This window comes from Aricia agestis, chromosome 2 (genome assembly GCF_905147365.1).
Source record: "Aricia agestis chromosome 2, ilAriAges1.1, whole genome shotgun sequence".
Taxonomy (NCBI): Eukaryota; Metazoa; Arthropoda; class Insecta; order Lepidoptera; family Lycaenidae; genus Aricia; species Aricia agestis.
Window position 1 is genome coordinate 9,305,429 of NC_056407.1, and position 114,394 is coordinate 9,419,822.

The 114,394-nt window shown below is 35.3% G+C and overlaps 3 protein-coding genes across 3 annotated transcripts; 1 reads left to right on the forward strand and 2 right to left on the reverse strand.

Moving 5' to 3' along the window:
* Positions 1-1,315: 1,315 nt before the first annotated feature.
* Positions 1,316-43,037, reverse strand: LOC121739675 (ATP-binding cassette sub-family G member 4-like). Its single transcript, XM_042132200.1, has 10 exons — positions 42,734-43,037; positions 28,517-28,634; positions 18,094-18,280; positions 16,467-16,612; positions 12,034-12,272; positions 10,052-10,162; positions 9,617-9,774; positions 6,439-6,625; positions 5,199-5,455; positions 1,316-3,015 (listed from the first exon to the last, which is right to left on the reverse strand). Exons 1-10 carry the CDS (start codon positions 42,861-42,863, stop codon positions 2,671-2,673), a joined length of 1,878 nt encoding a protein of 625 aa, XP_041988134.1. The 5' UTR covers positions 42,864-43,037; the 3' UTR covers positions 1,316-2,670.
* A 6,392-nt stretch (positions 43,038-49,429) lies between these two features.
* LOC121737983 (ATP-binding cassette sub-family G member 4-like) lies at positions 49,430-100,365 on the reverse strand. Its single transcript, XM_042129741.1, has 14 exons — positions 100,342-100,365; positions 84,248-84,339; positions 83,960-84,089; positions 83,139-83,256; positions 69,521-69,716; positions 66,437-66,582; positions 65,556-65,794; positions 65,040-65,162; positions 64,727-64,836; positions 63,214-63,382; positions 61,397-61,497; positions 51,101-51,256; positions 50,313-50,493; positions 49,430-49,697 (listed from the first exon to the last, which is right to left on the reverse strand). The coding sequence occupies exons 2-14, from the start codon at positions 84,248-84,250 to the stop codon at positions 49,543-49,545; spliced, it is 1,827 nt and encodes a 608-aa protein (XP_041985675.1). The 5' UTR covers positions 84,251-84,339; positions 100,342-100,365; the 3' UTR covers positions 49,430-49,542.
* A 10,657-nt stretch (positions 100,366-111,022) lies between these two features.
* On the forward strand, positions 111,023-112,425 carry LOC121739616. Its single transcript, XM_042132109.1, has 3 exons — positions 111,023-111,078; positions 111,402-111,506; positions 111,722-112,425. The coding sequence occupies exons 1-3, from the start codon at positions 111,023-111,025 to the stop codon at positions 111,921-111,923; spliced, it is 363 nt and encodes a 120-aa protein (XP_041988043.1). The 3' UTR covers positions 111,924-112,425.
* The last annotated feature ends 1,969 nt before the right edge of the window (positions 112,426-114,394 follow it).

Below are 114,394 nucleotides of genomic sequence, written 5' to 3' on the forward strand. Positions count from 1 at the left end.
ACGTAAATAATCACTTTTAAAAACTTGAAATGAACTATAATTCCGTTCACGTTCGCTTTTGGGTCGCTACTAAAATAAAAACAATTGGAAACAGACGAAACAGCGATAAATTACAATCCCTGGCGGGTGGCGCCCGAGAGGAGATATCAAAGTTCCTGGCGGTAGGTGCCTCAGAGGAGATACGAAATATTTGTTCGCAGCCAGGCGCGTGAAATTGCCAAAAATGACACCGCACTGAATCGGTTAAGAAACGAAGATGCAAGTTTATGCATTAAAGTAGAAGTAGAAAAAATCGGCCAAGTGCGAGTCGGACCCGCGCACGAAGTGTTCCGTACCGTTGTAGAGCAAAAATAGGCCAAAAATTGTATTTTTTTGTATGGGAGCCCCCCTTATTTTTATTTTATTTAAATACTATTATGAACTATTAAAGTACACATATTATAATTAAGGCTTTTGTGAAAATTTCAAGTCTAGCCTACCTGTTGTCATCATTGATACCGAGCAAAAAATGTTTGAAAAATCACGTTTGTTGTATGGGAGCCCCCATAAATATTTAATTTATTTTGTTTTTAGTATTTGTTGTTATAGCGGCAACAGAAATACATAATCTGTGAGAATATCAACTCTATAGCTATTACCGTTCTTGAGTTACAGCCTGGAGACAGACGGACTGACAGACTTCAATGTCTGTCAGTCTGACAGACATTGAAGTCTCAGTAATAGGGTATCGTTTTTACCCTTTGGGTACGGAACCCTAAAAAGTAAAAACTTTTTTAAACCACTAAACTTGCGATACATGAAGAAAAACTTCAGTTGCTTTGGTTAATAACTTTGTATTTACTTATAAAAAATAAGGAAAACATTTGAGCAATAATTATTTTACAACGTGATTGATAACAATTAATATTTTTCGTGTACTATGAAGCTATATTATTATACAGGCTGCAAATAATTAATCTTCCGGCCAAATTTTAATATACTTATTGATCCTTACTAAAAATAAAAATACACGTATTTTTCTTTTACCATCACTTAGTAGATACTAAAATGTTGAGAAACAGCTTACAAAGGTTATCCTAAAAAACACCACAATATTATTGATGGACACTACGCTTCGCCGGCGCGCGTCATCTCCGCTCTACCCAAAGAGAATATAATCAGTATCACTATGTTTTAGCTCTACCTACCGCCGCGAAGTGACCCTTTTGCAACGATTTTCAGTGGAATAAAATATGTTATTGTAAAAAAATTAACACCCTATTTTTTGGTTAAATCGACTCTCCTGATGATACCTAAGCCCTAAAAAAAATTTGGCCGCTAGGTTTAATTGCACCCTGTATACATACCAAGTTTTATTGGAAATCGGAATGTAAAATTATTTAACTTTTCTTTACAATACATATATTTATTTATAATTTTTTATGAATGTTTTTCGCGACTTTGTTTGGACATAATAAAATGCTACCGGTATCGCACATTTCACCGCCATAAAAATAAGGCATATGTTTTTTCTCATGAGCAAGTAGCAACTCAAGCAAACAAACAAATTTATAATACACATATAGAAATAATCTGTAAGACTTTTACATTTTACATTAAAACATTTTTTGTTGCTTGAGAATCCCCACTTCATACTCGTATTACAAAATAAGTCATGTTCAAAAACAATCAGTTTTGGATAACGATAAATTTATAACATTTTGTATCTATCTTATAATTATATATAGGTATGTAAAAGCAAATACTTTTAATCTCCATTTTGTAGATAGCTCACATTTTTGTAGAGATTTAGATTTACTTTGTAATTTGCAAAAGGTGAGGTGTAAAACCCCCGATAATAATAATCTAAGTAACAGGAAACCAGTAATGATCACAATATCATTACTGGGACTGACGACAGGATCATTACAATCATTATCAGGCCAGCTTAAATGATAGAAAACCAGGGTTGCACTGGGTTGTTCTTATTTATTTAAAATACCAGTTAGACAAATTCTTACGGTTTATCCAAAAATAAACAGTTATTTCATACTTGTAAACTTTTTGGCTATTTTGAGGATACGACAAAGTTATTAAGAAAAATGTTATGAGTGGTTTACAATAATCCAGGCTAGATCAACATAATATGATCCATTAATCTACGAGTATATAGTTTTATATTAATATTCTGTACAAAATTCTGGCACATTGGTAATGTATGACTCGTCTCAGAACTATTGCCTGTAGGGTTAAGAAATATCAAAACTTTGAACCCATTACTTCTACCTTATATATTATACTTAAATTGACCATTCATTCCCTTGTATATTTTCTTAATTACATATAAAACTTTCTTAGAATTAACAAAACATTTATTTATCTGATATATCGCTATTTAAAGCTTAAATATAATATCTCGATTACAGCATGATATACGTCGGCGCTGCGGAATCCCCTTTATGGCTCGTCACATTAGTCTGACATCAAAACGGGCAAAATGACTGCATCCAGCCAATAAATAAATAATAATTTAATAAACTCTGAGTCTAGAGAGATGAAAGCTATCTCGCCTACGAAATTTCACGATGAACGCAGCCACCCTGCTCGCAAGTCGCAACTATACAGCACATGTCCGACTAATATACCAAAGGTCCCAATTCACAGCCATTATAAATTATAATACGAATCTCTTCACCATTTACATTTTAATCTTATCTTTAAAGCTATATAGGCACATAGAATGAACACAAATGCTATGATAAATAAAGCTAGGACCACAGTCCAGTATTCCACTCCTTCTACTTCATTGTCCTTCAGGAATTGTCTGGGGTAGGTGTAGTAGCAGAAGAGATCGGTACACGGTAACTTCTCCCGGTCCATGCCGTAGATGGATATCACCATGCCGGACAGACCGTACTTCAGGAACGACAGGTGGAAGAGCCATCTTATGTATGACGGAGCGTCGCAGAGCCGCAGGAAGAATCCCGAGAATATTGTGAATGGCATAATAAAGAATGGCCCGAAAATAACGCCGTTCTGTAATGAAATAAAAATAAAATAATAGTTTTAAAAACTAAAAAACACGCCTATAAAAAATTACAAATTATTGCATTGTCATTGGCTCTTAAATCTTAACTAGCTATTTGACCGAGCTTTGCTCGGTATTCGATAAAACACGAATAAAATGATATTTTCTAAAAATGATTCCTAGCTAGATCGATTTATCGCCCCCGAAACCCCCTACCTATATCCTAAATTTCATGAAAATCGTTGGAGCCGATTCCGAGATTCCAATTATCTATATATATAAAACTCAAAGGTGACTGACTGACATGGTGATCAACGCACAGCCTAAACCACTCGACCGATCGGGCTGAAATTTGGCATGCAGGTAGCTGTTATGACGTAGGCATCCGCTAAGAAAGGATTTTGATCAATTCTACCCCCAAGGGGTTAAAATAGGGGATGGAAGTTTGTATATAATAATACTTCTTAACGCGAGCGAAGCCGCGGGCAAATACAAGAATTGCTCGTTTAAAGATATAAGATACAAATGCAAAGTTTTAAATTAATTAGACTACTGGAGATAGGTGAAAATTATGCTCAAAGATTCTGTTACATACATAAGATAGCCTATAGGCCTAAGCTAATAAAAGCGTGACGACTGACGACCTGATGATGAATTTTGCGAAACCGGTCGTGTATATAATAATTTTGTAATAAATCTAATAAAATAAAGTGGAATAAGTGCAAGGAAAGTGTATTATATAATTATTTAATCATTAAAAGCGTGTTATTTTAAATATTTATTAAAAATAATGATTAAAATCGGGATGCTCATAAAAATATGCGCAGTAAAACATGTAGGTATTGATGAGACAATACTCTGCGGTTTTTTTTGTTATTTAAACAGGATATGTTACGAAAAAGATTTTATTAGATTTTGTTAATATTAAACCCGTTTTATTACAAATAGCAGAAACATCTAGTAACATAAATATACAGACAACAAATACATCTCGAGTTAACAAAACTATTTACCTTTTAATTATTAATAGTGCAGAATATAATATTTTTATTCACTTAAAATTCATTTATGGCGCGGGAAACGTACCTACTTTCCCGGGACTCAAGGTATCTCCATGCAAAATTTCAGCAAAATCGATTCAGCGATTTGGGTGTAAAGAGGTAACAGACAGACAGAAAGTGTCGCATTTATAATATTAGTATGGACTGACTGAGCTTTTTGTTCTACGTTCTAGTTTTACGAGTAATACAAATTCTAAAAGCCAATCCACTGTGAGTAGCAACTAGCAACTAGCAATCGACCTTATTACTGATACCGGTTTTGGGTCCACTTTTTAGGGCCAATAAAAAGCTACCGAGATTAGTGCGTGATAAAACCCTTTACACATAGGGTTGCCATCACCCAAATTGCCTTCGCCGGTCAGGCACGACAAAATTCCCGGACATTTAGCCGAAGTGTGGTTATTTCTCCGGACACCTCTTAAACAGTAATTACGATAACGTCTTGCCAATTTTTTTTGGCAAAAATTTGAAAAAATTTGACTAATTCAAGTTCATGCAAGAAACCGTGTGTACCTATGCTTATTGCTTATCGAGTTTTGATCTTTCGTTTATTGCTGCATGACTTAAAAGTTAAATTTCTCTCATCAAAAGTGTCTGGATTTCACCCGGACGCTTTTCAAAAAACCGGCCGGGCCGGACGCACCCCGGAGGAGAAATCCGGGGAAATCCGGACGGATGGCAACCCTATTTACACATGACGGAGACTGTATAATATAAGAGTTCAGTATGTGACATTATTCGTTGATTTTTATTTTGGTTCTGCGTTTGATGGAAAATCCCGAAACAAATCTGACCATGTCCTGAATTAAAGTAAGCAATTAAGCTTACTTTAATTCGTGTTATGGTCAGATTTGCGGGTATTGCAGGCAGGTAAATTATTATTCATATTTACATCCTTCTTGGTAGAGTCTGAATTTATTTATATCGTATGTTTACGCCAATGCTTGAAGAAAGCAGAGAGCAGTCGAAATGTCGTAAAAACAATTTAACGTTACGTTTATGTTCTAATGTGGTACGTACTATTATGCTATTCACTTTTACGCTACCATAATATCAAATTAGAATAGCCACTTGACAGAATTATCGGATAAATTGTTGTTTTAAAGACATGGAAACCGTTTGCTACACACCTTAACATTTAATATGGATCCGTTAAAGAGGCCAATGATGAGCGCCACGTAAGACACTAGGAGCAGAGTCAGGCTGTATATGAAGAATCTCTTGGCCTCCAGCGGCTGTCCAGCCATGTAGTACGTGATGCCGGAGAACAGAAGAGTGCAGACCGTCTGGAGAGGGAGACAGGAGACCAGCGTGGAGAAATAGTAGGACCCCGCGTTGTACCATCGATTGAAATGCTCCCGTCTTATGATTGGTATTTGTTCTGGAACTGAAATTGAAAGTGATGTGAATTTAGTATCTTACAAAAGAAGCAAATTATAGTCGGTATATTGACCGAGATGGTGATTTTTAATTCAGCAGAAAGGGTAGCATGAATGTGATCGGGTAGTTTCGTATAGATGAGCTGTAAGGTAAATTTGTTTATACAGGGTGTAACAAAACTAAGTGATATACTTTAGGGTGTATGTGGGTCCCCTGTATAGAGTTCTCTGTGAAAGAAGGACCGCTGATAGAGTAACTTATTTAAACTTTTGTATAGGCATATGGACAGGGAGGCGCTTGCCCATACAAATCACAAAATAATTGCTCTTTCAGCCCAGCTAAGCTGCTGCTTTTTAAAGAGACCTTGCAAATAATATCTTTGGCCCATGCCTAGGGTGCCCAAAATAATAATAATAATATCTATGGACGCTTCACACCACGTCAGCTTGGCCCCGTGCTAAGTACCTGAAGGATTTGTGTTAAGGCTTACGGGTGACAACGGAAATATATTTAATACTTTTATACCTACTATACAGTGTGTAACAAAAATAAGTGATAATACTTTAAAATGTGTACGTGTTCCTTATAGAAAGTTCACTGTGAAAGTAGCAGCTCTGAAAGACGAAAAAAATTTTCCCTTTTGTATGGGCAAGGGCCCGAGCGTCACGAGTTTCCCCATACAAAAGTGAAAAAAAATTTTGGTCTTTCAGCGCTGCTACTTTCACAGTGAACTCTCTACAAGGAACACGTACACACCCTAAAGTATTATCACTTATTTTTGTTACACCCTGTATACATATACATATTTAAGATTTTTATCATATGATACATGTCATATTTAATATACATCCATGACCCAGGAACTTTGAAAACATTTTGTTCCCTCGGCGGGATTCGAATCCGCGACCCCCGGCTTGAGCAACCAACAGCCCACCAGGCAGCAACTGAGCCACAGAGGTCGTAAAAATGGTATTAATTTAAAATACTCACAATTGACGGAGACGCTACTGAAAGCGGTAAACATGATGAACATGAGACAGAAGTACAAAAGGTTGTAGTTGTCCCTCACGTATGACGCGTTCCAACCGATGTCGTAGAATAACGTCCCAACAAAGAGAGCCATCAACACGTGGATGCTCGTTATCATGAGAATGTTGGACGGATTACGCCATAACAGCTGAAAAAATAATAAAGCATTGAAATGACTATCAAACAAGGTTAAAAAGGATAAACTGGATCTGGCAATCGCAATGGAAAAGGTCGTAAAGTGATAAAGTGGTTTTTCGACTGTACCTTAGGGTGTGTATGAGTCCCGTGTATAGAGTTTACTATAAAAGTAGGAACGGGTATACTTATACTATAATAGGTATACTTGTGACGCTGGGGCGCTTGCCTATACAAATCACAAAAAATTGGGCTTTCAGCTCTGCTACTTTCACAGTGAACTCTCTACAAGGAATACATACACACCCTAAAGTAGTATCATTAATTTTGTTACATCCTGTATAGAGTATATACATAAAAACTATAACATAACTGAAGTTCATAGTACTAAGCAACAGATTCTCATGTTAATAGGTAAGTATATAATTATATTTCGTGTGAACTTATTTGATTAGTTTGGGGATCAATTACCTACCTTGAAATAAAACTGGTTCAATTAATTTTGATTTTGTTGTCGGTTTTTAAAGGAAAATAATTTTAACTTTATTTTGTGTTCGATTAATAATACTAAATACAGTGTTGAGTATTATTTACTTTACAAATACCATAATTATTATATTTGGATTGAATCCTAAATGTGCATTATGATAAATATTACATCGTATTTTTGTTTGATTCATAATCACTTAATGACATTTTAAACAAGGACACGGATTTAAGCACCGTTGTTACAAAAACTAACAGTGGTATAATTAAGTTAATGATAGCTAGATTATTTTGGTAATCAAGCATTGTTAACGGTTGTTAAGATGATACTGATATCAAAAAAATAAAAATACAAAATGAATAAAATCTTTTCAATATTTTTGTTTGCTAAACGTGTTTTTTATTGGTATGATATTTAGTAACTAAGTATTTAATTTCATAGAAAAAAACCTAATTTAAAAAACTAAGGAGTAGTTGTGTGTTGAGCGCACAAGTTCAAATTTTATTGCTCCTCTACATGAGTGGCCAGCGCTGCCGATCGAATGGCGCATGCGATGGCTATGACGACCTCTGTGGCTCAGTGGTGAGCGCGTCGGTAGCTCAAGCCGGAGGCGACCTCCGGCTTGAGATTGAAAACTCTTTGTTCCGTCGGCGGGTTCGAATCCCGCCGACGGAACAAAGAGTTTTCAATGTTCCTGGGTCTAGATGTGTATTAAATATGTGTATGATATAATAAAAATCTTCAATATGTGTATAGTATAAAAGTATTAAATATATTTCCGTTGTCTGGTACCTGTAACACAAGTCCTTTAGGTACTTAGCACGGGGCCAGACTGACGTGGTGTGAAGCGTCCATAGATATTATTATTATTATTATTATATGCAATAATCGCAACGCCTCTACATGATGGCCGTGTTCAGTTGTGATCTAAACGCCTTTCAAGATGGACGTGTAAGCATTAGCCATTGCGGCAATGCAAAACGTGCATTTGTAATAATTTATGACTTCACCAGATGACCCGGTGAACTTCGTATGACCTCCTCCTAATATGAACCTTCTCTTGAATTCTACGAATAATTATTTCGAGCCTAAAATTAAAATAATGGTTTATGGTGATTATGATGATGATAATGATGATGATGATGATGATGATAATAGTAGCATAATATGCTTTCCGTTCTTAAAACAACGCTGAAACTCCCAAACTTGTATCTTTAAAAAGTAAGGAGTTATGTATTGTATAAGCTATTGTTATTGAAAAGTTTCATTAAAATCCGTTCAGTAGTTTTTGAGTAAAAGAGTAACAAACATCCATACATCCATACAAACTGCCGCCTTTATCATATTAATATAGCTTCATTCATTATGAGACCACGTACTCGTCATTTTGAATGAAATTCGTAAATTGTAATACGAATTACGACGTCCTCGCTCGACCGCGGTCAGGCACCGACGACTGTCGTATTGGCCACGTGTAGAGACGTACCGCCATCGCTGGGCCATCATCTTTTGATGTGCGGCCGAAAAACCGACACCGCCGCCATTCCACGGCCAGCGCTGGCGCCATCGGCCATCCTACGCCACTACGTCCTCCCCACGCTGGCCCATCACGATGGGCCAGCGTGGGGAGGACGGCCGCACATCAAAGGATGGCGCCCAGCGATGGCGGTACGCCTCTACACGTGGCCGATACGACAGTCGGTGCCTGACCGCGGTAGAGTAAGGATCTACTGTATGAATAGAAATCAGCTCTTAGAGCCTGTCCAGATGAGGCGTTTTACGTGCGTACCCGAGATACTAGAGCTACATAATATTATATATCGCGTCCAGATGCCTACGCGCGTTTTCTTACTCGCGCGTAAAACGCTTGCAATGAGCGGGACTCTCGACTCGTCCGTAAAACGCGTGAGCGACGCGCGAGTCGAGATACTTGGGTACCATTGCGGCGTCCATTACTACGCACGAGTCCGTGGCGAATGGACATATTTGATTGGAGCGTGATAACTTCGAATCCATGTTTGTAGCGTAAAAACGCGCGTAAAACGCGGGATCTGGATGCAATAGAAATTGAAACGCGCATATAAACTTCGCGTGTAAAACGCCTCATCTTCATCATCAACAGACACTTAGAGCCTGTCCAGATGAGGCGTTTTACGCGCGAGTGAGCGACTCGCGCGTTTTATGCGCGTACCCGAGATACCAGAGCTACATATATCGCGTCCAGATGCCTACGCGCGTTTTCTTACTCGCGCGTAAAACGCTTGCAATGAGCGGGACTCTCGACTCGCCCGTAAAACGCACGAGCGACGCGCGACCAAAACGACGCGTGATCCCGTTGCGAATGGACGTATTTGATTGGAGCGCAGCGTGACAATTTCAAGTCCATGTTTGTAGCGTAAAAACGCGCGTAAAACGCGGTATCTGGATGCAATAGAAATTGAAACGCGCGTATGGACTTCGCGTAAAACGCCTCATCTGGACAGGCACTTACAGTCAAATGTCTCTGAATATACTCACTAAACAAGCTCTTCGTGTTAGCACAGAGAATTGTTTCCAAGATGTCGTTGGATACGTACTTTTCAGTGCCATTAGTATCTTGCTTGTGGGATCTTCCTTCGGCGGTGGCAACGACGTCAAACATATTCTATCGCTGTTACTATTTTTAAATATATTATCTAAAATATGATTAAAAAGTTTATATAAAGTAAACTCTTGAAGGCGAAGCGCGAATTTCACCATAATCTGTTAAAATCAGGTAAGTATAAGACTCTCTAAAAGTTCTTCTTATTCGCATAGTTTTTTCACGTTTAACGCATGGTGAAATTGGAACTTGGGTATTCTTTATTGTTCCAAACATTATCTTTGAAGCTTATTATAATAATAATTATTAGGTAAGTACTTAATATTATTTTTTAAATACATATTAATAAAATATAGTGGTAAAACACATACCTACTATATCACTATCGATCTCAATTGTATTTTCTATCCATTGTATGCTTTTTCCGTTTTCTAATTTTTTCACTAAGTCATTTTGAGTTTTCTCTCCACTTTTTTCAATAACTGAAAAAGAAAAATAAAATAGGATAAGTACGTAACTAATATTTATTAAGTGTGTTGAACTGAATTTAATAATTCTATTTTTATTTGAAAATAATAATAATATCATGTATGTTGCTAAGGTAACTAATATTATTATCATTTTATATTGCACGTAATTCGTTTTTATCAAAATCATGAAAACAATTATAAGTATATGAATACAGCGGCGCAAAAAAATAAATAAAAATACAATCATACCGAGTACTTTCAAGGCTAAAACGTTTATACAAAAAGTATACGATATAAAAATTGTAGGTTACAAGTAGTATAATATTCTTGTTCTAATATAATAGTGGTGTGGTGTAGGCGTCGCAATGGATACTTCCTTATTAGCAGATAAAACGGTTCTAAACTATTACTGAATAAAACTGTAGCGGTACTTCGGTATTTAAAGTAAAAAAAAAATATCCACAGCTGAACATATGACCTCCTCGTTTTTTGGAAGTCGGTTAAAAAGAATATACTCTGTTTCTGAATATTATTTATTTGTTAATCGGTATCACAGTACATTTATCAAAAGAACGCGTTTTATTAAAAATAAATATAATTTTATTGGTCGTTATTTTAGACTAACAACCTTAACTTGACTTTGCTCGTGGACCGAACTTATGGCTCTACGTTGAGTTTATAACTGGTTTAACAGTTGAAGTAGATATATGGTGAATAAATCGATAATAAACATTGTTTTACGTTTCTTACTTTATTTTACTCGTGGACTATAATTACGTATGAAGGGTTCGCTGACTCCTAGACGCTTACGTCGAGTTTTCAATTCAAGTGAAAAAAAACTTAACATATTTTGTTTACCTGGTTTTACCATATTATTCCATTCTGTCCAATATTATGTTAATTGACATCAACCAATAATAAAATACTAGAGATCGCCCAATGGTCGAAATTCGACCTTAGTTTCAACGACATTAGGACTACTACCTATATTTTGTAAAAAAATATTGACTTTATAATATTTTTTTCAACTCTTGTCTCTTAGTATCTAGGGCATTTTCAAAAAAATGTGTACCCCCTGATTTTGCCTTGTCCCTCGACTTTGTTAATTTATTTTGTTGAGATAAATAACTTTTAACAGAATATATTAATTTAAGTGAAAAAAGTATATGTTTAAATACATATATAAATTGTCGTCTTGTTGTTACTTTACTAAATAAAAAACTTACGAAGGTTTTAAAGTATTGAAAACCATCAAATATACCTGTCCCCTTCCCAACTAAGATCAGATAATGATTGATTTTTAAAAATATCCAGTATTGGAAGTGATTTCTATATATAATTTAAAATCTCAAAAGTCAAATGTATCAGTTGAAGGTATCAATTATATATTTTTATATGTAATTTCTTTTAAAAATTAATTTGAATTTAAAACAAAAATTTTAGTCTTCCGGAAGATTCATTAAAAAATATAGAAAAAAAGAAAAAACCGAAATAAAAATTAAAATGAAATTTTATACCCCGTACACGTTTTCTTGAAAATGCCCAGATAAGATTCAACAAAAAAACTTTAATCAATTTTCAATTTGTCACCTTGTTAACAACAGACTTCAACCGTAAATAAAAGAGTATAATTCATATGTATAGGCTTGTCACTCAAAAATCTGTCATTTTTCCTAGTGTGTGTGTTGTAGTTTGTGTAATGTTTTATTTGTTAAAAAAATGTATGATAAAAGCATAATTTCAAAATAATATTAGCTCGATGCACTCCTTCACCATATAAACTATAACTGTGCAAAATATCATTCATCTACGTTTCCCCATTTTTCATCAAAAGGGATACAAAGTTTTTGGCTCACGTATTAATATATAGAAGATGTACTTACAAAAATCCACAGGATCGTGAGTAAGAGGGCACACTAGGTCGAATTGTTCTAAGAAAGGTCTGAGCAGGCGGACGGAGCCGATGTAAGCGCACTTGCCAGCAGCTATCCCATACAGCCTGTCCACTAGAGAGAGCAGCGCCGCTGACGGCTGGTGTATACTGATGACCACCGTCCGCCCCTGCCGAGCCAGCAGGTGGAGAAGGTACATTATTTGCTTTGCCGTGGAACTGTCCAGCCCACTGGAATCGAGATTTGGTATGTTATTTGCGGATAAGGGTAGCACACGTTAAAAGCCTAAAACCATCAAAATACTATGAAAGGGTTAGTGGGTCAAAGGCCTGTACTATACTCGGCGAAACAAGGCGGTAGCGGTCATTGACTCCCTGTTAAAAACTTGTCATTTTTTATATAATCCACGACTGATAATGAAGTGTCAAATATTGTCAATCGCGGTTTATATAGAAAATGACAAGCTTTTTGACAGAGAGTTAATGACCGCTACCGCCATGTTTCGCTGAGTACAGTATAGATAGGTTTTAAGGCTGTCATACTAGAAATGTACTAAAGCACCAGCTTTAGTACATTTCTGCTTATGTACCAACATAAGCAGACGGATCAAGTTCTGCTCATTCTCGTCTTTAACTTTACATCTTTCATCTCAAGTGACGCGTGTGAATATCAAATATAATATTAGCCTAATAAGAGCCAAATGTTTTGAGTGTCGAGAAAAATAAAGCAGACATTTAGGTGAATTAATCTAGTGAACCGAATAAGTGATGTTTGATAATTTTATATTATATAGACTTTACGCAGGCTCGATGATAATATAAAATGGTTACTCTCCTCCCTTATCGTTTAAATTATTTGCAGTTTTTTGGAAAATCCAAAGAAACATAGTACTGACTGATAAGAATACGGCCAACGCTTTTAACAGTACTGGGTTTTTATTAAAATGATGTTTGTCTTATCAAAATGAAGCTACTCACAAAAAATTAGCTTGATAGTGACAAAAAAAAATTGTTCTAGGGATCCCTGACTATTACATGAGTTTTTAGACTTGTTTTTTTTACACTAACTACTGTAGGGTCTTACTAAAATCTACATATTGAAATAAAAGTTTTTCTATACACAGCCGCAGTTAGAGACATATTTTAATGATAAACTTTAATAAGTAAAGCATATTACAATCAGTGAAATTTATACAACAAATTCATAATTTTTCTGTCAAAATCTTTGAATTAACTTCTCAGTGCCAAAATACACAGTATTGTTTTCATAATTAAACAATTTTTTGTTTATGTTATTATACAATGTATTTCTGCATTGTTAAAACATTTTTGATAACATGCTCAGTATGTTAAATGTGTATTATTTAAATCATAACATGAAGTAACAATAGGTAGCAAAGGTCAATCATATTAGGTTCAGTAATTCTGTGACGTTAAAACTGTTTCGGCTGTTACACTGAACGGCATAGAATGAAAATCAAAATTTAAATATTCGTACAAGTCTATACTAATATTATAAATGGAAAAGTATGCCTGTTTGTCAGTCTGTTATCGCTTCACGCTTTCGATGACATTTGTCACAATACAACGCATAAGTATATTTTAAATGTACGTTGGAAATTAATTTTAATCTACGAATAATAAAATTAAGGAAAAGTAACTCCGTCAAAAAACATGCTCCACAATACTTGTCAAAAAAGTGTACCTTAGGTACATATTTCAATACATTTGCAATATTTAGGTGGCCTTGAGCGGTACTAGGCTGACGTTACATGACAGATCAAAAGGAACCAAATTTAAAACGGTAATAGTATGGGAGTTATGTTTCCTTAGTTTTTATTATTCGTAGATTTTAATACTCTTAATTAATTTCACAAAGTGTATAAAAATGTGTGTGTAAAAAGATTGACTAACTTAAGCTGCTAATATATTATACTATATATTAAGATAACTCACAATAGCATCTCGGAAGCTCTACATAGCCAAAATATAAATAAAAAATAACTAAAAATTTTGAATAACATCTATAGATACAAATAGGTCAAGTAGAGTCAGGTTAGATAGAGCAGGAACAAAACAGAGTTAAAAAGAGGCGTGAGACAGGGCGACCCTATCTCGCCCAAGCTATTCATAGCCGTGCTACAACATCTAATGAATAATACCTAAATTTGACAAAGACAGGTATTAAGGTTAATGGACATTTTTTAAGTAAGCTAAACGACATGATCAACGACCTGCATCAAGCTAGCAAACAAGCAGGATTAGAAATAACCTTTAGTAAAACCAAAGTTATAACTAACGCACAAAATATGCCTATTTTGGTAAATAACATCTCTCTTGATTATGTGCAAAGATACGTATATCTTGGCAAGCAGATCTCGTTTAGTAAGGAAAGAAATATAGAGGAAGTGAACAGGAGGATAGCGATCACTTGGAACAAATACTGGTCCCGCAAAGAAATGTTCAAATCACAACTGCCAATACCTACAAAGAAAATTCTTATGGATTCAGAAATACTCCCATGCCTCACATACACTTGCCAAACGTGGACCCTTGACTTTAAAACACGTAACAGAATCGATATGGAGAGAAGCCTTTTAAGAATAAAAATAAAAGACAAGGTGAAAAATAGCGATATCCGTAACAAAACAAAAATTAATGAGTCTCTACTATTTTCTGTGAAACAAAAATTTACGTGGGCCGGCCACATTGCTAGATACACGGATGACAGGTGGACCAAAAGGGTAATAGAGTGGACTGGACCGCAAGGTAAAAGAGCTACAGGCCGCCCGTGTGCTAGATAAGATGAGATGAGATAATCGTAACAGCTGGACCAAAATGGTTAACATTAACCGCCATGGATAGAGATGAGTGGCATACTTTAGAGGAGGCTTTTACCCGAAGCCGTACAAGCCTAAATTTAAATCCTTTATATTGTAATCTTAAAAAATGTATCAACTTGTATGGAATTCAATAAAGCTCTATTATTATTATTTATTATTATATATTAAGAACACAAAATGTTTTTAACTATAACGTTTATCTACAACTCTACACTGTAATCTTCTTACTACGTTTATTAGGGCTAGAATTTTGTCGGAGAATTTTAAAACAAGCTGATGTACCTACAGCTGATGTACTGTATTATCTGGCATTAACTAGTATCTACGTAAAATTGACTCAAAACGTGTAGCTGATTCACCTCGATCAATAAATAAAAAAGTAGGTAAATGTAGGCCACGGCACGCACGCTCGTAATTGCTATCATAGTTCGGACAAACAAACTAATGAGCCAGTACACATGTATCTAATAGCCGCTTGCCGACTAGCCATTAGCCGATCCATGTCCGAATGATAAAGCAGCAAGTATCCTACATTTTCTCTGCTAAGCGGTAGAAATGTAGATAAAGGTTAAAACTAGGGGAGGAGAGGGGGAGGGGTCGTAACATCGCCACGAACCATTCTCCTAATTATTTATATTTAAAGGATTTTTTAAGTTTAAATTAAATATAAATGTGTTTATTTTACACATAAACTAATGAGATTTTGTGAGATTCATGCCTAAAACGTAATGAGACACAAAAAACTATACTTAAAGCTAAGGAAAACAGAACTTCTAGTTTTACTAGTTCATTTAGCAACTGATATAGTCATTGTAATTTGTAAGCATTTACTAGTGCCGACTGCCGACAAAGACATCTGAAAGGATCATCAGTTTATGTCTAAACTTTAAACACAGTTTAACGATTTTGGTTAACGATTTAATCATTCATGTTCAAGTAACTACTGCCGAGTTAAAGGATGTGCCGACTGCACATAATATGCTTAATAAATTGTTTAAAAAGGTTTTATTCTTTAATTTTGTTAGTAACTTAGTGCTAAACTACGAATAATAAAAACTAAGGAAAAGTAACTCCGTCAAAAAACAATGCTCCATAATACTTGTGAAAAAAGGTAGGAAAAAAGTGTACCTTAGGTACACATTTCAATACATTTGCAATATTTAGGTGACCTTGAGCGGTACTAGGCTGACGTTACATGACAATTGACAGATCAAAAGGAACCAAATTTAAAACGGTAATAGTATGGGAGCGATTCCTTAGTTTTTATTATTCGTAGGTGCTAAATTAATTTGTACAGTTTAGAGCGACCGCAGACTTACAATTTCAAGTTGACCGACTAAATCGTATAGTATGACTGTTAGCTATGGCAGCTTATGAGAGCTCACACATGGCATCCAAATAAATTGTACAACTTTTAGTTGGATGCAATGTGCGAGCTCTCTATAGATTATCCATACATTTTGGGATTATCACTTTGCTGTTGTAAATGCCATGATTGCCGGCAGCAAACTGTCGCGTCGTTAAGTCTATACTATCTTTTCTCAAAGGAAAGTGCAACGTGCAGTGACGCTAAAGTAGTTACCTGGTGGGTTCGTCCAGAAACATGATGGCGGGGTCTGTGACGAGCTCCAGTCCTATCGCCAGCCTCTTCTTCTGTCCCCCAGACAGGTTGCACGCTCTCGTGTGACGATTACTGACTATTCCTAACGACGTTATAATCTCTTTTATCTGAAAAGGAAATATTTTTGTTACGATCAGTTTAAGGGCGACTACACAATAATTTCTTGGAGGGAATTTGTAATCCAGACGTTAAACTTATTAATTCAACATGGGAAAATTCACTTTTAAAAAGCTGTAGCTTATAAGATAAGTACACTTTTATCCATACTAATATGTCTGTCTGTCTGTTGTTACCTCTTGACACGCGAACCGCTCAACCGGTTTTGCTGAAATTTGGCATGGAGATACTTTGAGTTTCGGGAAAGGACATCGGATACTTTTTGTACGGAATGGTTTTGCGTGCGTCAACTAGTATTTCTATAAGCTGTACTGTGTACATAATACATATGCATAATGCTAAGTACTCACATACGGTTTTGCTCGATCGAGCAATAACGTCGAGCAAAACCCGCGGCTCGGGATTTCGTCCGTCACATTTAGCATTGCTCGATAGTAGTTAGTAGTCTCAATCGATATATTAATAAATAAATACTACTCGAAATATTACTCGATTTGGAGTAAAACTATCGAGCAAAACCGCATGTGAGTACTTAGCATGACGATTGATAAAATACTAGTAATAGCATAAATCTAGTTTACATTTTATTATTTCGAAAATAGTAAAATAACTATAGATTACAATGATAAAATTAAGTTATTTATATAAATACAAATGGTGAAAGCTTACATTATTAAGGCATTTATAGCTTCCGTTTTGAATTTCGATACGAAATACACGTTAATAAAATTAAATAATATATTGTTGTTGCAAAAAAGAAGGTTATCTTGTTTGATAAGTTTTTTAAACGATACATAATTTATTTTATAAATACAGGTTTTACGCACTCATGATATACCTAAATCATGATCATATTTCCCTCTACATGTTTTGGGTTAGATTGTTATTGTTAAAAAAGTATTATTGAAAACAAGGACGTTGAAATAATAGCTATTATTTCAACGTCCTTGATTGAAAACATAATAAACTGCATTTTTTGTACTGAAATTTTAATGTAAGTAAAATATAAGCCCCCTTACAGATAAAATAGTTAGGTATACAGTGAATAAATACGTCATAATTATAATATTATATCTTGTCTTTTTTGTTGGCCCCTTTAGCTTACTGTGACTACTAAAGAGCCAAAACATCTTTGTAGGAATTAAATAGATAAATACGTGTAGCACTCGAGGACTGCAGCGGTGAAGTTCTTTCATAGCATTTTTATCAACTTATGCAATTATAATTCGCATACGTCTAGTTGCACGCACACAAACACCGTGCTGAAATCTGGCAAAGCCGCTGTGCCTGTCGGAGTAAGGGGGGGTTTGGTAGTTTTTTCGTTTCGGATTTTCTTGATTCGGTCGCCGCTCTCAAAGCCCTCGAGAAAAGCTATGCTTTGCTTTGCTTATAGTTCAAAATAACGAAAAGTTATGGAAAGAAAAAGATAGTCGAGCTGTAACTATAGAGTAAGAAGTGAGAACCAACTTACTCGCTCCTGTTTCTGCTCCCTGCTGACTTGGTTGCCGAGCTTCAGCTCAGCAGCGATGTTCAGCGACTCCTCCACAGTGAGTGTGTCCTGTATCCTGTCTTCCTGCAGGATGTAACACGACCGCCGACGGAACATCTTCTCGTTTCTGACTCGGCCATTGAGAAGTATCCTGCCGCTTGTCGGTTTTCTGTGAATACAAATGTTGGTTGATTGTCTGTAACTTTTTTATTGCTGTATGTTTATCACGATGTCGTTTTGTTATGTACTAGAGATCGCCCAAAGGTCGAAATTCGACCTTAGTTTCAACGACATTAGGACTACTACCTACCTATATTTTGTAAACAACATTGACTTTATAATTTTTTTTCAACTCTTGTCTCTGGGACTTACCTGATCTCAGCCGTGTAAGCATTGTCTAATAGTATCTAAGGCCCGTATAAATAGTCAGTACTTAAGATGCGACCCGGTCTCAAGACGCGATTCGGCTCTGTGATTGGTCCAAATTTTGACAGCCAACCAATCACAGAGCCTGAACCGTGTCTTGAGATCGAGATCCATCTTGAGTACTGACTATTTATACGGGCATTAGATTCAATAAAAAAACTATAATCCATTTTCAATTTGTAAACTTGTTGTCAACAGACTTCAACCATAAATAAAAAGAGTATAATTCGTTTGTATAGGCTTGTCACTCAAAAATCTGTCATTTCTCATGTGTGTGTGTTGTAGACAGTGTAGTGCGTGTAATGTAACCTAACCTAAGCGATTTCTACTGGAACTTATTCAGGGTGCTTAGGGACAAAACACTAAAAGTCCTGACGTCTAGTAGGTGAGCCGGAGGTAAGGGAGGGTGACAAAAGTCTCAATTTTTAGTTTTTGGCTAATACCTTCAAAACGATGCGTTGTGGCAATAAAGTTCTATAACGAAATAAAAGCTTATTCAATCTCTATAACTATGATTCTATATAGTTTTTCCAAATTCTCATCCGTTTTTTTAACTACACGCGCTGGAAGTTTTGGAATTGCTCTCAGGCATCTACATTAGCCGCTGCTACAATCCCTGGTATACAGTGACAAAATATATTATTGTTTTAGTGAAGCCTCAGGCGCTGGTAAGTCGCCTATTGTCCTTGGCGTCAAGAAATTACCTACATTTTTTACAAGAAATTACAAGCAGGCTAACAATTAGTGTATGTTCCAACTTCCAACTGATGGAAGCTGGTTACCGTAATGCCTTGCGTCGTCTGCAACACCAGGGGTGCTACTGGTGCGTTGCCGCGGCAAGAGGTGTAATGAGGGGATGGGGGGATATGCTTACAGGCCTCTCACTTACTGAACGAAGCATAAAAGCGGTAAAGCTACTATTCCAACAGAATTAGAACGGAATATTTAAAAATAAAACACTTTTTATTTTCACTTTTTTCTGAGCGTGTAGTTCGAAAAAGGATGAGAATTCGGAAAAAGTGTGTAGAATCAAAATTATAGAGATTTTAATAGGTTTTTTTTTCATTGTAGAACATTTTTGCTACAACGCATCGTATTTTAGGTATTAGACAAAAAAACAAAAATTAAGACTTTTGTCACCCTCCCCTCACTCCTGCTCACCTCCGTTCCTAAGCACCCTGAATAAGTTGCAGCAGAAATCTCTGAGGTTCCCGCTCACGCATTCTACAACTACTTTATTGACTGTACTATTGTAAAAATAATAATTTCTTTATTATTTCACAAATAACAATAATTAGACCAATCAATCAGTCTTTGTTTTACTCGACTAGACCGAAACTAGACTAAAAGAATAAAATAAACAAACACTAACTTCTTAATAAAAAATTTAATGATTTATTAAGAAGTTAGTGTTTGTTTATTGTATTTGGCAGTGACTCCCAGTGGCCTCCGCATACACGACCGGTCTGTCGCTCTCTCACGACTCACTCAGTCTTTCGTTCAATTTCGACGGTTGCTCGGACCTTCGGCAAAGCTTCGGCTTCGGCCGAGTTTTGGGCCGGAGCCGAAGGTTTCGCCGAAGGTGGTTTTTTTGGACGAAGGCTTCGGCCGCCGAAGCCGAAGCCGAAGCTTCGGTCGGACACTAGTTATTACCCTAATTTTTAGTACTTAATGCGACACGCTGGGCAAAATAGCAGGCAAATGATGATAATGTCCTAAATAATTTCTTGTTATATTTGTGATTTTAGAAATAGTAAGGCCCACTTGCGCCATACTGGGTTAACACGCTTAACTCTGAGTTAAATTATACTTCGAATATAAATTCACATCATGTCTTGCACCACCAAGAGTTAGGAGTTAACCTCGAGTTAATATTTAAATTTTTAACCCACCGACGTCGGAGGGTTAAATCAACTAACTCAAACTCTGGGTTAGTAATATCAAAACTGAGATTTTTCGGTTATGACTTATGTAGTTTGTTGTGTTCAGTAATAGGTACCGGTTTTATTTTGTGTTTAACCATGATAAATGATCAGTGGTTGTTATCTGATGATGATGAAGAAATTATCGAATACATTAGTTCGGACTCGTATTACAGAAGGATTGTAGAACGGACCGATCTGTTCAGGGTCCCGTATTTACTCACAAAGAGACAAAGATTTCCATCGAAGATTTCGCCTATAAAAAGAAACTGTTCTCTTTTTATTAAATAAAATTGAAAATAATTGCAATATACAAATGAGCATAAAAAGTAATTCCCTACTAAAGTTTAATAATAATATCATTGGATTAGTGCGTCTTTAGTGAACTCCTTTATAAATAGGTAGACTATATAAACATTGGACACAAGTGTTTCTTCCCAATTTTTATCATTTTCCGCTTAATTTATTTGCACAAAATATCACAATTCACAACACAATGCGACATAGAACCACGTGTCATTTCAAATCTGACATAAGGAGATAGCCTTATTTAAAGTACTGTGGAGCGAGAGAGAGCAGTACACTTAAATTATTCAGCAGTCGCTCTATCATGTTTGGCTGGATGTAAAAAGAATGAATGAACATGACATAAACCCGGGTTAGTTGACTCTGGGATAAATTCTTCTGGTGCAATATGTAGTATGAGTTAAAAATTAAAAACGTTAACACTGAGTTATTAAGCCCCGGGTTATTTATTTAACTCAAAGTTTTGGCGCAAGTGGGCCTAAGTATATTTAATTAGATTTTTTTTATTAAAACTTCGATCGTGGGAATCGCAGACATTAGTATATAGGGGGTTTCGGGGGCGATAAATCGATCTAGCTACGAATCAGTTTTAGAAAATGTTATTTTATTCGTGTTTTATCGAATACCGAGCATAGCTCGGTCAAATAGCTAGTAATTATTTAAAAGAGATTTGTTAGGTATTTCTATTAAAATTACTTAATAAATCTAGAGTGACAGCTTCAATTCAATACTTCTTACAGGTTTATTTTTCAAAAAAACAGCCTTCCACTTAAAGAGATTTTAAGGAAAATAAGTAACACCGACAAAGTAACATAGATAATAATAAGTGAAAAGATTTGGCGCATAATGTCAAACTGAACACCTGTTCGGTGATAAGACAGGCACTTGAAAATAAAATACGAAAATTGCGATAATTTGAGCGCGTATCGGTCATTGACAGGGCAGCCGCTCACAAAACTCGTATAAGATACCTACTTAGTACCTGGATGACCGAGCTTTGCTCGGTATAGCAAACACTCATTGACTTCGTGTTACTTAACAACACCATCTGCTGGAATAGGTTTAGCTGTTGCTGTGGCGTTAAAGCAATTAGTTGCTTACAAAATAGTATTATTAATCACCAATAGATGTCAGGAAGAGTCACATTTTTCAGTTTATCGATTATCGATAAAACACGAATAAAAATACATTTTCTAAAAATGATTCCTAGCTAGATCGATTTATCGCCCCCGAAAAGCCCGTGGTATTTTTCCGGTCGCGCCGGCCCATTCGTGCCGAAGCATGGCTCTCCCACGTCAAAAACCCCCCATCCGTTGGCGAGATTGCCATTTAGGATCCAGTTTCTTTTTCCAAATTGGACCACAAATAGCACATATCTTTCACAATCTCCCCCAGCATTGAAATACTTGACGGTCACAATATAATATTGAGCCAAGTAAACTTCGAAGAAGCTTGGAGTTCTCAGGCTTTATTTCAGTCCGGTCCAACGCCTAAACTCACTCACTCGCGCAAACATAGCGCAAGCGCTGTTTCACGCTGGTTTTCTGTGAGCCCGTGGTATTTCTCCGGTCGCGTCGGCCCATTCGTGCCAAAGCATAGCTCTCCTCTAATTAGATGTATATAAAATAATATAATAAATAAATATAATTATAGATCTTAAGAACGATTTATTAAAATATAACATGATATTGTTAATTAATATTTATTATTAATATGGTGCAAAGGGTTTAGGAAGTTATTTTTGTAATACAAAATCAAAAAGGTTTATAAAATAACGCGTTAACTGCGAAGATTTAAATTAATGTCTTATTATGTTGCTATGACGTGTCTTGCACATCTTTATTACAAATACTATAAAAACCATTATTTTAATTACTTAATTAATTTTATTTTGAGCAAGGCTATAATGCTATTTATGCCAATTTCTTGCCCATCTTTATTACAAATACTACATAAACCATTATTTTAATTACTTAATTAATTTTTTTTTGAGCAAGGCTATAATGTTATTTAAATTACGTCCAGTGTCAAGTTGTAACTCAGGTTTCTGCTACGAATAATAAAAACTAGTTTCGGTCAATATAACGTTAATAAAAATTATTTGACACAGTTTTATAACTGAAATGAAAAATGTAAGTTGCCTGCATGGCCACTTACGCAACCTTAAGGTTAAGGCGACGTACAATTTAACAAGTTATGAAATTAACAAAACTAGATCAAACTTTAACATTACTTAAACAAGGTTACATTAAAAATACATAAATGTTAAACGGGCCTTTCACCGGCATGTTTTTAAAGACAGCGAGTTTAATTTAGCATCTATATCTATATCTTCTATATATTATGTATATAAAACTCAAAGGTGACTGACTGACATGGTGATCTATCAACGCACAGCCTAAACCACTGGACCGATCGGGCTGAAATTTTGCATGCAGGTAGATGTTATGACGTAGGCATCCGCTAAGAAAGGATTTTGATCAATTCCACCCACAAGGGGTTAAAATAGGGGATGAAAGTTTGTATACAATTATACTTCTTGACGCGAGCGAAGCCGCGGGCAAAAGCTCGTATAATATAAAACTCAAAGGTGACTGACTGACATGGTGATCTATCAACGCACAGCTCAAACCACTAGTCGGATCGGGCTGAAATTTTGCATGCAGGTAGATGTTATGACGTAGGCATCCGCTAAGAAAGGATTTTGATAAATTCCAACCCCGAGGGGTTCCTGGATGTGGGAAGACAACTTGGATCATTAATAACTTTAATGAGGAAACAGACGTTATAATAACAACGACAATCGAAGCAGCCGAGGATCTAAAGCAAAGGCTATCGCTACGAACTGGCAACAAAGTTAAAGATAAAGTTCGTACCATGGCCTCTTTGCTGGTAAATGGGACAAAAGAAACCTACAATAGGTTGATAGTTGACGAGGCCCTCATGAACCATTTCGGCTCAATCGTCATGGCGAATCAGTTAACAGGCGCCAACGATGTTATCCTCATTGGAGATATTAACCAACTCCCGTTTATAGAGCGTGAAAACCTCTTTAAACTTAATTACACTCGTCCAAACCTGGTAACCAGCATCACCCAGGAGTTATCTTGCACACACAGGAGCCCTATGGATGTGGCATACGCCTTAAGCATGGTCTATAATAACATCTATTCATCGAAGGAAATAGTGCGGTCCCTAAAGCTAATGAAGTATTCAGGAGCGAGAATACCTAAAACCAATCTAAATACCCTGTATCTTGTCCACACACAAGAGGAGAAAGCAGCCCTCACTAATACAGGCTATGGATCGGGAACGGACTCTCGCGTCCTCACAATCCATGAAGCTCAGGGATTAACGAGTCCCTCGGTGATCATCATACAGACCAAGTCCCGAAAGCTGGCAATCCATGACAGCGTTCCTCATGCAGTTGTAGCCATATCCCGGCACACTAACACCTGTGTCTATTACACTGACACTGATGGAGACGCTGTGGCAAGCTTCATAAAAAGAGCCACGGAGGTGTCAACCGAACACATAAGAGATTATAATATAAAAATGGCTATAAAAGACAGGAACGATAAAGTCCTAAGCCACGTGGCGGGTAGATTCGACACAGAACGATGTCTTTTTAACAACCTAGAAACTCCACCCAGCTTGAGTGACCCCTCTCCACCAAGCCAATGTCACAACATCTAAAGGCAAAGGGTGGAGCAGCATAAAATCTAAGGAAATCGGAAAATGTCGGATCTACTGGCCGCCACACCGACTGGGACCTCACCGTTCAAAACATTAATATTATTATTATGCAATTTATAAAACAATAAATGTATATATTTATTTATTATATGTATAACATATTATACTCTATTCTATTAAATATACATATACACATATATATATATATAAAAAAAAAAAAAAAAAAAAAAAAAAAGTGTCCATGGCGTGATGGACCACAATTAATTAAAATTCATAATATTATTTCAATTATCCTTGGTGCGAAAAATCTAAATAATAAAATAACAAAAAAAGGATATGGACGAACAGTCTATAGACGGCCCCAATTTTATAATGAAAAAAAAAAAAAAACCCCGAGGGGTTAAAATAGGGGATGAAAGTTTGTATATGATAATACTTCTGAACGCGAGCAAAGCCGCGGGCAAAAGCTCGTTTAAATAAGACTACTTTCTAGGAAGGAAAGTAATATTACTTTCCCTATACCTAATCAGACTAAAACTTAGCATAAAGACAGATATAAAACACTTTTTAAGAGTGTAATGTAGAGTGTAGCTTGAGGTTGAACTGTTGTTAAGATTTTTTTTAAATTAAATCTCCTCGGTTGACTACTGTAGGGATATAAGATTTCTTTTTGTGTGTGATGATACATTTCAAATGTAATAAGCTAAGTTATAGAAAGTAGCTAGTTAGAATGACATTGTAATACATTATTATGTAGTAGCATAAATACAAGCAATTTTATGATCTTCCTAATTATACGTCGAAAACCACAGTTTTCTTTTTACACATTATACAAAGCCGTAAATTGTTATTGCAAGGAAAATACCTAAATAACTTAAGGCTAGGTTATTCCAAATTCACGTTTCTAGAATGAGTAATTTTTAAAGAAAGCGTCATTAAAAAAAACTAAAAAATATGTACATGTATAGATACATCTTTTAAGAGGATTCCACACCGCCATTTTTTCCATACAAACGTTGTCCCCTGTTTCCTCCCTGGATAATGCTAGTAGAGTTATAATTTTTTTCCTGAATATCTACGGCCACTAATACAATGTTCCTATGTTTTCTTTTTTTTCATTATTTAATTATTAAATAAGATATGAACGTTCAAAAACCCAAAAAAATGGCCAGATTTTCCACTGTGTTCAAACGTTCAGAAAACAGATTTGGATAGATTATACAAAAAAAGCAAAACATAGGAACACAGCTCCAGCCTTTTTTTAATCTTTAATGAAAAAATTACTTAAATCGGTTAAGTTTTGGAGAAGGAATCAGGGGACAACGAATCGTTGATTTTCTGGATTTTCTGCAGTTGTCTCTATCGCGTTCTGCGGTATAGGCTTGAGGTAAGGGAGACAGCTATAGATATTACATGTACTTTTTTTTTCATTTCTCTAGCCGCTGTGGTATCCTCTTAACTAGTGACTTTTATGGTTAGAAACACAATACAGATAATTTTACTCGATAAAAAAAAATCCGAAACAACCTCGATTTTAAAAACATTTTGAGTTTTATAGGACTTACAGGGACTCAATCAAAAAATAATTTGGATAGTTCGATTACTATTAAAATTTTACAGGGAAATGTACGGATACATGTTTAGTTATACTATTTTTTATCTAAGTAAAAAGGTTTTTTCTCCTATTTCGCCCTATCATGGACGCGGCGAGCGTCGTAACCGTCACTGTACAAGGCGCGCTGATATGAATGTTATTTTAATGTCATTTACGTCGATATTCGCACTGACAGACATCGACCTGCTAATTTAGGAATAACCTCCCCTTAATATATAATATGTATATATATAATATATAATATATAGGCATATTTTGTATCTGTATAATGTAGCCTAGCATATTTAAAGCGATTGGTGGTGCAAATATAGCTTACTAGACTACTACTTACTAGCCCGAGACTCCGGGATTAATTCGATTCTCTCGCGAGAATAATATATTTTTCCTGTATGAAAGTATTCTATGTGTTATCCCGGGACCCAGGAAGTGGGTTCAAAAGCTATGATACAACCACATACAACAGTCAGATATATTATTATGTAGATAGCGTAAGTATCTCCATACCAAATTTTAGCAAAATCGATTCAGCGGGTTACGCGTGAAGAGGTAGCAGACAGACAGACACTTTCGAATTTATAATATTAGTATAGATATTAGCACTGCTCAATATTTGTAGCACAAATGTTTTTTTTGTTTACAATTTTAGAAGTGCCGATGCCGATTCTACTCATTTGGATTAGTTTGCTATAGCATCGTAAAAATAACCTTATGACTACAGTTAAAAGCTACAGTTTTGCCATACATCAACTCGAAGTCTATAATACTGTCCTCTCTAAATACCAAGGGCCTCCAGCAGGAACACAACTGCAAACTTTAGTTTAAACATTTTATTTTACAGTATTCAGTTTACATCCTTTAAGATATAGAGCAATAAATAACTTGTCTTAAGAGTTAGTCATGGTTCGTATTAAATCATAGATTGCTACCCATTATCATAACTCTGCGGTCAGCGATGAAATGCATTTTTTATGACATGAAAATACCTAAAGACGTTGTTGTACAATTATTTCCGCGTGTTTTTCATTATGATTTCTAAGTATCTGGGAAATCGTGCATTACTTGGAGCTTAAAAAAAAATTAAAAAATGAATAAAACGCACGTTTTTATGGGGGATATGACGCACATAATGGGGATTGTCCATTTTTTTTTAATTTTGCTCATTACAAAAACATTTCGAGGAATAAGGTCAGTGATTGTTTTTCTGTATATAAAAGAAAAAAATACCCATTAGTTACTTATATTTTTGGACAAATAAGTTTAACCTTTGTTTGACCTTCAATGGCGTTAAATTAGCAATAAATTCGACCAACATTACGTTTCGAACTTTTGGTAAGCTTCTCGTATCAGCTTCCACATAATGACAACTTGCATTTGACGAACCAGCCATTATAAATAAGATTGAAAGGAAATTTAAAACATATGCAGAGGTCAATTGGCGGCCGATGATGACGTCAGAGCGAAACTTTAAAAATTTATTGAGATAAAACTAGCCAATGAATTTCAAAATTATTTAATTTATATTCTTAAAATACCCTATTTTAACGAAAAAAAATATAAAAAGTACATGTGATTTTTTTTTGACAATGCCCATTGTATATATTAAGAGGGCGACTAACCCCAAAAATCAAACATCGTCCTTCTCTCTTCACACTCACGCCCGTCTTTCATATGCAAGGTTTGGTACTACTAATATATATTCTGTGGCAAGGTGAAAAAAAACGACGCGGATTCATCGCCAAATTAGTTTTTTCTCAATTACTCGATAAATATACAACATTTAAAAAATCCGCTAGGTCGATCTCTCAATGATAGAATTTTATACAATATAAAATATTAACTTAGTTCAATGCACGGTTATGGCAATAAATGAATAATTCGTTAAAATTAGATGCATCTTTGTGATTTTTTTCTATCGAGAAAAATTTAAGATACCGTGTTTTTGCTCAGATCGAATTCTCGGAAATATAATGTAGTATCTAATTTTAGAAAATAAAACAATTCGGAGCTTGTTTTCAAGTATAAAAATGAATTATAAAATCGACACTTTAGGGTTACTCGTTCCCTTAAGTACAATTTTATAAAGTCACAAGTATAATAATAGGCTATATGGCTGTTGTTAAGAAAGTAATTTCAATATAGTATATACATAATATACATATTCATGACTGTTTCGTTGTATACCCGACTGAATCGAAGATTAAGAGATAATATTTATTTATATATCTAACAATTTATATGATAATTTATTAAGGTTTAGAATGTCTGATAATAATATTTACACCACCACTCCTACATAATTAATTCTCCCGTCAAAAAGCTTTTGGTTATAGACGTTACTTAATTTTAAACAGTACACTATAAAAATATGCAATATTAAGGTATGATACATATTGTACCATCGTTATTGCTCGGTTCTTACCGAGGTTGAAATTATACTAACGTGTATCCAGCGAGGATGTCCAGCAGCGAGCTCTTCCCCGCGCCGGACTGCCCCATGAGCACGCTGAGCTCGCCCGCACTGAACTGGCCGTTCACCCCATCCAGTATTACTTTTGGCTCTGCAAATAAAAAAAAACTTGCTAATTTTTTTTTCAGTCTTTCCTTTATGAACCCATCTACGTTCGTAGCTCGTAGGCCGTTACGACGTAGCGGATATCTACGATTTTTGTACTAAACTGTATAATACTATATTTTATTAAAATATTATATTTAGAATGTCTACTTATTTATATTCGGTTACTAAAGTTCACGTTACGATACGAAATTAGCCACGGATTGTAGTATTGAATAATTTTCGCATTTTATAAAATATATAAGGTGTCACAAAACTAAATAATAATACTTTAGGATGTGCAATGAGTCTCATGTATAGAGTTTACTGTAAAAGTAGCAGCGCTGAAAGAATAACTTTTTTTAGCTTTTGTATGGGGGAATTCATGACGCTCGGGCGAACTCTATACAAGGGATATAATATACATACTAAAGTATGTATATGTCCCTTATATAGTTTTGTTACACCCTGTATGTACTTAAACTACGTCATTGTTTTTTTTTTATTTTATACAATTTTGATTCGGTCCAATAATAAAATCCAAGCAAGTTTTTGCTCATCACTTTTATAAAAATACAAAAAATTTGCATATACTTAATTAAAATATTGTGACGAGGAAAATAATATTATTATCTTAAGTGCACCCACACTTAATGAACTTACAATACCTAACGAGTTGTTAATTGTACTAGAGATCGCCCAATGGTCGAAATTCGACCTTAGTTTTAAAGACATTAGAACTAGGTACTACCTATATTTTGTAAAAAATAATATTGACTAATGCCTCTGGGACTTAGCTGATCTCAGAGTGGCCGTGTAACGGCCGTTCCCAATATTTGATCTATCTCTGGTTTTGCCCTACTAGAGATAGGAATAGCTCACAATTGACATAAAGTATATGTCTCTAATGTCTAATGTGAGCTATTCCTATCTTTAGTAGGGCCAAACCAGAGATAGATCAAATATTGGGAACCGCCGTAAGCATTGTCTAATATTATCTCAATAAAAAAACTATAATCCATTTTCAAATTGTCAACTTGTTGTCAACAGACTTCAACCATAAATAAAAGAGTGTAACTCGTATGTATAGGCTTGTCACTCAAAAATCTGTCATTTCTCATGTGTGTGTGTTGTAGTGTGTGTGATGTTTTATTTGTTAAAAAAATGTATGATTAAAGCATAATTTCAAAATAATATTAGCTCGATGCGCTCCTTCACCATATCCTACTAATATTATAAAGGCGAAAGTTTGTTTGGATGTATGGATATATGGATGTGTGGATGTATGGATGTGTGGATGTATGGATGTTTGTTACTCTTTCACGCAAAAACTACTGAACGGATTTTAATGAAACTTTACAATAATATAGCTCATACATCAGAATAACACATAGGCTACAATTTTAACCGACTTTCAAAATGGGGGAGGTGTTATGTTCGTTTTCTTATATCCAACGATTACTCCGCCGTTTGTAAACCGATTTTCAAAATGTTTCTTTTGGTATATAGGGTATCATCCCAATTTGGTATTATATTCACAAAAGTGGTGATCTGATGAAGGATCCATAAGTAATCGAGGGAACTCCTCAAAACTTATAGGGAAACATGAGGTGACTTCGGTTTCGTGAGAAGTACTCTAAGCATATGCTACCAACAAGTTAGATTTTGCACCGAGATATACCTGGTATACCGTGATTTGGAAGGTGCTGAGAGAACTCCTGATTCTTTAAATATACAAGTTTGGGAGTTTCGGCGTTGTTTTAAGAACAGAAAGCATATGCTACTATGCAAATTACATTCATCATCATCATCATCATCATCACTACCATATTATACCATTTCATAGTCTTTTAGATCGAGACTCGAGTTTGTCAAGCGATAATTTAAAGAGATCTATACCTACCTAATATTATAAACCTGAAGAGTATATTTGCTTGAACGCGTCAATCTCAGTAACTACAGGTCCGATTTAAAAACTTATCTCAGTGTTAGATAGATCATTTATCGAGTAAGACTATATATACTAGGTTATAACTTATATTATACTGTCACGCTAAGACTAATACGACCGAAGAAACTCAGGAAAATGTGGGAAAAACGGGGGAAATATTTTTTATGGGAAAATGTACGGTTTTTGTAAAATTCCTAATTTACGCGGGCGAAGCCGCGCGGGACATCTAGTAAACTATAACTGTGAAAAATTTCATGCACCTACGTTTCCCCATTTTTCGTAAAAAGGGTTACAAAGTTTTTCGTTCGCGTATTAATATTATGATTTTATTGTAGGTGTTTAAGTACCTACATAAAATGTTTTTATACAGCACACTCATATTAACTTACATTGCTTCCATAGAGTTTTCTTCGAACGGGAATCAGGATGCCTATTAAAGTACTTACGAGTACTACGTTATTCGGTAAGGTTATGTCAAGTTCTGTTTCTTCTTTCCCTCAGCTGGGTTTGACATAACGTGACCAAATCACGTAGATCTGCGATCTGAATGAAAACACAAATGAATATATCTACGTAACAGTTGCGTAGATATGGTGAACTATTTATAAATACGCATATTACTCTTATTTACAGATGCGCAATGCGGTTTACAAGTTCAAACTTAGTTCACACATACAATTATTACGTATTATATTGTGCATTAACAAACAGTTAATATTTACACAATTTAATTCATGCGTAACTTAAATAGGTCGCGTTATTTTATTAGTAGCGTAATTTTGAGTAAATTAAACATACTTGATGTAATAAAATATGTTTTTGGCTACGCCCGTGCTCTTTTCTCTTTCAATTTATTTCTTTTAAAACGCTGAATTGTCATGAGATTTGGGTAAAGAAATGCTTTGAGTCTCGTAAAAAGACAAAGGATAGTATTTATCCCAAAAAAATGTATGATTCGTGATAATGAATTTCGGCGCCATGAAATTGCCCACTACATGGTCACTTTTAATTATTTCTCATACAACTTACAAGGTTTAAGTTTAATCAGAAATCTTAAATGTTTATTTTTATACACTCACTAGGACTAAGACGTATGACACACTTACGTGTATTTTAAATTAATGTTAATTGTTAACAAATTTTAGTAGTTAATCGTTGACACTTGACAGTATTTAATAGGTACTATCAATTATGTTACTCAAATTAATTACGATTTACGGCTAATAGTCTTGCAGGTGTTAACCAATTTTTTTAAGATTTTATGTTAATAAGGTACTTAATTATTAAATTAACAGGTGGTTCACGATATAAAAATATACTGATGTATAAGTATTTGTCATCTTATATCGCGATCGTGTGGACATATTATTTTGTGTATGGCTTAAGCTCTTTGTGGCAAACAAAAGTAGCTAATTAGATATCAAAATCATAAATGTTTTCACAGCAAGAGTAAGAAAACCTAAGTCTACAGAATATTGATCGCTTGCAGTGTGGTGCTTACAAGAGTGTAAGCCGTTAGTGTAAGTTAAAGTTATCCAACATCAGCCGATTTGAGATAAGTAAGAAATATTTTATCAAAATAAAAATTAAATGATAACATAATACACAAATCGTCAGATCAGTCAGACGGTGACGATAACTCTCTAATAATAATGTAGAAATCTGTTATACCTTATCATATTATGTTTATACCTTATCATTTATCAACATTAATTCCCTAATCCCCTACTGAGCAATCACATGTTTAAAGTAAAGTTGGGCCTACTTGCGCCAGTCGTTTGTCATATCTAAAAGCCTTGCTTTTCATAGTCATAATTAAAGTTACGAGGGGACAGATAAACATTCATACCTACATACATAGATACATACAGGTCAAAATCATAACCCTCCTTTTTGCTTCGCCGTAGTCGGGTAAAAACAGGAGGATGATGAGTGAATTTTTTGTGATTTATATGGGTAGGTAAACGCACCAGCGAGATTGCCCATAAATACAAGAAAAAACCCTTTTTCAGCACTGCTACTTTCACATTAAACACTGTACAAGGGACACATTACACACCTTAAAGTATTTTCACTTAGTTTTGTTACACCAAGTGTAACTATGGATTTTAAATAAAAAAATATATTAATAGAGCATTCAATCACGCGGACAAAGCTGCAGGTAAATCTAAATCTAAAAACATTATATATTTTGTGATAATACTATAAAGTATCAAGAAAAACTAAAAAACTCTTGCTGTCGCTTAAATTTTGGCGCTGCCTAAATTAAATTATATAATATGATATTGAATGTACCGTAACTTCTTGGTGGAAATTCATGTTTCACAGTAATAACTTACACTTTTCATGCACTTTTTCCACTTTTATTAATTTATTTTATTACAATTATATTTCACACGACCGGTTTCGATAAAATCATCATCAGGTGTAGTGCAATTTTTAAAAAAATTAAAGTTACCTGCACTACACCTGATGATGATTTTATAGAAAACGGGCGTGTGAAACATAATTGTAATAAAATAAATTAATAAAAGTGGAAAAAGTGCATGAAAAGTGTATGTTATTACTGTAAATTAAATTACATCTCCGTCAGCTATCCATATTTTACCATAGCGACTTTTTCAACTCAATAATATGCCAAATATTACGCCTAGTAACAGAGTCCTTTACAAATCTTATTAAACCTTTTGTGAGTCATAAGTAGCAAGTCTGCTGCTAGTTACATAAAGGATCTCTTATCCTCATTGTGGACGCTATTGACTGGCTCCTGATAACTTCATTGCTAAGTTCCGGTGGACGTCTCGCGTACAGGGTCATTGTGTGGCGTGGGGTTTCCTAATAAGTTTTAGGGTTCCGTAGTAAATTGTTACTGTCAACAGTGTAACCACTCTAGCAGTCTTTGGAAAATAACGATTTCTGTGCTTTACCGCTGAAGTGTTTCATTTCTTTTGTAAAATGCTAGGAGAAGGATTTAGAGATCAAATACTAAATAGTTATAGCTGTAGTTATAGTACATTCGTAATTATTATTAAAAATAATTATTATTTGTAAAATAAAATTGTCTATAAAGCCTTAAGTCTAATAATTATCTATAATTTGGTGGGAAACATTTGGCTAACCTGTTAAATTATTCTCTTGCTTATATAATGTGGTACTAAAATTTATACGAACACGTTGGAACGTCGTTGAATGTTTTAAAGTTTAAACGAGCAATTGCAAATGTAACTGAAGGTCGGAAGTTACGTTTACTTGTATACTGTGCTCGCCGCAGCGACCGCAAGATCAAACGCTACCTGACTCATGCACTAACTAGATTGACTACTACAAGAGTAATAGCCAGTACCTTCGATTTTTTTTATAAAATCAGGGGGCAAACGAGCAAACGGGTCATCTCATGGATGACCTGATGGAAATCAACTACCGTCGCCCATGGACACTCCCAACATCAGAAGGAATACGATTTCTTCTTGAAGGTTTGCAGGTCGTACTGATCCCGAAATACTTACTGCTGGCGTCAGTTTGTTCCAGAGTTTCGTCATAAACGGACTGTGGAAGACTGCTACTCATCAAGGTGTTGAGGATGGTATAATATCGGTAAAGGTACCATAGCAAAGGAGGGGAAGTAAGTTATCTTCATACAAAGGCACCGCGCTCGGCTTGTTGCACAAAATTTCATGAGAATCGGTCAAGCCGCTCCGGCTTGACCGATTCTCATTAAATTTTGTGAGCATATTGAGTAGGTCTGAGAATCGGCTACTGGGTACTTTTAGGGTTCCGTACCTCAAAAGGAAAAAACGGAACCCTTATAGGATCACTTTGTTGTCCGTCTGTCCGTCCGTCCGTCTGTCAAGACCCTTTTTCTCAGGAACGCGTGGAGGTATGAAGCTGAAATTTATATCAATTACTCAGGTCTACTGTCCCTTGAAGCTGTGAAAAAATCAAACTTCTAAGCCAACGCAATCAAAAGATACAGCCGTTTATGCCGCAAATTTTCGACACTTGCAAGGGAATCAAAACCTACAGGGTGCTTCCCGTGAACTCAGAATCTTGAAATTTGGTACGAAGCAACGTCTTATAGCATAGATAAAGGAAAAATTACGAAAACCATAAATTTTTAGTTACATCACATAATATATTTTTTTTTAATAATTTTAAACTTACTACCCATTTCCTCATAAACGCGTAGAGGTATTAAATTGAAATTCATACCAAATACTCAGGTCTATAATACCTTTAAGCTGTAACAAAATCAAACTTCTATGTCAACGCAATCAAAAGAAACAGCAATTTAAGCTGCATATTTTGAAACTCGCAAGTACTCGCAAGGGAATCAAAACCTAAAGGGTACTTCCAGTCGACCTAGAATCTTGAAATTTGGCATGAAGCAACGTTTTATAGCACACATAAAGGAAAAATTCCGAAAACCTTAAATTTTTAGTTACATTACAAAATATATATTTTTTAATAAATATAAACTTATTACTTTTTTCCTCATGAACGCGTAGAGCTATCAAGTTGAAATTCATATCAAATACTTAGATCTAATTGCCTTTAACCCGTGAAAAAAAAAATTTGTACGGAACCCTCGGTGCGCGAGTCCGACTCGCACTTGGCCGGTTTTTTTATATTGATAAGTGCATTTGTTGAATAAATAATAGTAAATTATTACAACTCGAGACGACGGCGACCATTGTTTGTGCGACGGGACAGGACGGGACGCACAGTGTGATAAAAACCTCGATTTTGTTTCACAACGTTTTTCTTTCAAAATACTATAGTTGATAGCTATATAAACATTAGAGTAAAACTCCGAGATCGATATTCTTTGTAGTTATTTTTTTAAAGAGTGTCAAAGTTGGCGTTTTTCCGGGTCAAAAATTTGCATAAAAATTAATTAAAAAAAAACTAATCAAGTAACATTAATTTTGTTTATACCAATTGAACAAGCACTTAATACTTTACTTTTTCTCCGAATTTGGTTAACCTACTGTGATCAAGTAGGGAGATATTTATTTATTTAGTAATTTTAGTTTTTTATTCGTTATTTCGCGATTAGATCGAATTAGAAAAAGTTTTAAGCATGAAATGATAGTGTGAGTAATCCTTTATCAATGTTATCAAAAATCACACTCTAATAACCTCTGTGTCAGAATTTATATCGTATTTAAATTTTTTTTAATAAAAATTCGGATTTTTTGTACCTAAGGTTGTCACTAAAGGTCTCTTGTTTGATTTATCCGGTTGATACGCAAATTCGCAATCGATATACTATACAAAAAATATCAGGATCACGTTTAGGTAGGTCTAATAATAAAAAATCTAAAAAGTGAAAAAATATGACGTAAATTAATGATTTTATATGCTCAAACAGTATCTAATCAGTAATCACCTTCTGATGTAGTCGGGGAAAATAAAATATCAACTTTAGTGACAACCCTAGGTATAAAAAAATCCGAATTTTTATAAAAAAAAATTGAATTGGATATTACTTCTGACACAGAGGTTATTAGAGTGTGATTTTTGATAACATTGATAAAGGATTACTCACACTATCATTTCATGCTTAAAACTTTTTCTAATTCGATCTAATCGCGAAAAAACAAACAAAAAACTAAAATTACTAAATAAATAAATATCTGCCTACTTGATCACAGTAGGTTAACCAAATTCGGAGAAAAAGTAAAGTATTAAGTGCTTGTTTAATTGGTATAAACAAAATTAATGTTACTTGATTAGTTTTTTTTCTATTAATTTTTATGCAAATTTTTTACCCGGATAAACGCCAACTTTGACACTCTTTAAAAAAATAACTACAAAGAATATCGATCTCGGAGTTTTACTCTAATGTTTATATAGCTATCAACTATAGTATTTTGAAAGAAAAACGTTGTGAAACAAAATCGAGGTTTTTATCACACTGTGGGACGTTACCATGGTAAAATACTTATTTAGCCACTTCAATAAAATAATATTATGCTCGAAATACTTTATATTGTTATAGCAAAGCAACGTTTGCCGGGACAGCTAGTTATTAATAAAATTATAAAAAAATAAAAAAAACTAATGGGGGCTCCCATACAAAAAAACATATTTTAAGCCAATTAATTTTTCTCTATAACGGTACGGAACCCTTCGTGACTAGTCCAACTAGCACTTGGACAATTTTTTATAAAAACAGAATAGTCATAATATTTTAAAGTTATCTTTACTTACCCGAGTATTTTAAATGTAGATTTGAAAATCTCTGGTATTTCTGCATACATTGCCTATCTGTATAATTATCATGGCCCATGGGACGAAATGTGTTTAAATATATCTATTAATTTAATTAAGCTTTTTGTTTAAAATACAATTAATTTTTGAAACCAGTTAATATAAGAACCTGTCCTATTTAAATGATAATTAAGATATTTTGTTAAGAGGCTTCTGAGTTTTAGGCATCACATAAGCACTATATAAAATTCATTATTCTATACTTTTTTGTTTTTCTTGAAATTACGAATGTTACCGTTGGCTTTAAATAGCTAAATTTTTGAAAAAAAAAATACTTCAAAGGGGAAAAAATGCCAACAAGCACTACACAAGAATAATATTTTCTTACGTTTGTGTACTTGCTTATATCTATACTTTTTAATATTATAAAGCGGAAGAGTTTGTTTGTTTGAACGCGCCAATCTCAGGAACTACTGGTCCGATTTGAAAAATTCTTTCAGTGTTAGATAGTCGATTTATCGAGGAAGACTATAGGCTATATTTTATCGCGGTAAGACTAATAGGAGCGAAGAAATAGAGGAAAATGTGGAAAAAACGGGAGGAAATTATTTGAAAGGGCATATTTGAACGCGCCAATCTCAGGAACTACTGGTCCGATTTGAAAAATTCTTTCAATGTTAGATAGCCCAGTTATTAAGGAAGGCTATAAGTTATATTTTATTACGCTAAGACTAATAGGAGCGGAGAAATAGAGGAAAATGTGGAAAAAACGAAGGAAATTATTTGAAAGGACTTATCTCACGAACTACTAGAGCATTTTTTCTGTTATTTGGATCAAATAAGAAGTAGAACACGTAAAGGATCATAGGCTTTTTTTGTGGGCTATTTTTCTGTGAAATATCTAATTTACGCGGGCGAAGCCGCGCGGAACGTCTAGTTGTAAAATACAATATTTTAAGTCCTTAATGTATCTTCATTATTCTATCGAGAAAAACAACCGTATATAACATGCAAGGTGTGAGGTGTGAGGTGTGAGGATAAAGTGTTTAGACACAGAAGGTTCTTTTGACACTACCGTCTGACCTAGAACTTCACCAGAATAATAAATATTATTTATTTGTTTGATTTTCCCCGTGATTTATCTAACTTAAATCTGGACCTATTGTCCGCAGTTTTGTTCGGGCAGAAGCGTTCGAATCATAAAGTTAATATACCTAGCGGAATAGAGCAACAATCTCGAGCTGTCAAACGTAACCGAAATTGGTTTTATTGGTATACACTTACACAAGCATGATTGAACATGAATTCTATGAGATTAAATTGTCAGCGTACGGCACGTGCCGACTGGACGTCAAAAAAAGAGTGCTGCTGTCATGTATCACACGTCTCTTTTCACCACGCAGTGTTACTGATAGTGACATCTCTCTTGCTCAGGCCTTTGTTTCTCTATTCCGCTACGTATATTAACTTTATGGTTCGAAAATGACTATCATTAGTTTCATTAGCCATGTGACATGATATTAAATTCGAATTTTGAAGTTAAGCTGTGAAGAATCAAGAACCTATATTATAATTTACAGCGATTAGACACACTGTAATGTTTATTTAGTAAATATATTACGTACATTGATTTGAAGAACAATACACATCATAAAATTATGAGTTTATTTACTGAGCAAGTCCGGAACTCGAAAACTAGAATGGTGCATTTTTGAATAAGCGCGTGCGTTTACTGTTTAGGGTTGCGCTAATACAGTATCGATACCAAATTATTTTATTATAGACATTCTAAAGTTTAAACGGTCAATATACATTAATTTTTTGGTGTGAATTTGATGACAGATACTCGTAAATAATGCACGTCAAGTAGTATTAGTGAAGACAAAAAATTGTATAATCTTTTAGCGTTTTATTCCTGACATCTTTCTTCTCAATGAATTTATCTGAGTTTCTTATATTTATAGTTTGTTGCTACGACGTCACAACTATTAACGTTAGCGTATCTTAAAAATTTTCGCTTAATAATATTCTAATTTATTAAAATTATTCTGATATAATCCATGTTGAAATAGTTCTATGATTCCAAGATCACCAAGAGTACAGTTTTTAACATTTTTTTATTAAAATACCATATAAAAAGTTTTAAAGATTAATTGTTAAATATTCACAATATTTTAAGTTTAAAATAAATTTTCTACCAATTTTTATCTGATTGCAATCTTGGCATTCATGGAAGTGCATAACTTTATTCAATATTTTTTGGGTTCCGTATTTTCTAATGTAATTGCCAACTAAAAATAAAGATTTTGTTTCTAGGAAGATATTATATTACGCTACGTCCACATATTTCAAGTATTTGATACAATTATTATGTACCTCTATTTCAGAGCCTCGGACCGGTACGTATGAAGATAGCTAGTTTAAAGATAACGACGGCATAAGACGACTAAAATATGCACCATCAATGACAAATTACCAAAATTTGCACTATCTCCTAAAAAGTTACATTATAATTATAATATATTATGTATTTGCATATGCAAATATGCAAATTTATATTATAATCCGATGCCTACTAAGGTGGGATTTCACCAAACACACAGAAAACTTAGTTTTATAAAACTTAGTTCCCATTGAACGCGTTCATGCGGCGACGTAAATCTCGTTCTGTTTCAAATGGATTTCACAATTTTTTTTTTATCACGATTAATTAATCTAAGTTCACGTGACGTCACGCGATTATTTTACATGTTTTCATCATTTTAAAGCCTTTTCACGTTAATTTAACTACAAAATAGCAAGAAACAATACATAAACTAACCAAACGCATGTGTCAAAACTGTCCTCTTGACATTTCTTTTGTCTATGGTTTTCGTTCCGCCACGACAGGGCTTGAACGGGTTTTATGACTTCGGGCGTTCAGAAGATAAAACTCGGATTTGCTGTGAACGCGTTCAGTTTATGTTGGTGAAATTCAATTCGATATTATAATCGCGTTTATACGTTTTGAACCGGTTCAGTGTGCATTGAACGCGTTCCATTTCTTTGGTGAAATTGCCCCTAACAAGCGTTCCTTTTACGATCGATGTTGAGGTTAGATACAGATAATATTTTACAATAATGCTATTAAACCAACATGTAAGTATTTTTTGCAAGTTATTGTATTGAATACCGTGGGAAAGACATTTTAGAATTATTTATATAAGATAATAATAATATAAGTACATAATAAATTATAAGTGATTTTTTTCAATTAATATTCTAAGCTACCCATCAATTTAAATATTCTTCTATGTCAATGAAACCATTAAAATATAATTAACAAAGTACACGCGGTAGGTATAATTATTGTGTTTATCTTTAATTATTTATTCTAATCAACATTATTACCAAAGATATAATATAAAAATAATTTTGATTAATTAGCTTAAGATAGTAATAATATTATGTACTTTTAACAGTTACGAAACTTATTTCTTTCAGACAAAGCTACACCTGGTTAAGTAAAAATCAATCCTAATAAATTAAACAATAATTATATACAACATTTTTTCAGTACTTAAAAAAATCCACAGCCGAACATATATAATCTCCTCGTTTTTTGGAAGTCGGATAAATCGGCCAAATGTGAGTTGGACTCGCGCACGAAGGGTTCCGACTTCCGTACCACTACAGATCAAAAATAGGCTTAAAAATTGTGTTGTTTGTATGGGAGCCCCCCTTAATTATTTAATTTATTTTAATTTTATTATTAAATTACAAGTACAATTGAGTATTTTGTGAACATTTAGAGTGCCTATGTGTGTACTCCATATAAAAAATAGCAAAAAATCACGTTCGTTGTATGGGAGCCCCCTTCAATATTTAATATACTATGTTTTTATTATGTATTTGCTGTTAAAGCGGCAACAGATATACACAATCTGTGAAAATTTCAGAAGTCTATACTCCACTCGGGCTAACTTGTCGCTAGCGGTCATTGACTCCCTGTCAAAAACTTGTCATTTTCCATATAAACCGCGATTGACAATGAAGTGTCAGATACTGTCAATCGTGGTTTTATATGGAAAATGACAAGTTTTTGACAGGGAGTCAATAACCGCTAGCGACAAGTTAGCCCGAGTGGAGTATAGCTATAGCGACTCTTGAGTTACAGCCTGGAGACAGACAGACAGTCGGACAGACGGACAGACATCGAAGTCTTAGTAATAGGGTACGCCATATATAGGTACCCTTTGGGTACGGAACTCTAAAAATAAAAATATTGTAACACCTTTTTGTACCATATTCTGAGCAAATAAATGAATTATGAATTACGAAAAAAAAGGTAAATGATAAAAAATAATTTTCATCTTAATAAAGGCCTTCACTAATGATGTTATGATTTCATGTTTTTTTTTAGTTTCCGGGATCTGGTACAAGTTTTTATTTAAAACAAGCTAAATTTTGATGGGAACTTATTAGCATACTTACTATTCTTGGTAGGTCATATGGAAAAATACAATTTATTCTGTATTAAAGTATAAGAATAACTGCTTTAATCGTTAATATTCGATACCATAATTATTATTATTATACCTTCCTAATTCATGTTAAGTATACTAAGTGAAATTCCCTAGTTATATTGTGATTTGTGAGCCATCTCCCTAACTCTGTAACTCTGTACCCCTTGTGAAACACAACATTGTTAAAAATTTGGAATACAAAATTAAGTATGTTACCTAAAAATAATAATTATTGTTTGGTGTTGTTAGTGTTTGGTATGGTATTTTACAAATATTTTTAAAAAGTATAATATCATTTAAATATTAAATTATCATTATTTATTAAGTATAATTAATATTTAAATAGCTACTTATGGTCAGGGAGCCCTAGAACAAATTTTTTTGTGATTAATACTAACAAGCAAATTTTTTGAGAGTAGCTACATTTTGATAAGACGAACAATATTTTTATTTTCGAAAAATCTTGAAACTGGTAGCTAACAGAGATAGACAGAATCTCATACTTTGACTTGATGGTCCTAAAATATGGGTTGTTTTATTTGTAGGACAAGGTTACTCTTAAATTATATAACTATCAACCTACCAATATACAAAAAATCAGCTGGTTAGGGTTCCGTTTTATGGTTCTGTAACCAACTAAACTTGGTTGACTACGGTACCCTAAAACGGAACCCTAACCAGCTGATTTTTTGTATATTGGTAGGTTAATAGTTATATAATTTAAGCCTGTTAGCTACCACTTTCGAGATTTTTCGAAAATAAAAATATTGTTCGTCTTATCAAAATGTAGCTACTCACAAAAAATTTGCTTGTAAGTAATCACAAAAATTTTTGTTCTAGGGCTCCCTCAGCATTAGTCCACTATTAACAACTATCAATCTCTTTTGTAGCAACTTTTAAAAATAAAACTTCGTAATCATTAACAAATATCGTGAAGGAATAATCGTAGTTACTACAACTCAAAGTTTTCAATTAATTTTAAAATCATGTTACTACTACAATAACATTTTTATGTTACTGATGTAGAAACATATTTCGTAACATTTTTTCTCGGCGACAACCAACATCCAAGTGCTAGAACTTGAATGTTTACCGAGCAAAGAAACTAGTTTATCCACATAATAACATTTGATTTTAAATTAAATGTTAATTGTGATGAGTTATCTTTAAATTATTTAAAAGTTTTATACTGTGGTTAGTAAGTATACTTTAGTCTCTACCGCATCTCTATTCTCTAGTGTTAAATAGTTATGTTGTTGCTTTATCACCAAGAGCTGTGTCGTTAGCATTGTATATTGTTCCACTGTTCCATAGATAACCAGATAAGTACATAAACGCACTGTCATTTGCTAATGATATATTTTATTCAAAAATAATAATTACTGAAGAGATAACTAGAGAGTGTAATGATTATGTGATCGCAGAGAGTTCACTCACCTTTTATAAATCCGCGCACTTTATAACATATGTTTTCGAAAGAAATGTTGAATGTATCCTCCACGAGAGACGTAGAGTTGGTCTCCTGGGAATCCGACTGCGTGTCGGGGATCGATATCGATGCGGCCATTGTGATCGATACAAATTACAAACACTGATTACTTCACCAAAACAAAGAGTTGCGTTGCCATCGCGTGACCAGTAGCACAAAGGGTCTGTGTATACACTGAACAAAGAGTTGGTGCACTAGTGCGGCGCGAGCCACCAGCCGCGCGAGCGAGTAACGGCAGACTAAGTAATAAAGAACCTAAGTGCGCGAGCGACTCCAGTGGTAGAGCGTAGGGCCGTTTCTACAATGTTGTTATCGATATTTTTTATCCCCAGCTAATGATGTCGTTTAAAGTGTGAAAAATAACATCGAATTAAAATGTTGTGGTAACGAGTGAATCCATATCATTATGTGCAGATATTTGTTAATGACTGCATTAAAAGAAACAATAAAATTAAAACCTAGGAAATCGTAATCAAACTGAAATAGACACCGAAAAGAAAGAAATGAAACTTATAACACCCCTCTTTTTATCGGGGGTTGAAAAAACAATGAAAACAACTCATGCAAAATCAAGCTCATTAAAAAATAATTTTACGTGCTTTTAATTTGCCAAACATCAGAGCAGTTAATGGTGAATTTTTTTTAATTAATACTTTTATTATTTATATTTTTAATATCTCAAGAAGGAAAGTAGGTCAACAAAAATTAAAATCATGCTCTTGTATAATATGTCATTCGGAAATGACACTGACTAGATAACGCGGGGTATTTTATCGATATGTTAGGCGCGTGCGTGTCCTATCACTAGCGCGTTATTTAAAGAAGTAATATTACAGGTCGTTCCCTTCGTCATTCATTTAGCTCAGACTTTATAGCAACTGATTACGGCGATTATCAAATTAATTATCACAAAATTATATAAACGGAAAAGTAGGCATGAGTGACATACACTCCTTTATTAATTATTATATTAAATTCATTCATTTATATATCATCTAATTGACGTATTATAGGCCTATTAATATTATAAATACCTTTATTATTACCCTTATTGAAAAAAAAGTTATAAAATGTTTAAGCTGTACCATAGAGGAATAAATATGCTGTACCTACAATCTTAATTATGTCCGTGCCTATTAAGTGCCTGTTCTAATATAACAGACTAGGACAACATTTTAGTAGTATCCATTCTTTAAATATTTTTATTACCAAGGAGAATAAACTACAGATTGTCACGTGCTGTCTTATACCTAGGTAACACTGAAAATGTTTAGAAAAACGGCTTAATGTAGAAAGTTGCCAATACTTTTATTGTTTTTAGAAGTAATCTCCGTTCCTCTCTACACATCGTCACATTCGATGGAACCACCGAAAAAGCAGTGGGTCCAGTCTTCCTTAGGGGTCTCTTCTGTGGCATTTTCGTACGCTTTCATCGCATCTTCAGGGCTCGTAAAGCGAGTACCTCGAATTTTATCTTTATTTCTTGGGAATAAATTAAAGCCGCAGGGCGCCAGGCCAGGACTATATGGCGTATGACTCAATATCTCAACACGTGCCATAGTCAAATATTCAACAGTCCGTCTCGCGGAGTGCGCTGAAGCATTGTTGTGGTGAAGGAGTGTCCTGCTTCGAGGGCGCTGCTGTCGAAATATTTCCAAGACGACAGGCACACAGCGATTGACATACCATGCGAAGGCGTTTCTGGTCGTCGATTGAAGTATGGGGAATGCATCTGGTACAAAGCTTCCTGACGCCTAAATGTTCATATAATATTTGTTGAACTTGACTCATAGCAATGCCTAGGCTTGCCCGTATCTGCTGGTAGGTCACTCTTTTATCTCCCTCTATCATGCGTCGCACAACACTAATGTTAACTTCAGTAGTAGCTGTTAAAGGACGTCCCTCACGCGGATCATCACTGAGATTGCTACGTCCACGTTTAAACTCGTTAAACCAATTGTAAATAGTGACACGAGATGGGGCTTCTTTATGAAATGGTAATAGCAGCCTATCAAAGCTTTGTTATTGAGTAAGCCCACAACGAAAGTCATAAAAAATCATTAACTGAAAATTTTCTCGCGTTAAGTTAATTTTCACGAGTAACAGGAGTTTTAGATTTGCTGCCAATTCACCAAAACAAATGACAAATAAATGTAATATACCAGATTATGTTACCAAAGAGTTCTAAAATTGTAATTTAAAAAAAGTTTTCATTAGTAATGTTTCTAACTAGCTAGTTTTAAACACTTTCAGTGTGACCCACGTATAGATCTAAAATTATTTAACATGTACGTAACACGTACAGAAATTAACCCTAAATAAAAAAAGTCTGGGTGGTATTTGTTGAATGAGCTTCTTTTATATTATAATAGAAGATATTTAAAATATTTTTTCATCTATAATATAAAATTGTATAATTAATCGTCCATAATTGTATACTTAATCATGGACGATACTGATGGTAGCGACTAGCAACCACCACACTCAAACCACGTGCATTTCACACGCATTATAGTATGTTTGAACTTGTCATAAAATCTCTTGGGCTATACCAATTGGTATCTGGCTGATTTTGGTATCACTAAAAGTTTAAGGGCCTGTTTCATCGCTTCCTGATAAGGTGCCCGATAGGGATATTTGACAGATTTTCCATACTCCTTCTGTCAAATTAAGTGGTCGATAGCCTTATCAGGAAGCGGTGAAACAGGCCCTTAATTTTACAGAAGACAATTCCAAATCCAAATTATTTAAATGTGAGATTTTCATTTGTTTTTCTTATTGTTATAAATGAGTGATTCTAATGAAGAAATTTGATACATTTTAAAATTTTATTACACGTCGTTCTGGTCACTGGTCGCCCTGTTACGGACAAAACTTATGCCATTTTTGAAAAAGTGGAGCAAGATCTGCATATTAGTAGAACTTACGATGTAGCTGAAGAACTGGGGATTGACCACAAAACGGTTCTGGCGCATTTTAAAAAAGCTGGGTACACAAAAAAGCTCGATATTTCCGTGCCTAATGAACCGTGTACTCATTTGTGATTCTTTATTACGACGTAATGAAAACAAACCATTTTTGAAGAATCTGATAACTGGTGATGAAAAGTGGATCACGTACGACAAGAACGTGCGAAAAAGATCGTGGTCAAAGGCCGGCCGGTTACCGCCAGGCAGGACCATCGATTCTGAACTGTACTGTGGGTGTGTACTGGGTGTACTCAGTGTAACAATTGATGAATGCAAGATGATTAAAGCATATAAAATCCTGTAATTATTATACTTAGTTAAACTGGTGAAAGTCGCCCTTTATCGCATATTGGGACACATTTGTCCCAGCTATTTTTGAAAAATCTACGATGTTTTTTTTATTTTTTTCCAATCATATCGATAAAATACTCCACAAAGCATACCCTAAGCTACTAACATCCATAAAAACACTTTTATACTAGTTTTGTACGTGTAAGGGTTAACCCTTTGACGTATAAGGGACACGGGTGTCCCTAACTTTTAATGTACTTTTTTATCCAAACAATAACTTTATTGAAAAAAATAATCTTACCAAATTATAGTTTTTGAACGTGCCTTTAGTTGTTTTTAATTACTTGGTAGCTCTGCGCGAATAAAAGTAAATTTTTCCCTATTACTTTTCGGTGTTTTGGCGCGCTTCTTTGATATTTTTCAGAAGTGATTTTATTTATGTTTTCTGCGGTAATTACTAACTTCTTGTGCAATATTTCATGAGAATGGTAAGTAAAAGTTGTGAATTTACTACTATTTTTTAGATTTTATGAAAATAAAGTAACTTAAACACGATATTTACATCAAGGGACACTGCTGTCCCAATATGCGTAAAAGGTCGTACTCCTATATTATTACTGATATTATTTTATGACTTATTTATTCAATGTTATTCGTATTTTATATTAATTTTCATTGTTTTAGGCCAGTAGAGGAACACGAATATTATATATAAAGGCGAAATTGTGTCTGTCTGTTACCTTTTTACGCCCAAATTTCGTATGGAAGAGGTATTTTGAGTCCTGGGAAATGACATAGACTTTTTATGTCGGAAAAATGTACGGTTCTCACGCGATAAACGAATCGTGGCGTAACTGAGTTGCCGGCGTCATCAGTACTTATACATCATATAATTAATAATGAAAAGTATACTCGAACGATAATGATGTGGAGATGTATTTTATGGCTGATAACAGCGATGATGAAGATGCCCTAATCTTGGATGAGGAAGACCAGGCGTTTATCCAAGGAGATATGGTAGCTGGTGTATCAAAACCAGTAATGATTGAGCCTGCTCCTGCATCAGACTCCACTTCAGCTCCAGTCCAGCTCTAGGTTTATCGTCGTCTGACTCGCTTGATCCGCCGTTGAAAATAGCATTTTCTGTTTGCTGTGAAGCACAAATTTACGTTGCATAAATCGCCTTGGCGCACTGCACACATCTTTTTCGTGAGGGTCCTTTCTTCATCACGTGCGCCAAGGTGGGAGTTGAGAATCGCACTAACAGTATTTGCAATTTATGGAACGTGTGCTTCACAGCATACAGAAATTGCTTTGCAGAGTTTCACGTGTAAATTTATCAATTTTATATTATTTTATTAAAAAGTTGTATAATTTATTACTTAAAGCAAGAAGTTGAGAGAAAGCGGCCGGATTAAATCAACACAAGGGGTGTGGTTTTTCACCATGATAACGCTAGAACGCACACATCTTTAGCCACTCAGCAAAAATTACGGGAGTTTGGCTGGGAGGTATTAATGCATCCGCCGTATACTCCTAACCTTGCACCTTCAGATTTCCACCTGTTTCGGTCGCTGCAGAATTCCTTAGGCAGTGTCAGGTTGACATCCCAGGAGGACTGCCAAAATCACTTGTCGCAGTTTTTTCATCAGAAGCCCCAAAATTTTTATAGCAATGGGACCATGTCCCTGCCAACAAGATGGTAAAAAGTTATCGAACAAAATGGCACCTATATACTTTAGTCAATTGTACATAAACTTTATAAAAAAACCTTTTGAATTTTTATGTAAAATGCGAATAAACTTTTTCCCCAACCTCATAAATACATAATCAACACGCAATATGAACACGCTGAGTTTTTGCTATTTTCAATATTCGATGCATCGACATGAGTATTGAGTACTCTAAAAACTCACTACTTCTCTTCACTTATAAAAATGAATGTTTGGATGAGGCGTATTTTCCGAAAGATTAAACCAAAAAAAAAAATGAACTCTCCCTTTATTTTCAGAAACTTTCCGAAAGATTAACCAAAAAAAAAAATAACTCCATTTATTTCCAGAAACTTATTTCAAAGAAAAACGAAAGAAACAACCCATGGAGTTTTACAATAATTATATATTTTGTTTTAGTGACAAAAGTGTATTTAACTAATTAAACATGTTAATTAATTATCATACATATATTTAACTAATTAAACATAATATCTAATTAGCTGAGACGCTCTCAGTGACAGTCAAACCAAGTCAAGTTATAAGGTGTGCTTGTCATTCCACCAGGCACCATTTAATGGTAGTCAGCCAATATCTATTGCCACTCACCTACATTACTGAGGCAATTAGGTCTACATGCGTCAAAGGAACTAATGTTATAATATTTTTGTCTTAGAATAAAATATTGCTTGCTTCAGATTTTGTTTTTAAACTATCACAGGCGGTAAAATACTTAAATAATAATAGGGCCTCTATTTACATTGGGTCTTTAGGATAACCGTGTGGCCTGTGGGCCATCACGATTGCGCAGCAGTATAGTACGCACAATTAACGTCTATGACAAAGTATTTATTTATGTATTTATTTGTAATTATGAATATCCTCTACGGATTCCCATGGTTGGCCAGGCCGCGTAAAAACATATAATCTTATATCTTTAAACGAGCAATTCTTGTATATATATAATTGGAATCTCGGAATCGGCTCCAAAGATTTTCATGAAATTTAGTATATAGGGGGTTTCGGGGGCGATAAATCGATCTAGCTAGGAATCATTTTCAGAAAATGTCTTTTTATTCGTGTTTTATCGATAATCGATAAACTGAAAAATATGACTCTTCCTGACATCTATTGGCGAATAATAATACTATTTTGTTAGCAACTAATTGTTTTAACGACCAGCAGATGGCGTTATTAAGTAACACGAAGTCAATGAGTGTTTGCTATACCGAGCGAAGCTCGGTCATCCAGGTACTATCGATAAAATATACATATATTTTGTAATATTTATACTCTTAAGTATCCAGTTGTTACTCTTTTAAAATTTCGTAGTGCTTAACCTCAGAGTGGAACATTAATTACTTAAATGTAATTAATTTAAAATTATGACGTAAGCCTTATACATTATCTGTCAAACTTTACATTCAATTGAAGGTTAATCATAATTATATAATATTATGTCTCTGAGTATGGCGGTTATACACATAATATATCAGCACCTTATAAAAACTATGTAATCCACAAACCTAATGTCAATACAACCTTTTGTACAATATAATGTTATGTACTATCAGAGAAGTTGATTCCTAGGCAGATCGCGGACGTAAGCAATTTGGTCGCGTTAATCCGACCGATTGCAGCTAGCATTGAATTGACATAAGCCGACCACATGACGTAGGTCCGTCAACTGCCTAGAAATCAATTTCCTTGATGGTACATCACCTAATCCAAAATATACTAAACGGAATATCTACTTAATTAATCTGGATTGCAATTCTCAGAAGGCTATCTTTTATTTAGTTTATAATATAAGGTACAAAACGTGAGGAAGTACAGTAGTATGGTTGTGAAGACGATGAGCGCGAAGTTGGAGGTGATGTCGATGGGCGTCACGTCGAATTCCGTCAGGAAATTCTTCGGCGACATGTAGTGGCAGTACACTGGAAAGAGGCATAAAAAATTAGAGTGGAAAAGAAATAGGAACGGAAAAAGTTAGGTCAAACGTGTAGCAGCACCATAACAAAACAAAGTTATTGAGTTAATCATTATTAGCCTATGTGGTCTAAACTCTAAAGTTTGAACTGCTACCGAAAAATCGTTATAAGTTTAAGATCCAGAGTCTCATAAGTACTATCGAGGAAATTGATTCCTAGGCAGTTGACAGACCAACGTCATTTGGTCGGATCATGTCAATTTATTGTTAATTGATGTGATTTGTCGGCTGGGTCTATCCTCCATCTGCCTAGGAATCGACTTCTTTGATAGTATCTACTAACTTATGGGATTTAGAATCTTCATTATCCAATTATTACGTCTGATGACTACATCAACGTAATAATTGGTTAATATAAGTAAAATATTTGAAAGTACTCAATTATTAAGTGCTAAAAGCTTGGTCTAACCTAAGCTGGGCTAAATAACTGGACGAAATGACGGGTCTATGAATCCTCCATCTATGAATCAATAGCTCTCTGAAAGGTACTTTGTAGAGCCAGGCTGTTTTATAAAACTTAGCAAAAATTACTCCGTCTACCCTGTTTACTTAAAAAAATCACCTTTTGAGCACGGCAGTTTGCCTCTATTCCCGTAAATCGCGTTGACAGCAATGTGACAGCCCGCCCGGAAGTACGAGGTGTGGTAAAGCCAGCGGAACGGGTACGGGGTGTACTTCAGCGGGAGAGAGAACGCGAACAGAGAATACACACACGTCATAGAGGGCCCGATGAATACGGCGAGCTGGAAATATGAGGAAATGGATAATCAAAATGAAGAGAAGTAAAAGTTTCAAACCTAAGGGTCAATTCAGACCGCAACACGACGCGCAGATGCATTTTAAAAAGTTTTCCAACACGTCTCACGCAATTGAAATCTGTCAGGAAATGCATCTACGCTTAGCGTTGCGGTTCGAATTGACCCTTAATCAACCGTACATACAATTTTGCTTGGGCCGTCTTAACAACACTAATTAGCTCACTTAAGTAGGTCAAAGTATCTCAATATAATAATATTGTTTAACCAAAATCTACTAAGCAACAAAATCCGTTCATTTGTATTGGCATAAAGAAGTAAGCATCCACCCATGATCCATGATCAAATCATCTCTACAAATTTTCACATTTACATTAGCTGTTATTACCAGCTATAAGGTTAAGGGGCTATTTCAGCATTTCCTGATAAGTGCCGCATAGGCTATTCACAACTTACCTGACAGAGTATGGAGTATCTGTCAGATAAGTTGTGGAAGTCACCGGCACATATCAGGAAGTGGTGAAACAGGCCCTAAGTAGTAAAAATAATAGTAGCCAGTAGGACACAAACTACATATATTATAAACATATTATACCTTAATCGGTACTGTAGAACCTAGGAAGAAGCCCCAGGAAGCTCCGCAAACGGACATGAGCATCATGGCGGCGACGTACAGCGTCATGCGCTCCCCCTCTATCGGGTTTCCGGTTTGCCAATAGCAAATAACGGAAGATATCGTCGTTATTACTATCTAGAATAAATAAAGCTATTTGTTAAAAAAATTACTTACGAGTATCTACCATAACTTTGTATTACTACGCATGCACACGTCATAATATTATTTATTATGTACGATGCAAATTATTTCTGCATAAAAATAAAACAAGCATCTTAAAATGAAATAAGGATTTTTGCGTAGCCTGTATCTACTCGCACTATAAGAATTTAAATCGAAAGACCCCTTCATCAAAAGAGAATCAAATGCCTTTTGAGTTTTCCACAGTACAGTAAAAAAAGGAAAAATAATCGGCCACGTGCGAGTCGGACTCGAGCACGAAGGGTTCCGTACCACAATAGAGCAAAAATAGGCTAAAAATTTTTGGGAGCCCCCCTCAATTATTTCATTTATTTAAATTTTTTTATAAATTGTATTAAGATGAGTCCACACTGCCCTTTATTCCATGCAAACGTTTTCCCCTGTTTCCTCCCTGGATAATGCTAATAGAGTTATAATTTTTTTCCTGAATATCTACGGCCACTAATACAATGTCCCTATGTTTTCTTTTTTTTCATAATTTAATTATTAAATAAGATATAAACGTTCAAAAACCCAAAAAATGGCGAGATTTTCCGCTGTGTTCAAACATCCAGAAAACAGATTTGGCTAGATTATGCAAAAAAAAAAAAAACATAGGAACGAAGCTCAAGCCTTTCTTTAATCTTTAATGAAAAAAGTACTTAAATCGGTTAAGTTTTGGAGAAGGAATCAGGGGACAACGAATCGTTGATTTTCTGCAGTTGTCTCTATCGCGTTCTACGGTGTGGGCTTGAGGTAAGGGAGACAGCTATAGATATTAGGTACACGTACTTTTTTCATTTTTCTAGCCCCTGGTGTATCCTCTTATAGAGCAAATATTTCGTGAATATTTCAAGTGCCTATATATTGCCGTTATTGATATTGAGCAAAAAATAGCAAAAATCACGTTTGTTTTATGGGAGCCCCCCCTTAAATATTATTTTTTTTGTTTTTACTATATTTTGTTGTCATAGCGGCAACAGATTATACATAATCTGTGTAAATTTCAGAAGTCTAGCTATAGCGGTTTTTGAGTTACAGCCTGGAGACACACAGACAGACGGACATACGAGCAGACGGACAGACGGACAGACATCGAAGTCTTAGTAATAGGGTCCCGTTTTTACCCTTTGGGTACGGAACCCTAAAAAAGACATTATTTTTGTAGACTATTCGCGCATCGATAGCGAAGAGTTTAAGCATAGTTTGTATTGGTTATTTTAATGTATAGTAAATTTTTAATTTAAGGCCTTCTGTCTCAAAGAATCATGGCCAAATTTGTATAGAAACTGGACTCGACTTTTATTTTTGATGTCCCAAAATAAACTATAGTTAAATTTGGTTGTTCTTATGCTCTAAACATAATTCCGTTTGAGAATTATGTCTAAATAGACACGGTTTTTTTACAATAATTAATAACGTTAACAATTATTTTAAGGTTAAACTTAAGAACTACCTTTTTCCCGACTGCGGTGTAGCCTACAAGTGTATTTTCGGCGATCTCGTTTCTAATTATTTAAATTTTTCCGTCATTAAATAAAAATAAAAATAAAAATTGTTTTATTTCTGAATAAATTTGAATCAAATATTTTCAGAATGTTGAACTACATGTTGCCTACCACCGGTTCGGGAACTAACCCGGCGAGAAGAACCGGCGTAAGAAACTCGCACGGGGCCACTTTTTAGTAAAAAAGTGGAAAATTTGTCTTTTAAAAAAATAAAATTTACAATGTAAATAACATAATCTATACAATATGAATACACAATTGTAAGTCACATATAATAAATGTAGAAGCAGCCTTGCAAGCAGCCATCCTACTCCCAAGATGTGCTATCGTTTAGGAAATCTTTGATCGTATAGTAGGCTTTGGCACACAAACGTTCTTTAATTACTTTTTTAAATTTATTAATTGATAGATTTTGAACGTTTTCCGGGATTTTATTGTAAAGGCGTATACATTGACCTTTAAAAGATTTACTTATTTTGCTAAGTCTGATCACTGGTATTTCCAGCTTGTGCCTATTTCTAGTGTTTCTACCGTGACTATCACTTTTAGTTTTAAATTTAGTTAAATTCTTTCTAACATACAATACATTATCCAAAATGTATTGAGAAGCAACAGTTAGAATACCAATTTCTTTAAACTTTTCTCTCAGAGATTCAAAAGCTGACATTTTATAAATTGAGCGTATAGCTCGCTTCTGCAGCACAAAAATTGTATTGATGTCGGCAGCGTTTCCCCATAAAAGGATACCATAAGACATTCTACTGTGAAAATAACTAAAATAAACTAGTCTTGCCGTGTCTTCATCAGAAATTTCCCTAATTTTTCTGACTGCATATGCTGCAGAACTGAGCTTACCTGCAAGATTAGCAATATGAGGACCCCACTGTAATTTACTATCTAATGTAATGCCTAAGAATACAGTGGAGTCCACCAAATTCATTTTCTCATCATTTAATAGTAAATTGGTTTGAACTTGCCTAACATTGGGCAAAGTAAATTTTAAACATTTGGTTTTCTTAGAGTTTAAAAGTAAGTTATTAACATTAAACCAATGTACTATTTTTGAGAGAGCACTATTTACCTCGTCGTAATTTGACTGCCGTCGTTTCACTTTAAAAATAAGTGAAGTGTCATCAGCAAAAAGTACTATCTCATTATCCTTAACTAGATAAGCTAAGTCATTAATGTAGATGAGAAAAAGAAATGGTCCTAAAATGGATCCCTGTGGTACACCTAATTCTATTTTGGTCCTATTGTGTATTAAAATATACAATGTTAATTCATGTAGTTTTATTTGCAATAATATTTACAAAGTGACATAACAACAATAACTCCATGGTAACGTCTATGGGTGACACAATAGTTCACAGATAATGTAAAGTTAGGTAAGATAATAATATATGACAGCCCTCCGCCGCTATTCTCGAATTCCTGGAGCAGGCAAAAGCTGCTCTACATGCCGGCGCCAGACTGTTCCTGAATCTGTTTGGACCTCATAATGCAGTTGGCCCAGACGTCGTAAGATCGTTCCAAAGGCCCATCTCTGGGAGCCGTAGGCCCTGACTTGGACCCGGTCGCCTGGTGTGAACATCTTAACTGTGGGCATGTCGATGCTGGCTCTCGATGTAGTCTGCGGTATTTTGCGAAACATAGCGTGAAGGGAAGTTCGAATGTCACGGCCAAACATTAGCTGGTACGGACTTTGTCCCTCGCTGTTGGGGGTGCGTCTCAGACGCGTCTTGACCGTCACTAGCTTACTTAGTAAGTCGCCTTCCTCCCCCTCCATTGCACGTATTGCCTTTTTAATGGTCTGTACGTAGCGTTCGGCTTGCCCGTTTGTGGCCGGATGGTAAGGAGCTGACGTTTTATGTACTATTCCGCATTTATCCATGAAATCCGTAAATTCTGCTGATACAAATTGACGTCCGTTATCTGACACAAGTGTATATGGGATTCCAAAGATTGAAAACAATTCCCTTAGTTTCTTAATACACCAGGAACTTGTGGTATTTTTTGTTGGTAGTATTTCAACCCATTTTGTAAATGCGTCCACGATTATTAAGAGCTGTTGGCCTTGAATCGGTCCGGCAAAATCGATGTGCAGCCTTTGCCACGGCCCCGTCGGTTGCTCCCAATGATGTAGTGGGGCCTTAGGGGGTTCGTTTTGTTGTAAACGGCACGCCCTACATGACTTTACTTTCTGTTCGATGTCTCTATCGATATTTCTCCAATAAACGTGGCTGCGAGCTAGAGCCTTCATTTTGACTATACCACTGTGCCCGGCATGGAGTTCGTCTAGTACTTGCTCTCGTAGGTTTTGTGGTATAACGACTCGAGTTCCCTTGAGGATACAGTCATCCTGAAGCGTGAATTCATTGTCATTGAAACCTATTGCGCGTAAGGATCTGCCATTTTGTAGGGCCTCTCGCAAGGTATTTAGTTCCTCATCATTCCGCGTTTCCCGGACAATGGTCATTGGATTGATGTCTAAAACGTTGATTTGAGCGCGTTGATAGATGCAATGCTGGTCTTCGTAGGTTTCGTGCACTGTTTCCACAGGGAATCTAGATAGGTAGTCCGCGTTGCCATGTTTAGCGGCAGCTCTGTATTCGACTTCGTAGTCGAATCCCGAAAGAAAATGTGCGTAGTGAAAAAGCCTCATGGCGCTTAGGGCTGGGAGTGTTTGATGGGGATGGAAGATGGAAGTAAGTGGCTTGTGGTCTGTCACCAGTGTAAATTTCCGTCCATAACAATAAGGGAAAAATTTTTTGATACCCCAGAATATGGCTGTAGCTTCCTTATCTATTTGGCTGTATTTCCTTTCACTTGTGGCTAATGTTCTCGACGCAAATGCCACAGGTCTTTCTGATCCATCTGGTAGCCTATGTGAAAGTACTGCTCCTAATCCTACAGGTGAGGCGTCAGTGGCTATAATTAATTGTTTCTTTGGATCGAAATGTGCTAGAACTCTGTCACTGGCGATTTCCTTCCTTATATTATTGAAACAAGTCTCGCATTCTGATGACCAAATGAACTTGTTTTCTCTTTTTAATAATCTGTTTAGTGGATTTGCGAGTGTTGCCAAGTTGGGGATAAATTTATTATAGTAATTGGCCATACCGAGAAAGGTTCGAAGTTCGTTTCGGTTTTCAGGCCTTTTTGTATCTAATATAGCCTTTACTTTTTCTCTATTTTTGTGTAAGCCGTCTTTGTCTATTGTATGTCCTAAGTAATTGATGCTACGTTTAAAAAATTGGCATTTATCTCTGTTTACTCTTAGGTTACTTTCTTGTAGTTTTTGTAAGACTTGGCTCAGTCTTGTAAGTAGTTGCTCTTCTGACGCTCCCTGGATGATAATGTCATCGAAAAAACATTTGACCCCTTCTAATTCTTGGAGTAATTGATCCATGAATTTTTGCCAGAGGCTTGGAGCGACCTTAACCCCAAACATTAGGCGGTTTACCTTATAAGTTCCCCTGTGTGTACTAAGGGTTTGCAGGGCAGCGCTTTCGTCGTCCATTACCATGTTGAGGTAGGCTTGGGTAATGTCCAAAGTGCAGAAGAATTTACCTCCGTTCATTTCAGCGAATATGTCCTCGATAATAGGTATAGGGTATTGTTCGTCCTTTATTACCTTGTTTAGGGTTACCTTGTAGTCGGCACATAGGCGGATACTGCCGTTTGGTTTCACGACGGGGACGATCGGTGTGCCCCAATCCGAATGATCTATTTTAGTGATCACTCCTTCTCTGCTAAGTCGATCTATTTCCTTATCAACCTTGTCTTTTAAGGCGTAAGGAATTCTTCGAGGTTTAATAAAAATAGGTTGGACATCTTCCTTTAGGTTCAAATGGGCTTTGTAGTTAGGTATCATTCCTAAATCAGATTTAAATACCGTATTCGAGTATTCCTCTATAAGCTTCTCTAGTTTAGGTGTTGCTGTGTGTATTGCTCGCATATCTGCCAGATTGATTGAAATTTCCTTCATCCAACTTCTACCAAAAATAGGGTCTACGTCTTGATTAATAATGTATAGTTTTCCATTGAAACATTGATGTTTGTAGGAGCATTTGACGTAAGTCACTCCGACTGGCTTGAAAATTTCTCCTGTGTATGTTCTGAATTTCATGTCTGTTTTGAAAATTCTCGTTTTAATTTTTAATTCATTGTACAGCTTAAGTGAAATCGAGGACAAGGTAGCTCCAGTGTCAAATTCCATGTTAACCTGTGTATTTTCAATTTTAATAGGAATCATGTATTTTTCGGAAATTTCGCTTTTAATAAGATTAATGTCACACAAGCTCTCTTCACTACTCGTAGTGTGTTCCATTTGGTGTGTCGGTGGTGTTCTTTGAAGGCAGACGCGTGCCAGATGCCCTTTCTTATTGCATTTTGAACAGGTAATTTTTAGGGCACTGCACTCATTTGACTGGTGGTCTTCCTTTCCGCAACGGTAGCATTTCCCCCTTAAGTCTCTTATTGTGATTGGTGATCTGCGTTTCATATTTATTTTTGTCGAAGTAATTGGCCGAAGTTGTCTTCTTGTAGATGTTACAGCGTTCGTGTTCCATGCTCTATTTAAGTCCTGCGATATGTTTTTATTCTCATCTTTCCCCATTTCCATTGCTGAGGCTATCTGAATTAGCTTTGCAAATGGTGGCGTGTCTCTTTCTTGAATAATTTTTGTTCTGATGTCGCTATCTCTTAAGCCACGAATAAACTGCAGTGATAGAAAGCTTTCTAATGTGGATTTCTTGCAGTTATGACATTTGAATTCACAATTAAGTGACAGTCTCTTCAATTCTGCAGCGTATATGGCAATAGTTTCATCCTCTTGTTGTTGTCGGGAGATAAAACGATGTTGTGATGCCCACATGCTAGGTTTAGGGTCTATATAGTCGTCTAATAAATCTGTTAGTTCCTTAAAATTCATGTTGATTGGTTCTTCCGGAGAGCATAGGTCGTAGAGTTTCTGGTGAAGTATAGGAGGTAATGCCGAGAGTAATGTGTACACTTTGAATTTCGCATCTGTGATATTGTTTAACAGAAAGTATACAGCTAGGCGCTGAGTGAAATTCTTAAAAGTTTCGTTTTCTTGTAGCGCTTGGAAGTTTATTTTCGGTTTAGATTCTGCTGGGCTGTTGGTAGCCAATTGTGGATTCGACATTGATTGTGTAAGGGTTTGTTCACTTTGATCAGGCATATTTAGCAATATGGTTTTTAATAGTGTAAATTTTTCTTCAATTTCGTACCTGATTTCCATTTCGTTATCAAATTCGTCATCTGCAATTTCCGATTCTATTTTCAGTTGTACTTCTTTGAATGACTGTAGACTTTCTTGTAGGGACTGCAGTCTTGTTTGTATTTCCGCGTGAGTTAGAGTTTCGTTCGAGTTTACGTAATTTTCTAGTTTTGTAAGTTGAGCGCGTGTAGTAGCGCGTATTCTTCTCCATTTCTTTAATTCTGCTGTCGACATCGTCGCCAGATATTGTGTATTAAAATATACAATGTTAATTCATGTAGTTTTATTTGCAATAATATTTACAAAGTGACATAACAACAATAACTCCATGGTAACGTCTATGGGTGACACAATAGTTCACAGATAATGTAAAGTTAGGTAAGATAATAATATATGACAGGTCCCATTGGATCTTTTACTATTAACTTCAACCCTTTGAGTCCTATTTTTGAGGTAAGAAGTCAAAAGGCTGAGTGCTGAGTCCCTTATGCCATAGTGGTGCAATTTTTTGACTAAAGTAGCATGCTCGACACAGTCAAATGCCTTAGAGAGGTCACAAAAAATACCTAAGGCATCCTGTGACTCCTCCCAAGCTTCAAATATGCTACAAAGAAGACCTATACCAGCATCCGTTGTGGAACGACCCTTAGTAAAACCGTATTGGTTATTGTGTAATAAATTATTTAAATTAAAATGTAACAGTAATTGCTGTAAAATTATTTTTTCAAATATTTTACTAAGAGTCGGTAAAATCGAAATAGGCCGGTAATTAGTCTGATCTGATTTAATTCCCGCTTTAAATAAAGGTACGACCTTACTGTGCTTCATTAAGTCAGGAAAAACACCACTCTTAATGCAGTCATTGAAAATTATTGCCAGATGAGGAGCTATGATGTCAATTATCGATTTAATAATTTTTGTAGACATGCCCCAGAGATCAGTAGTATTTTTAATATTCAACAATTTAAAGGTATCAATAATATCTCTAGGGCTAATTTCCCTAAACTTGAAATTGACATCACATTCCTTTACATTGTCTCTGAGTAGCTTTTCAGCAGCTTCTGGTGAGGAATTTAGATTTTTTGTAGTTGAGACCGGAATGTCAGCAAAAAACTTTTCAAAAACCGTCGCAACTTCGAGATTATTTGTAATCTTTTTATTTTCAAAGTATAATTCAAAATCAGTGTTACGACAGGTGACGTTTCCAGTCTCACCAGATATAACCTTCCATGTAGTTTTGATTTTATTTTTAGAATTTTTAATTTTATTTTTGATATATAGAGCCTTAGCAGCTTTACAAATTTTTCTGAAGGTTTTAGAATAATTTTTAACATATGCTTTAAATGATTCACTACTGTTGCTACACCTCTCATCATATAATTCATATAATCTTTGCCTACTTATTTTAATTCCTTTAGTTGCCCATTCAATAAATCTGGTTTTTTTATTATCGTTTCTAACTGTTTTAGAAGTAAATACTGTATTAAATTGTGTTCTTATTACCTTAAACAAATTATTAAAAGCTTCATCTGAGCTATTTGATCTACCCAATGACTGAATATTTGAATTTAATTTACTTCTAAATTGCTCAATACGTTTTGTAGTCACAGGAACAAACACAAGATTATCCTTTACGTTATTATCGCAATTGACATTAAATGATGCTAACTGTCCACAGTGATCAGAGCTTAACTTATTAATTATTTCTTTTTTATCGGGAATGAGATTTGTAAATATGTTATCAATACAAGTAGCTGTGGTCTCACAGACTCTTGTAGGTTCATGAAACAAATTGCAAAGGTTATATGATTTAAATAAAGATGTGAATCTAACAGTTGTGGAATTTAAATCCAATAAATTAATATTAAAGTCTCCACATATAATAACCCTTTTGTTAGATGCACATATTTTTGACAGTATTTGTTCCATAGTTTGTTCAAAGGTATCAAATAACCCTGAAGGAGGCCTGTATACACCCACAATAATAAGATGACTTAGCTCTATGCAAGCTACTTCAATTGTTCGTTCAATAGAGAGACTCACAATATCTTTACGTTCCTTAAATTTTAAATTATTTCTAATTAATATTAAAGAGCCGCCTCTAATGGCATTTTCTCTACTGAACGAACTAGCTATCTGGTGGTTATTGAAATTGAAAGTGAGTTCATATTGTCTGAACCAGTGTTCAGATATACAAATAATATCAATGTTAAATTCCTTTAAAAATAACTCAATTTCAAGTTCTTTACCTACCATACCTTGTAAATTTTGATGCACCAGATTAATCAAATTACATTTATTCTTACTTAATATATTTGAGTCTAACAAATTATTGGTAGGATTTTCAATACTAAATTTATTTCCGCAAGAGATGTCCTCCATTGTCTTATTATCTAATTTAAATAAATATTTGGAACATATTCCAATTCGTTAATATTATGACTAGTATAATTCTGCTCAATAGAAGCAGTAGTCTCTGAAGCCAAACACTTGGCTTGTTTAAAATCTAAAAAGTTAAATAGCAACCTGGCTATTCGTCTTTTATAAAAATTAGATAAGAAGTACTTATCTCTTGTCATGGTGGATAACTTAAAATCTAAATTATTAATGTCTACAACCTGACATTGCTTATGTGAGTCATTTAAAATGATACAATTATTATTTACAGCAGTATACATTAGGCTGTTCAGTTGATACCTAGAATAGTTTTCTTTATTATATCTCTTTGGCAACATTTGTATATAGGGAAAAGTAAACAAGATAACATTATTAATATTTTCAATAATAAATAATTTATCTAGAAATTCGGTCATTTGTTTTTTGTTTAATTTTCCCTTCCTCCCAACTAAAACTATTAATGTTGTATTCGGACAATAAGTCATAGCCAAAGCCCTGCACATTATTTCACTATAAGTAGCTCCAGGCATACAGAAATTGGAAAATGATTGTCCAATACACATCCTATTTAAATAAATACCTAAGTCCTTACCTAATTCATCACTGAACAAAGCAATTTGTGGGCATTCAGTATGTACCATTATTACCCAAAAAATAGAACGAATGGGAATGATCGCTGGCTGTCAGAACATATGAAAGACAACAACGAAACTTAAAATATATTGTTTTTTTTTGGCTATTTATAGACACATATCTAATGTTTTTTCGATGCCTTTAAAATATTAGGGAATTTTTGCTACCAATGGCATATTGGGACGCCACCGCCCACATTTTGTCATCTGGTACGATTTGGCCATTGTTCTTTTCAGAATCTTTTATTATTAAGGAATATTTTTGCAACATTTTTTTACCGGTTGCTTGGTAAGTATTTTGTGCTTTATCACTGACCTGGAAAAGCAGCTCGACTGACAGAAAAGACACCATGTGAGGACCCAATCTGTACCATTGGTTAAAATGTTCTATTTTCACCACTTCTATTTCCAATTGCGCTGAAAAAAATAAATTAATAATATTTTACTATTCGTTACAAATGGTGTTGGAAGTAGACGCAGTGGTATATTTAGCTGGTCAAACTAGATCTTTAAAAGGTATAAAAGCTTTCTAATCTTTTGATATCCTTCGTAATCCTAAATACAATAAATCATTTATATGACATAAAATCACATGAACACTCTAACATTATTCACTTTTATCAGATGCTCGATTGATTTACGGCGGTTCCCAATATTTGATCTATCTCTGGTTTGGCCCTACTAGAGATAGGAATAACTCACATTAGACATAAATATTTATGTCAATTGTGAGCTATTCCTATCTCTAGTAGGGCAAAACCAGAGATAGATCAAATATTGGGAACGGCCGTTAGTCACACTATTAGAGCGACCGCAGACTTACAATTTTAAGTTGGTCAACTAAGTCGCACAGTATACCAATTATAGCTATAGCGACTTATGAGAGCTCGCACATTTTTGCAACTAAATTCGATTCTTTTCCGATTACCTACAATTTAAAAGTTGTACAATTAAATTGCGATGTTACGTAAGTAATTTAATTTAAATACGATAGTCGGCACATTTTTTTTATTTCACAATTTCATTGGACAACTTTTTAATTTGTGTGTAGAGTCAATTGAACTTTTTAAGCTTATTTAGTCTGCAATTTTAACTTAAGGGCTGATTCAGACCGCAACGTGACGCGTAGATGCATTTCTAAATTAGTATGGATTTGACAGATTCGCAAGACGTCTGACGCAATTGAAATCTGTCGAATCCATACAAATTTAGAAATGCATCTACGCGACTGCGACGCGGGTCTGAATCAACCCTTAGAGTGTGTTGATTCGAACCGAAAATAAATAGAAAAATTCATCATAATAAAAAAAAAAAGTTAAGTACAATTACTAACGTTTGAATGAGTAAGCTATAATTAAAAAGGGTAGTATTTAATCGAGTGACTAAACTATTTAAGCGACTGACTATGAGTGACGAGAAATTAATAAAACAGCAACTTACAAATTATTTATTTGAGTTACTTAAAATCCAAAATGAGCAGCTCCATAATATTTGAGCGACCTAATATCTGTTTGAGTGTGAACATTACGTCCTGCATTTTTTTCAATATTTGGCAAATGTATTTTTTATACTGAGCGGAATTTTATCTTAAATGAAGTGTTTCGAATACTAAAACCAGTTTGAAACTTTTCGCCGAATATTCAGTTTGGGCAACCTTGCATGAGTTGCAGTTTTCAGAGACCAAAGAGATAAGACAATAAATCTTATATCTTTAAACGAGCAATTCTTGTATATAAATATATAATTGGAATCTCGGAATCGGCTCTAACGATTTTCATGAAATTTAGTATATAGGGGGTTTCGGGGGCGATAAATCGATCTAGCTAGGAATCATTTTTAGAAAATGTCATTTTATTCGTGTTTTATCGAATACCGAACAAAGCTCGGTCAAATAGCTAGTAATTTAATTATATTAAGTACTATAATATGCTAGAGTATGTGTAGGATGCAATTTGATAGTAATAAATGGTAAAGTCCGGTCACACAATAATGTAAAAATTAGTACATTGAAACAATAATACATTTTTGTGTGAATAATAATTGTCATACTAATTATCACCGTCTACGTAGCGATAGATCAATGTACGATTAATACTTGTTCTGCGATCGTGATGAAAGTAAATACATACTTACAGGATAGTGTAACGTACATAAGGGCGGCATATATAAGGAATATAGCACAGGAGTATATAGCAGATCCGTTGCCAAACACAGTCGCCGCGTCGCTGCCGTTCATATAGTAAACCTTTCCTATAAGGAAACTTATTATCACATACGCAAAGATGCGCAATAGAAAAGATTTCTGAAATGAAAAATAAAAAACATTATTATACCATAACAAATTAATTCAAATTGATTAACAGATTCAGAGACTTAGCACCGCATTAAGAGACGCTTATTTAAGGCTAAGTAATCATTACTAAAGAATACTTAACTTTTATTTCATGAAGGTTTTTATATATGAGCTGTACACAACTACACATTATGTGCCAAACACTTTATTAAAATAAATGTTATAGTATTGGATCCGACCGTAAAATCCTGCATGAATCGTTTTTTTCCATCAAATATATTTTAAAATAATCTTTAGAACGTATAAAATGGATTAATGTTAGGTTGCCTTGTCAAAAGTAGCCGCAAGTACCTCTAATTAAGTTTAATGTTCATGAGATAAATGCATAATTTGTATGTATATTTTTTTCAGTAAATTTTACATCATTTGAAAGAAAATGACGAGACAAAATAAGGTATAAATGGTAGCCAACTAAGTCTACCATTTATACCTAAATCGGCCGCAACCTAGGGTTGCCAGCCCGTAAACAGTTCTTCATCAAAATTGAAGCATCGATTTTTTTAATAATTTTGATACAAAATTAAAGTTTTATGCATTTTGTACATAAATATCCATGGTTGCCAGTTGCACGATAGCCGCAAACTGGGGTTGCCATCACTTTTGTTTAAGACAAATGTTCAGGCCTACAATTATTATGCCTGGCAGGATTTGAGGACGTCGAGAACCCGCAAGATTGCTATTTTTATTTAACAGGCGTTTTTATTTTTATGCGTAGTGTCCTGTCATTCCTCAATGTCATTCCTTCTTAGTTCTTACTTTTCTATTGAATACACGCAAGTTTGTATTACAGGCTTATTTCAGTTTATTTAAGTTTGTATTTCATTTTTCTCAATTAGAGGTACTTGCGGCTACTTTTAACAAGGCAACCCAACATTAATCCATTCTATACGTTCTAAATATTATTTTAAAATATATTTGATCGAAAAAAACGATTCATGCAGGATTTTACGGTCGGATCTTAGGATATTAGGTTATCATAAAAGTGTATGTAGAGTGCGGCCATTAGACTCCAACAAAACCTCTTTAAAAATAAGTTCATATTAGCATTCCTCGTGAAATTGAGCTGTAATAATGTCATGATTTTATGTTCCTAATTTTAATGGTTTGTGTATCTCATATTTTGTAATCTTACTCTTGCCAAACAATACTTAGCACACATTTTTGTGTAATTTAGGCTATTGACGTTCGTATATCGGGATTATTGTGGATGTATAGGGGTTATTGTTAGTCGGTTAACTAGGTAAGGTCGGAGTTACAATGATTTGAGGTGATACTGAACATAAAAATACATACAAAAGTCCTTGTTGCTATCACAAATGTTCGTCGCGTCAATATCAACGTTTGCCTCAAACTGCTTGCCTCATTTTCAGCTTTCGGTGCCTCTTTATGTTCTTTTTTTGAACCTTAAAAATAAACATTACTTTTACTATTTATAAGGTAAATATACTTACATAATACGTAAGTATACAAAACCAATTAAAATTCAAAATATTTAAATAAACATTGTACAGCAAGAAATAAAGTTTACTTAACATTTTTAACCGACTTCCAAAAAGGAGGTGGTTATGTAAATCAGATTGTGCATATTGCTATTACCGTTACTTACATTTACTTGAAATATAATTATTGTTGGAACTGTTATTTTCAGCACAGTTTTGATTGTATTTAGCCATTTCTGTCGCAGCTTTGTCTAAGCGAGCCCTTGTTTCTGTACACGCAATTTCAATCACTGAAAAATAAACACAATTTAGTAAAGATTGTATGTAAATAAAGTTGAAATAAACTTTAGTTTAACAAAACCAAAAGATAATGCACAAGTCTTTGCTCATGCAATGTTTAAGGCGCTTAGTACCACGTGCCTAGAATTATTTTGTTAGCAATAACACAGAATATATTATATTAGTAGTACCAAGCAATAATAATAAATAATCGTTACAATATTTTATTTTAATTTTTTGTTACTATAGGAAAATTCTGTTGCATAAAGGTAAGAAATAACATATTAATACACCAAAAAATAATAATTTTAGGTACAATTAATGACTTTAATAATCTTAATATTATGTAAAAACATAACCAGTGTAATATCTCACAGTTTAGTAGTTACATGAAAATAACTTACAAAAATCAGCAGGATTATAATAAGCCGGGCAACAAAGATCAGCGTAATTGAACGCAGGAATGAGGTTTTCCCGGGGACCATCGTATAGAGTCTTCCCGTTAGCCAGACAGTAGATGCTGTCGAATTTCTCCAGCAGCATCGCTGACGGCTGCTGTATCGTCGCTACTATTGTCCTCCCGCCTTTCGCCAGCTTGCATAACACTTCAAGAAGCGACGTTGCAGCACAAGAATCTAGCCCCCTGCGAAATAACCACAAAAACCACTTAAAATAAAGGAAGTTGTTAACACCGAGGCTGTCGGCAAATGGCTTTTTAAATGGACTAGATTTCGAAATTCGAATTTAACAAGCAGTTTGGTGATGCCATGTTGTAGAGGCTAAGCCGATGTTTAACACATTCAGATTCTAGACTCTGGAGCCTTAAACAAGGCTAATACACCTAGATATAACGAGTTCACGAGGGGGACAATGGACATATCACATAATATTGTAATAAAGCATTCTCTACTAGTCAACCGACCTGTAGGAGTTTAGAAGCAAAAATAAGCAGGTTTTAATGCAGTGAGAAAATGAAGCAGAAAATATACAAATAAAAAACTTGAGAGGTGTCAAGGGACACCCGGATGGAACGAAGTTTTAAAAAACATTTAAAAAAAAGAGAGAGACAGAGAGAGAAACACGCACTACCGCACAGATTACAACTATAGCATTTTTGCTCTAGTTGTAATATACTTAATAGCGATACTTTTGTGTCATGTTGTTACAATTTTTTCCGTCTACCTTTAGCAACGCGCGATAAAAAATGAATCTCTCTTAACAGCCTTCATATTTTTAACTGAATAAATTGTTGTAGTTTTTTACTAAAATATGCTATTGAACTTACGTAGTCGGTTCATCAATAAACATGAGAGCTGGATCAGACAGGAGTTCCAACGACACCGCCAGCCTTCTTTTCTCTCCACCTGACAGTTTGCCAATCAATGTCCTCTGAGATTGGTATATATTTAGATCTATTAGTATATCGATTATCTGAAAATAAGGGTGCACTTACACAGACACATATTTTTCTTCACATATGGTTACAACTGCAATACGATTCTATAATTATTGTTATTTTAAATGTAACATTAACAAGGATGAAGTTCCATTATTGTTCTATTTTAATAGTAAAATCGGGATTCATACTGACTGGGATTATTGGAACGAAGTTCCTTATTTTATTGCTTAACTAGCTTTTGCCCGCGACTTCGTCCGCGTGGACTTCAGTTTATAGCGCGCGATGGCAACAAAATTGGTGTCAAAAGCTTTTATAAAAAAAAACCCTGGTACCCCTTAAATCAAAACAGCTGTGCAGTATGTACATAATATTTCATTTTTTTAAATTAAACTTTATATTTTATGCTAAATTTTAAAGCTTATTTAGGCCCATAATTACACAACTTTACCCATAAACTATTTATATCATTGATAGGTTTAACTTTTAAGGTTACGTCACTGCATAGATAAAGTACTGAGTTATTTAATAACGTAAAAAAGTAATAACAATCGAAAAAAAAATCAAAACTCGGTTGTAAGGTGATACCACCTCTTATAGAAAGAAGTCTGGGCAAGCGTCACCGCGATGTAGGAGACGCACGGCGCCATCTATTATGAATTTTTGAAACTATCTTAATTTGAACGAATTTACGCATTTTCACCCCCTTACCACCCTTTTTTCCAGTAAAAAAGTAGCCTTTGTCCTTTCTCAGGCTTTAGACTATCTGTATACAAAATTTCATTACAATCGGTTCGGTAGTTTTGGCGTGAAAGCGAGACAGACAGACAGACAGAGATACTTTCGCATTTATAATATTAGTATAGATTATAACTTTAAATGTAAAAATACCGTTAATAGAAATGAAAAAGAAGAAAGAAAAATAAATTATGAACAAAAAACTTTTTGAAAAAAAGCTTTTATTTAAATAGTCTAAAAATAAGAAAATAAACTCCTTAAAAATTTTAACAATTAAGTTATAATCCTCAATATATTATACAATTTGCACGATAATAAAAGCTTACACGACACGACACGTAACGTCACGTCACGTCACGTGACGTCGCAACACGACACGACACGTGACGTCACGTCACTTCACGTCACGACACGACACGACATGACACGCACGACACGACACGACACGACTTGAATATTATTTTTCAATTTACTCGCAATGAGCCCTTTTATTTGATACCCATATTGCAGAAGTGCTTTAATTTTAAAGTGAACTGCTTTAACTATTCCCCTATCTCAGTTAAGCTGCCATATTGAATATAGAATTCGTTTCCGAGTTACTCTCAGTAAGTCCTTTCATTTAAGGCGAGGATAAAGCCCAATTTGTTATTCCGTGACTCCCGGTTTACCTAGTTCCAATATAATAACGAAGTGTTAAAAAATATGAGATATAAAGCACAATATTTAAAATACCTTAAACCATAAACATTTTAATAAAACGTAATACTTTGGCTGTAATTAATTTACAAAGTCACCTCCGATAAAAATCTATTTCATCGAAATATAAGTATTAACTAGGATAATTATACATTTTATTTGAATAAATTGTTAGTAAATCTATATTAAAATGCCCTTAACCGAACAATTTTGTTTCTTAATGTTTATTTCCAAAGATATTTAAAAAAAAACATGAAAAATAGAGAAGATCCGCCCGAGTAACTAGAGTTTTATGCTAAGCTAAAATGAATCTTATTGCGATGCGTATACGCTTGGTCTTTGGTTGTGTGCAAGGTTATCGTTTTGGATTGAGATTAATCCCCGCCTTAATACCCATTATTGCAGAAGTGTATTAAATAACTATTAATGTAATAAAGTAAAATAGTATTAAAAAATAATAATAAATAACTATTCTCGTATCTTGGATGAGCCGCCATATTGGATGTAGAATGACGTTACATTCATTTTCGAGTTACTTTCAATGAGCCTTTTCATTTGATATCCATATTGCAGAAGTGCATTAAAAATAACTATTCCCCTATCTTGGATGAGCCGCCATGTTGGATGTAGAATGAAGTTACATTCGTTTTCGAGTTACTCTCAAAAAGCCCTTTCATTTAATATCCATATTGTAGGACTGCATAGAAAATAATTATTTCGCCATCTTGGATGGTCGGCCATATTGGATTTAGAGTGTTATCACATACCATATCGTGCATGGTCATCCAAACTAAAGGCGTATGCAAAATTTCAGCTCAATCGGTTAAATATATCTACCTTAAAATTGAGTTCCAAAATTCCACCGTAACATACATACTTACATACATACAGAGCAAGTTAAAAAAAAAAAAAAAAAAAAGTAAAAAAAAATATATAAAAAAATAAAAGGTTTCAACTTTTAAAAGAAAGCCCTTTTAAGTATAAATTGCGCTAAGACCACAAGTTGCAGTCGGGACCGACTGCTCTAGAGTCTAGAGCAGGGGTCACCAAATGGCGGACCGCGGTCCGCATCTGGACCGCCGACCCATTGTGTGCGGACCAAGCATGTTCGAAGATGAACTTCGTTGAAAATTAATTTCGATCTCGACAATGTAATAATGACGTGATAAACATGTAGAAACAAAAATTTACACTTTTCTCATTGATACCTTTGTAATTTCCGTGATTACATTTGTTTATTTTTTTTTAATGTGTGGACTGCCAAGGTAAAATTTCTACTTATTTCTTTAGGAAACTAATTGGTGACCCCTGGTCTAGAGCGTTCGCGTTGGAATATTTTGAACCGACCGCTCAAGAACTGCTCCGCTCCGTGTATTGCGGACATGAATTTAGTATAAAAACACTTCAGATCCATGCGGCGACCTACTTTTGAAGATGCGGTCCGTCTACGGCCGGCCTTACACGCTTTGCTCCAATCTAAAGTGCCAAGCCAAGTTCTACCTTTTCTACGATGGAAATGAAGCAAAACCAGCTAATTACCTTCCTATGTCGCTCCATGGTTGTGAGGTGTGGTAGTTTGAGAGCGGCGGCGAAGTGCATGGCCTCGTACAGCGTGAGGTAGGAGCGCATGTTGTCGTCCTGCTGTCGGATGTACCTCGTCCCCGCTCTGATGACGGACTGGGTCGCCGACAGGGGCGTGCCATTGATGCGTATTGTACCCATAGCGCCTAGTGTTCTGAAAGCAACCAATCCATACTAATATTATAAATGCGAAAGTGTGTCTGTCTGTTACCCCTTCACGCCCAAACCAACCTCTATACAGGGGACACATGCACACCCTAAAGTATTGTCATTTAGTTTTTTTTACAACCTGTAGATAGTGAATAATTGACAATTTATAATAATAATCGCAGAGACGAAGCGCATCGAAGCGTCAAATTCGCAACAAGTCGAACGAATGCGCGCGGATTCGCCAGATGACGCGTAGATTCGCTTGTGTGCGCTTGGATGCGTGAGAATGCGCGCGCACTAAAAAGCAGTGGTCAAGCGAATTCGCGAAAGTGCGCGCGGATGCGCGCGCCTTTTTAAATTCTCAGAAGTAAGAGTTAAGGCACAGAATATAATATACTAGCTGTTGCCCGCGACTTCGTCCGCGTGGACTTCAGTTTATAGCGCGCGATGTCAACAAAATTGGTGTCAAAAGCTTTTATAAAAAAACCCTGGTACCCCTTAAATCAATACAGCTGTGCAGTGTGCACACAATAAGTATTTCATTTTTTTATATTAAACTTTATATTTTATGCCAAATTTTAAAGCTTATTTAGCCCCCCAATTACACAACTTTACCCATAAACTATTTATCATTGACAGGTTTAAGGTTACGTCACTACACAGATAAAATACTAAGTTATTTAATACCGTAGAATAGATATAACAATCGAAAAAAATCGAAACTTATATTATGTAAGATGATACCACCTCTTATAGAAAGACTTTTGAGCAAGCGTCAGCGCGATGTAGAAGACGCACGGCGCCATCTATTATGAATTTTTGGAACTAACTTAATTTGAACAAATTTACGCATTTTCACCCCCTTACAACCCTTTTTTCCAGTAAAAAAGTAGCCTATGTCCTTTCTCAGGCTTTAGACTATCTGTATACAAAATTTCATTACAATAGGTTCGGTAGTTTTGGCGTTTGGCGTGAAAGCGAGACTGACAAACAGACAGACAGACAGAGATACTTTCGCATTTATAATATTAGTATAGATTATGTGCACACTGCACAGCTGTTTTTGGGTATTTTGATTAATAAAGGGCCGCGCTACACCGGAATGGCAGCAGCGAGGCGAGCACTTTCAGCGCTGCCATTCCGGTGTAGCGCGGCCCTAAGAGGGGTATCACTTACCAGGGTTTTAAAAAGTTTTTAAATTTGACACAAATTTTGTTGACACCGCGCGCTATAAACTAAAGTCCACGCGGACGAAGTCGCGGGCAACAGCTAGTTATGAATAAAAACAATATATAATAAAGTAGGTATGATTAGTTACGTTACAATAATGAAGTAAAAAATAAAACGCCATCTGTTTTCATATATTAGAATTAAAATGTTTTCTTTTTTTTTTTTTTTTAGGTAACAAACAGCCATTATACAAAAATACTTAAATATAAGTTTACAATCAAGCCTAAAGTACCATTACTTAATATAAAACTAACACATATTATTATGGTGAATTCGTAGCGTTGAGTCATTAGAACACATTGTGTATTACATACAAAAGTTTAAAGTATATTACTATTATAATAATAACACCTTACAATCATCTTACAATATTATATTATTGTACATTAAATGTTTACAACTGTACTTATCTAACATGAGTCTAAAGTTATTGTTTAATCAAATCACGCACTTTTGATTTATATGATAATAAATTGTTGCAAAATATGTCAACAGTGTTTAAATTTTTGTTATAGTGGTCACAAGCACGACGAAGAAAAGAGTTTTTTGAGTAGTTGGTTCGTGAGAGAGGGATATGAAATGTATTCTTTGATCTTGATAAAAAGTTTGGGATTTTAAAAGAAATATGTTCTTAATAATGAAGAAGAATCAATATAATTGTGTATTATTTTAAATAAAAATATAGCATCTAAATATTGGCGCCTCATTTGTAATGGTTGCATGTTATGTCTCAATTGGGATGACTTGTAATCACAGAATTTAGTATTAGTTATATAATCTAATGATTTTAGAAATTTATTTTGGATTTTTTCAATTCTTGCAATGTGTATTTCGTATTTCATTGATATATTTTCTGTATGGAATATAGGCCAACACGGTACACTCGAACTCCTTTATTTTAGAGCGCCTTCTTCAATTTTCAATTTCAATGAAACCGGCCACCGTCACCGAAACCGGTGTGGGGAGTATTATATATATTAGAAATGCAGTAGGATTTCTATAAGATAAGATAGATTGATTTTTATTATTCAAGTGATAATATTATTAAACATAATACTTAATCTAACGTGTTAAAAACTATAAACAAAAACATATTAACTAATAAGTATGATTAGTTCTATGTTACAATGAAGTAAAAAATAAAACGCCAGCTGTTGAATCGTATTAGAACTAAAATGTTCATTGCATCGATATATTTCTGGATTTTTTATAATATTATACATAAAATATATTTAAGATTTTTGAAATATTATTTTAATACTTACACATCCAAGACCCAGGAACATTGAAAACTTTTTGTTCCGCCTGCGGGACTCGAACCCAGGAACCCCGGGATGAGCGCTGGCCACGCGCAATGCGAATTAATTTTCATCGATATTTTCATGGAAATAAGATATTTTCCCACATCAAAATGTAGCCTATGTCCTTTCTCAGACTCTAGAATAACTGTGTACAAAATTTCATTGCAATCGGTTCAGTAGTTTTGGCGTGAAAGCGAGACAGACAGACAGACAGAGATACTTTCGCATTTATAATATTAGTATGGATTAGTAGTACCAAGCTAAGGTTGAATTTGTTATGTTCAGTTTTAATAATTCGCTTCGAGCGCTGCGCTAGTATAAATTGACCCTAAGAGAAGAGGCAATGAAGAAGGGCGTTATTCATTGGATGCATCACAATCGCAGATATTACTGGTGGTTTACGTTCACAGAGTAGCGAAGATTTGTTTAACAAGAAGGCGTTTTTAATTCGATGTATAAAATAGTAGAATATTGCTGGTTAACTTTGGGAGTAGCAGATGCTAGCTAGTACTGCCACAAAATATATATTAGTAGTACCGTACTGCGGGATTTCAGTGCAACAGTTGAGTGAAAAACAACTACTTAGAAGCTGTACCTATCTAAACATTAACCACTAGTAATAAATACCTAAAGTGAAACGGTACAAACTACAAATACAATAGTTATAAAATATGTGAAAGATCGAACTTTGCTACAGGCATTCTACCCACGATTGTGAAAAAATATTATGATTTAAACTTAAATAATATATGCTCAGGGATGGTCCACATAAAGTAAGTAAAGTACTACGTCACACGATTTTCATGATTTTAGACCCCCTTCCCTTCTTGTCACAGGTGGTCACAATTGTGAGACACATTAGCGAAAAATAATATGCTGAAGAATGCCGCGAATAGACTGGATAAAGAGGGTCCCTGGTCCTCTTTATATCACGAGCTTAAACCCAGTAGTAGTAATGAGCCAAACTTTTTCTCAAATATTAAAATTAACAACTCTTACACTTGTAGTTTAGAGGAAACGGCGAAGGCATATCTAAACGTTCTCATCCCAGACGACGAGCCCTCCTTGGATGATGAACACCATCGCGACATTAGGAGTAGAATGTTAGACCCCATTCATACACCGGTCTCAGATGTACCAACCCCGGAGGAGTTTATTAAAATAGTAAACCTTTTGCCTATAAAAAAATCTGCGGGCGAGGATAAAATATCGAATATTATGATAAAGCAAGCGTGTTTAGCGGCCAATTCATCGATTCTATATGTTTACAACAGATGTATCGCAGAAGGTATTGTTCGCGCCTTAGCTGCGAACACCTACACAATCGTCGAGCGCGGCCGTCGGCGCTCTTCCATCCCACTCACACGCACGAGAACATTCGCGGCGCGGTACGAGGTACACCGCGAGCCCCACTTCGATACCTACAACCGCCGTGGACGCTCATAATTAAAATTTCTATTAAGTATATCAAGTTATCAAAATTGTTAAAACTGGAATATATTTGTATAAAGAGCACAGTTTTTAATTTATTCTCTTATGTTCGACCGAACATAAAGTGGCGACCGTGAAAAAAGAAGATTTAAAAGATTTTCAGCTATTCGGATCGAAGCTAACGGAAAGTTCCGGCCATTTTGTCGAGTCATTCTGGGCCCACAAAGAGACAAAATATTGCCAAATTATTGGATACAATTGGAGATTTGGAGTAATATTCAACAAAAATTGAGGATAAAAGAAGAGGATTTGGTATTTTCGCCGACACAAAGTGAGTCCGTTCCTTTTTATCCATTTATCATCTCATTTCATCCACATCCCATTCGAGTTTGTAGCAATTGTTGAAGCTCATAAATTGCATTTAGGTACATAATTTCATAATTTCTAATCATCTATTGCCTTTCAAAGCGTCTACTTTCGCATATTTGCCTATTTTTGTGATCTGGAAGTCAAGACCTCATTATTCGTCGCTTTCAGATTCCCTAATCTATTGCATTTATGTCTACTTTTGCGTCTTGAAAGTCCAAATTCATAATAATTCAATAATTTTTCGCTTTCAAATTGCCTACTTTTGCAAAGTTGCATATTTCTATTGTCTGAAAGTCTAGACCTCAACTATTGTCGCTTTCAGATTTGCTATACCTTTGCACTTTGCCTATTTTTGCGACTTGAAAGTCTTTACTACAATTTATCTGTACATTTTTGCCTACATTCAAATTTACAAAAGAAATTGCTAAACCAATTTGGCCTAATATTAAGTTTTTCAAAGCTTACCTGCGCACGCGCATCCATTCATTACATTTCATCATAAAATCACTAAAACTATTTCATTTTTATTTAATTAATAGTCATTCATAGATAATTATTTCACTATACTATACTATTTCACTATACTATTTACATTATCCTAAATTCTCATCTGTTTAAAAGATCATCATATTCATCCTATATTTTCCCACTATAGGTTTATGTGCTAATAGTATTATTTCTAGATAATACAAAAGATCGAAACAATCTATTCCAGGGTGCTTGCGCGCGGCGCGTCACGGCTACCTTGCACATCCGAGAACGCATACGGACTGGGAGTATTCAGCGACTTACGCCGGCTGCCTGCAGCGCAGTGCCTACTGATCCTGCATTCCTGCGTTATCAGTAAACTCAGCTGTTCTATTCATTGAAGCGAGGGCGTATTGTATAACATTTTATCTTTACGACTTTGTTTACTTATTTTTCTTGATTATTTAACTTTGTGCCATGGAAACAGCATTGAAAGCTTTAAATGTAAAACGGGCTTCGGTTCTGAGATTACGCAAACAGATATTAACATATTGGCTCAAAAGTTAGGTAAAATTCAGGATTTATTTAATGAGTTCGATGGTGTGCAAAATCAAATAGAGGGAATAGATGCAGAGAATTTAGATAATGAATTAGATATTCGGGATACTATTGAACAAACATTTTATACTTCTATTCACAAATGCCGCAATCAACAAAATCATTTATAGTTGAAAATTCAAATAATTCTAAAAAATCTTTTGCCTACAGATGTGTGGTGTGTAAAGACAATCATCGAATTTATGAGTGTCCACAATTCTTAGATAAGTCATTTGATGATCGGACTGCACTTGTAGGTAAATTAAAGCTATGCACTAATTGTTTGCGTGTAGGGCATAATTTACGCGGATGTAGACTAAATAGTTCGTGTAAAATATGTCACGATCGACACAGCACACTTCTATGTAGTTCGAAAGCGAACTCAAAGCATACTGAATCTATCGCGATGTCTGCGATGACTTCATCAGAGGTTCTTTTATGTACCGCACTTATTGAAGTCGTTAATCCTAACACTAATAAGTGTATAACCACTAGAGCACTATTAGACTGTGGTAGTCAATGCTCATTTATTTCAAGCAAATTAAAACAACAATTAAATTTAAATTCATTCAATTCTCATATTCAAAATATCGTAGGTATTGGTAACAATTCCTTACAAATCAACACCGAGCGATGTAATGTTATACTAAAATCTAGATTAAATTCATTTACAAAAAACATTACATGCTTAGTGATGCCTGAAATAACGGGCAAAATACCAAAGACTTATATTAATATTAAAGGTCTGAACTTAAAGTCATTTGAGCTCGCAGACCCCAGCTTTAATAAGCCTGCTGACGTAGGACTACTTATCGGTGCTGATACTTTTTGGGACATTTTGCTGCCCAATCAGCACTCTATAGGGACCGGAAATCCCATCCTACGGCAGTCTAAATTAGGTTGGCTTATAGCAGGTCCCATGCGCTATACTCATGACAGCCACATTGATAGCAATGCAATTCAATGCAATTTTTCCAATATTACTGAACAAAATAGTAATAATGAACTAACGCAAATGCACAATGATCTCAGAAGATTCTGGGAATTAGAGAGTTTGCCACAAAAATCTTTACTCACAGATAAGGAGCGAGATTGTGAGAATCATTTTATTCAAAATACCAGACGTACTGCGGACGGGCGTTTTTGCGTCAAGTTGCCTTTTTCTGCCTCTCTTGACTGTTTAGGGGACTCCTATTTCATGGCTAAAAAACGATTTCTGAATTTAGAGCGTAGATTTAGGAAGCAACCCGAAATCAAATCCGCATATGTCGATTTTATAAACGAGTATGCTAATCTTGGCCATCTCTCAGTTTCAGACGTTGACCGACCGGTAAACGGTTATTTTATCCCTCACCATCCGGTTATCCGCGAGAACAGCGAGTCCACTAGACTTCGTGTTGTTTTCGACGGGTCTGCCCGCACGAAATCGTCTAACTTGTCTATAAATGACATTCTTATGGTAGGACCGTCTATACAAGACTCTCTTTTTAATATTCTACTTCGGTTCCGTCAATATCGCTACATTTTAAGTGCCGATATAGAGAAGATGTACCGACAAATTTGGTTAGCAGAGTCTGATCGCAATTTTCAATTAATCCTTTGGCGCGATGCAGAGGACAAACCTTTACAAACGTTGCGACTAAATACGGTCACATACGGTTTCGCTAGCTCGAGTTTTCTTGCTACTCGTTGTCTTTGGCAAATAGGTGAGGAATGCAACGATCCTATTATAAAAAATATAATACAAAACGATTTCCTGGTCGACGATCTCCTAACTGGCCATGATGATGAATTTCAGCTCCGCTCTATTCAACAGACAATTTCAAAAAATCTCGCACAAGCAGGTTTTAATTTGCGTAAGTACCACTCAAATTTACATACATTGTTGCCTGCTGAATCTTTGCAATCTAACAATAATTTAATTGTAAGCGAGACAACAAATACTCTAGGTTTGAGCTGGGATCCTTCATCAGATATTCTCAAGTTTCCAATCGCAATAGAACTTCCTACTGTTATTACAAAACGAAGTATACTTTCTACAACTTTCAAATTATTCGATCCCTTGGGCCTCCTATCTTTGTGCACTATTGTTCCCAAAATTTTATTGCAGACTCTGTGGTCTTTAAAACTTGATTGGGACGAACCAGCCCCTAATGAGATTGCGAGATCCTGGAAGACTTTTATTGATGGTCTTCAATCTTTTGCGTCTCTATCTATTCCTAGGCCGGTAATTATTCCTAATTCTGTAAATAATGAAATTCATTGTTTTTGTGATGCATCACAACGCGCCTATGGTGCTTGTATTTATATACGTTCGACTAATGCCGAAGGTCAGGTACAAGTAAATTTACTTTGCGCTAAATCACGCGTTGCTCCTGCATCTACTCCTAGTACTATACCTCGTCTCGAACTATCGGGTGCTCTACTTGCAGCTGAACTCTGCTCTACTGTAACCAAAGCTTTACGTTGTAAAATCTCTCGAACGTTCTACTGGACTGACTCTAGTATTGTTTTGGCTTGGTTGCGTGTCGGGTCTAAAAATCTAAAAACATTTGTAGCCAATAGAGTAGCCGCCATTCGAGAGATTACTGAAACGAATTCTTGGCGGCATATTTCCACTAAGGATAATCCGTCAGATCTTTTAAGTCGCGGAGTCAATCCTAGCGAAATCGTTAATTTAAAATTTTGGTGGCTTGGCCCACACTTCTTATCGTTACCGGAGGAGGAATGGCCGTCATCCCAGTTTCAGTCTAATATCGAGACGAACGATTTACCAGAAATTAAGGTTAATTTAATTAGCAATCACAATAATTCTAATATTTCAATTTTTAATGTTGAAAAATACTCAAAGCTCAGCACAATACAAAATATTTTTGGTTATATACATAGATTTATGTACAATTGCAAAAACCCTAAAAATAAAGTTACTGGTTCTTTAACAATTTCTGAAATTGACCAAGGTTTAAAATATGTTATTTTCATTTCCCAGGCTGAGTCGTTTCCAAAGGAATTAAATTTATTATTAAAAGGGAAAGCTTTAAATCCTAAATCTAATGTTGCAGCACTTAACCCATTTATTCATGATGGATTGATTCGAGTAGGTGGTCGTATCCAAGACTCTAGCTATGATTTTGATATGAAACATCCTATCTTACTGAGCTCGAAAAATCACGTAACCAAATTATTATTTGAACACGAACACCGCAAGCTTTTACACGCTGGTCCTCAAGCTCTATTAGCATCTCTACGTACTCGTTTCTGGCCTATCAATGGTAGAGACTTAGCGCGCCGGACCGTATTAAAATGCAACATTTGTAGAAGGTTTAAAGGTGAAGTAGCTAAGAATATAATGGGTAATTTACCGTCCGACAGAATTACGCCAGATTTTCCTTTTGTTATTGTTGGAACTGACTTTGCTGGGCCATTTATGATCACGGATCGTAAGGGTCGTGGTTGTAAAATCACTAAATGTTATTTATGTGTTTTTATATGTTTTAAGTATAAATGTATACATTTAGAAGCAGTGTCTGAGCTATCTAAGGATGCTTTCATACTTTGTCTCCGTCGTTTTGTTGCTCGACGAGGCATTCCACGCAAAATCTATTGCGACAATGGTGGCAATTATGTAGCGGCTGCTAAAGAAATTAAGAATTTTATAGACTCTAATGTTGATGCTCTATCTGATTTTGCAACCAAGGAGGGCATAGAATTTTGTTTTTCACCAGCTTACGCGCCTCACTTCAATGGCCTAATGGAAGCCGGTGTCAAGTCAGCTAAATTTCATTTGACGCGAATATTAGGCCAGACTCACTTAACTTTCGAAGAGCTCTCAACATTGTTCGCTCAAATAGAATCCATTTTAAACAGCCGCCCCTTATCTCCTCTAAGTTCTTCCCCAAACGATCTCTATCCCTTAACCCCGGGCCACTTTTTGATTGGAAGACCATTGAAGGCGCTACCATCTCCATCTCTCGAAGAGACCAATATTAATCGTCTTGATCATTTCCAGCGAATACAAAAAATCAAGCAAGACTTCTGGAATCGCTGGAGCCAGGAATATATCTCCGAGCTACAAGCCCGCACCAAATGGCGTTTGAAAAGGCGGGACCTGCAGGCGGGCGATCTGGTCATACTAAAGGAGGAAACTCCACCTTTGCACTGGCGACTCGGACGGGTGGAGCGAACCTTTCCTGGCTCAGATGGCGCTATACGTGTAGCCGACATTGCTACTTCGCGAGGCAACGTGCGCCGTGCTCTAAATAGGATTTGCTGGCTGCCTAATCCTGATGAAGATGCTGGAAAGCAGTCGTAAGCTTTCCAGGGCCGGGTGCATGTTCGCGCCTTAGCTGCGAACACCTACACAATCGTCGAGCGCGGCCGTCGGCGCTCTTCCATCCCACTCACACGCACGAGAACATTCGCGGCGCGGTACGAGGTACACCGCGAGCCCCACTTCGATACCTACAACCGCCGTGGACGCTCATAATTAAAATTTCTATTAAGTATATCAAGTTATCAAAATTGTTAAAACTGGAATATATTTGTATAAAGAGCACAGTTTTTAATTTATTCTCTTATGTTCGACCGAACAGGTATATTTCCAAAAATTTGGCGTTCCGGTTGCATAAAATTAATACCTAAAGCGGGAAACAAACCTCCTGACGACCCAAAATCTTACCGTCCGATAACGTTACTGCCTTGCTTAGGTAAATTACTAGAACGTCTCATCGTACCTCGCCTGCTACCCGGTGGCCCTAAATTCCATAGCCACCAGTTCGGTTTCACCGCCGGGAAATCGACTGTGGACGCGGCGTTAGAAGTAAGAAAAATAGTTAATTTGTCGGAAACTAAATACGTGGTCGCTATTTCATTAGATATTTCCGGGGCCTTCGACCATGCCTGGTGGCCGATGGTGCTATTAAAACTAAAAAATCGAGGGTGTTACTGCAATATTTATTCTATAATACATTCTTACTTTTCTAACGGTCAAACTAAGCTTCGTCTAGGACATTGTACACATGTCAAAGATTTAACGTGCGGCTGCCCTCAAGGATCGGTAATTTCGCCTAAATTATGGAACATCGGATTCGACGATTTGTTAAGTCTTCCACTTCCACCGCTTTGTATACTAGTTGGTTACGCCGATGACGGGTTTCTTATCGTTCAAGCAAACTCGCGTTCCGAAATTGAGTCTAAAGCCAACAGTAGTCTTAATTTAATATCTGACTGGGGTAAGCGTAATCGTCTGAAATTCGCCGCGCAAAAAACTTACCAAATTCTTTTAAAAGGTTCCCTTATATCTTCCCCTAGCATTAAATTTGACAATATTAACGTTAAACGCAAACAGTCGCTCTGTTATCTTGGTTTTTACTTAGAAAATAAATTTACATTTTTAGAACATATAATTCAAACCGGTGAGAAAGCGAAACGCAACTTTTACTCCTTTACCAAAATATCTACTTCGACATGGGGCCTTTCATTCAAAACCCTAAAATTAATTTACACTGCTACTTACCTTGGTAGCATTTGCTACGGGGCCCCCGTGTGGGCCGACAGAGCAACTATCGGCGCGGCTCGTCGCAAGTTGCTACAAAGCCAACGTCTTGCTCTTATATTCTTGTGCAAAGCTTACAGAACCACAAGCACCGAAGCCTTGCCCGTGTTAGCCGGAGTTTTACCCGTTGACCTTGAGATTCAGCGTCGTGCGACAATGTACTATCATAACAAAAACATTGACAACCCGTTCTTTTTAAGCGCTCGCGATAGAAATAAAATAGCAAGATTGTTTGAACCTTTAGAAAACTCTTTGCAAAGCCTAATCTCCGAATGGCAGACGCGTTGGGACTGTTCCACCAAAGGGCGACATCTTTATAATTTTTTCCCTAATATTCGTGAACGACTATCCAAACATTGGATGGATATTGATCACTGCGTTTCTCAATTCCTGACCGGTCATGGAAATTTTAAGGCCAAACTCTACGGATTTAATCTGGTAGCATCACCCATGTGCGAGTGCTCGACCGAAGGCAACATGTTTGAACAAACAGCTCATCATGTTCTCTGGGAGTGCAGTCTCTGGCAGGACGAAAGAACTACAATGCTAAACAACCTACTCTGCACATCTGGTGTCGCATACTACGGTGATCTCGTGGACAGCGCTAGGAACTTCCGTGCCTTCAAGCGTTTTTGTCACAATTACTATTGGCAACAGTCTAACACAATAAATTAATTTAGCTGTAGCATAGTAGTCACTATTATTATTAACGTAAAATTCCCGTGGTGCTTCTCCCCTTCAGTTCTTTGACTTTCGGTCACTGCAACTTTGTGCTGTCTCCCGCTTTATATTGGGGAGGGAATCTGGAATTCTTCCTACTCCTACTATTTTCTTCTGATTAATTTCGTTGCGGGTCCCAAGACAGCTTTAGCATGTCCCTCGGGCTCCCTGAGATCATATCAAAGGGTTTTCGTGGTTGGATGCCGCTGTCGATCCTGGCGACACAGGAGATACAGTGGTGGGAATGTGTGGTGGGCCAAAGCCCGTTTAAAAAAAATTGTGAGACCCTCACCCTCCCCATGGAAAATTGTGACGTCACACGTCTAGTGAATCGCTGCTAGACAACACGGATAGAGTTTAGTAACGTGCTCCCCAACCTTTTTTTCATGCGGGCCACAAACATGTTTTGGTCTTGATGTCGCGGGCCGCAACAACAAAATTTTAGGGTTAAAAAATAACTTTCTTCATAAATTACCGATTTAAAAGTGGAAAAAATTTCACGATTTTCACGACGACTTTACATTATTATGCCAGTGGACGAGAATTTCAAAAAGGTTTAACATCACGCGGGCCACAAATAAAGTCCCGGTGGGCCGCATGCGGCCCGCGGGCCGCGGTTTGGGGATAGCTGGTTTAGTGCAACCTTGTGGGGATGTCAACACTCAGACAGCCGACAATGGCCCGTAGGTTATCGATTTGTTTATTTCGTACCTTATTAAATGTGTAACGACCTTATCCTCATTACATATAAAAATACCTAGTATTGGTCATGTAGTAAAATAGGTCCAATTATTGTTGGCAATTATCTAATTAGCATTAATACCTACTTAGTATTTATGCCGATCCATGTGAACTTTAATCCTGTATTAAAATATCCTACTTTTTATTTTATTATAATGATTAATGTGACGAAAGAAAGAATTTAAAAATAACTTAATTTAAAACTCGAGTTAATTGTAAGTTAGATTAGCATGAATAAAATCAAGGAATGATAATAGGGTTTTTTTAATGAAATAAGGGGGCAAACGAGCAAACGGGTCACCTGATGGAAAGCAACTTCCGTCGCCCATGGACACTCGCAGCATCAGAAGAGCTGCAGGTGCGTTGCCGGCCTTTTAAGAAGGAATAGGGTAATAGGGGAGGGTAGGGAAGGGAATAGGGTAGGGGATTGGGCCTCCGGTAAGCTCACTCAGTTGGCGAAACACAGCGCAAGCGCTGTTTCACGCCGGTTTTCTGTGAGAACGTGGTATTTCTCCGGTCGAGCCGGTCCATTTGTGCCGAAGCATGGCTCTCCCACGTAAATGTCCCTCCCACGTATGTTTCTGTAGTTTGCCAACCTACAATACTTAATGATATTTTTTATCGGCGGCACGTTAAACGTACAAAAACGAAGAGCAGTTTTGATTGCATGCACAGTTTATTCACTTACAATGTAGGTGTATAATACATATTATACAAAAAACATAACACTTATTATTTAAGAATTTTTGGTACTTAAGTATAATAATCATTTTTCATTTTACTCTTATTAACAATTTTTTTGACCATCTTCATTATAATATAATATTAAATATTATGTCTATAAATTATAATGAAGATGATCAAAAGGTTATATTATACATATTTTAATTATAATCACGTAAGTTTAAATCATTGCATCTAATTGGCTTGAAATACGTGAAACATGGTAGTTATTTCATATTTGTAAAATGTACAGTTTAGTTTATTGTTATTTAATTTGATTTTTAATACTTACGAATAGCCAGCCAGTATATTCAGTAAAGTAGTTTTTCCAGCTCCCGACGGTCCTATAATGCCCGTCAGTTCGCCTGATTTGAAACATCCACTCACTCCTTGCAAAATTTCTTTCTTATCTGCAATAATAATTATAGTTCAATAAAAACGGCTATTAATACCTAAATTTAAAAATACAAGCTTACGTTGAGCTTACGTAAACATTTACAATATGTATTTCCAACTATGGTTTATTGTACTTATATAATATTATTTCCAAGATTATTTGCATTACATATATTTTTTTCTAAAACAAAAACATATTAATTTGAAGTTAAAATTTAGTTATTCGGTTTAAAAAACTCACTGCCGAGTAATAGGTAAAGGGCAACAATTAGAGGTCTCTGACCGCAATATTTACATTTAGATAATTGTTTCATTTAATGACAAAATGATTGTTGTATTCATAATGCTATTATTATTTATCACCAGTTTTTTTCCTGCCACTAAGCTGCCACTGTTTGTTTTATTTTACATAATATTAATATTATATTGGTGCTTATAAATTTCGGGGTTCCACCAATTACATCCACAACCCACTTTAGGTTGTGGGTGTAAGTGCATGGATTATTTGTACTGCTATGCTAGAGACCTAGAGAGACTAAGAAAAGCTGGGTCAGAAAAGTAAGTAGAAGGAAATTAAAAAGTAGGTCATGCGACACTCATGTAGGTACACTTTAAATCTCAATTCTCAAGTTTAAAAAAAAACATATTTGCTGGTTTTGATAAGTACTTATTACACTTAATAATAACTCTCTCTCGTTTGAAAAATGAGGTACTTACCCAATCGAAGTGTTCTAAAATTAAATTGATTCAAAATATAGCTAATGTTTTCAAATTCCACACACACTTTGTCCTTCTCATCTATCTGCACTATATTATTGTCTCCTGACATTTTGTTTTCCATTTTTACCTACAACAAATTTTGTAAAAACAAACTTTTATGATAAGTAATAATTATTTTTATGATGTTATTGTTTTATTTAAACATGTTATTGTGTATTGTCTGTATGTTTTTGTGGTAAACACAACAATGATTCGGTGCTTCCTTCGCATGCACTAAAGATGTACCATCGCATGCACTAAAGATTCCTCACTTGAGACACGCAAGCGTAGGAGTTCAATATTCACAAAGGAGTCAGGATCTACACCATGCCTGCGATCTGAAAAAAAATAGCTTTTAGTAATTAGTTGACGGGCCTTTTGTACCTATCACCCTTTTGGGTGATGCTGATTGTCAAAATATCCAACAACTAAACGTTCCGCGCGGCTTCGCCCGCGTAATTTAGGAATTAGACGAAAACAGTAAAATTTTCCGCATAAAATAGCCTATGTCCCTACACGTGGTGCATTCTTCATGTGTGCCAATTCAAATAACATAAAAATTGCTCTAGTAGAGCAATTTCATATAATTTTCCCCGTTTTTTCCACATTCTCCTCTGTTTCTTCACTCCAATTGATCTTAGCTTAATATTATATAACCTATAGCCTTCCTCGATAAATGGGCTATCTTACACTGAAAGAAAAGCTCGTTCAAACAATCAAACAGACAAACTCTTCAGCTTTATCTACACTTATATTATTATATTATACGAGCTTTTACCGCGGCTTCGCTGGCGTTAAGAAGTATTATTATATACAAACTTTCACCCTCTATTTGAAGCCCTTGGGGTTGGAATTTATCAAAATCCTTTCTTAGCGGATGCCTACGTCATAACATTTACCTGCATGCCAAATTTCAGCCAGATGCGTCCAGTGGTTTGGGCTGTGCGTTGATAGATCACTATGTCAATCAGTCAGTCACCTTTGAGTTTTATATATATAGATTAGTAGAGTTTAGTATAGATTTTTGAACTCCATGAACATATTAATATCTCTCTGTTTCTTCAAGTATGTTGCGCCAAAATTGGTTTATTGCCCTTAGCCCTACATAATAATATGCTGAATATAAAAGGAAAACTATCACGGCTAAGAAGACTTCATAAATTATTGAGTAATGTTCGATCACTTAGATAAATGATTGGACCAATAATTTATCTAAAGTTCGATCAACTAAAAAAAAGTATTCGGAGAAGTATAAAGGATTTTTTCTTTCAAATTCCTTTGAAAGTAACTGAGATGATGTTGTCAGTAGTGTAAAACACGTTATAAATGTACATTCATTGACCATATAAAAAGTATCAAAAACTAGTGGTACTAACTACTATAACTACGGAGCCTAATTAGATAAACTAGAGATGGCTCAATGGTCGAAATTCGACCTTAGTTTCAATGACAGTTGGACTACTACCTATATTAATAAATTATTTTGTCTCTCATTTTACGACACGTGTATCATAAAAAAAAAACACTTGTTGTCATGGAAAATTCTCGAGATCGTTGAAGATGATGTCTAGACACTTAAATATAATTAGTCTAGACACAAACAATCTTTGTGACACCTGACAAAAATAGTGAATTCCATGACGGGTTTTCCGATAGACCAAAAATAGCAAAAACGCGGAAGAAAAATCCATATATTAATACGCGAGCCGAAAACTTTATATCCCTTTTGACGAAAAATGGGGAAACGTAGGCGAATGAAATTTTGCACAGTTATAGTTTATATGGTGAAGAAGTGCATCGAACTAATATTATTTTAAAAGTATGCTTTTATCATACATTTTTTTAACAAATAAAACATTACACACACTACAACACACATACCTACGAAAATGACAGATTTTTGAGTGACAAGCCTATACATACGAATTATTACACTCTTTTATTTATGGTTGAAGTCTGTTGACAACAACTTGACAAATTAAAATGGATTATAGTTTTTTTATTGAATCTTAGATACTATTAGACAATGCTTACACGGCCAGTCTGAGATCAGTTGAGTCCCAGAAACACGAATTGAAAAAAATATGATAAAGTCAATATTTTTTTACAAAATATAGGTAGTAGTCCTAATGTCGTTGATACAAAGGTCGAATTTCGACCATTGGGCGATCTCTAGTACACCTTATAATATGAATTATCTATATCTATATTATGTACATCTATACTGTATACATAATATTATAAAACAAAGTCGCTTTTTTCCCACATGTCCCATTTGTTCCCTTTAATTTTTAAAACTACGCAAACGGATTTTGATGATTCTTTCAGTGTTAGGCTATAGGCTATATTTTATCACGCTGAGACTAATAGGAGCGAAGAAATAGAGGAAAATGTGAAAAAAACGGGGAAAAATATTTGAAAAGACTAACTTGAACGCGCTAATCTCAGGAACTACTGGTCCGGTTTGAAAAATTCTTTCAGTGTTAGATAGCCCATTTATTGAGGAATGCTATAGGCAGATATTTTATCACGCTAAAGGAGAATATGGAAAAAACGGGGGAAATTATCTTAATCTTAAGGAAAGTATCTTAAGTAGTAAGATCTCATTAAATTAACTTTTAATCTCGGTATATGAAAAATATACATTCAAGTGCGAGTACGTAGTGTTTTCTACAAAATGGTTAAGGCATGCAAATGCAAGCAAATGGTTCATTGTATTAGATTATTTCTAAACTAGCTGTTGCCCGCGACTTCGTCCGCGTGGACTTCAGTTTATAGTGCGCGATGTCAACAAAATTGGTGTCAAAAGCTTTTATAAAAAAAACCCTGGTACCCCTTAAATCAAAACAGCTGTGCAGTGTGCACATAATATTTCATTTTTTTTTTAAATTAAACTTTATATTTTATGCCAAATTTTAAAGCTTATTTAGCCCCCCAATTACACAACTTTACCCATAAACTATTTATCATTGATAGGTTTAAGGTTACGTCACTATATAATATTAAGTACTGACTTATTAAATAACGTAAAAAAGATATATCAGTCGCATAAAATCGACACTCAAAAGTATGATGATACCACCTCTTATAAAAAGATGTTGGGCAAGCGTTAGCGCGATGTAAGAGACGCACGGCGCCATCTATTATGCATTTTTGGAACTAACTTAATTTGAACAAATTTTCGTATTTTCACCCCCTTACAACCCTTTTTTCCAGTAAAAAAGTAGCCTATGTCCTTTCTCAGGCTTTAGACTATCTGTATACAAAATTTCATTACAATCGGTTCGGTAGTTTTGGCGTGAAAGCGAGACAGACAGACAGACAGACAGTCAGACAGAGATACTTTCGCATTTATAATATTAGTATAGAGTATAGATTAATATTTAATTTTGCTGATATAGAGCCAAGAAAATATTTTAACGGTCTGCAGCTATAAGGTAGGTAGTTACAGCTAACTTAATGACGTTAAAATCTCGGTATATTTTGAAGTTTTATAATTGGTACTAGCTGTTGCCCGCGACTTCGTCCGCGTGGACTTCAGTTTATAGCGCGTGATGTCAACAAAATTGGTGTCAAAAGCTTTTATTAAAAAACCCTGGTACCCCTTAAATCAAAACAGCTGTGCAGTGTGTACATAATATTTCATTTTTAAAAATTAAACTTTATATTTTATGCCAAATTTTAAAGCTTATTTAGCCCCATAATTACACAACTTTACCCATATTAAATTATATAATTTTTGGAACTAACTTAATTTGAACAAATTTACGCATTTTCACCCCCTTACAACCCGTTTTTCCAGTCAAAAAGTAGCCTATGTCCTTTCTCAGGCTTTATATTATCTGTATACAAAATTTCATTACAATCGGTTCGGTAGTTTTGGCGTGTAAGCGAGACAGACAGACAGACAGAGATACTTTCGCATTTTTAATATTAGTATAGAAGTATAGATTATCTTTTTAAGACCGGCAAAACTTCAGTTTCGCAAGTTAAAACAAAAAATGTTTTATTTAAATGCTAGCAGAACATGTTTGCAATGTTTACTTTTTTTAAAATTCTTATCGTCTATTACTGCACTCGGCGAAACATGGCGGTAGCAATCATTGACTCCCTGTCAGAAACTTGTAATTTTCTTTAGAAAGCCGCAATAGACGACATCTTTTTTTTTATGAAATAAGGGGGCAAACGAGCATACGGGTCACCTGATGGAAAGCAACTTCCGTCGCCCATGGACACTCGCAGCATCAGAAGAGCTGCAGGTGCGTTGCCGGTCTTTTAAGAGGGAATAGGGTAATAGGGGAGGGTAGGGATGGGAAGGGAAGGGAATAGGGGAGGGTAGGGAAGGGAATAGGGTAGGGGATTGGGCCTCCGGTAAATATCTGACACTTCATTGTCAATTGTGGCTTTGTATAGAAAATGACAAGTTTTTGACAGGGAGTCAATGACTGCTACCGCCATGTTTCGCCGAGTACAGTACTTATATAATTTCCAAAAGTAAAAGTATGTTATTTGTTATTATATTTTTTTATGCTAATCATTCATTGCTTTCCCTATGTCATGATTTCACATTATGATTCATACAAGAAAAAGTCACTGCTTCAACGCGATACCACTGGCAGCTGGCTACTGCCAGACATTTAAATTTTAGAGATAGTGAACTTTTTCTACTGCTAATGACATATTAAAAATACTAGCTGTTTGACCGAGCTTTGCTCGTATTCGATAAAACACGAATAAAATGATATTTTCTGAAAATGATTCCTAACTAGATCGATTTATCGCCCCCGAAACCCCATACCTATGTACTAAATTTCATGAAAATCGTTGGAGCCGTTTCCGAGATTCCAATTATATATATCTCCAACGATTTTCATGAATATGAATACGTGTGTACGTGTTCCTTGTAGAGAGTTCACTGTGATAGTAGCAGCGCTGAAAGACAAAACATTTTTTTCACTTTTGTATGGGCAGGGGCCCGAGCGTCACGAGTTTCCCCATACAAAAGTGAGAAAATTTTTTCGTCTTTCAGCGCTGCTACTTTCACAGTGAACTCACTACAAGGAACACGTACACACCCTAAAGTATTATCTCTTATTTTTGTTACACACTGTATACTAATCTATACTAATATTATAATGATCTATACTTATAATTGGGAAGAGTTTGTTGATTTGATCGCGCTAATCTCAGGAACTACTGGTCCGATTTGAAAAATTCTTTCAGGGTTAGATAGCCCATTTATCGAGGAAGGCTATAGGCTATTTTTATCACGCTAATACTAGTAGGAGTGAAGAAATAGAGGAAAGTGTGGAAAAAACGAGGGGAAATTATTTGAAAGGGTTTATTTGAATTTTAAACGCGCTAATCTGAGGAACTACTGGTCCGATTTGAAAAATTCTTTCAGTGTTAGATAGCCTATTTATCTAGAAAGGTTATAAGATATATTTTATTGCGCTAAGACTAATAGGAGCGAAGAAATAAAGGAAAGTGTGGAAAAAACGGGAGAAATTATTTGAAATTGCTTATTTGAAGGCGCTAATCTCAAGAGCTACTGGTCCGATTTGAAAAATTCTTTCAGTGTTAGATAGCCTGCTTATCCAGAAAGGCTATAGATTATATTTTATCACGCTAAGACAAATAAGAGCTAAGAGAGGAAAGTGTGGAGAAAACGGGGGAAATTATTTGAAAGGGCTTATTTGAACGTACTGGAGCAATTTTTATGTTATTTGGCACACATGAAGAATAGACCACGTGAAAGGACATAGGTTTATTTTTTTGCGGAAAAATGTACGGTTTCCGTGATATTCCTAAATTACGCGGGCGAAGCCGCGCGGAACATCTAGTATTATAAAGCGGAAGAGTTTGTTAGTTTGTTTGTTTGAACGCGCTTATCTCAGGAACTACTGGTCCGATAGTCCATTTATCGAGAAAGGCTACAGGCTATATTTTATCACGGTACAACTAATAGAAGCGAAGAAAGAGAGGAAAATGTTGAAAAAACGGGAGGAAATTAATTGAAAGGGCTTATTTGAACGCGATAATCTCAGGAACTACTGGTCCGATTTGAAAAATTCTTTCAGTGTTAGATAGTCCATTTGAATCAATGATTTCTAAAACACCATAAGTAACTAAAAGTAAAATTTTCAGGAGACACAAAAACCTGGATAATTTTTGATAATGCAAGTAATTTATAATTATGTATATTATATTTTATATTTCTGTATATATAGCTCCTAATAATGTATTTTTATACATCTTTTTATTTTATTTTAGTATAAATAAATGGATAATAAAGTTTTTCACTTATGTGCTTTTGACATTAAATCTGTTACTTGTGTTGTTTTGATACCCAAGAAACTACTGTAACATAAAATAATAACTCAAATACTCATATTTATTCAACTTTATTAATCTTAAAATCATAACATAATGTTGCTATTGCCTATGCCTACTTTTATAGTTATGCATCATCTCCCACTTCATCTACAGTTTCTACTGTTGTGGTTGGCCAGTCCAAAATTTCATCATAGAAGTCTTTAAAGGTGTCAGGGACATAGGAAATTAATTTTTTGATTTTTTTTATATTTATCGGTACCAAAAGTTCGAAACGTAATGTTGGTCGAATTTATTGCTAATTTACGCCATTGAAGGTCAAACAAAGGTTAAACTTGGGTTAAACGTATTTGTTCAAAAATATAAGTAACTAATGGGTATTTTTTTCGTTTAAATACAGAAAAACGATCACTGACCTTATTCCTCGAAATGTTTTTGTAATGAGCAAAATTTAAAAAAATGGACAATCCCCATTGTATGCACTTGTGTTGTTCTAACAATCACCGAAGAGAAATGTCAGTCAGTTATGTTGTTCTAACACTAAGCGGTATTTTCAGTAGTTCAATTTACATAGAAAACGCAAAGCAATTGTGTTGTTTTAATGCACAATTTATTAATGGTCATAGACTAAATCCAAAATCGCTATAAACTCGATTTCGACAAAAATGTTAGTTATGTTGTTTTAGAAATCATCGATTCATTTATTGACAAAGGCTATAAGCTATATTTTATCACGCTACGACTAATAGGAGGGAAGAAATAGAGGGAAATGTGGAAAAAACGGGGGAAATTATTTGAAAGGGCTTATCTCACGAACTACTGGAGGAATTTTCCTGTTATTTGGCACAGGTAAGAAGTAGACCACGTAAAGGATTATAGGCTGTTTTTAGGGTTCCGTAGCCAAATGGCAAAAAACGGAACCCTTATAGATTCGTCATGTCTGTCTGTCTGTCTGTCCGTATGTCACAGCCACTTTTCTCCGAAACTATTAGAGCTACTATTGAAACTTGGTATGAAGATGTAGTCTGTGAACCGCATTAAGATTTTGATACAAAAATGGAAAAATTATTAAAAATTTTAGGGGTCCCCATAGGTACAACTGAAACAAATTTTTTTTTCATCTAACCTATGCGTGTGGGGTTTCTATGGATAGGTCTCATATTGGTAAAATGTGTGTTGGTAAAAAAAATATATATATATGATATAAGTACATTACTACAAAAACTATCAACGAAAATTGGTTTGAACGAGATCTAGCAAATAGTTTTTTTATACGTCATAAATGGTAAACCTTAATTTAACTTTCATTAAATCAACTGAAATATAAAAATAAATCAAAAACCTTTTAATTTCATAGAAATAAAAAAATAAAAAAGCCTTATTGCTGCTGCGGAACCCTTCATGGGCAAGTCCAACTCGCACTTGCCGTTTTTTCTCAAGGGTCAGGGGGCATGCGTCACGGGCATGCTTCACGTTCGCTATTTACTGCGCTATAGCGCATGCCCTTGACGAACAGAAAAAGGCACAGTGTGGACAAAGCTGTTGACGTGCAGGTATAATCATGGCTAAAGTTGTTATCGAAGGCGTGATCATTTACGTTAATTATTATCATAGAACGTGATCCATTGTATAACACGATCATAATATTTAAAAAAAACGTTTAAAAAAATCCGTATAATATGCGAATCCTCATTGTACCTATCCAACTCCACTTTTGTCCCGACTATTGCACCCAGTATGACTTTGGCAAATAATTATACATATTGTACAGAGTGTAACAAAGCTAAGTGAAAATACTTTAGGGTGTGTTCGAGTCCCGAGTTCACTGTAAAAGTATCAGCACTGAAAACGGAAGTTTTTTTTTCATTTTTGTATGGGAAAACTCGTGACGCTTGCCCATACAAATCACAAAAAAAAATCGTCTTTTAGCGCTGCTACTTTCACGGTGAACTCTACAAGAAACCCATACACACCCTAAAAGTATTATCACTTAGTTTTGTTACACCCTGTATATAAAAAGGTGGGATACCTATCATAATATAATATTATTGGTAATAACTAATAAGTTATTAACATAATATTAAGTTTGTCTTCTGAAACGCTTTCAAACTATTTTTTGAGGTACTTAAGTATATTTTGACGCTACCTGAACCAGCAGCGGGAAATGTAATTTATGATTTTGTAAATTATTGGTGAGATAATAATATTTTTCATTTTTATTGATATGCAAAATATTTCAGAAAAATAAACAAAAATTAATTTCACTTTTAATTCTAAAATGTTTATTAATGGCGATTCAATTTCTTCATTCACTTTATTTATTTATTTATTTAATAAAAAAAATTCATTCACTTCTTTAAGTTTAAATAAACACCTGCCTACCTTACGGCAGCACGCAACCGCTAAGAGTTAACCACTAACCGCAACTGCAGCTACAACTTTACTTACAACTTTAATCACAAAAATATAATAACGCGCTCAGTTAAGACTCCGCTCTCTACGCCGCGATAAGCGCAACTGTGAAATGAGTGGATAATATATTATCGAATATCAGGTTCTTGAAACATATACATAAGTGATTCAAAAAACGACCTTTGGATTTAAAAAGTAAATATTTTAATTTATTTTATCATAATACCGAATCTGTATCATCTGCATAACGAGGATAGGTCCGATTTAAGATGTCACGTTTCTGTTTAATTAATACTAGAGATCGCCCAATGGTCGAAATTCGACCTCAGTTTCAAAGACATTTCCTAATGTAAAGTCAAAATTTTTTTACAAAATAAAGGTAGTAGTCCTCTACTACCTTTATTTTGTAAAAAAATATTGACTTTATCATATTTTTTTCAACTCCTGTCTCTGGGACTCAGCTGATCTCAGACTGGCCGTGTAAGCATTGTCTATTAATAGTATCTAAGATTCAATAAAAAAAACTATAATCCATTTTCAATTTGTCACCTTGTCAACAGACTTCAACCATAAATAAAAGAGTTTAATTCGTATGTATAAGCTTCTCACTCAAAAATCTGTCATTTTTCCTAGTGTGTGTGTTGTAGTGTGTGTAATGTTTTATTTGTTAAAAAAATGTATGATAAAAGCATAATTTCAAAATAATATTAGCTCTATGCACTCCTTCACCATATAAACTATAACTGTGCAAAATTTCATTCACCTACGTTTCCCCATTTTTCGTCAAAAGGGAGACAAAGTTTTTGACTCACGTATTAATATATAGAATACAAGCACTAGCTGTCCCGGCAAACGTTTCTTTGCCATATAAAGTATTTCGCCCGTATTATTTTATTGAAGTGACTAAATAAAAATCCAGCTAAGTGCCAAGCCATTTTATTAGGTAGTGCTAGAAATTTAAGCAAGGTTGATCAAAGTGCCGTTCCACCAGTAATCTATAATAATTGTGTCATTCCATTTAGTTCGAACGTCAAGGACCTTGGATTATACATTGATTCGACCTTAACTTGGCAGGCTCAAATCTCACACGTCTCTCGCAAAGTCACTGGTATCCTGCGATCCTTCTATCGGTTTAAAAACTTCCTTCCTTCTTCAGTCAAGTTAATGCTCGTCCAGTCACTTATCCTTCCCATCATTGACTACGGTGATGTGTGCTATTTTGACCTAAACGCTGACAAACTTAATAAACTTGATCGCCTACTCAATAACTGTATAAGATTTATTTTCAATCTACGCAAATTCGATCATGTCTCTACTTTTCGTTCTAAACTACACTGGCTACCAATACGACAGCGCCGCTCTACTAGGGCCTTGTGTATGCTTTACTCCTTGTTGCATCATCCTAATGCTCCTAAATACCTAACCCCCCTCTTCCAATACCGTTCCAGTACTCATGATAAATCCCTTCGTTCCTCTAACAATGCACTCCTTTCTTGCCCTTCTCATAGATCGGACATCATCCACTCGTCTTTCAATGTACAGGCTATTATTCTCTGGAATTCTCTTCCTCGTGACATCAGGCTAACCAAAACCAGGGACACATTTAAGCGCAAAGTGCGTGAGTTTTATTTGAAGCAATTGGCAGAAAAGTATTAAATAATTATTGTAATCTATGATAGTTTTTATATATTATTATTATTTTATAAAATATATATAATATACTTATATATTATTATTTAAGTATATAAGTAGGTATATAAATAAATAATATATAATATGTACTAGTATTTTTAAATTATATAAAGTACTTTTGATATTTTATGTAAAAATAATAAATAATATTTTGTATTAATAGATTAGGTATTATATATTTTTTTTTATAGTATTTAGTAGAATAGTCTCACTCTATTAGGTATAATGTTTGCTTATGACTTAAGTTATATTTAGATTACTCTTCATTTATTTTATTTATTTTCTTCATCCTTTCGCACTATTGGCACCTACACAATTTTGTTTCTGGACACCTAAAGGTTGACTGGTAGAGAATGCCATCTGGCATTAAGTCCGCCTATGTACCAACATTGTGCAAAAAGCATAAATAAATAAATAAATAAATAAGTATGTCACCATGGCAACGTCCATCGCTATCCCGTCGCACAAAGCATGGTCGCCGTCAGTCTCGAGTTGTAATAATTTACTATTATTTATTCAACAAATGCACTTATCAATATAATAAGTACCCAGTAGCCGATTCTCAGACCCACTGAATAAGCTTAAAAAATTTGGTTAAAATCAGTAAAGCCGTTTCGGAGGAGTACGCGGCCTAACATTGTGACACGAGAATTTTATATATTTTAAGAAGATCTATAATATTATGATAATTATTTTAAGGTTATTTTCAAAATAGAGGATCACTAATCACTATTAAGAAGAAACATCTGCAAGAAAAAAAATTCAACCGCGTAAGTACTTACCTACTTTGAAAATTAAAATATATAAGTAATAATATTTTTGTTTTTGTAAACATTTATGACACATATTTTATTATAAGTCGTAAAATAAAACGTGTTAATTCCTATGTCATGGGTTATTATAACTTATTATTCATAGCTATTTTAAATTATTGCATACTAGCTGTTGCCCGCGACTTCGTCCGCGTGGACTTTAGTTTATAGCGCGCGGTGTCAAATATTAGAATTAAAATGTTGATTGCATTGATATATTTTCTGGATGGAATATAGGCCAACACAGTACACGAACTCCTTTATTTAAGAGCGCCTTCTGTTGTCAACTTGTCACATATATTAGAAATGCAGTAGGAGTTCTATAAGATAAGATAGATTGATTATTATTATACCAAGTGATTATATTATTAAACATAATATTCTAACGTATTAAAAACTATAAACAAAAACATACTAACTAATAAGTATGATTAGTTCTATGTTACAATAAAGTAAAAAATAAAACGCCATCTGTTGAATCGTATTAGAACTAAAATGTTCATTGCATCGATATATTTCTGGATTTTTTATAATATTATACATAAAATATGTTTAAGATTTTTGAAATTTTATTTTAATACACATCCAAGACCCAGGAACATTGAAAACTTTTTGTTCCGCCTGCGGGACTCGAACCCAGGACCCCAGGCTGAGCGCTGGCCACGCGCAATGCGAATTCATTTTCATCGATATTTTCATGGAAATAAGATATTTTCCTTTAATTAAATTATTCATTTTACAAGTGTATACTAAGTAACATTTTATTATATTTTATACACACAATACATTTATTTCTAGGTATTATTAAAATACATAATATATTGTTTTTATTATTATTTTGTGTCACTTTCAATTGCTACTTTCAAACTCCTAATAACTTTCAACTGTTTAAACTATTATTTCAATTTTCAACTATAAAGGAAATATTGAGTTCGTCGTTTCTACTAAATACATATTAATGAAGAAAAATCATAATGTAGTCGTCGCAATGTGCCGGTATCAGTATTAGTGATGAGCAAAGCAAGACCAAGACCAAGACACGACCAGTCTTGGTCTTGGTCTTGGTCTTGCACGCCTAGTCTTGGTTTTGGTCTTACTTAAACATCGCTGCCTGTTCATCTATCTGCCTGTTTCCAGGCTGTATTACCAGAACTTAAAATTCATTTTAAATAAGTAGATATTCTTATATATAAAATTCTCGTGTCACAATGTTAGTCACCGTACTTCTCCGAAACGGCTTTACTGATTTTAACCAAATTTTATATGCATATTCAGTGGGTCTAAGAATCGGCTACTGGGTACTTTTTATATTGATAAGTGCATTTGTTGAATAAATAATAGTAAATTATTACAACTCGAGACTGACGACGGGCATTGTTTGTGCGACGGGATAGCGATGGACGTTGCCATGGTGACATACTTATTTAGTCACTTCAATAAAATAATACGGGCGAAATACTGTTGGCCCAACGTGGACACTGGACAGTGCACAGGCCATAGCAGACTGAGGAGTAGGACCTATAGTATTCGAATCTCTTGCGATATTTACTATAGTTATTACTTTATTAGTTATTAGTCTTATTACAAATGTCAAACTCGTTATATACCTACAATCATCCAAAAATCTATACTAATATTATAAATGCGAAAGTATCTCTGTCTGTCTGTCTCGCTTTCAAGCCAAAACTACTGAACCGATTGTAATGAAATTTTGTACACAGATAGTCTAAAGCCTGAGAAAGGACATAATATTATAGGCTACTTTTTTACTGGGAAAAGGGGTTGTAACGGGGTGTTTATGCGTAAATTTGTTTAAATTAAGTTAGTTCCAAAACTTATAACAGATGGCGCTAAGAGTCGCCTAGATCGCGCTATTGCTTGCTCATATGTATTTCTATAAGAGGTGGTACCATGCTAGACTTAGTTTTCCGATTCTTTCGATTGTTATACCTACACGTTATCAAATAACTCACCTACCAACGTAGGTATCAGAAACAACAGCATACCAATAATAAATACTAAATAGTTTATGGGTAAAGCTAAAGTTGTGTAATGCAGCTAAGTTGTGTAAAGCTATTATAAGCTTTAAAATTTGGTAAGTATAAAAAAGTTTAATTTAAAAAAAAAAATTATGTGCACACTACACGGCTGTTTTGGGTATTTTGATTTAAGGGGTACCAGGGTTTTAAAAAGCTTTTGACACCAATTTTGTTGACACCACGCGCTATAAACTGAAGTCCACGCGGACGAAGTCGCGGGCAACGGCTAGTATAATATAAATTAACATAATATTATGTTTACCGTTTGTCCATGACCCAGAGGCAGAACAAAAAACAATTCATTACGTAAACGTGAGGCGAATATTTTCGTAGTAATATTGATTGATGTTGCCTAGGAGTTTCAGAAAAAAAATCCAAGTACCATTAAGTCCATCATAACTCGTAACAATATTATAATACATAAGTAACGAAGCCACTGTTGCGTTGCGAGTTGCGACTTGCGACGTTTAGGTGCGTCGTATTAGCGCGGCGCGATGGTTCCGGCCTCCGACTACAATCGTCATTTTACGCGCATTTTATAATCAAACGCCTCGGACGCTGTAGTCCAATTAAGGGAGATCGCAGACCGCAGACGACAGACTTAATTTTGTGCGATCGAGTCTGCGGCGCGCGGCGCGGGCGCCCGCCGCCCATACAGTCGGCAAGGCGCGGCCATGCCGACTGTATGGGCGCCGCAGACTCGATCGCACAAAAAGTCTGTCGTCTGCGATCTCCCTTAATATAGTAAGTTCACCTCAGAATTTGAGATACCCAGCTGTAAGTCTGTAAATATATGTATATAATTGCACCCTAAATGTTGTCTCACGACATTAAAGGATAGGTTATAAAGGACCGGTAACAACCGGTCGGTTAACCTGAAGTGATACTTTTGACCGGGCGCTCTCCGCCCTCGTTATCGGAAACGGTTCACCGTATAATTTTTTTTTTAACAAAAGTTGTAGAGAATTTTGTATTCTACATTATGGTAATAAATATAAACAGCAAAAAACCCATAGGAAATGAAATATTTACAAAAAAAGTGCAAAAAATTTTTGTGACCTTTTGACCTTGAAATTTAATAGTTGCGCACACCCTACCATAATATGTAGGTTTTGAGACAACATTTAGGGTGTCAGTATACACATATTTACAGACGTACAGCTGGGTATCTCGAATTCCGAGGTTCATACCTAATTTAAGCCTAAGTTGACTGGACCACTGTGTTTTGACGAAACGACGTGTCAAGAGTCTTCTTCTTCTTCTTCTTTTGGCATAAGCCTCCCCATTTAGGGTGTCAAGAGTCAACTCAGACATCAACATAGTATATGACATTCTCTTTGGACATCAACGAAACGATTCGTAGACAGGAACTAGTGACGTAAACTACTCGTATTCTATATTATTGTCATACCACGTCATACTAGGCCGGTATAAATAGTCAGTACTCAAGATGCATCTCGGTCTCAAGACGTACGGTTCAGGCTCTGTAATTGGTTGGCTGTCAAAAGGACCAATCATAGAGCCGAATCGCGTCTTGACACCGAGATGTATCTTGAGTACTGACTATTTATACCGGCCTAAGTGCCGCGCTAGCCGTCTTGTTAATGCCAGTAGGCATACATTTCAAAATGGTTTAACTTCTCGCCGGCTAATGGTGAAGCCCTGGTGGGCTGCAGGTTGAGTTTAGCTATTATATTCTTTAAAATATGTAATTATTTTCATTCTTTTCTAGAACCTAGGACACGACCTTTGCTTGGTGTTTAAGTAGATATTAATCTGATCAGAGGGAATAATAAATAAAACATACTTTATTTCATAGAACAACTTGTTGCTCATATTTTAGATTGTCCCGTTAAAAGTCTAAGAGTCGATGTTTCGTAATAAACACACTAAGAGAAATCTTATTTACATAATATCTGCGTGACTTTTATTACAATGTCTTTAATTTATTTAGATAATTCTAATTTTGATAAAGTATCATAACAAAGTTATTTTCGCTTTTCATAGACGCAAAGGCTTTTTTGTCTCTCTCTCTCATCGTATTAAGTTATTTTAATCTTAAAATAAATCGGCCAAGTGCGAGTTGGACTCGGGCACGAAGGGTTCCGTACCGTTATAGAGCAAAAATTGGTTAAAAAATATGTTTTTTTGTATGGGAGCCCCCCATAATAAACAGCTGTGCTGCGTCATGCGTGAGCACTGAGCCCCCGTGCGAGGCCCACGCCGGTGTGAGGCCAACCGCCAGCGGTGCGGCGCGCGCGCCTGTATAGTGTATTATAGTCCGTAGGTGTTTACCGCCAGTCTGGCGCCGCACACCCTCGCACTCCCCTCGTCCTCGCCTGCCACCCTTTGTTTAAATCTCACCAGTCACCGGTGAAGCTAAAATATAAATTATTATTATAATTAATCGGCCACTCGATATTTTATTGTTTTATTTGCATATTTTTTTTTATTATTTACTTATATTAAACACTTTCGCATATACTAAATCTCAATGTTATTTCATTTAATTCATTTTATATTATTAATATTTTGCGCATTATTATATGTAATTATGGTATGTATTTATTTACTTATTTATTTCTAATAGGTACTGCTTGTTGTCTGTCAGTCGCTTGACAACTACTCAGGATCCACAGAATACCAGGGATCACGGTGCAGGACTATAACCTGTACCGTGATCATAGCCTGAGTGGAATCCCTTTCGACGGTATATTCGCATCGCACTGCCTTTCACTACTACGACCTAGTGATAGTGTAGCAAGGTAAATTTTAGTTTTTATGTCCTTATTATTATTATTATTATTTTTCTTTTTGTGTTTGTAGTTTACTTTGTTTTTTAATGTTAAATATATTTTTATGTATTTAAGTTTAGTGTGGTGTGAATGTGTGTTGAATAAATGTTTTATTATTATTATTATTATAATGATTCATTTAATTTAAAGCATAAATACAACTGAGTATTTTGTGAACATTTTAAGTGCCTAATTAAACTTTTTAATCGGGACTTAACGCGACTTATTTAAGTAGTAATGCTACTACGAGTACATACTTTTTCTCGACGTTTCGGCCGTGTTGCAACGGCCGTGGTCACGAGGGGACCAATATATATCTGTACTAGCTGTTGCCCGCGACTTCGTCCACGTGGACTTTAGTTTATAGCGCGCGGTGTCAACAAAATGTGTGTCAAATTTAAAAACTTTTTAAAACCCTGGTAAGTGGTACCCCTCTTAGGGCCGCGCTACACCGGAATGGCAGCGCTGAAAGTGCTCGCCTCGCCGCTGCCATTCCGGTGTAGCGCGGCCCTTAATTAATCAAAATACCCAAAAACAGCTGTGCAGTGTGCACATAATCTATACTAACATTATCCCCTCACCAGTGGCGAATCCCGCTAGGGGGCGCACTTCAAAATTTCGATACTGTGCGCAATCCCTTTCCGGGGCGATGGGTACCCTCACATATTTAATGTGCAAACACAGCGATAAAACTTCTTTTGTCTTTGTCTATCCTATTAAAACGCGTCTAAGTAGAACAAGACAGCTAGCAAGCGTCATTTGAGTTCTCGGTAGACAAGGACGGAATGCGAAATCTCACTTCAAAAAACGGCCGCGACGAGTAAGGACAGCGCAGTTTAAAAGAGTTTTAAAAAGTTATAAAACAGAGTTATTTGCTGAGAAGAACTGGGAAGTGCATATTATGTACTCGTAAGTAATCTTTCAGTTTTTATTAGAATGAAGTGTGTGTTTAACAAATAGAAGTAAAAAAAAAGAGTTGAAACGGCAATCTAACCCGTGCATGGCCCTTACTCGCACAATGATTTTGGCTTTTAAAGCATTAAATAACATATTTATGCAGTTCATATTACTTTACTGTAATGATAATTTAACGTAGTTTCGTTTAACTAAACTCTAACACTAATAAAACGTTCTTTAATTTCTAAATAATGACGAAAACTAGTACCGTCCGATTAGAGCCCCGAATAGGGTTTTGTCACAGACAGGTGACATCCCGTATCGGGGGGCCTCACAGACGCCTCCTCTGAGTTTTAATGGCCGCTAGTAGAATGTTCGCATAACATGGAATAGCCGAATCATTTTGTTGTTGGAGTTCACTGTGAAAGTAGAAGCGCTGAAAGATCAAAATTTTTTTCACTTTTGGATGGGGAAACTTGTGATGCTCATTCCCTTGCCCATACAAAAGTGAAAAAGAATTTCGTCTTTCAGCGCTGCTACTTTCACAGTATCCTGACTGTATATTTCAATTTTTTTTACTCTTTTTAGAATGCGTGCGTGATATTTGTGTCTGAAATAGAAGCAGTTGGCTGTGCGATAAAAGAGGCATTGATTTTGAGTTTTTTTTTTTTTTTTAGGGGGTAATATTTTTCCGCAGTAAAAAGTACGCTATCCTAGAGATAAAATTTTCTTTTTTGTCTGCGATGGTCAAACGCTTGCACAATGCATCCAAGTACTGGATGAAAAAGGTCTTATCCATACTAATCTTACACTCATTTATGAAAATTTTAGCATTTTTGCAAGTTTTCTTTTCATGTTTCTACTCAGTTTTCCTTTAATTCATGTAATTTGGAGGATTTTATTTTGTAGTTTGTTAATTATAATTATAAGAAAATCAACCTTCTGTGGATAAAAGTTAGTACTTATTTTGTAAATTGCATTAGTATCAAAGTAGGTTTTTTCATGAACAAAACAGATATCTTTTTGTGTAACTCCTACATATTATTTACTGAACCTACAATATTGATACTCTTGTACCACCCAGATAATAACCTTAATTTTTTTATTGTTTATGTAGTATTGTAACGCCTAGAGTATGAAATTACTTTAAGATATCATGTAATACACAGCCTACTTGAAGCTGTTTGAAAGGCAGCCTCCATTTTTGTTCTGTACTTAAATCTTTGATTTTATAAAATATTTGTATGAGAGTCATGACTTGAGTGATATTATTTTGTAAGTAGTACTATAAGGTTATAAATAAATACTCTTGGCTCGCTACATAGTGGTTTATTATTAAAATATGACCCAAAATCTACTGAACATTTTGGTACCCAGTAATTATACCAGCTGTATAACATTATTGCCGTCAAATATAACATAAAAGTACTATTTTCTAGGTAGAAAATTTAATTAAAAAATGATTTAGATCCTTTTATGGGCTCCTGCAAGACCAAGGAACAAGAAATTGCAGTTTTAGTGTATGCTGGTCGTGTAGGTACCTCGGACTGTGCGGAACCCCCCCCAGGGAGCCACAGATGTGCCAAAATCTGCCATTTTACATGCCACTGGTGAGGGGTTATAAATGCGAAAGTATCTCTGTTTGTCTGTCTGTCTGTCAGTCTCGCTTTCACGCCAAACGCCAAAAGTATCTCTGTATGTCTGTCTGTCTGTCTGTCAGTCTCGCTTTCACGCCAAACGCCAAAACTACCGAACCGATTGTAATGAAATTTTGTATACAGATAGTCTAAAGCCTGAAAAAGGACATAGGCTACTTTTTTACTGGAAAAAAGGGTTGTAAGGGGGTGAAAATGCGTAAATTTGTTCAAATTAAGTTAGTTCCAACAGTTCATAATAGATGGCGCCTTGCGTCTTCTACATCGCGCTGACGCTTGCTCAAAAGTCTTTCTATAAGACGTGGTATCATCTTACATTTAAGTTTCGATTTTTTTCGATTGTTATATCTATTCTACGGTATTAAATAAGTCAGTACTTTATCTGTGCAGTGACGTAACCTTAAATCTATCAATGATAAATAGTTTATGGGTAAATTTGTGTAATTGGAGGGCTAAATAAGCTTTAAAATTTGGCATAAAATATAAAGTTTAATATAAAAAAATGAAATACTTATTGTGTGCACACTGCACAGCTGTATTGATTTAAGGGGTACCAGGGTTTTTTTATAAAAGCTTTTGACACCAATTTTGTTGACATCGCGCGCTATAAACTGAAGTCCACGCGGACGAAGTCGCGGGCAACAGCTAGTATTATACATAAAATATGTTTAAGATTTTTGAAATTTTATTTTAATACACATCCAAGACCCAGGAACATTGAAAACTTTTTGTTCCGCCTGCGGGACTCGAACCCAGGACCCCCGGGATGAGCGCTGGCCACGCGCAATGCGAATTCATTTTCATCGATATTTTCATGGAAATAAGATATTTTCCCACATCAAAATGTAGCCTATGTCCTTTCTCAGACTCTAGAATAACTGTGTACAAAATTTCATTGCAATCGGTTCAGTAGTTTTGGCGTGAAAGCAAGACAGACAGACAGACAGACAGACAGACAGAGATACTTTCGCATTTATAATATTAGTATGGATTATCTATGGAGGGGACTGCAGGAGCGCGACGTCTTCGTTTGCACCGGGCGGTCGGTTCTACGACTACCCTCGAGTTGTCCAATATTTGTGTTCCAATACACTGAAAGTCAGTAGGTTCACTGCGACACACAACACTAACTGTATCCGGGTTTACACTTATAGACACAGGTGACACACGCGGCTTGCACTTATTGATCACTGGATTCCAGGCGGGCGACAATTTAAATCCGTCCTCACGATTGAAATTTTTGTACTTTTTAATTTCAATGGCTTCACGTATTACTCTCGTGTGGTAATTACGACCCGTAGAGAGGATTTTAGGGTCATGTAGCTCCATCCAGTGATTAGTCCCCATATCAAGCAGATGTTCTGCTACCGCGGATTTATTTATCTGGCGATTTTTCACTGCGGCTATGTGCTCTTTCACTCTTTCGCCAATAGTCCGTTTCGTTTGGCTGGGGCTGATAAAGGAAACGCTACTGTAGTTACGAGTACCGAAAAATATGTGCAGAAAATAAGGAGTTTGCTGTCTGACACGTATACAAGCCAGTGTCATACAATCCAACGGCCAGAGTTACTCGGCGCATTCGAACTTTGATCCACGAAAACAAAGATGTCTTCACGGAGGACGAGTACAATTTTCTACACAAACCCAAACCTGTGCAACCCCCTAAGCTATATGGTCTGCCTAAAATTCACAAAAGGAACATTCCTCTGAGGCCCATTGTGAGTCAAATTGACTCTCCGCCATACAACTTGGCTAAACATGTTGCTGGAGTGCTGCGACCATTAGTTGGGAAAACACCGTCTTTCGTGAAGGATTCGGTCCATTTCAGGGACATAGTGAAGAGTATGAGGTTGGAACCCGGAGATACCATGGTGAGTTTCGATGTTGAGTCACTTTTTTCTAACGTTCCACTCAAGGATTGCATCGAGGTGATTAAAAACAAGCTGTGTGACCATGAGTTGCCTAAGGAATATATTGTTCTCATTGAACACTGTTTGGACGGTAATTACCTTCTCTTCAGAGATCAGTACTACCTCCAGATCGATGGCGTTGCAATGGGTAGCCCTCTGGCACCGATAATTGCAAATATCTGGATGGATCACTTTGAGGACCTAGCTTTAGCTACTGGACCATGTACTGTGAAGCTTTGGAAGAGGTACGTTGATGATGTTTTTTGCATTATTAATGGAGGTCAACAGGAAATGGAACAGTATGTTAATTACATTAACTCAATCCATCCAAAATTAAAGTTCACCTACGAGATGGAGAAAAACAGATGCCTCGCATTTTTGGATGTGGAGATCAAAGTGAAGGAGGACGGTACATTATCCCACACTGTGTACAGAAAACCTACACACACTGACAGATATTTACACGCATCTTCTCATCATCATCCTCGGCATCTTCAATCTGTTATATCATCATTAACAAACAGAGCTCATAACCTTTGTGACCCTGAAAATTTGCCCAAGGAGCTAACACATGTTCAGGAGGTACTTAGACGTAACGGGTATAAGGTGTCGAGGGGATTGAGAAGACAGAAGGAGAAAACGAGGTATCCAGAGGTGAACCGTCAAGCAGCATTTTTACCATACGTCAAAGGCGTAACGGACAAAATTGGAACAGAGCTGAGGAAATACTCCATTAAGACTGTGTATACTCCGTTACGTAATATCACAAGTACTTCGGTCACCAAAGGATTCCTTACCTTTCCAAACTCCTGGGGTTTATAAAATAGATTGTAGCTATGGTAGTTCGTACATTGGCTAAACGAAACGGACTATTGGCGAAAGTGTGAAAGAGCACATAGCCGCAGTGAAAAATCGCCAGACAAATAAATCCGCGGTAGCAGAACATCTGGTTGATATGGGGACTAATCACTGGATGGAGCTACACGACCCTAAAATCCTCTCTACGGATCGTAATTACCACACGAGAGTAATACGTGAAGCCATTGAAATTAAAAAGTACAAAAATTTCAATCGTGAGGACGGAATTAAATTGTCGCCCGCCTGGAATCCAGTGATCAATAAGTGCAAACCGCGTGTGTCACCTGTGTCTATAAGTGTAAACCCGGATACAGTTAGTGTTGTGTGTCGCAGTGAACCTACTGACTTTCAGTGTATTGGAACACAAATATTGGACAACTCGAGGGTAGTCGTAGAACCGACCGCCCGGGTGCAAACGAAGACGTCGCGCTCCTGCAGTCCCCTCGTGACCACGGCCGTTGCAACACGGCCGAAACGTCGAGAAAAAGTATGTACTCGTAGTAGCATTACTACTTAAATAAGTCGCGTTAAGTCCCGATTAAAAAGTTTAATTATAATGCAACGCGAAAGTTTAAAATGTTATTTTAAGTGCCTACCTATAGCCATTATTATTAACTAGCTATTTGACCGAGCTTTGCTCGGTATTCGATAAAACACGAATAAAATTTTCTAAAAATGATTGCTAGCTAGATCGATTTATCGCCCCTGAAACCCTCTATATACAAAAATTTATGAAAATCGTTGAAGCCGATTCCGAGATTCCAATTATAGTATATATATATATATATATATATATATATATATATATATATATATATATATATATATATATATATATATATATATATATATATATATATATATATATATATCCGTTTTTTATATATTCTAAATCTACATTTTTTTCTCTTTATTTCTGGCTTACTCACATTATCCTACGTTAAATGGAAGTATTTTATTTTTAACCATAAAGTTTTTTGAAAATGCAGTAACGACTCCATTTTACCTCTAAAAAGACATTATTGCTATATAAATCGCAGTAAAATCACTTGCTGCAAGGATTTTTTTGTGATTTCAGTTTAAAACGCAGTAAATACAAATAAAATACTGTTTTTTAAATAGTTCCGCATACACACACAGTCACGTGAAAACCTAATTAAAACGCAGTATAATATGTTAACTCCATACAAACAGTTTTTACTGCATTTAATCAGTACTCGTGCATACTAATTAAAATGCAGTAAATTCAGGTATAATACTGCATTTTAAAAAGTTAATTGCTATATTGATATAATCTATACTACTTACTAAAATGCAGTATTTGTATAGTATTCTTTGAAAGAGTTGTATGTATGCAATTCGTACAACTATCTTTTACAAAAAGATATAAGTACTTGCAGGCTATTGTAAATCGTATTTTGATATTCAATTATAATGATTATTATTGCATGGTGAGGTCAATATTAGATTTTACTATATCAGCAATGGTTAAAATGAAGACATATTAATTAACGATAAGTATAATCGCTTAATTTTGGCCGGTTTGAATTTTTTTTAATACATTTTATTAGTTAAAAAATTTATTTATTGCTTGACATGTTATAGAAAATATGTAGTTGTATTGAGCAGGAGTTCTTGGATAGATTTTAAAGTAAAAAGAGCCGCTTAGATATTATAGCATAAGATTATCCTACATGCCCTGATAAGACTGATTAATTCGTAAACGTCTTGTTACTTATTAATATACCACTTATTTCTCAGTTCCACCATTTTATAGATTTCTGTGTTCCTTTCAGTGCCAATTATGGACTGATTAATTGTATAACGAAAGTGCTTAGTATTCCTAATGCACATAAAAATTTTTTAAAATATAGTACTAGGTATTTGCAGTTTTAAGCGTTATTTCAAAATAACGATGTTAACGTACTAAGAAAAGATAATAATTGTTAGTTTTTTATGCAAAAATGCAGATTTTTTAATAAATTTTTAGCTTAGAAACGAAGTTCAAATGAAAAACGCATCCTATTTGATTATTAAAAATAAAATTTTCATAATTAAATTATTTTGCTGTTTAATTTGTATGCACTACTTCTTTTATGTTCCAGAACACAAAACTAACTAAAGTGCAGTAATGCACCTTTTTTACTGCGTTTTAATATGTAATTCTCGGTTTTTTCTGTGCAGTAAAGGGGCCCTAAAAATATTAATGCCTGTAATAAATTATTCATGGGGTTTTCAGGGCATTCTTTACGTCTAGGATTAAGTTTACGTTTTACCCTTTGAGATAAAGTTGAAAAAGAACAAAACAAATACATTTTAATATATTTTTTTACGTTTTTAAACTTTAAATGCGTTTTTCTCCGAATCATGATTTTGCACTTACTGCGCTTTAGTGTCTGCACGGCAGTATAGCGGTTCTTGAGATACAGCCTGGAGACAGACAGACGGACAGACAGACATCGAAGTCTTAGTAATAGTCCCGTTTTTTACCCTTTGGCTACGGAAGTCTGAAAACTATGTCTGATTGCGATCGTTGGTCCTAACTCCTATGACAATAATTTTTTTGATCGTACAAAAATTTGCGGTAAAGTGCTAATTACAAAAGTTCATTGGTTAAACAACACTTGAGCACATTTATTTTGGTAAAAAGTGGGTGATAAGCATCAATCTTATCCAATATAGTTAATACAAACTTTTATTACCTTGATAAGTTCCTTCATTTAAATGCTACTTTAATTGTCCAGAACGCATTAAGAAGGAAAACCAAAAGATAATAATTTTAGATGCTAAATATCAAATTGTAATAAAATTTTGTCTAGAATTTGTTTTCCGTTTCAAAAATCAAATCTTAAGACCTATCTGTAAGTGCAATTTAGTTTTAATTATCTAATATTCTAAGCCCGGACGCACATTGTCCGAATTCTGATCAGAAACAGTTGAATTTCGCCGGAACGCCACGCCACCCCGCACACTATCCGAAATATCCTTCCGGCGAGTTCGAGCTCACTCGGCTCAGTACAAAATGTAAGAGACAGCGCGGACGTTCAACTGTTTCTGATCACAAATTTCGGACAATGTGCGGCCGGGCTAAAAATATAGTTGCATTGTGGATTCAACTACTCAGACGAAACAAAAAAGTAGTTAATGTCGAAGTTTATCCAACCACGACCCGAGACCACTCAAACTACGTCGCGCAATTGTGTTACGTACATTCATAGTTAGGATTTGACAGATTTCAATTGCGTCAGACGTCTTGCGAATAATACAAATTTATGCCGCGCCGCGCCTCGCCTCATCTCGTTGCGGTCTGAATTGACCCTTAGACGGCCTCTGTGGCTCAGTGGTTGAGCGCGTGGTAGCTCAAGCTCCGGCTTATTTGCGGGTTCGAATCCCGCCAACGCAACGGATCAAAAAGTTTTTAATGTTCCTTTGTCACGGATGTGTATTAAATATGACAATATATTTAATACACACAATTATTGTGTGTCATATTGTGACAAAAATGTTAAATATAATATAATATGTATAGTATAAAAGTATTATATTTCCGTCGTCTGGTACCCGTAACACATGACCATCTGGTACTTACCATGGCGCCAGACTGACGTGGTGTGAAGCCTCTTACTATAATTATATATTTAACTATCTGTGCCCCGCGGTGTTACCCGCGGCTTAAATGATATATCATAAGGCTGGTTTTATTGTTAAGCGTTTCGGCAGCGCCGTTGGAGCGCGCGCGTTCTAATGGCGGCTCTCGACATAGGCGAACGCGTTGGCCAACGCGTCTGCAGACGCGTTGGCCAACGCGTTCGCCTATGTCGAGAGCCGCCATAAGATGTAACGAACATACGGGCGAACGGCGCTGCTCAAGTGCGCGACTTAGAAACGCAACTACTACCCCCATACATCTTCGAACGCGCGGCGCTCCAACGGCGCTGCCGAAACGCTTAAGATGAAGTGGTAGGGCCAGAAGCGTATAATATCGCGATCTAGGGTATCTTTGAACCTGTTTTTAGATATCAACCGCTAAAATTCATACAATGTTATTCATACCGGCGTAAGGGTGAAGATATGCCTAATAACGTTATATTCTTCGAAACACGATTATAGTAATTTGCCTCGATAGAAAAAAATCGTGAAAATCATCATAAATTGCCATTTTATTGCAATTTTTCGATTTTACGGCGAATTTAGATACAATTCTAGTAAAAAAATTATGTTTTCATAAACCTTTTATCAAATCCCATAAGGTAGTATTTATGGTTTTCACTAAAATGATAGTTAGTCATTCAAATTAAAATAATACCTATAACGCTCGCACTGTATGAGCGCGGCGGGGATGCGGGGTGGCGATTCAGTCGGCCGCGGAGCCTCGTCGCAAGCAGACACGTACTACTCGTCGACCCGCTCTTTACGAGACTTTGATGTGAAAATGGGAAATAAAAACTGCAGAGGAAAAAAAATATCCCTTTTGCGGAAAAGAAGAATAACTCAAAATAACAGAGCACTTATCAGTATTATCTTTTTTTAGTTAGTTTTTTTCCTCATTAGATACGAATGAGTAGAAATAAGGGTCACCGTACACTTGACTGAGTATCGGTATTATCTTTTTTTTTGACGTTATTTTTTTCCTCAGTAGGCATAAGAATAAGGGTCACCGCATATTTGACCGGGTACCGGTATGGGTATTGGGTATCTTGTTTTGACTATTCTTTTCCTCTGTAGGCATGAATTAGTAGAAATAAGAATAAGCATCACCGCACACTTGATCTGGTATCGGTATCGGTATTATCTTGTTTTAGACTATTTTTTTCCTCAGTAGGTATGAATGAGTAGAAATAAGGGTCACCGTACACGTGACTGAGTATCGGTATTATCTTTTTTTTGACGTTATTTTTTTCCTCAGTAGGCATAAGAATAAGGGTCACCGCATATTTGACCGGGTACCGGTATGGGTATTGGGTATCTTGTTTTGACTATTCTTTTCCTCTGTAGGCATGAATTAGTAGAAATAAGAATAAGCATCACCGCACACTTGATCTGGTATCGGTATCGGTATTATCTTGTTTTAGACTATTTTTTTCCTCAGTAGGTATGAATGAGTAGAAATAAGGGTCACCGTACACGTGACTGGGTATCGGTACTTATAATATTTTTTTGACACAATTGTTTCCTTAGTAGGTATGAATGAGTATTTAGGGACTCCTAACCTAACCTAACCTAACAAATAGGATGGTAATGTGTATTTTGCTTTGTCTTTTGCTTTTGAAGACCGAAGAGATAGAATGAAGAAGAATGTTATTATGTTTCTTACAGATATCGAGCTATGGTTGTGCAACAAAATATAAAAAAAAAATGTTCAGATAATTCTGTTCAAGTTTTAGAAGGGTGAGACTTACACATAATTTATTATGTATTAATATAGGTGTCGACGGCGAATAAATTCAAATAAAAATAGTGTATAAATAAATAATAATAATTATATACAAAGAAAGAAAACATTGATTACAACGTTTATAATATTGATTACAACGTTTACAACACCAATGGAACTTACTCCCGAGTATGCTAACCTAATGCCATCCACGTCTTGCGAGCGGAACAGAGCAACTACAAAAATGAGTTCAGAGGACCATGTTCAAGTTCCATCCACGTCTAGCATACATTCAACAGGGTAAGAATAACTCATTTATCAAAACATAGAATGCATGAGTATAGGTGTCGATGGTGAGATAATATTATGTTTTATTACTATATTTTACACGGATATTTACTCGTTTATTTTAACATTTTACAATTTTCCGACGTTTCGGGTACTTTGCAGAACTACCGCGACCATGGGGTCTGCAAAGAACCCGAAACGTCGGAAAATTGTACACAACAAACTACAATAAATTCATGAATCTAGGCTTCAATGGCTAAAATAAATGATGGTATTATGTATTATGTTATGATGCTTACTAAAATAAATGATGACTTTATGTACTTACATTGCAGAAATCAAACATTACCTGACCAAACAACACCAATGGAACTTCATCCTGATCCTGAGTACCTACTATCATCCATTTCAAATGCCTTACGTCCAGCAACTCCTCTGGAGTGAGTGTCAAAGCCTGTTTATATTATAAATATCGGTAGTTATTCCTTGAATCCTTTGCCTAACCCGACGGGATAAAGGTGGGAGTTTATTGTATGTGTTGTACGTTCAATTTAGTCTTACTAATAATTATTAAAATAGCTAGATATAAATGCTCAAGTCAATAATATTTTATTGTTGACTTATTTAAAATATATATGGTGAATTTACCTTTCAGGTCCACGGATAATTTTGACGATGATTTTGTCATACTTCCTGAGGAGGGACAAAAATTTGAGGAATGCAGTGGCAGGAGAATCGTGGACATCGGTTATTTTTTCAAGCAATTGAAAGAAATGGATCATGAATCATTATTTAAATGCAACAACAGTCATTTACTAGACTCGCGACAAATACGTGGAATGTTTATATTTTTATAAATAAATTGACTATTGTATACTCTGACATAATAACCTAATAAATATGACATAATATCTCATAACGTATGTCAAGTAGGCTTGTACTTGAATATCATTCATTCATTTATTTATGTTTGTTTGTTTGTAAAAAGAATCTGCCTGAAGTTAGCCAGGGATTAGTTTACTCACGTTCAATGCGCGGCCTATACATACTAGCATAGACTTTAAGTCGGGAATTAGGGATAGGTATGGGCTACGGCTACGGGTCTGGGCCCAGCACTAAAGAGCATCTGTGAGCGTACGGAAGCATTCGAGACAATTTGGAATCGGTAACTAATGAGGTAAGTATCGGTATTCTCTTGTACAATCAACCGATAAGTGTGTACATCAAACTTTATTCTCATTTTTACTCATTCATACCTACTGAGGTTAAAAAGTGTTTCAAACAAGATAATACCGATACCGATACCCGGTCAAGTGTACGGTGACCCTTATTTCTATTCATACAATACCAACTAAGGAATTTTTTTTTCAAAAACAATATAATACCAATAACAAGTAAAAGTGTTTCAAACAGCTTGGACCCCTTGGAATTACGCCGAGATGTAGCTTCACTCTGCATCCTCTATCGGTTGTATCACGGGGAGTGCTCTGAGGAATTGTTCGGAATCATACCACCTGCAACTTTTCGCCATCGTCCCACGCGAAAAACATACCATCCTCATCACCTTGATGAGTGGCAGTCTTCCACAGTGCGTTTTTCGCATAACTTTCTGCCGCGCACTGTAAAACTCTGGAATGAACTGTCACCAGCAGTATTTCCTTACCTATACGACCTGCAAACCTTCAAGAAAAGAGCGTATTCCCTCTTAAAAGGCCGGCAACGCACCTGCAGCTCTTCTGATGTTGTGAGTGTCCATGGGCGACGGTAGTTGCTTACCATCAGGTGACCCGTTTGCTCGTTTGCCCCCTTATTTAATTTAAAAAAAAAAAAACTATACCCGGTCAAGTGTGCGACGACCCTTATTCTCATTTATGCCTACTAAGGAAAAATTTTGTCTAAAACAAGATAATAAGAGGGTAAAATATTGAACTCGCATGCCCGGTCGCCGCTGCCTCTACGCTACGCACCTACTACCAGGCGTGCGCATAGAAAGCGCGGGGCGGAAGATGGTTGCCCCGCGCATGCTCCCGCCACGCTTCATACCTCACCCCCTCAGAAACGCGATGCGCACCCTACCACTTCATCTTAACTATAAAACCAGCCTAAAAGACTATGAAAAGTACCAATAATAGGGTCAAAACGGGACGACACATGGTTCTATAACGGTTTATGGTAGTGATGATAAATAATAATGATAAATGATAATTCTTTATCATTTATCATTATTATTTATCATTAAGATGAAGGTAATTTGCATAGTAGCATATGCTTTCCGCTCCTAAAACAACGTCGAAACTCCCAAACTTGTATCTATCAAGAGTCAGGAGTTCTCTAAGCACCTTCCGAACCATGGTATACCTCGGTGCAAAATCTGACTTGTTGGTAGCAAGCATATGCTTAGAATACTGCTCACGAAACTGAAGTCACCACATATTTCCATATCAATTTTGAGGAGTTCCCTCGATTACTTATGGATCTCTTTATCAGGTCACCACTTTTATGAATGTGGTACCAAACTGGAATGATAACCTATACACCAAAAGAAAAATTTTGAAAATCAGTTCACAAACGGCGGAGTAATCGCTGAAGATAAATAAACGAACATAACACCTCCTCCATTTCGAAAGTCGGTTAAAATTGTAGCCTATGTGTTATTCTGATGTATGAGCTATATTATTGTAAAGTTTCATTAAAATCCGTTCAGTAGTTTTTGCGTGAAAGAGTAATAAACATCTATACATCCACACATCCATACATCCAAACAAACTTTCGCCTTTATAATAATATATTAGTAGGATATATGTATTATAATAGTATCTAAATATTATTATAATTAATAGTTAGGCCTCATTTTGTTAGACTGTCAATTTAGTCTGTAAATTTACCGTTTTGCATGTGGTTTTGCACTACTTATTACTTACAAATGCAAGCCAGAATAATTTTTAACTTATCCTTGGTAGTACAGAAGGCAATAAAAATTAAAATACTTTGGGTTTTAATGTGGTTTATTCAATTTTTTTACAAATTCCGTCGTTTCCAATTGGTACTTTTTAGCAACAATAGTCAGCTTAAAAATCACAATTTTCATACTCGTAAATAAACACAAATTCGGTGTTCAAATGTCAAGCTAGTATAATTATTGTTAATCAAGCATTTCTTGAACTCTGTTTCAATTTAGGCGCAGACGAAAGTATAACTCTACCCGTAGACTCTACCAAATTAATGTAACACTGTATTTCTTTATTGCGCTGTTTACCACCTGACATTCAAATTGGTACCAAACTTGGTGCTACTAATATATATTCTGTGACCAAACTTAAAAATTGTA

What these genes read in the sequence shown, in the direction of transcription:
- LOC121739675 (XM_042132200.1), bottom strand. Translation starts at nt 42,863, where the DNA reads ATGGCCGCATCGATATCGATCCCCGACACGCAGTCGGATTCCCAGGAG. An exon ending in GGGAGCAGAAACAGGAGCGA is followed by an intron (nt 16,613 to 18,093) that starts GTAAGTTGGTTC and finishes TTTCCTTTTCAG; the next exon opens with ATAAAAGAGATTATAACGTC. An exon ending in TCACGATCCTGTGGATTTTT is followed by an intron (nt 10,163 to 12,033) that starts GTAAGTACATCT and finishes TTTCTTTTTCAG; the next exon opens with TTATTGAAAAAAGTGGAGAG.
- LOC121737983 (XM_042129741.1), bottom strand. An exon ending in TTTTAGAACACTTCGATTGG is followed by an intron (nt 83,257 to 83,959) that starts GTAAGTACCTCA and finishes TTATTATTGCAG; the next exon opens with ATAAGAAAGAAATTTTGCAA. An exon ending in CCATGGAGCGACATAGGAAG is followed by an intron (nt 66,583 to 69,520) that starts GTAATTAGCTGG and finishes CCTTATTTTCAG; the next exon opens with ATAATCGATATACTAATAGA.
- LOC121739616 (XM_042132109.1), top strand. Translation starts at nt 111,023, where the DNA reads ATGAGTTCAGAGGACCATGTTCAAGTTCCATCCACGTCTAGCATACAT. An exon ending in TCTAGCATACATTCAACAGG is followed by an intron (nt 111,079 to 111,401) that starts GTAAGAATAACT and finishes CTTACATTGCAG; the next exon opens with AAATCAAACATTACCTGACC. An exon ending in CGTCCAGCAACTCCTCTGGA is followed by an intron (nt 111,507 to 111,721) that starts GTGAGTGTCAAA and finishes TTTACCTTTCAG; the next exon opens with GTCCACGGATAATTTTGACG.